The 144,179-nt window shown below is 33.1% G+C and overlaps 9 protein-coding genes and 3 pseudogenes across 15 annotated transcripts; 5 read left to right on the top strand and 7 right to left on the bottom strand.

Annotated features, from left to right (window-relative positions):
• Positions 1-9,676: 9,676 nt before the first annotated feature.
• On the bottom strand, positions 9,677-15,734 carry LOC105762809 (E3 ubiquitin-protein ligase MBR2). 5 transcript variants are annotated; one of them, XM_012580719.2, is made up of 8 exons: positions 15,522-15,734; positions 14,772-14,908; positions 13,967-14,070; positions 11,740-13,507; positions 11,386-11,436; positions 10,310-10,408; positions 10,089-10,232; positions 9,677-10,006 (listed from the first exon to the last, which is right to left on the bottom strand). In XM_012580719.2, the coding sequence occupies exons 4-8, from the start codon at positions 13,498-13,500 to the stop codon at positions 9,875-9,877; spliced, it is 2,187 nt and encodes a 728-aa protein (XP_012436173.1). In that variant the 5' UTR covers positions 13,501-13,507; positions 13,967-14,070; positions 14,772-14,908; positions 15,522-15,734; the 3' UTR covers positions 9,677-9,874. The 5 variants fall into 5 exon arrangements, with proteins under 5 accessions (XP_012436173.1, XP_012436178.1, XP_012436179.1 ...); XM_012580724.2 differs by having other exon boundaries at positions 13,991-14,070; XM_012580725.2 differs by lacking the exon at positions 14,772-14,908.
• Positions 15,735-29,565: 13,831 nt separating this feature from the next.
• Positions 29,566-31,305, top strand: LOC105762808 (caffeoyl-CoA O-methyltransferase). The gene is made up of 5 exons (XM_012580713.2): positions 29,566-29,886; positions 30,011-30,090; positions 30,192-30,336; positions 30,426-30,557; positions 30,657-31,305. Exons 1-5 carry the CDS (start codon positions 29,581-29,583, stop codon positions 30,948-30,950), a joined length of 957 nt encoding a protein of 318 aa, XP_012436167.1. The 5' UTR covers positions 29,566-29,580; the 3' UTR covers positions 30,951-31,305.
• Positions 31,306-40,010: 8,705 nt separating this feature from the next.
• On the bottom strand, positions 40,011-57,558 carry LOC105761903 (CENP-B homolog protein 2-like; annotated as a pseudogene).
• Positions 57,559-61,161: 3,603 nt separating this feature from the next.
• LOC105762803 (scopoletin glucosyltransferase) lies at positions 61,162-62,908 on the top strand. The gene has a single exon (XM_012580710.2). It carries the CDS (start codon positions 61,288-61,290, stop codon positions 62,749-62,751), a length of 1,464 nt encoding a protein of 487 aa, XP_012436164.1. The 5' UTR covers positions 61,162-61,287; the 3' UTR covers positions 62,752-62,908.
• Positions 62,909-73,396: 10,488 nt separating this feature from the next.
• Positions 73,397-80,341, top strand: LOC105762806 (scopoletin glucosyltransferase). The gene is given in 10 exon segments (XM_012580712.2): positions 73,397-73,629; positions 73,631-74,052; positions 74,890-74,895; positions 79,330-79,470; positions 79,473-79,520; positions 79,523-79,751; positions 79,753-79,847; positions 79,850-79,931; positions 79,933-79,953; positions 79,955-80,341. Coding segments are annotated over 10 exon segments (1,437 nt in total). The 5' UTR covers positions 73,397-73,444; the 3' UTR covers positions 80,163-80,341.
• A 449-nt stretch (positions 80,342-80,790) lies between these two features.
• Positions 80,791-98,590, top strand: LOC105761902 (cysteine proteinase mucunain-like; annotated as a pseudogene).
• Positions 98,591-99,422: 832 nt separating this feature from the next.
• On the top strand, positions 99,423-105,600 carry LOC105762800 (phosphatidylinositol 3,4,5-trisphosphate 3-phosphatase and protein-tyrosine-phosphatase PTEN2A). 2 transcript variants are annotated; one of them, XM_012580706.2, is made up of 13 exons: positions 99,423-99,583; positions 100,386-100,813; positions 100,969-101,070; positions 101,146-101,202; positions 101,982-102,047; positions 102,599-102,775; positions 102,897-102,983; positions 103,093-103,157; positions 103,230-103,306; positions 103,836-103,882; positions 104,445-104,575; positions 104,670-104,739; positions 104,854-105,600. In XM_012580706.2, exons 2-13 carry the CDS (start codon positions 100,403-100,405, stop codon positions 105,391-105,393), a joined length of 1,830 nt encoding a protein of 609 aa, XP_012436160.1. In that variant the 5' UTR covers positions 99,423-99,583; positions 100,386-100,402; the 3' UTR covers positions 105,394-105,600. The 2 variants fall into 2 exon arrangements, with proteins under 2 accessions (XP_012436160.1, XP_012436161.1); XM_012580707.2 differs by having other exon boundaries at positions 99,468-99,583; positions 100,317-100,813.
• Positions 105,601-106,211: 611 nt separating this feature from the next.
• LOC105762801 (DNA-directed RNA polymerases II, IV and V subunit 3) lies at positions 106,212-108,313 on the bottom strand. The gene is made up of 3 exons (XM_012580708.2): positions 107,792-108,313; positions 107,453-107,690; positions 106,212-106,698 (listed from the first exon to the last, which is right to left on the bottom strand). The coding sequence occupies exons 1-3, from the start codon at positions 108,235-108,237 to the stop codon at positions 106,426-106,428; spliced, it is 957 nt and encodes a 318-aa protein (XP_012436162.1). The 5' UTR covers positions 108,238-108,313; the 3' UTR covers positions 106,212-106,425.
• A 776-nt stretch (positions 108,314-109,089) lies between these two features.
• LOC105762802 (uncharacterized) lies at positions 109,090-112,154 on the bottom strand (annotated as a pseudogene).
• A 1,557-nt stretch (positions 112,155-113,711) lies between these two features.
• Positions 113,712-116,062, bottom strand: LOC105762799 (cyclase-like protein 2). Of its 2 annotated transcripts, none has more exons than XM_052625768.1 (7): positions 115,665-116,062; positions 115,477-115,521; positions 115,045-115,117; positions 114,740-114,837; positions 114,347-114,417; positions 114,119-114,257; positions 113,712-113,963 (listed from the first exon to the last, which is right to left on the bottom strand). In XM_052625768.1, the coding sequence occupies exons 1-6, from the start codon at positions 115,984-115,986 to the stop codon at positions 114,132-114,134; spliced, it is 735 nt and encodes a 244-aa protein (XP_052481728.1). In that variant the 5' UTR covers positions 115,987-116,062; the 3' UTR covers positions 113,712-113,963; positions 114,119-114,131. The 2 variants fall into 2 exon arrangements, with proteins under 2 accessions (XP_052481728.1, XP_012436158.1); XM_012580704.2 differs by having other exon boundaries at positions 113,712-113,971; positions 115,665-116,060.
• Positions 116,063-116,525: 463 nt separating this feature from the next.
• On the bottom strand, positions 116,526-120,112 carry LOC105762798 (D-3-phosphoglycerate dehydrogenase 1, chloroplastic). Its single transcript, XM_012580703.2, has 4 exons — positions 119,230-120,112; positions 117,678-118,165; positions 117,494-117,589; positions 116,526-117,372 (listed from the first exon to the last, which is right to left on the bottom strand). Exons 1-4 carry the CDS (start codon positions 119,780-119,782, stop codon positions 116,701-116,703), a joined length of 1,809 nt encoding a protein of 602 aa, XP_012436157.1. The 5' UTR covers positions 119,783-120,112; the 3' UTR covers positions 116,526-116,700.
• A 16,449-nt stretch (positions 120,113-136,561) lies between these two features.
• Positions 136,562-140,683, bottom strand: LOC105762797 (receptor protein kinase-like protein At4g34220). The gene is made up of 3 exons (XM_012580702.2): positions 140,185-140,683; positions 138,246-139,961; positions 136,562-137,421 (listed from the first exon to the last, which is right to left on the bottom strand). Exons 2-3 carry the CDS (start codon positions 139,918-139,920, stop codon positions 136,748-136,750), a joined length of 2,349 nt encoding a protein of 782 aa, XP_012436156.1. The 5' UTR covers positions 139,921-139,961; positions 140,185-140,683; the 3' UTR covers positions 136,562-136,747.
• Between the last annotated feature and the right edge of the window lie 3,496 nt (positions 140,684-144,179).

The raw sequence follows: 144,179 nt of genomic DNA, 5'->3' as shown, positions 1-144,179 counted from the left end.
TTCTTTGTTTTCAATTATGAATGCTTAATTTATCTTAGGTTAATATTTCTATAGTGTTAAGTCATGCTTGATGTGCTTAAGTTTGAGGTTAAATAGACCCTTCTTGAGATTAGATTGTGCATAATTGAAAGGAGTTGCATGCAATCCTAGAAATAGGACAACATAAATCTATCAGATTAGAGTCAAATCTAATAAGGGAATCCATAGAGCAAATTAATGCAATAATAGGAGTTTTAATTAGAAAGAAATTTCAATTAATCAACCTAGAGTTAATTGCTCTTATGCTCGAAAGAGATATTAGCATAAATTAGATATTTTTACGGATCAAAGAGCTAAGAAAAGAAATTGCATAAATTAGATTTGAGAACTATAGATGAAATTTAGGTGGATTCTTACATGGGTATTGTTTTGTCACTTGGTTGATATTTGTTTGTTTTGTGTTTCATTCTTTGGTGTACTCATTAGTTAATTTAGATAGTTTAATTTAATTTTAATTAAGTCATTGAATTATTAGGTTAAATAATGAAAAGGTGATATAGTAATTGTAGCCCTCGAAGGAACAATATATGTGCTCATCATAGTTATACTATTAATTGATAGGTGCACTTGTCTTAGTTTATTAGTTAGTTTAGTGGACGTCAAGTAAATAATTTGAAATCTCTAAAAGCTAGAAAAATAAATTTTAAATAAAATTTATAATTTTCTAATAGTTAATTAATTTAAGGGCTATGGGTAGTTCTAGATGTTATATAAAAAAACAAACATAATAAGAACCTATAATAAGATTAGTTCTAAAAAACCTCATTTTATAATTTTGCTTTAGGGCTCTAGATATGTGGAGATGCCCTTGTACATTTATCTACCTTTAATTACTAGTGTAATGACACAAGTAAAAAACTTATTTAACACATATTTTTAAAGTAGTTAGACATAAAATAAGTAATAATTAGAAATATAAGTAAAACTCTTATAAAAATAAAATATATTCAAAATAAGCAAAAAAAAAATCTTTTCTTTGCCACAAATAAGTAACATGAATGGCTAAAAATTACCAATTGTAATTAGTTTATAGCTGACTAATGACTAACTTGTGGGAAAAATAATACTTCAAGAAAAGGTAGCATTAAAATACAAGTTACAATAGCATCAGCTTGAAGCATCAACTACCATTTTCTTGATCTACACTAAAGATTATCCTGAGTTAGTTTTGTTTAGTCTTATTTTCCATTAATTTAGAGAACTTTTGGCACAAGGATTACCAATGTCTAGTGTTGAAGGATTTGATGGTTTGTTTTGAGTTTTTGTAGTAATAACTAGTTAGTTTAACACTTTTACTCTCCACCATTACCCTATTCTTGGTGCACATGCCAGTTTTTACTTCTGCATTGGATATGGTAGCTGGTTCTTGCATTGGATATTTCATGAAATTGAAGTTTTTAGCTGCCTTTTTCATGTTTTTGTGATTTGTGTCATTTAGAATTATGATTGGCTTGGAAACAGATAACAATTTGAACTTTAGTGTGCTTTGCTAGGTATTTCTTCAAAAGTATTATAAAGCCCATATTTTGCCCGGGCCCATACCAGCATAACAAGCCAAAAAATAAAAATTATAGTCCATTACAAATGGCCCAAAAAAATAAAGCCCAATAAGCCCAAAAATTAAACACAATCAGAGAAAACCTAGGGTTTCTCTAACCCTTTCATGCCAGTAGCCCTCATCGCCCATGTAAGTTACTCCTCAAGGCGTACCATCCGCGCCTCGTCCCGAGGCTCACCTGACACCCTAGCCACCGCCTAGCACCAAAACAGCAAAAAGCCGAATCAAACAAGAACAGCAGAAGAAAAGAAAAGAACAGTATAGAACAATAGCATGCACTGTAATCCAAAACGGCTACAAAAGCCGAATCAAACAAATGTAAAAGATGAGGGGGGAGATTTTTCAAAAAGAAAAAGAAAACAAGAATGTAAAAAAAAAGCATTGAGAAATAAAAGCAAAAAATTTCTAAGGTGATTACTGCTTTCAATCTGTTTTTTTATTTTCTTTATTTCTACATAAAAAAAATAAAAGAAAAGAGAAAGAGGTCTTACCTTGTTGGTGGCCGGAAGGGAGGAAACCGAAGAGTTTTTCGGTCTTCCTTTGATCTTTGACGGTTTTTAGCCAGTTTTTAGGGTAGATCAGAGTTACCCGGGGTTAAAGCGATTAAAAAGGGGTCGCTTTAGGGTTAACAGCAACGGCACACAGTGGTCGACGATGGCGACGGCGCCGGAACCCCACCAGTACCCGTGGCCAGAGCTACGCCAGCGTCAGAAGATGAGTGTGAGGGAGAGAGAGAGAGAGAGGTTCAGCCTTTTTTTTTAAAATGAAGAGAATAATTACTTTTTTTTATTTTTTTTACCCTTTATAGGCCGGGCGATACAACGCCGTTTAGAGCTGATCCAATAGCCCTAAAACGGCACCGTTTTGGTCCTTGTCCCCTCCTACCCGCGCGTCGACCCGACCCGCAGTCAAAGTTTGCGTGTTTTTGCTCCTTATGGGCTATTTGCGCTGCGGGTACTTACACATTGTCACCCTATTTCAGTTTAATCCTTTGGCTTTTCATTTTATGTTTTAATTTGGCCCTCATCTGAACACTGTCGTTTTGGAGGAAAGGAAAAATTATCCTTGCAGTCCCTCCATGCTACGCGCGTGTTCAGATTGGTCCTTTTCTTTCTCTTTGTTTGGATTTTGCCCCAAATCTTTGGCTCAGTTTCAAGATTAGTCCTTTTTATGTTATTTTGTTATTTTATTAATTAATTCGGTTATATTTTATTTGTTTATTCCTTACTATTACATTATTATATTATGCTATTATTTTTGTATTATTATCGTTATTATTGTTATTTTATTCATTTATCTAAGTTTAAATATCTTTTAACCTTGTATTATTATTATTTACTCATTTATGCCATTTAATTTTAAATTTAATTACATATATACATACATACATTTTTGTAATTTATATATACATACATACATTTTATAATCTATATAGACATAGATACGCATTTATTTTTATAGCTAATGTATGCACCCTTATATATATATTTTAGTTTATGATTTGTTTACATATCTATATATCTATATACGTATTTTCATTTTCACACACACATTAATACATACTCATATATATATATATATATATATATATATATATATATATATATATACTTTATAATTTCAATATACATACCTATATATCTTTTTAGGCTTTTACAATTTTATCCATTTTCTTTATTCAATTATTCATTTACATTTTATTATTATTCTAAAGGAATGTTTCAACTTTATTTGCTTATATTTGCTATTTTGCATGTTATTAATATGTCCCTTTTATTCATTCATTCATATTATTGTTGCTTGTATTATTTTTATACTATCGCATCCAATATTATTTTATACGCATATTAACCTCGTGTTTCATCTCTACTATTTTGAGTTAGATTAATTTATCTCGATGTATAAATTTTGACTTTCAAATAAGCAAAATCTCGTGTTTAGATTTGAGAAAGTCGTACCATAACTTACTAGGTTTCGATTTTCGCAATAAATCTAAATACACGAATCATTTCAAACAAAGTTTTTAAATGCACTTGGGAATTAAGGAAAGATCGTATTCTAACTCGTGGGACATGATCTTTTTCCTAAAACCCGAAATAATTAAATGTCTTCCAAAATGAATAAATTTTGGCATTCATTCGCGCATCAGGAATTCAAGACATTGTGTCCTAACTTACGGGATGCGATTCTCTTTCTCGATCAACGTGAAGTATGCCATCTTTTCTTTTCAAATATTTTTTGTATTTCAACACAAGGATCGTATCTTTAAAACTCTTCAAAATTTTTATTTTCGACATTAAGACACTAACTAATCAACTAGGTACCAATTTTTGGGCGTTACGAGGGTGCTAATCCTTCCTCGTACGTAACCGACTCCCGAACCTATTTTTCTGAATTTCACGGACCAAACTCGTTGTTTTAATAAAATTAAATTGTTTATTAAAAACAACCACCTTTACGAGGTGACCCGATCACACCTCATCAAAAAAAGGATTGGTGGCGACTCATGTTTTTTTCGTTTTCGTCAAAACCCAAGTTGACCCCGTTTTCATCCAAAAAATGGTGTCAACAGCTTGGCGACTCCACTGGGGACCCAAAATAAGAGAGTCAAGCCACGAGTTGATTATTTCTTGTCTTTTTGTCGAAAACCGAAAGTTGGTTTAAATACACGATCCTTTTGTTGCATTTCATCCATCTTTATTATGATCTTTATCATTGTGGTTTATAATTGCTGTGAGAGTTTAAGTTTTGGTATATTTTTGCACATTGCATTGCATGACCTTTGGTCACACCCTTTTAAGTAGGAGTGAGAAACTACGCCTTCGTGAGCTTTCACCTCCGCATGGGGTAGTGAATCGCTTCCGGGATACATCCGTACCTATGTCTTCATGAGATTTTCATCTTCGCATGGCCATAGGGAAATGTATTCCCCTGAACTGAACTCAGTCTATATGAGCCTATAATGGGTGAGGATTGATGAATCTGCTGGTTCAGGTTCCCTTACTTTGGAACCAAACCACATATAGAGGACCTTAGGAGCCCACCCTAGGTAGAATCACTTCAAACCCCTAGTGGTTACCCGAATAGGTACTCTATTTTTCTTGCTTGCTTTTGCTTTGTGCTAACATGTTTCGTTTCGATTTGTTTTGATTGCATTGCATTTGCATCTTAGAAAAATGTGTTGATTCAAGTTCGATTACTAAATTAGAAAGCTTGTCATAGGAAACAGATTTCTTGATAAAGTGGGAGACAATATGGCTGCCCGAATACATTCCAAGAAACACGACAAAAAAATGTGATAGAAGAGGACATGATCCTACTTCGCGCCCCGAGGATTCAAGTCGAATGTCCAAGTCAAAGATGGTACATCTTAAGCAGTAGTGGAGCAGGTCAAAGATGGTAGATCTTATCTCCCTAAGCAGTAGTGGAGCAGATCGAAGACGGCGAATCTTATCTTCCTAAGCAGGAGTGAAGCAGATTTAAGCCACCAGTCCTATCTCCCTAAGCAGTAGTGGAGCAGGTCGAAGATGGTAGATCCTATCTCCCTAAGCAGTAGTGGAGCAGGTCAAAGATGGTAGATTTTATCTCCCTAAGTAGTAGTGGAGCAGATCAAAGATGGCGAATCTTATCTTCTTAAGCAGTAGTGAAGCAGATTTAAGCCACCAGTCCTATCTCCTTAAGCAGTAGTGGAGCAGGTCGAAGATGGTAGATCCTATCTCCTAAGCGATGAGTGGAGCGAGTTAAAGATGGTAGATCTTATCTCCCTAAGCAGTAGTGGAGCAGATCGAAGACGGTGAATCTTATCTTCCTAAGTAGTAGTGAAGCAGATTTAAGCCACAAGTCCTATCTTCCTAAGCAGTAGTGAAGCAGATTTAAGCCACAAGTCCTATCTCCCTAAGCAGTAGTGGAGCAGGTCGAGGATGGTAGATCCTATCTCCCTAAGCAGTAGTGGAGCAGGTCAAAGATGGTAGATTTTATCTCCCTAAGCAGTAGTGGAGCAGATCGAAGACGGCGAATCTTATCTTCCTAAGCAGTAGTGAAGCATAATTAAGCCACCAGTCCTATCTCCCTAAGCAGTAGTGGAGCGGGTCGAAGATGGTAGATTCCATCTCCCTAAGCAGTAGTGGAGCAGGTCAAAGATGGTAGATCTTATCTCCCTAAGCAGTAGTGGAGCAGATCAAAGACGACGAATTTTATCTTCCTAAGCAGTAGTGAAGCAGATTTAAGCCACCAGTCCTATCTCCCTAAGCAGTAGTGGAGCAGGTCGAAGATGGTAGATCCTATCTCCCTAAGCAGTAGTGGAGCAGGTCAAAGATGGTAGATCTTATCTCCCTAAGCAGTAGTGGAGCAGATTGAAGACGGCAAATCTTATCTTCCTAGGCAGTAGTGAAGCAGATTTAAGCCACCAGTCCTATCTCCCTAAGCAGTAGTGGAGCAGGTCGAAGATGGTAGATCCTATCTCCCTAAACAGTAGTGGAGCAGGTCAAAGATGGTAGATTTTATCTCCCTAAGCAGTAGTGGAGCAGATCGAAGACGGCGAATCTTATCTTCCTAAGCAGTAGTGAAGCAGATTTAAGCCACCAGTCCTATCTCCCTAAGCAGTAGTGGAGCAGGTCGAAGATGGTAGATCCTATCTCCCTAAGCAGTAGTGGAGCAGGTTAAAGATGGTAGATCTTATCTCTCTAAGTAGTAGTGGAGTAGATCGAAGACGGTAAATCTTATCTTCCTAAGCAGTAGTGAAGCAGATTTAAGCCACCAGTCCTATCTCCCTAAGCAGTGGTAGAGCAGATCGCATCAAGTCTTATCTCCCTAAGCAGTAGTGGAGCAGACAGAAGAAACCAATCTTATCTCCCTAAAGTTACAGTGGAGCGGATTAAAACCACAGATCTTATCTCCCTAAGCAGTAGTGGAGCAGATCGCATCAAGTCTTATCTCCCTAAGTAGTAGCGGAGCAGACAGAAAAAACAAAAACATCGTCCCCCTGAAGTTGCTACAAAGAAGATTGAAGCTACAAGTTAGAACTCTCTGAAGTGCAATGGAGTGGATAGAAGCAACAAGACCCAGTGGACTGGAAGAAGGCTACCTAAAGAAGAAAGTCACCAAGAAGTCAAGACTAGGCAAGACCGGGCAAAATTGGTCTTTCTCAGTCTTTGCTCTGTTCTCGTTATATGACAATGAGCAAAGAGGGGCAACTGTAAAGCTCATATTTTGCCCGGGCCCATACCAGCATAACAAGCCAAAAAATAAAAATGGCCCAACTGGCCCAAAAAAATAAAGCCCAATAAGCCCAAAAATTAAACATAATCAGAGAAAACCTAGGGTTTCCCTAACCCTTTCGCGCCGTAGCCCCTACTGCCCATGTGCGCTACTCCCTCGGGCGTACCATCCGCGCCTCGTCCTGAGGCTTACCTGACACCCTAGCCACCGCCTAGCACCAAAACAGCAAAAAGCCGCGAACTCCGCCTTCGTCGATACCTGCAAATGACACAAAATAGAAACAAGAACAGCAGAAGAAAAGAAAAGAACAGTATAGAACAGTAGCATGCACTGTAATCCAAAACGGCTATAAAAGCTGAATCAAACAAATGTAAAAGAGGAGGGGGGAGACTTTTCAAAAAGAAAAAGAAAAAACGAATGTAAAAAAAAAAACATTGAGAAATAAAAGCAAAAAATTTCTAAGGTGATTACTGCTTTCAATTTGTATTTTTATTTTCTTTATTTCTACATACAAAAAAAATATAAAAGAAAAGAGAAAGAGGTCTTACCTTGCTGGTGGCCGGAAGGGAGGAAACCGAAGAGTTTTTTGGTCTTCCTTTGATCTTTGACGGTTTTTAGCCAGTTTTTAGGGTAGATCGGTGTTACCCGGGGTTAAAGCGTTAAAAAGGGGTCGCTTTAGGGTTTCCGGCCACCGCGCACGGTGGCCGACGATGGCGACGGCGCCAGAACCCCACCGGTACCCGTGGTTGGAGCTAGGCCGGCGTCAGAAGATGAGTGTGAAAGAGAGAGAGAGAGGTTCAGCCTTTTTTTAAAAAATGAAGAGAATAATTACTTTTTTTTTATTTTTTCACCCTTTATAGGTCGGGCGATACAACGCCGTTTAGGGCTGATCCAATAGCCCTAAAACGGCACCGTTTTGGTCCTTGTCCCCTCCTACCCGCGCGTCGACCCGACTCGCAGTCAAGGTTTGCGTGTTTTTGCGCCTTATGGGCTATTTGCGCTGCGGGTACTTACACATTGTCACCCTATTTCAATTTGATCCTTTGGCTTTTCATTTTATGTTTTAATTTGGCCCTCATCTGAACACTGTCGTTTTGGAGGAAAGGAAAAATTATCCTTGCAGTCCCTCCATGCTACGCGCTTGTTCAGATTGGTCCTTTTCTTTCTCTTTGTTTGGATTTTGCCCCAAATCTTTGGCTCAATTTCAAGATTAGTCCTTTTTATGTTATTTTGTTATTTTATTAATTAATTCAGTTATATTTTATTTTTTTATTCCTTACTATTACATTATTATATTATGCTATTATTTTTGTATTATTATCGTTATTATTGTTATTTTATTCATTTATCTAAGTTTAAATATCTTTTAACCTTGTATTATTATTATTTACTCATTTATGCCATTTAATTTTAAATTTAATTACATATATACATACATACATACATTTTGTAATTTATATATACATACATACATTTTATAATCTATATAGACATAGATACGTGCGTATTTTTATAGCTCATGTATGCACCCTTATATATATTTTTTAGTTTATGATTTGTTTACATATCTATATATCTATATACGTATTTTTATTTTCACACACACATTAATACATACTCATATATATATATATATATATATATATATATATATATATACTTTTATACTTTATAATTTTAATATACATACCTATATATCCTTTTAGGCTTTTACAATTTTATCCATTTTCTTTATTCAATTATTCATTTACATTTTATTATTATTCAAAAGGAATGTTTCAACTTTATTTGCTTATATTTGCTATTTTGTATGTTATTAATATGTCCCTTTTTATTCATTCATTCATATTATTGTTGCTTGTATTATTTTTATACTATCGCATCCAATATTATTTTATACGCATATTAACCTCGTGTTTCATCTCTACTATTTTGAGTTAGATTAATTTATCTCGATGTATAAATTTTGACTTTCAAATAAGCAAAATCTCGTGTTTAGATTTGAGAAAGTCGTGCCCTAACTTACTAGGTTTCGATTTTCGCAATAAATCTAAATACACGAATCATTTCAAACAAAGTTTTTAAATGCACTCGGGAATTAACGAAAGATCGTATTCTAACTCACGGAACATGATCTTTTTCCTAAAACCCGAAATAATTAAATGTCTTCTAAAATGAATAAATTTTGGCATTCATTCGCGCATCAGGAATTCAAGACATTGTGTCCTAATTTACGGGATGCTATTCTCTTTCTCAATCAACGTGAAGTACGCCATCTTTTCTTTTCAAATATTTTTTGTATTTCAACACAAGGATCCTATCTTTAGAACTCTTCAAAATTTTTATTTTCGACATTAAGACACTAACTAATCAACTAGGTACCAATTTTTGGGCGTTACAAGGGTGCTAATCCTTCCTCGTACGTAACCGACTCCCGAACCTATTTTTCTGAATTTCGCGGACCAAACTCGTTGTTTTAATAAAATTAAATTGTTTATTAAAAACAACCACCTTTACGAGGTGACCCGATCACACCTCATCAAAAAAAGGATTGGTGACGACTCCTATTTTTTTCGTTTTCGTCAAAACCCAAGTTGACCCCGTTTTCATCCAAAAAATGGTGTCAACAAGTATGATATTGAACACTGTCTTGCCAACAAATGTTAAAGGCAATGATATGGCGTAATACCTCCTTAAGAAAGGCTACCTTTCCAGACTTACCTAAGAAAGGAATCTCCTTGCTTTTGTAATAAGGTTCAAAATGACGTCTGCTACACTTATTTTAGTAAAAAAATTCATATAAATGGTCAAAAGTTCAAAACGATAATATACTTTTCTTGAAGCATGATAATGTAATAAATGTTGTTTCAAATATGTTATCATTGTCATTGATGCTTTTATGCCAAGTTATTCGACAAACAACTCATCCTGCAGTACATAAAATTAGCAGCAGCATCTTCAAATTTTGTATGGTTCACGCGCGCCTAAACCCTTATTATAGGATCTTAATGACAATCAAAAGATAACGAAATTTCCTGGCTCTAACATCAGCTTTTGCTATCATTTAAGCAAGCCTGTTGTCTTACAAATAGGGCACAAGTTCTTTAGCATTAACCATTGTTTAATGCAGTTAGAGTGGAAGTCATGTCCACAATCTAGTATCCCAGTGTCATCTCCATTTGCATATTCTTCCTGCCATGGTTAAATTTCAAAGTAAAATTAATAAATAGAGAAGCCAAGTGAAGCTATTTAAAGCAGCTTATCTACTCTGTACCTGACAGATACAACACGGTTCCAGATCTTGTTGGGATTCTGTTGAAGTAGATGAATGCTTCCGTTGTTCCATCAACTTCAGAATCATTTCCTCGCTCAGTCCAGTGCTCACATCTCCTATGCGTTCTTCTAATGCCAACAATTCCTAGTTTTCCAATTGTAATTTGAGAAGAAAGATCTCCAGTGTTAAGTGACAGAACATAGAACAGCAACCCTTTTTACCTCATAAGACATGTTATCAACATCAAGACGCATGTCTCTATGTCTGTCATGCATAGCAGCCATACCATGATAGATGAATGGATCAAACGGCATATAATCCTGAAAGGGCATTGTACACATATCCAATGTCATTAAACATCATATAATGTAGGAAGGACTGAGAATTATTGTTAGACAAAATGCACTTCCTAGGCTTCTACCCAGGAGCTCCACCAAAAGAATTCTTTATCTCTCATTTGGTGGGAATTGGTTTCAGAAGTATCTAGATATGAACTCAGTATTCTCAAGGTTGAAATCACATTTCTTTTCTTTTGTTGGACCGAAGAGTATGTCATCCAAAAATGTTAAGAGTCAAAGATTATAAGAAAATTTTTGCTTAATGATATGAAGCCAATCATGCGACCTGATGGCCATAAATAACAAGACTTGATTATATGCAATATGAACATAAAACACAACTTAATACGAGGGAACATCAACATATTCCCGCATCACTAGCATGTTCAACTGTTGAAGCAATCTACTCAATGATCTATGGACATTAAAAAAGCCTCTCAAGCACCCAACTATCCCATAATATGCTACGACTCAAAATCAACTCTGACCATTACAAAGAATCTGTTCTCCAAAATGAAAACATATTCTAGAATGCTGCAATTATCCCAATTAATGAAAAGAAGTTGACAATGAGAATAATGTGGTGCTACTTATCAGCACCAAGTTGTCTCCAACTTTTATCATATCCTTGAAGCAATGAGAAATATTTCCTGAAGCCACTAGTCACTTCAATCTGATAGTTATTCAATTCAGTTCCAAGAAATGCACCCATTTTCCAAGGAATCAAAACTCATGGAAGGTGCTCTATAGCAGTTTAGTCGCATTTAGAGAAAATATGGTCTGAGAAAAATTCAATAAGGGGGAAAGAATATGAATTGCGCAGAAACCATATCAACTATTGATAAAATAGAGTAAAATAAATGCAAAAGGAAAAGGAAATGAATTTTGCAACATAGCCATCAAAATAATCAGTCAATGTAGCCATAAAAAATATTCTGTACTGCAAATTGAAACCAAACCTCAATTTGCAAGTTCTCCCCCCTGCGGACGGCATTTAAGACTTGGCGAATCTAACACATGGAAAAGAAAATGAGCAGTAAGTCATCAATCAACATATCTAATATACATAATCTTAAATTTAAAAAAATTAACAAGCAACTGAACAATATGGCGATGGTTTCCGCAGTTGGAAAAAGTTAAAAGGAAGAGGTAAAATAGAAATCAGACTACAGTAATTCTAGAATGCAATAAATCATCATTATCTAGAAAGGGAAATGTGTTATTATTTAGTATTAAAATTAATTAAAAGCAACCCTATTCTAATAGTGGTAGACATATAAATTTACATAAGCAATGACTATTAGAGCACAAACCTCAGATATTAGTCGGTGTCTCCCTTCAATATCAGCAGCCAATGCTCGTAATGAATGGGCCATCCCAAGAACATCATCACCATGTCTCTCCAATATGAATGCTAACCTTGGGGATGGTTGATTATTCCCTTGGCTGTTAGATTCTGATGGCCCCACTGTCTCCTGTGAGGAAGCTGAAGGGCTTGAAGATGGTAGTGGAAAACAGCCACTATGACCACCAAATTCAGAAGCAATAGGAGGAAATAAAGACCAAGAAGCGAATTCTGATAGTCTCTGTTGATTATGTATTGGAGGGTTGTGAGGAGGGATCCAGGCAGGATCAGGCAAAGGATGGATGTTTGAACTAGACGCAGGTCGATTAGAAGATGGAATACCTCCAGAAGTACTAGGATTTCCAGAAGCCAAACTCCAACCTGTTGGATCTTGTGCCACATTTCTCATCTCAGTAGCCGGTACAAACATGGGATGCTCCACATTGTTTCTTGAGATATTTCTGATGTTTGGTTCTCCTCGTAATGCATCAGCTCTCTCTCCAGAACTACTAGAACTTGATGGGTTGCAAACACTTGAACTGGAAGTACCGTTCCTAGAGATAGGATGCACATTTCTTGGAACAATAGAAGCAGTTCTCATATGAGGTTGAGTTGAGGTTGAGCCAGAATTTCCAGCTATTGTTGTTGTTGGTCTCAAGTCTAGAGATTCATCAACTGGTGCAACTTGAGGGTGACTAGGAGAGACGAAACTAGAATGGCCAGCAGCCCTGGTTGACAATAAACTAAATGGTAAAGATTCTTGTTCATTTCCCGGATTTGCTCTTCTTTCACCTAAAGAAAGAAATGCATCACTAACTACTCCTCTCATACCAAGCCCAACTCTTGGATTTGACTGATCAGGAGGAGTCACATTAAGGAAATTCGAAGAGGGCGTAGATAAACTCAAGCTGCTGGAAGCTTCATTACGAGTAGGACCAGCATGCCAAGCAATATTTTCTACTTGGTGAAAACAGCCTGAAGCACCAGCAGAAAAAGACTGTCCAGAAGTACCTTCAAAGGCCTTCCTCTTGCAGGATAAACCATAACTGCCCAAAGAAGAGCCTGAGCCATCATTGTTTTCCTCTCCTACATGATTAGAGCTTCCAGATGAACTGCCAACATTATAAGAAGAAACACTTGCATTAGATATCTTTTCTCTTTCTAATCCACCTGAGTCGTGGAGATTAGGCCTTCCACCAGTTCCAACACCTGACTCTCTGGTACCATTTCCACTAATAAATCCTTCATTTAAATTCACATTCTCTGGGATATGATTAGAGCTGGAACTCTGCAAACATATGGGCCCACTTCTAACCAGATTGCCACTCCATCCATTATTCAGTCTCCCAGTAAAAAAGACATTTAGTGGTTCAATCCGCCGTTCTTCAGACCTCGGAGTGGCCCGTATACGTGCATCCTCACCATCATCATTAAGACGGTGATTTGGAGCACCCTGCGTCACCTGGTTCTGCACTCCCTGTCTAGAGCTTGGTTGACCAGAATTCCAGCCGCTAATGCTCTGAACATCAAGGGTAATAGCATTTCTGTGCATTGTCCCACCAGAAGGTGCTGTAAAATTGGATAGCCGAGTTTCCACGGGATTCAGCATGTCATGCAATGAATTCGGTTGACCAATACTAGTGTTATTGGGACTTGTTCCCTCATCAATATTAACAATTTCAGGGAAGGAATCAATGGTGCTCCCCTGACTTTGCATCAGGGACGACATCTTCTACCTGTAAAGATCCCAAATATGTTAAATATTATTACAAAATTCCAAAAGAAATGCATCACGCTATGCAGTTCTCAGGTTAATAAAAAAAAAGGGCTACACAAGCTCAGATTGGCAGTTGAGATCTGAAAAAGCTAGGCAAAAATTTGACTCTTATTTCAGTTATGAAAAATGCAAAGGAAGAGGGAGAAAGGTAAAATATTTTGGCATATAGGGCCAGGCAATCAACCTAGTCTCATCAGGTGCTTGATTGATAGTTGAACTTGCTGAGGTACCAAGCATGCATTGTGAAGCTCCTCAGGCCCGCACACAAGACATTTAGCGCTACTAGATTAAAGGAAAAAGTCCCTGCTAACTAACAGCTATAGCTTTTGGTCTAACTAGGGGATTGATCTTGACAAGCAAAGGAAGAATATTATGTAAAACTTTTGAAAAAAACAACAATATTGCAAACTCTACTTACAAAATAAATTCTGAAATTTTTTACCCTTCCAGGTCAGAAAGGATTGAACAGTTGCATTTGGAGCCTGATGTATGTCAGAAAGCAAAAGCCCCGGCCAGTAACATCTAGAACCCAAAGAAAACAACTACCTTAGTGACAACAGATATTTATTTTTGACAGGAGGTGCAGGCAAGAACTTTATGTTACATAAAGGTAAGCAATAACCATAGCATTAGACGTATAAAACCTAAGTTAAATACTGAATATTGGTTCATCAAAACAAAATTAGAGTACAAATTGCTCTAACTTATAACATGCCAACGCACTTAGAGTTATGAACATATATCACTTGACAAGTTCATGTTTATAAGGAACACAATTGATTGACTATTTCTTTATCCTCCAAGGGACTTTCTGCATATCATGCACTTGACAGTAGTTCTCTGGTTCATGACTTTCCAAGCATAAATAGAGATGATCCACAAAACAAAAGCTTTAGAAGTTGGAAGTACACAGTAGCAACTAAACCGAGGATTAACAAAACCTAATTAATTGAAAAGAATGTTTAAAGAGATGTCCTCTCAATCCCAAGTTCCCAAGTATCAACTAATGACACACTGGTAAATGATAACATGGTGTTCCAATAAACAATGCAATCTAAGATATTTATTCCCAACATGAATGTTATGTTTTCCACCATAAATTTATCAATATTTTCATGCATATTCATCCATAAACAACTACAATATAAAACTAGAATAAAGAAACAATTGTTGAACAGTGAAAAAGTAATATCAGATATAAGCACAAAACTATAAACTATTACCACATATAATTTGCTTGTTATAAACACTTAGCTTCGAATCACAGAAAACGAAGAAGTCAACATCTTTTGGTGAAGAACATTAAGTCTTTTGCAAAAAATACTTTGAGGCAGTAGTGGCAGATCAAAGTAATAACATGCTGAGATTGCAGGAAGCGAATATCAAAACGTCAATTCTTCAAACCTCAAATTATAAAATCTAAAAAATGCAAATTGAAGAGGCAGGATCTTGACTATAGTACGTAAAATTAAGCATCTGTATCAAGAAAAAGCACAAACTTGATCACATTGACAAACTCTTAAACTAGATGGAAACAAACCCAACAAAGTTCTTCCAAAAATCATCTAAGGTGCCTCTTGTAAAGCTTTGGATTTTGGACAAAACTACCAGAAAGCAAGAAAAATCCAATCCAATTTCTTCCTCTATTAGATGGCAAAAAAAAAAAAAAACACCAACTGCATCAAATGATTAAATTGGAGAATGCACATATTTTACCAAAATTTTAATTCATTTGAAAAAAAAAGGTGAAATGAACCCAACAAGGTTCAACCACAATCTTCTCATATGCTTTCAAAAAATCGAATAAAAGATAAAATAAACAACTATAAAATCAGAAAAGAAAAAACAAAGGAGTCCAAATAAAGGATAAGGCTAAACGATCTTTAAAAAGAAAAGAAAAATCAACAACATATATTTTAGAACATTAAAGCTAATATATTTTATAAAAAAATCGCATGGATTAAGAGAAATACCTGAAGAAAAAAAGATGAGATGATGAAAAGAAAAGTGATCAAAAAAATTGATATTTGAGCTTAAAATGGTACTAAAAGAAACGAGAGAGATCAAGGGCGTTTCTTCGGTTCTTTCCTCTATTTTATTTTATTTTTATTCCTTTGGGAGTTTTTGGACTTCTCTCCTTTCTCTCCTTCTCCTTGTTTTTTTGCTTTTTTTGCACTTATAACCCAAAGAAAAAGAAAGTTATCAGAAATAGGCAGTGCACCAAAGAGCATCAGATTCTGTTCTTTGTTTATTTTATAATAAAAAATGGGTTAAATCACATTTTTGGGACTTGAACTTGGCAAGTTTTCCAACATTGGCGCCTGAATTTTCTTTTCAAATTAGGCTTTGAACTTGGTAATTATTTCCACATTGGGACAACATTTTTTTGTCTAAGTTAAGTCTTGAACTTGACAAATGCTCCCACATTGGGGCTTCAACTTTTTTCTTATTTAAAGTTAATCCAATGTAGGAACAATTATCAAGTTCAAGCCTTAATATATAAACAATTGCCAATACAGGCCTAACTTGGAAAAAAAAAGTTTAGGCCTCAATATAAGAAAAGTTACCAATCCAGGTCCCAATGTGAGAACAATTACCAAATTTATGACCTAATTTGGATAAAAAAAAGTTTAGACCCCAATATAAAAAAGTTACCAAATTCAGGTCTCAAATAATAATTTAACCCTTAAATAATTAGGTACAATCTTTGAAAACTGAAGAAATAAAAGGTTTATTTCCTCTTCTTTTTTTTGTCTAATTTTTAATTTATTCAGCTTTCATGCAATACCATGGGGTTATGGGTTCCTTTCCCCTTTTCTTTTGTTTCACTGTTATTTTTCTGTCCAATAAAAAATACATTTTATTCTTTTAAAGTACTAGTAACCCCGAGGGATCTGCCATTGATGATTGGGGAGGCAGGCAAGAAAGGTGAGGCAAATGACCAAAAAAGCTTTTTTTTTCAAAAATTATCGAAATGGGCCAATTATTTAATTATTTACCGGAATGATCCATTTTCCACGAAATCGCGTCCACGTCAGCGCGATGTCAGGGTATGCGCCAGGAAATTACGTCCACGTCAGCGCGATTTGCTTACGTGGACACAAATCGCGCCCTCTAGGACGCGATTTGCTGACGTGGATGAACAGTTTCTCATTTTTAGCTTGGAAAACTTTGAAAGGCCATAACTTTTCGCTCGGTTGTCCGATTGAGACGATTTTTTTATTTCGAATAACTTTTCGAGATCTACGCGCTGACAAACTGCCGAAGGCGGTTTGCCGCACTTTTCGTCGAAAAAGATCCCTTTTTGTCCCTAAATTTTGATTTTTTCGATTTAAAATAAAATTTTGAAACATTCAAATCATTATTTGTAGTGTGTGTGTGTATATGTTAATAGTTACGTACAGAAAAGTCAACTGAATATAATTTTATATTAAATTGATTTAAATTCTTCTCAAACGACCAATGATTCTAACTGTCTTAATTATATGAGTTACCGATGCCTTTGCCTAAGCATCGATGAGCTAACATTTTATATAAGTTATTTCTAATTGTAATTAGCACTTTTCTATCATTATGCAGGTTGCTTTTCCTAACTTGGAGAAAATCACAATCTGCCATTTGAGGAACGCAAAGAGGATATGGCACAGCAAATTTCATAAGAATTCCTTTTCTATGCTAAAAGAGTTGACTGTTGAGGAATGTGATGTGCCATTTGAATCTTTTTTGTACTTGTTGCTATTGATTCAAAAAAGATTCAAAATTGCTACCAACAAGATTCGAACTAAGGTATTAAGGGAAAAAAGCAAGCATCTTAACCAACTAAGCTAAACTAATTAATTGATATATTATAAAAATACTGTTATTATCTTAATTATATTACTTACGTTCTAACGATTTATCGGACCTATTCCATACACGTGTCAAATCAGAAGAAATAATACAACAATTCTGTAAAAAAAATCTGGTGTTTACTTCAAATAAATAAGGAAAATAATGATTTGAATGTTTCAAAATTTAATTTTAAACCGAAAAAATCAAAATTTAGGGGCAAAAAGGGATCTTTTTCGATGAAAAGTGCAGCAAACCGCCTTCAGTAGTTTGTTAGTGCGTAGATCTTGAAAAGTTATTCGAAATCAAAAAAAATTCGTCTCAATCGGACAACCGAGCGAAAAGTTATGGCCTTTCAAAGTTTTCCAAGCTAAAACTGAGAAACTGTTCATCCACGTCAGCAAATCGCGTCCTAGAGGGCGCGATTTGTGTCCACGTAAGCAAATCGTGCTGACATGGACGCGATTTCCTGGTGCGTACCCTGACATCGCGCTGACGTGGACGTGATTTCGCGGAAAATGGATCATTCCGGTAAATAATTAAATAATTAGCCCATTTCGATAATTTTTGAAAAAAAATGGCTTTTTTTTGTCATTTGCCGAGAAAGGTGGAGGATAAAGTTTAACAATGCACAAAAGGCAATTAATTTATTTTCAAATTTCAATTTGGTGATGATGGGTTCAACCAAACTTTGCTTTGGGTAGGAAACAACCAACCATTGTTGTTGGGCTTGGAAAACATAATAATCCCAAATAAGCCTAGCCTAGCTTTTGGAGACAGGCCATAAGTTGAAATGGCCAATCATGCATCACCTGGCAGGAGCGGGTGTGGTTGAAACATGATAATCTATTCTCCGGTCGAGAACATAATTTATACTCTTTTCAAATGCATGTCATATAGGAGTAATCTTTTGTTGGTATTATATTGTCAGTTGTTGGCAGTCAATATCATATTTTAATTACATTTTTCGTAATTAAATTCGTTTTTTTTTCTTTGTTGTAGATGCAACCACACTTTATAATTTATGTGGTAAGTAAAAGAGAGTGGCCGAGGGTTGAGAGAGCTCAGCTCTGGTCCCTTGGAGCAAAAGCTACAACTTACTTATCAACTTCACCATCATCATCATTCATGAACCCACAAATAGAGACTAAGTCATAAACCAGCCGCTCTATTGGTTGCCTATCAAATATCAATATTACAAACAAAAATTCAAATGTTATTCTTTTAGTTATATAAATAACTTTTGCATTATTTATAAACTTAGTATCATATTTTGCTTCTTCTTTTTTCGTTTAATATTCAACAGTGAAATAAAGTAATTCTAAGAAGAAGAAAAAATTGAGAAAGAAACAAAGGGTAGAGAGTTGTAACCACCAAAGCTTTGACTCCAAGAATCTTTCACCAAACACGGTAATTAAAATGTTTTTCCAACAACTTTGATATTTGATAAACCTCCACAACTTCTCATTATTAAATAATAAATATTATAAATTACATATTAAAATTTGGTACAGAAAAAATAAATATTATCATAGTATCACACTTTTTTAAAAAAAATTATCGGGTTAGACATTTTATTTATACTAAACAAAACAGACAAAACGGCTCAAGAACAAAAGCATTAAAAATACAGCCAGCCTGATTTGAAAACTGGCAAATCATCTCCTTCTACTCCTTGTCTCTCTCATTCTAGGTTACCCACATCGCACAACAGATCTTCCTGCAGCTATCAACTGAGCCATTATGAAAAACCCAGGTTAGCCATTCCCTTGTATTTAGCAGAGGTTGAGATAGTATCCAAACGAGGTTAAGCATATTCCACATTTCCACTATGACAGGACAATCCCACATGGCCTACAGTTTCCGGACCCCCTCCACAACTATGACATATTGTGTTAACTCCAATTCTTCTATTATAGAGATTAACTAGTGTAGGCAGAAAGTTTCAGGAAATTTTCCAAGTTGTAATTTTCTGTTTTGTAGTTAATTTTAATTTCCACAAATTTCTGTAAAAGCCTTTCATGGTATTATGAAAATCTGTATGTTGATTGTCTCGACCACCCTCAAGGAGTAGCTTATAAGCACTTCTCACCGAGAAAACACCTGAAGGTTCGCCTCTCCACACTAACATATCCTCATGCTCCAACCTAGCTAAAGGGAGTCTTAGAATTTTTTCTGCAACACTTTCCTCAAAGGTACCCTTTATCAACCCCGTATTCCATTTCCTATGAGAATGGTCAATTAAATCATATACTCTGTAATTTTTAGCCCCTGCCAACCAAGCATCCTCTTGAATAGAGATTCGGTCTTCTTTACCAACCCTTCTATAACACCCCTAACTCATCTCCATTGTTAGAGTAGGGCTATGAAGCATTATTATGCAAATTGGAACATTTAACTTTAATAAAAACAAATAAGCAAATTAAATAAAAAATTCAATAATTCATTTTAATTTATGTAAAAATACACTTACAGGAATTAAATCGAGCCTACGATGCCCAAAAAATAGTTTGGAAATGTTTGGGGATCAATTTGAAACAAAATAGAAAATTTTAGAACAATTGAAAAATTTTGAAAACAAGAGTCATACGGCCATGTGGCATAGCCCAAGTCGTGTGAATATTTGATGTATAAGACACACGGGCATGTTCTAACTCGTGTATCTGCCTGTGTGGGAATTCGAAATAGGGTCATACGACTATGTTGTAGGCTATGTGCCAGACCATGTGTGCATTCGAAGTTTGGTCACACAGTCGTGTAACTCATTGTGCCCGTGTGGTTCATCCTATACCTAAAATTTAAATAACACACAGCCGTGTGATAGCTCGTATCCCATGCCATGTGCTTTATAATTGCCCCTAAAAAAAGCCATGACATGCCCAATTGCTTAAACAAAAAGCTATCTCATTTCTACATGCATGTATATGACCAAAACACATTCAAACATCCTCCAAATCATACCAAACCAACCATCTTATAAGACCTAACCAATATGCCAACAAAAGGCACCACAATCACAAATCAAACTTAATTCCATTCAACATTACAAGTTCATTCATTAAGCACACATCAGACATGCCAAAACCATTTCATAAGCATATCATCCAATAATGATTTACCTATAGTCTTATGGGCATGCATAAGGGTTCAATAACACACCTATTTACTTATTTTTGCAAACCATCAATTAAACATTAAGGCACACATAAGTTTGACGCAATTCAAAACATACCAAATTATCAAGTTAACAATCAACCCTAATACATGTCATTTATAACCTTATACTAAAATAACCAAAAACTACCAAAATGATGATTGGATAGTGTGATCGTGCTCTGACGCAATTCCAACCAATTGAGCTTTTCGATGATCTATAAAATAGAGAAAATAACTATATAAGCAATTAATACTTAGTAAACTCGTATAAAGAAAACTTAAACTTACCGCACACATTATATCTAACAACCAAGCATAAATTCATTATGTCACAAGCATAGTTTGCTTTCCTATACACACCACTTCACAATGTTAGTAGGTGTAATAATGCACTTGTAAATCCAACCAAACCATGGCATATATTATAACAAACATATCAAGTACTCATATCAATATAGTTTATATCATCATTCAATATCATAAATCATTTCATATGTTCATATACTCTTTAAAAGCTTTAATTACCCATTGAACCAAATGAAATGACGTCAGGTACTCGGGAAACATGCTCACACAAAGTGTGCCTGTACATATAATTGTAACTGTATTTGTAATGCTCTCACAAGCTGTGAAATGGGTCTGCTCACACGAGCTGTGGGTCGAGATGTTAAGCTACATGATGCTACTTACACGAGCTGTGAAGAATCCGCGACAAATGCATGACCTCAACCATCGGTAGGACATCCAAGACCAGCACCTGAAATCGTATAACTTTAATAACATGTCATTTGTATTCCAAATATTCGAAACCTCGTACAATTAACATCGCAATTTGATCCAATATCCAAAACATCGTACAATTATCAAGTTAAATTATACATAGCACGATATTTATTAACATACAATCAAAACATTAATTAATAAGTTTAATACTTATACAAACTTACCTCGACTAACACGGTTGCAAAAGTAGAGTTGACTAATTCGAAACCTTAGTTTTACCACGATTCAAGTTTAGTTTGTTCGTTTCTTGATCTAAATAATAATTTCATTCAATTGAATAATTCAAATAGCTTAAAATAATTAATTCAAGCTTTTAGCCCTTTTAATGTGAATTTATAAAATTACCCCTGGCATTTTAACCTTTGCACAATTTAGTCCCTAAACCCAAAACTTGCAAATTCACCATTTTTTAAGAAAAACCTTATTAACCAAATTTCATGAGGTTTCATTATAGCCCATATCATTCATCCTTTCATCCTAATTCCACTTAATTTTACTATTTTCTCAAATAGGTCCCTAAACATTAAAATCATCAAAATCACTTAATAAAATAGTTATATTTAACTACCAACCTTAATAATTTATCAACTAAATTCACAAATACCTCCAATTCATTCATGACAAGTCCCTAAAATTTTAAAAATTTTATGAATTGACCCCCGGGTAAGCTAGATTAAGCTAATACGAACTTAAAGACAAAAATAATTAAAAACGAACAATTTTTACATACCATGCATATGAAACAAAGGTTGGCCAATTGTTCTCTACTCTCCCATGATGATTTCAGTAAAAACAATAGGTAAGGAAGAAGATGACACTAATTTTTACTTATTTGTTTATGTATTTATTAGATTAATTACTAATTTACCCTTTAAACATTCAACTTAATTTTATCCATATAAAGTCCATAACTGTCCATTCTCATATCCTATGGTAGATTTACTAAATAAATCCCTTAATTCACTTTCTCATAACAATTTTATACCTTTCACTAATAGAATTTAACTTTTGCATCATTTATAGTTTAGTCCTTTTACTTAATTAACTATTTAAACCTTAAAATTTCTTAACCAAATTTTATTATGACCTTAATAAATACTCGTAAATATTAAATAATTAATATTTATTGACACATTTATCGAAATTATGGTCCCGAAACCTCTATTTTCGACACCATTGACAACGGGCTATTACACCTCCAACCAATACCATCTTGCAGCAAACCTTTGTTGACCAAATGCTTAGACGAGTGAAAGAAGGTAGATTCCCTAACCTTGCTTGCAGAATTTCACATTGTGGATAATACTTAACTTTTAGCACTCGACTTAATAACGAATTCAAACTATTAATAAGACGCCAACCCTATTTGGCTAACAAAGTAACATTAAACAAAGTCAGACATTGAAATCTCAAGCCACCATTCTCTTTAAGTTCAGACAATCTAGACCATTGACACTAATGAATGCCCTTTCTGCCATGACTTCTCTGCTACCAAAACCTTGTTATTATGCTTTCAGTTTTTGACACAATGACTTAGGCAACAAAAAGCATGACATTGAATAAGCTGGAATAGCTTGTAATACAAATTTGATGAATACCTCTTTACCTCATTGCAACAAAAGTCGTGTACTTCAGTTGTTAATTTTTTGTGTAACTTGGTCCTTTAAGGTTTGAAACGCTATTATTTTTCATCGTCTCACCATATTCGGAAGCCCCAAATATCTTTCGATCTCATTTGACTGTCGAAGCCCCAACAGGATAGAAACTCGAATCCAATCCCCATCAGGAGTATTCAGACTATAACACAATGGATTTATCATAATTAATGCACTGTCCTGAACACTATTCATACTCATTCAAAATTCGTTTCAATGCATTAGTCCCTTTATTAATAGCCTCTCCAAAAAGTATACATCATCCACAAATAAAATGTGTGTTATCTGCAGACCCCTCCTACTAGCCTCGGCATCATTAATTACTCCTTCATCTAAAGCCAATCTCATAAGCATAAATAACCCTTCACTACAAATCAGAAAGTGAAAAGAAATTAAAGGGTTACCCTATTGAAGTCTTTTACTCGGCTCAAACCTCTCCCCCACTTTCTCATTTAAAACTACCGAGTATGAGACTGATGAAATACATCTCATAATCATTTCCACCCATCTACTAGTAAAACCCATCCGTTTCATCATAATTTTTAAAAAATCTCATTCCACTCGATCATAAGCCTTGCTCAGGTTTAAGTTTAGGTTCCATAAAACCCTTATTCCCCACCATTTTTTGACAAAAGGAATGTAAAATGTCATAGGCCAATAAAACATTGTTTGATATCAATCGACCCGACACAAAAGCACTCTAGGCCCTATCAATGCAATCCTCCAAAACTCTTTAGAATTGTTTTGCTACTATATTAGCAACCACTTTGTAAAGAACCGTGCATAAACTAATTGGCCTAAAATTCATTAAATTCATCGGGCATGGGATTTTAGGAATGAGCACAACATTTGTAACATTTAATGGAACTAGAGGTTTACCTTTATTCAGGACCTTTAAGCAAGAAGAAGTAATGTCCTTCCCAACAATGTGCCAACACCTTTAGTAGAAAAGAGCCAGAAAGTCATCATCCCCTGATGCCTTTGTTGTTCCCATATTCTTTCGCCGTGTACTGTTCTGTTAACAAAGCATTTGCCTCATTAGAGATACATCTTCTTACCCCAGACAGAATATGGTACGTATCTTTGTTCCCCATTGACTCAAAAAAGGATTAGAAATAATTTTGAACAATACTATCCATTTCAGCAAAGTTATGGAAAAAAGTCGTGTTTTTATTCCTCAACCTCAACCAATTCGCCCTTGCTATCTGCTCTCAAAATTGTTCATCCTTATCAATCTCCAAATTTAACTGAATTTTGGTGTAATCAACTCCAAAAGATTGTTGTCATCTCTTTCCCTGACCAGAAAATCCCCAAGCTTTTTTGTCAACTCTTTATTGATCCCTACCTTTTTTCTTCTTACATCCGCTGCCTATCTCCCTAAGCCAACCCAAACGCGCTCTAACTTAGAGAGAATATCATCATGTCCCTCTCTCAAAGACATTTTACCTCTTCCTCAAAAGATTCCTCCAACACCCACCATGCCTTGAACTAAAACGTTTAGATCAAAGGTCATAGTCATTAAGCTCTGACTGTATAAGAAGAGGATAATGATTAGAAAAAGAGTGCATGTTAGGAAACATAGTCATCCATCTTCCATTCGCTACCCCCTATCTAACCTCCATTTGATATTTATTTTTGAAATGTTACCCATCTCCCAAGTAAACCATGACCCCGAGTAACCCACATCCACTAGTTGACAATCACAAAGAAACTTTCTGAAAGCCTCCATTCTCCTTTCCTTACTTTCATTGAAATCTTGCCCCATAATCCAAGGAATATTATGTGGTTGTCCTAAAATCCTTAGCAATTTTCATGTATCCTCTCTACTCCGCGAATCTAGGGCCCCATAAAATCTCGTAAATCTCCAAATATTACCCTTCGCGCCCTCTCTAAATTCGACATCAATATGGTGTTCTAAAAAACTCCTCAAAGTAATCATGGGATCACCTCACCAAGCTAGGCTCAAACCCCCTCTAGATTCTTCAGCTACAACATCAAACCCATTCAAAAAACCACATCTTCTGCAAACAGTCTCCATTCTTCTTGAACTTAATTTAGTCTCCATAAAGAATACAATTTTGGGATTATACATCTTCAGCATATGTTAAAGTCTCCTTACAACCCGTGGCCTCCCCAAACCACGGACATTTCAACAAAATATTTTAGTATCGTACTTTTAAATGATAAAAGTTTTATAAAAAAACACAATATTATTATAGAATAAATAAAAAATATACTAGAAAAAGATTAAAAAATTTCTCGTATTTCATTTTTCACTTACAATGACTCTATTTACATTCGATGAAGTATAAATAAATGAATCTTTCTTGATTGCTTCATTGAAATATCCATTTTACTCTCATTTTCATAAATGGATGAGAGGAGTTTATCTCATAAATTAATTGGAGGGTTTAAAGGGATTATAGGCATCCACTTTTAATATAGTTATAACATTTCATCTTGGACACTCATTAAAACAAAAGTGTGACTCATTAAAATATTTATTAGCAAAATCTTTGTGGGATAAAAACCTAATGAAGGAACAAAAAGTATACAATCTCTTATTGTAAGTTGCTTTGTTAAGAACCTTTACCAGGAAAATTCGATAAGACAAAACCTTGATTAAAGAAAAAGAATACATGTATTTGGACACCCCTAATGACAACGTCACTTAACATCTTTGAGATGATGCATTCTAATTTTGTATACTAGCCTTTCAAATGATGCAGTTGGTAATGCCTTGGTAAATAGATCTACTAAATTATCACTAGAATGAATCTGTTAAACTTCAATATCACTTTTCTTCTTAATAGCATGAGTGAAAAACAATTTCGATATAATATGTTTCATTCTATCTCCTTTAATTTATTCTCCTTTTAATTAAGATAATACAAGCTACATTATCTTCGTATAAGATAGCTGATGTCTTTTCTTGTAGAGGTAAATTATATATATTCTGGATATGTTGGATCATTTGCTTTAGCGAAATACACTTTTGGCTAGCCTCATGCATTACATTATTTCTGCATGATTTGAAGAGACAGTAAGTAATGTTTGTTTTCTCAAATGTTATTATATGATTATACCACCACACATAAATAAATATCACATTCGAGATCATCATTTATGCGGATTCGATAAAAATTTGACATCATTATAGCCAACTAGTTGAGATTGTGAATCATTTGAGTAAAATAACCCAATATCAATTGTCTCTCTCAAATAACTAAATATATAATTAATTTCATTTTAATGCCTACGTGTTGGAGAAAATTTAAATCTTGCTAACAAACTAACATGAAATGTTATATTATGTTGTATGTTGTTGCAAGATACATTAATGCCCCTATTGCACTAAGATATAGTACTTCAAGATCAATGAGCTCTTCATTATTTTCATAATGACGAAAGGGGTTTTTATTCACATCTAATGATCTTACAATCATTGGAGCACTTAATGGATGTGTTATATTCATGTAAAATTTCTTTAAGATATTTTCAGATAAAATGACTAATGACATGAATTCCATATTTTAAATGTTTGATCTTCAAGGCGAGACAAAACTTTATTTTTCTAAGTTCTTTCATCTCAAACTCATTCTTTAAACAATTTAATGCACATTTTGAAGCTCTACAAGAGTTCCAATAATATTTAAATTGTTAACATAAAAACTATTATAAAAATTTTGATCCAATTCTTTTATAAAATCACATAAATAATTTGGATCATTTTATAATCTTCATTTAACAAATATTCACTAAGAAAATTGTATCATATACTTACAAATTATTTTAATTAGTATAATGATTTCTTTAATTTGATTAAACAATTTTCTTAGGAAACTTTCCATCCTTTCGGGATCTTAAATCCTTAAAAAATTTTCATATAAACTTCACTATCAAGTAAGTCATATAAATAGGTTGTAATAACATCAACTAAATAGATATCAAGTTTTTCATGCACTACTGGACTAATAAGATATTTAAACGTGATTGTACCAACCACAATAGAGTATGTGACTTCATAATCAATATTGGGTCTTTGTGAAAACACTTGTGCTACAAGTCTTGCTTTGTATCTTACGAATTCATTTTTCTCGTTTTGTTTTCACACATGCTCGTTTATATCCTATAGGTTTGACACCTATAGGTGTTTACTTTTAACAAGTGAATTCAATTATGCTTCAATTACGTCTTTCCAATTTGGTCAATCCTTTTTATTTCTACATTCTTCAATAGGTATAAGTTCAATATCCTCATTTTCTATTGTTATTTCAGTAGCAATATTATAAGTAAAAATGTTGTTGACAGCTATATTTTTTTATTCTATCTTTTTATTGTAATAACATAACTTATTAAGATCTCTTTATTATCATTAGTTTCATGTATTTGAACATTTTTGGGGGTTTTCTTATTAGTTATGTCTTTAGTCTCTTCTTAGGCACTTCCCTCTACAATATGACTATCTGGAGCATTTACTCATTTCCTTTTACAAAGAGTTTTTTTTCTCTTTGGAACTTATTAGTCTACCATTCTTCAAGCGAGGCTTACTTTCATTTGCACTAGTAGATTGCCTTATGGGGGGCATCGATATAGATTGGAGCATTTTCAGTCGGTACATAAGATTTAATAACTCTTTTAAGGTTAATAAAAGTATCTGGTTGTTGACTTGCAATATTTTGTAAATGAATTATCTTTTGAACTTTTAGTTTACATGAATTTGTTAAACGATCTAGATGAGATAATATCTCAATGATGCATGTCATATAATTTCTTTTACTGGCTGTTCATTTTCTCCACTTAATACAGGATGACACACCTTTAAGGGAATTTATTGGCAAATTCGGTTTCACAACTATGAAGACAAAGGGTGTGACAAACTATTAGACAATTTAGGTGTTCATCATGGGGGTAGGTCACGAGCAGTTAAGGTGCACGCTGATAAATGAATCACCAAAAGGCTTACCAACATTATATGAAAAAGTACACAAATACACTGAGATAGAACAACTTCGAGGAGAGCTATGCTCAAATATAAAAGTCACATGCTGGAATTATAGTAGTCCAAGCAAAGCCTGCACACCATCGAATGATCACCAAAGAAGAAAAGGCAATACAGGCATAGAGCTTGGGGGGGCAACATTTTTCTAGCCTTGCCAATTCACCAAAAAGTTACTTTGGGAGAGAAGATATCCAATGTCGATTTACTATCCACAAAGCCCTTTATTCCCTCTTGTTGTTTCATTGACTTATATTCTCAAATCATATATGTTTTCAGCCTATTTTTGATTCAATATTTTTTAAACCTAATTTTGTTTGAGCAGCCCCGAATTAATCATCCCACTGACAACATTTATGCTAAAAAGTTGTTTCGATAATTCATATATGTTCTGATTTTGTTTATTTATAAGATTTTTTTATATTTATATAACTTTTAATAAATTAATACTTTATCTTATGAAATATTCATATACATGGGTCATATTTCTGGGCACCAACCCTCTTTAGATTTTTTTATTCTTTTCTTCATAATGCTTCCCCATTTCACCAACCTCTTTACCAACTCTCCTTTTCACACGCATCTTCGCTATGCAGTGGTTAAGTCAACACATTTAAATCAATTGAAATTCATCTTAAATCGGTTCATATTTCATCTTAAATCATTTTTCTAATTAAATTTATCAGTTTATTATATTTCTCTGTTATGTAAAATTACAATAAAATCTAATTATTAGATGATTTTTAAATGTGTCTTTAAATTTTAATTTATTAAATAATAACTAAATTTGATGGAATAATTAATAAGGTGTTTTCTTTAATGAAGGAAGGGATAAGGGTTGTTTAAACTTAATTTAATAATAATGTTATATATTTTATTTTTATTAATTTGTTGTATATATTTTTTTAATTTTTTTAATTTTTAAGATAATAATTTAATATCAAAGATTAATAATATTTGTTGATTCATATGATCGACGGATGTGAAATAGAGGGGATGGAATTCTGATCAAGAACGTCAAGAAGTAAAGAAGAAGAAGGAATTTTATTATATAGGGCTGAACCTCGAATTAAATTCCGGATTGAGTTATTTTTATTATAAGTATATAACAATATTAATTCTCAAACTTTCATTTTATCAAATTCGTAAAATAGAAAACTACACGCAGAAGCCAAGCATAAAAGTTTGTTGGATCCCACCAGTACCACTACGATTTATGCTTTAATTATTTTGCCGATTAAAAACTAATCAACTAATTATTGACATCTGATTCTGTAAGAACGTGAGACCAATTTCTATTATTAATGATAAAGCAGGTTTCTTTGATTGCCATTGCTTTAACCACCTTAATAGAACTGACAATCACGTCCATGATATTGGGTTATCCTTAACGATTGATTTTAATACAACCCCACCTGGGTCACAATCCCTTACAATGGATTATAGCACAACGCAATAAGAAAATTACTTGCAAGTTTGGTAAGATGGTAAAACATAAGTAAAGAATAATTCATGGATTTACCTGACTGAGCCATCATCGAGTCATGACTCGTTGGCCTACTTTCGACCAATGCTAATTGCCGTGCCACAGTTGGGGGTTGTCTGGTGAGAATGGGTCCCAGTCCAACTTTCGATCAATTTGGGACTTCACCAACCCCCGACCGGGGTGGCAAGCGGTCCAACCCGGATTTTCGACTTCATATAACCCCTTTGCATTTCTTCTTTCCACTCAGGTTTCCAATTCAAAGGAAATTGAAACTCGCTCAGGTCCATAAACAAAGGAAAGCAAAGAGAAAGAAGCTTTTCATTTCAAGGGTTTTAGCAATGGCAACCAATACACAAGACCAGCAATCTCAGGCTGGTAGGCACCAGGAAGTTGGCCACAAGAGCCTTTTGCAAAGTGATGCTCTTTACCAGGTATCATCTTCAATGTTTCAATTAGATTCTTTCTTTGCCTATTTCGAATCTTCAATTTCATGTTTGATCTATGATTTGATATTAGTTTTTTTTTTAATTAATTGATGGGTTTTTGGTTTTGCAGTATATCCTCGAGACCAGTGTGTATCCGAGGGAGCCTGAACCCATGAAGGAGCTCAGGAAGTTGACTGCCAAGCACCCATGGTTGGTTTACTAATTGACCCAGATCCAGTTTCTGTTTCAGAGTTGGATTATGTAATTAAGATTTTACCCATTTTTGACTTGATTGGAATGAGTGGAAACAGGAACCTTATGACAACATCAGCCGATGAAGGCCAGTTCTTGAACATGCTTCTTAAGTTGATCAATGCCAAGAACACCATGGAGATTGGTGTCTACACTGGCTATTCTCTCTTAGCCACTGCCCTTGCTATCCCTGATGATGGAAAGGTAGTTAATTGATTGAAAATTACCCAAAACAAGTCATATTTAAAAAACAGGGGAAACTCATTACCGTCTATTTTTTTTTTTTCATATAGATCTTAGCCATGGATGTTAACAGAGAAAACTACGAGCTGGGTCTGCCAGTAATCCAAAAGGCTGGTGTTGCACACAAAATTGATTTCAAAGAGGGCCCTGCTTTGCCTGTTCTTGATCAATTAGTGGAAGATGTAAATTTCAACAATCCAATCCATTTTTTTTTTCTTCAGAATTTGTTAATAATCGAGTTAAATTTTATGCTGAAAAACAAAATTTAAAAAAAATGACAGGAAAAGAACCACGGATCCTTTGACTTCATCTTTGTGGATGCTGATAAAGACAATTACCTAAACTACCACAAGAGGCTAATTGAGCTGGTGAAAGTAGGCGGTTTGATCGGCTACGACAATACCCTATGGAATGGATCGGTGGTAGCACCACCCGATGCGCCTCTCAGGAAGTACGTTAGGTATTACAGAGACTTCGTCATGGAACTCAACAAGGCTCTTGCTGTTGATCCCAGGATTGAGATCTGCATGCTCCCGGTTGGTGATGGCATCACCCTTTGCCGTCGCGTCAAATGAACAACCCTCACCACCACCAAAGCTTGACCCACCTCTTACATTCGGCACAAAAAAGTTGACACCCACCTTCTTTTTCTTTCCTCATCTTTATATTGTGTATGTTTATTTTTATCATAATGCACGGTGGGTGGATGATTGAAGAATGCCATATTTTTTAAACATGATCTGACGTATCGAATCATAATGATTCTCAGTATTATACACCATGGTGGGCGACCGTTCTAACTTGGTTGTATAATTGCGTGGTTTCCTTCCACCCACCACTAAAGGAAAAAACTTTATGTTTCATTCAGACAGAAACGGGTACTTCTCAGTTTTTACTTCCAGTAATCAACTTTTTAATTTTCTCTTAAAATCTCTCTTTTAATGGCAAAACCACTTTTGCTTATTATGAATTCGACGCATCCGGATGGGTGTATTATACCACTAAGAAGAAGACGATAATGAGCGTAATTTCTCCTAGGAAATATTATTTATCTATATATATGAACACAAAAATTTATCTGATAAAGGTCATTCATTCAAAATATATATGCTAAAATTCATGATGCAATATTTAATATAAACATTGTATAAAAATTTAAAGGTAAAATTCATCTAATTATGCTTCTTTTTTCTGTCTCTTAACTAACCCAAGGTATTTTTAGTCCAATTCTGTTAAATTTGTAACGATCAGATAAAATGACCATTTTCTAAGTATAATAATAAATTTAGTCTTCAATATTTATAAAAGAATTCTAAAGAATTTTAAACTTAAAAATATTTATAAATCTAAAATCTTTTTGGTATGTAACTTCAGCTAAATCATTGATTTCATTAGCTACAATATAAATTAAAACAAAACACAACTTAAATAAAAACAAAACCTAAATTAAAATAAAATAAATTAACACCATTTCATCCTAAAACACCAATGTCAAGTTACCAGTGTAATAATATTACGTGTGCATTACAATAGTGAGACATAAAATAAAAATTAAGTAGTATAAATTTATATTTTTAAACATGACAACTTGCATGACAATTTAAGTATACTCCATGCTAACTTTTGAATTTTTATGAACTTCTTATATTTTTAAAATTTTAATTTTTATATTTTTGTAATTTTGAATTATTTGTTATAAGACGAATGGTGTTATGTTAGTATGATGCGTACATAAAATACCATGCGAGTTGTTACGCCAACAATATTAAAAATTAATGTTTTAATCCGTATTTTCATTAAAAAACAATTTGGGCTAAAAGTCAAATCTAACTAAAAAAGAAAAAGAACTAATTTGATAAATGCCAAGTATTCTCGAAGAGTTGGTCATCGATCGGATCATTGGAAGACAACGATGATGAAGAGGAAAAGGAAAAAGAAGATGACATTGTCTTATTTGGGTTAGTGGAGGATGAGAAAAGAAGATTTTTGGGTTTTGTTGCTTCAAACTTAGAAATTAAGAAGAGGATAAAAAGGAGAAGAACATACATTACAATGGTGACCTTTAGAGCGGCTAAAAGTTTCAAGTTTGTTTTTTAAATCTAGGATTGTTGAACGTTATTAACAAAAACTAATTGGAAAATATGAAGAAAGATGTGCGAACAAAGATTTTGGAGAATTTTGACAATGTTCTGGGTTGACGATCGGTGGCGTGCGGTGGACGGCGGCAACAGTTTGGTTGAAATTTGGGTTTGACGGTAGTTTTTTTGAGAAAACTGGTTAAAGAAAAGGTGGGCAAGAGAAAGAAATTAATGAGGAACTTTTGGGTTTAAATAAAAATTTAAAAGAATTCTATGGCCCCTCTCAATTTCAATATTAAACAAATTGGTCACTCTAAAAAATGGTGTAATTTAATCCCTATCAAATTCAAAAGCAAACAACTAAGGACGATTAATCACGACGGTAATGTTCTCCATCAATTTTGCTTAACTTTTATTGGTATAATAACAAATTTAGTCCTCAATATTTATTTGTAACGACCAATTTTCAACGGTGTCAACAAATTCGGTTTCAGACCGAATTAATTGAGTTGAATTAGTAGATAATTAAAATAGAATAATTATGAGTCAAGTACAGATGGGAAAGTAGTATTATTAAGTGTTATTGAACTAAATCGGTTAATAAAAATAGTATAGAGACTAAATTGATTAGTGAATAAAATGAAAGGAAATTGATTTCTAAATTGGAAAGTGCCTTAAATGGCAATTAAACTAAGGACTAAAGAATAATTAGACCAACTTTAATGTTGAGATAGTGGAGTGTTATGATTAAAGTCATCCATTGTCATTAATATGGTTTATATTAAGTGATAGTTTTATGTTAATTAACTAAATGGGATTAGTTAAGCTTAATTAAATTATTAATCTAAGTATATCTATATATATGTGCAAGTTAGTGGGAGAGAAAAAACTCCATCTTTTCCTTAAGCTTGTTGTCCCTACATTTGAAGAAAGAAGAAAGTTTGTTTTTCTTCTTCATTAAGAATTTGGTCCAAATTGATAAGGTAATTAAGCTTTTCCTTGATTTTGTAGAATTCTAGTCATCTAAGCTTAATAGTACATGCCTTTAATTATTGAGTTTTAATCAAATTGTTGTTAAAAGATGATGAAATTAGGCTTGATAGAAATGGGTTCTTGACTATTAAGTTAAGATTATAATAGAATATGTTAAAATTGTTAAATTAAGCTTGAATCAAGCTTAAATTATATAGTTAATTTCGTGTAAATGGGGATTAATTTGTAAAGAATAAAAACTTTAAGGATTGTTAATGAATAAAGGTTGTAGGGGGTCCATGTATTATATTTATTAAGTCAGATTTAAATTTGACTGAGTAAATTGTGGGAATCAAGTATTTCGGATATTAGAGTGTATAGAGACTAAATCGAATAAGATGCATTCATGTATATAATGTGTGATTAATGAATTTTCCGTATTCAAATTTAATTTCATAGTTGAAGATGATGCAGGACCATCCCGGGACAAAGGAAAATCCAAAGCCGTCGACGAATAGATATTTTGGTTTGTGCTCTTATAACTCAAGTTCATTAAATAATTAAATATATATGTTTGAATTGATATATGTTCGGGAATGATTGACTATCAATAAGAATGTTTCGACAGGTACGTATATACTTGATTGGGTGATTTATAATCAGTTGGTTGAATGAATATACCTATATATATACTTGATGATATTTACCCTATTAACGTTGTCAGATAGAGTCACAGGTATAGTTGGCATGCCATAGGGTCCATACTGATAGGTGGGAGATTCAACACTATGCTGTTATAGTTCTCTAATACCTTGGGGGTCGAGAACGTATCACCAACTCAAATACCCTAGGGTACGAGTGTATTCTGGTGTGGTTGCTGGGATCAGTGCAATTATGCCCGATTAGCACTTCAGTGTGTATTTGGTGTGATGGTAGATTGATCTGAGCATCTGTTCTTATCTAATTTGGTTAATAGGATTATAATGTAAAATTGGCATGTTGAACATTTATTGAATCAAAATGGGATCTTGATACTAACATCAAACATGATTTTGATATGTTAAACTAGATGCAAATACTTTGTGGTGCATCGAAAATTATATCAAGAAATTGAATAAAGCATTAATGAGAATAAAATGAAATGATAAATGATCTAAAAGTATATATGTATCTCTGATGTTAATGTGAAAAGATTAGTTGGTTAACTTGACTTATAATGTTAGTTATGTTTATTAGATGTTGTTATGTTTATAATTGAATTCGAATTATGTTAACACCATTGACTAACCATTACTCAGTATACGACCTTGTTTGTTTTTGTGTGCAGGTTCCGAATAAAAGTTATAAAAGTTTTGTGGTCAAGCATCCAACTCTCACGCTCAACTCAAAAACCATTATGATCCTATTTTGTATGTATATATATGTTTTGAAGTCATATGGCATGTATCTAGGTTGGTAGGCTTGTTGCTTAAGTTAGTTTTGGCACTTTTGGTAAGTGACCTATAATGTTATATTGGTTGAATTTTATCTTTTGATTACTAGTTAATTATGCTTGATTATGTGAGTTTGAATGTGCAATTTGGTTAGTTTAGTAATGATGTATTGAAGGTTATGGTTTGGTAATGTTTGAACATGTTTAGATAGGTTAACTGGATTAATATGTTTTGTGGTAAGTTTTAGGTATGTTTAGGTTCATTTAGTTAAGGCTTTGGATACTTAAAAGTATAGAATTTTGACCATTTGGTCACTGAGTCTCAGGCTCAGCCCTGGGGGTCGTCTGGAGGTGTGGCCGCCTAGGGCCCAAAGCTAAAAGGGGTCAAAAATATTATTTTCAAGTTTTTAAGGGGCCCCCAAAAAAATTTAGCTTTTAAGGGCCCAAATTTTTTTTACCAACTTTTAAGGGACCTAAAATGTTTTTTCCAACTTTTAAGGAACCTAAAACTCCATTTTATTGTTTTTCCTAGGACCCTCAAAATATGAAGAACTGGCCTGTTGAGTCTTAAGACAGAAAGAACATGTCTCGAAACCACTAGAAAAAATTTACTTAATTTTTGCATTCAAGAGCCTAATTTCTCAAGACATATTTATATAAGTCTCGAGAAAATTGTTCGTAGGTCTTGAGTTGTCTCGAGACAAGTGGCTTTTGTCTCAAGATAGAAGTACATCGAAGCTAAATAGATTTTGCCATGCTCTAGGTCTCAAGACAAGAAACCCTTATCTCGAGACATTCAAACATCGAAGCAAAAATAGGAAAACATGGGAGGGTGGTGTAACACCCCTATACCCGGTTCGACCCAAAGAACTTGATATAGGAATATTACATTTGATGCCAAAATGATTATGGCTAATTACTAATATATTTGAACATTAAAAAAATAAATTTTTATAACTTATATTTTAGTCCCTATTACTTGGAACACACTTAATCTTCCTAAGTACATGCCATTCTATTCAAAATTTTGAAACATACCCTCTCGGCACTTGGAGATGTGATGAGATGGATGCTCACAACCTCAATTACAACTCTTCAAAATCACTGTACTTAATTTGCACACGGAAAACAAAACCGTACGCTGAGTAAAAACTCAGTGGTATTTCTATAATCTGAATATTTAAAGATAAATCAATATAATATGCACATAACAATTATAGGCACAATTGAATATTTAAAACCACATTTATTCATACAATGACATTAGCCATGCATTACTTAATTCATGAATACATCATTATATACCATACTCAATTTTCATCACTTGCTATATATAATAGCTTTCCATAATATGTTCACATATCATTTAAACAATGGCAATATCCATTCCACATTCAATTCATGAGTATATAACTCGTGTATTCCATGTATTTACAACATATTTCACATTCTATTTTCAGTTCACTATCTCAATTCCATTTCTCATACCATGCCATTTCAATATCAATTATAAAACTTTAATTATATGTTTACCCCTATTAACACGACTCGGACTTGAACTGATACACAGATCCAACCAACACACCAGTTTGGCACCTAGTGCCTCATCGGATAATTCAAAGTAATAATTTGACACCCAATGTCTCATCGGCTAAACCGAAGTAAATTGGCACACAATGCCTCATCGAATTAATCCAAAGTAGTAAATTGACACCCAGTGTCTCATCGACTCGAAGTCGAAGAAATCCCTAAACTCTTCCAATCTTATGCCATGCCATCTATATCTGACTCAGCCTAATACAGTTAATAGGGTTTAATTTCACTTTTCGATTACAATCAATATTCATTTCAATTCAAATAATCAATATATTCAATATATATACCAATTCAATCAATATAAATTCAATAAATTCATCACATACTAAATCAATTCATTTCAATTGCAAAACACAATAATTCTCACCTCAACACTTACCATATACATTAAATTGAATTATAACAATTAACAATTAACAACTCCTTATTTTCACATAAATTCATAAATTTCAAAATTTTCACAATTTAGTCCCTATTACACAAAATTTACTATTTATTCTACAATTTAATCCTTTTCATTTCTAACTTAAAATCTATCAATTTAATCCCTAATACCAAAATTATTCAACATAAAGAACACTTAAAAACTCAATAATTTCTAAAATTTCGACATGTGTTGGGTAGTATTTAACACCGGAATTCCAAAAATATAAAAATTACAAAAAAAAGAGACTAAATTGACTAACCAATTGAACTTGAAACTTTAAAACCCCTAAGGCCCTTCGTCTTTCTCCTTTCTCCCTTTTCTTTTTCTTTCTTTCTTTCTTTTCTAATTCGTTTGGCTTTCTCTGTTTCTTTCTTTTCTTTTATTATTATTATAATATAATATATATATACTTAAACATTAAAATTTAATATTATATAATATTATAATATAGATATTTTACTTTAAATTTTATAATAATATACACTTATGGGGCCTCATTAAAGAAAAATGGCATAATTTTTTCTTAGTCCTTTTAGTTTTTCTTTAATCTATAATTCGACTTTCACCCTTTATGCAATTTAGTCCTTATACCTAATTACTCTTAATTCATGCAAATTCACCTAACCAAAACCTAATTAACCACACAAATAACTTCAAAAATATTTCTAATAAATATTTACGGTCTAATTTATGAAAACGGAGTCTCGAAAATACATTTTCCGACACCCATGACTATCGGATCGTTACAGTTGGTCTTAAGACATAAAAAACCTTGCCTCGAGACACATGTAGTATCTCAAGACATAAATTTGAAATTTGACATTTGATTTTGTATTCGAGTCCTAACTCTGATATTAATTCGTTATAACCCCATAATTAGTTGAAATATATTCTTATGTATTACGAATGAATGCGTTTGATCATAATGAATTGGTCTTTTATTTTGAAGGAAGATTATGAAATTAAATTTTGCGAATTTATGTCAAGTTAGTTTGAGTCATTTCAGCGACGTAATGTGATGCAACAATCGATCAGGTGTCACATTATTTATTTTGTCAATTAAGTTCTGATTTTAAAAAATTAAACTATTTTAGCCATTAACATGTATATAATTGTCAAATTTGATTCTAATCATTAAAACAATGTATCTGCAAATTAAAAATATATAATTTTAAAAAATCTCTTAAAATTCAAAAAAATATAAATCAATTAAACTTCAATATATATAAATATATATGTATTTTTATTTTAATTTCTTTTTTATTTTTTCTCTCATCTCTTCTTCATTTCTCTCTCAACCAAAGAAAGTAAACTGTTTCTCCTTCAACAACAAAAAATTAAACCTAGAAATCATGTATTCCTCAAGTTCAAAGCAAAAACCAAAAGGATATTTTAAAATATCAAAACCTTCTTTATTTTCAAAATCCCAACTCGAAACAGTTAATTTCTTATTTTTATTTTTTTGAGCGGATGTGGTTCATTGCTTATTTGTGAATCAATATGGTTATATTTGTATTGTGATGTTTGCATATTTATAAATTGTGTGTTTGTATGTTCATGTAACCATGAATCCTAGTGGATTTTCTAGATTATTGGCCCGAACAGTAGGGTTCAAAGAATTATTTTTTGGGGATTTCTATTTTGTTTTGGGAGTTTTTATATTTGCAAGAAATTTTATTTTACCTTTGTGTTTCATCCATTGCAGTAATAAATTATAGATTTTATGATATTTGAGATAGGATTTCATTTTTATGGTAAAAAATTCTTGTGCTATTGTTGAGGTACGTTGTGTGATTCTATGTTGAGTGGCACTCGGCAATGCCTATTACAAACTACCACAAAGATAGGGAATATACTTGTCATATTTGTGTTGGCAATTTTATGCAGCAAAATCTTTGGATTAGTTATTGTGCAGATATTTTGAAGATACTAGAGTCCATCTATAGAAACCGATCCGTTGCTGGTAAAGATTGGATTAGATTCGATGAATCAAAACAACCCTTATTTTGTGAAGATTTGAGTAGGATTGCAATGCTGAGTTTGGAAAGGTCATATATTCATCAAATTAATGATTTTATTGTTTGATTGCAATAGCTATTTTAAAGGAGTTACTTTGTATTCATTCAGATTCTGTGTTAGCAGCTCGAAATTGATATATGCTAAAAGGCTTGTCTAGGCAATGTATGAGAGTATATTGATAGCACTTGTATTTTTTCTTTAGGGAATTATTTTTGTGATAGTGTAAATTGATTTGTAAACATTGTTTATTTACTGCATAAGTTCTTAAGGGAAGATTTAGAGGTGAGTGTTCTAGTGTTTATGTACAAATGTGAGATCTTTATACTTGGAGAGTGATAGCATGTGATTCACTCGTTGTATTGTGAATTAAAGATAGTAAAATTACTCACTGAGTTAGGCTTTGTAGACGTAAGGAAACCGAATTGCGTAAACAAACTTTGGTGCTTTTATTTGCATAGGTTTTGTAGTACCAAGTCATAGTGGTCACTACAGTCAAACATTTCCATTAACTGTTGTGTTATTCACTAAACATCAACTATAGGTAGCGACAATTATAAATTACATTTGACAAATGAACATATCTAAAAACTAAAGAACAAAAAAAAAATTTGTGGATCTTTAGGATTGTCACGATTTGGCTATGAAGCTTTAAATTTGGAGTGATGGGTTCAGCTTTGTGAAGCATGGTGTGATGCTAATGGTGATAGATGGTGTCGTGAGTGAGGACCGTACAGTAAAACCTCGATAAATGAATATTTGATAAATTAATAATCTCGGTTAAATAATTTTTTTTGTCCCGACTTGGGCCAATAGGATAAAATAATAACCTCTCTAAATGCATAAGATAATAATTTTTTGAAAAATCCTTAAGGTCCCAATAAAAATATAAAATAATAATTCATTAAATATACTGAAAAATTTATATGAAATACATAAAACTAAAGTGTTTTCTAGACAACTCTTTTTTTTTTCAATGTTATTCTTTGCTAAGATATGCATCTATTGTTAAACTCCTTCTTTGCATGTGAATCAAATACAATTTCATCTTTAACTTTTAGAAGGGCATAAACCAAATCTGATATATTATTCTTGTGTTGTATTAAATAATTCTTCAAGGTATCCACAACTCGTCATCAGCTGACACATCCATTACTCCTTGAATAATTTCTTCATCCGTAGGTGGCTCTATTAAAGATTTATTTGCACTTGGATAATTCAAAATCTGCATAACATCCATGGCATTTCTATAGTGTAAATCAGAAATTACTTCTTTTAATTTATGAATGCCTTCAACATCACCAATTTCTTGTTCGAGAGGCATATCCTCCTCGGATCGAATTTTGCAATGTAGAAAACAATTTGCAATAGTTGTAGGATTCGCATCAATATTCCAAGCAGCATTAATAAAATGGATTGCATCCAATACATTAATCTTTTCAGGATTTTTTTCTCCTTTCCCGTAACCTTCTAAGATGCTAGAATAAAAGCGACGCCGATAATAAATCTTAACTGCTCTAATAATTCCAGTATCACATGGTTGAATTTTTTATGTTGATTTTGAAGGAAAAAAAGAATAATTTAACATTTCTCAAGCCTTCAATAACCTTGGGATGGGTTGGGCAATTGTATAATATAAGCAACACCTTTCTACCAGTTATTCTAGCATTAAACCAGCGAACAAGATCTTGAAAAAGTAATCCAATTATCCATTTGTTTCTTGTCTCGATAATGACAGTTAATATTGTCAGTATTCACATGTTTAAAGGCATTTAGGATTAGCAAACTTACCAATAACCCAAAGAGCACTTTATCTGAACCATCCTCATTGCAACAAACCACAACAGTAAGTCTTTCCTTGTACCCTTTTTTTCCCTTCTAATTACTTTGCAGCCAGTGAATAATCTGCTTGCAAACGATAAAATAAGCCTGTTTCATCCATATTATAGATATCCTTCCAATCAAAATTTTCCAATTTAGCTCTTATTTGAGGTAAAGCATCTTCAATATTATCCATAAAAACTGAACCACTTTCACCAAATCTTCTATAAGATTTAATCCCATGTCTTGCCTTGAATCGTTCTAGCCAACCAATTGAACAGTTAAATTCAGAATTTGCATCACCATACATTTTCTGTAGAAACTCTTTTGCTTTAGTTTGAATCATTTCTCTAGTCATGTTTACTTTCTCTTGATATTGGAGAAACCACTCATACAATATATTCTCTAATTTGGGATATTTGGTTGGTTTGTGTCTTTTAACATTGCTATTCTTTATCTCTTTTTACAAATATTCAGATGATCTTTTAAGAGTATTTGATATTGTTGATTGGCTAACAAAGAGATCAAATGTTTGTTGAACCCACTGTTGCAAAACTTTTTTACTTAAAGAGGGATGCTCATTTTTGTACTCACATAATGTTTTTCTCATCTTATCTGTCAATGTAGATTTTTTTACACCTTTCAAATGGGAAGCTATGGAGGAAAAGATTAAATGAATTACAATATTTTGATATGTACATGTGTTTATTTATAATAAAAATTTTAATCTATCCAATGAGTATATACGTATTGGATTTTGAAACCATTAACTATTTTTCTTTTTTGTTACATGAATCAATTAATTAACTCTCTCTTTTTTGTTACATGAACGAATTAACTTTGATTCATTGCACCTACATGCATATTGGATTTTGATAATAAAAAACCATGCATAGAGTATGGAATATTCTCTAAATTAATAAATATTAATTTATCGATTAATTAATAAAATATTTATTTATCGATAAACTAATAACCTTGATAAAATAATAAAATTTTCAGGTTCCAAGGATATTATTTTGTAGAGGTTTTACCGTAGAACCGATCGATGGTGTTTATGAGTTTTGGGTTGAAAATAAAGATTTTTTGGAATAAAGAAGAAAGAAAACAAATTAGTTTTGATTTATGTATTTTTTATTTTTATACATTTTATTATTTTTAATAATTTTAAAAAATTAGGATAAAATCGATAAATGTGTAAATGTTAAAGGATAAATTTGTTGAGTTGTTTAGAATTAGGATCAAATTAACGTAATAGATAAATAATGAGGTTAAATTTATTATTATACCGATCAAAGTTATGCAAAATGGTGGAAAATATCAAGTCATTTTAAATTATCCTTAGTTGCTTACTTTAAAATTAATACGGATTAAACTGCTCTCTTTTTAAAGGGATCAATTTAGTTACTATCAAATTTGAAAGGGATTAAAGAGATCTTTTACCAAAAACTTTTAAACTTTTATACAAATAATTTATATTACATATTATTTTACAAAAATAAATTTTAATAATACATGTTTTGGAAACGACATAAATATTTTCAAAAGTTTCGAAATTTTACATCATATTTTAATTTTGAGCAAAGGAGAATTATATATATATATATATATATATATATATATATATATATATATATTTGTATGTATTTTGTTGATATATTATATTTTTATATTAACACATTTTTAGAATTTTAGAAATATTTTTTATAATTTTTGAATTGTTTTAGTTTTTAAAATTGAGGTAATGTGTAAATGTTAAGAGTTATTTTAAAAAATTATGATCAAATTAATATAATATGCAAAATTGAAATTGAAATTATTATTATTTCAATTTTAAAACTATCATGTCATCAATCCGTTATAAAATTAACATTAATTAACGAAATTGAATAAAAAAATTTAAACTCGATTAGTTAGTGATTATTTTGTAACTTTTTATAATTACATAATCAAATAAAAAAATTACTAAGCATTAAGTATGCTTACCTTTGTTCTATTTTTTTTTTTGTAGATTGTCAGAAATTGTGCAACTGGCTGTGTAACAGCCCGTTCTTCAGCGGTGTTAAAAATAGTGGTTTTGGGGCCATTAATCCAACGAGTGAGTTCTTAAATATTATTATTTAATTGTCAAAACCGTGTTTTGAAAACAAAAATTTTAGTTGTCGACTTAAAAAGAACAGAAACTGGAGTTGCCACCGATCCTTGATTGAGGTGTGATCGGCTCACCTTAAAAACAATTTCGGTCTACGAATTTTGAGAAAAATAGGTTCGGGAGTTCAGTTACGCACGATGAAGGATTAGCACCCTCGTAACGCCCAAAATTGGTACCAAATTGATTTTTTTAATGCCTTGGTGTCAAAAATTTGAAAAAGATTTTAAAAGGAAACTCTTCGTTTCATGAAAAAAATAGTGAGACATTCATATTTCAAAGAAATAAAACACCACACCCAGTGAGTTAGGGCACAATGTTTTTAAATCCCCAAAATACCCGAATATTGCCTTTTGCTTTTGAAAATTCTTATCTCGAGAAGAAAATGTCATGACCAGTAAGTTAGGACCCAACAATTTGAATTCCCGAGAATAAGCTTTTATTTAAAATTTGCGAATTTATTGCAAAACAAATACTTGGCTTTCTAAATTCATCGAAAAATAATCGCAATCCAGTAAGTTAGGACACAATCCTTCCCGAGAATCATGAATGCCAAATATTTTGGAAATTTGTAAAAATATGATGACTTTAATGCTTCGATAAAACCAAAATATATTTCCCGAAAGGTATGTTAAAAGTTAATGTACAATATGATACAGATACTTTAATTTACAACATATACGAATAAATATTTGCAAATATATATATACAAATACAATATAACGGTAAAGCTGCAAACATATGTACACATATATCTATTATAAAATAAATGTGTATCTTGGATTATAAAGTATGGGAAACATGTGGATTTTAAAATGTGTATGCATATATATATGAATGTAAAATTATGAGAATAAAATATTAAAACGTGTGGATATTTATATGGTTGAAAAAATGCATAAATATATATATATATATATATAAAATATAATGTATATAAAAATATATAGGATAAAAAGATAAAATAAAGGAAATAAAATGTATGTAAAACGTACAAAAACATATGCATGCATTTTAAAGCTTAAGAATATATATATATACATATATATATATATATGCTAGTAATGAAAATATGAAAAGAAAATACTAAAAGTTATGCGTTTGCAAAAAAATCGAAATATAAAACAATATGTATATACACGTACATGAAAATCATAAATGGTATTAGTATAATAATAAGTGATAATAGTAATAACAAATGAGTAACAGTATATTAAAAAAATAAAAAAAACTGAATAAAGTAAGAAAAAACCAAATTTGAACACGCGTACGATAATGGGGGACTAAAAAGGAAATAATTCCTTCCCTTCCAAAACGCTGCGCAACGGGGTATCAAATTGAAATAAAAATGGAATACGCGGCCCAAATTTTAAAACCAGTGGAAAAGGTTTAATTGACATGCGTTGCAAAAGGGAGGGGTTAAATGCACAAATTCCCCATCGGCGTCAGACGCGGATCCTCCCCTTCGGGTAGGGTCACCGCTGGTCGAGGCCTTAAAAACGACGTCGTTTTTGTAGCGTTACTTGAAACAAAATTTTCTTTCAAAATCATTTACAACCGAATGAAAAAAGAAAAAAACAAACACCCTCTTTTGCTCGCTAGGGTTTCACCCTAAGCGTCCTCGCCGCCGCTTTCCCATGCCAAAACCTCCTCAAACGCCGATTGCAACGGAGCGATGAGGGATCGAAGGCGCCAATATAAGGTAAACTTACCTTTTATTTCTTTTCCTTGAATAAACAGTAGATATTAACAAAAATCAATTGTAGAAATAAAAACAAGAGAAAACGCTACGATGGTAAATCACCTTACGCTTTGGTTTCTATTCTCCTTGTATTTTCTCTCTTCTTAGTGTCTATCCCCTTTTACAGATCTTGATAGGCCTTTTATAGGCGAAAGAAAGAAAATAAATTAAATACAAATTGTTTTCTTTGTTGTTTTTCTTCGAGACTCTTTGAATCTGTTTTTTAAAGGCGTCGTGCTTGCTGAATGACGTCGCGATGGGAGGACGATCTCCGAATGTGTGGCGTCTGGACTCTTCTTTGGAGGCGTCGAGGTGATGGGGCTTCTTGGCTACTGAGGCAAGGAGGTCATAGGGTTTCAACAAATTAATTTTTTTTGGGCTAGGGTTTGCAAATCGGTTATTGGGCCTGTATTGGGCCACTTATTTGTTGGGTCTGACATATTTTTGTTTAGTTTGGACCCAGGCCGATTGGGCCTTATTACATTAATATTTACGAGTTAAAAATAGTATTATAATAAATTTTGATTTGATCATTTTTGTTGTTTGAACTAAAGTTTAAGTGCAAGTGGTTTGTTCCAAAAGTCAAGTGATTTTAGAAAACGAGGTATCGGGATCTCGTTTTTATGAACCGAGCCCATAAATATTTACGGAGTGCTATTATGGTTATATTAAAATTTGTTTAAAAAATTTTAATATTTAGATAATTAATTAAAGAAAAAAGATTAAATCGTATAAAATGCAAAATTTAATCGTTATAAGTTATATGTGTTTAATAACTATAAAGTAATGATTAAAGGGCATTGAATAGCAATTTTACCCTGTACTTTTAGTGGACATATGTGTACATGCAACTTATATATGAAATAAGTTGAAAGTAAGGTTAAAATTGTAATTTAATAATAATTAAAACATAAACAAATAAAAGAATATGTTATCATCTTCTTTCTTAGTGGAGAAACAAACCGAAATATCCATGGGAGTTTAAGCAAGTATACGGTCAAGGTTGTTTACAATTGCATGGTATGTGTTTTCAATTTGTTTTCAATAAATTTTACATTTTTGAGATCGATTTAGTTTAATCTAGTTAATCTGGGGTTAATTTGTAAAATTGTTAAAAGTTTAGGGACTTGTCATGAATGGTTTAAGTGTGTTTTTAGATTTAATTGAAAGATTATTAAGCTTGGATAATAAATAGAAGTATTTTGTTAAGTGATTTTTAGTAATTTTAATGTTAAAGGATTAATTTGTTAAAAGAGTAAAATTCATCGGATTTGATGTGAAATTTTGATGGAAATAGACTCTTTAGAAATCCTGAGAAATTCGGCTAACATGGTTCCCTTTTAAAAATGGTAAATTTCCAAGTTATGGGTCTAAGGACTAAATTGAATAAAAGGAACAGTGTTGGGAAATTTTATAAATTCACATTAAAATAAGTTACAGGCTTGAATTAATTTGCAATGACCCAAAATTTATGGGCATCAAAAAAGTACATTATCGGGTCTCCGTCTTAGTGAAATGGGTTGGTAAATAATTATTAGAAATATTTATGAGACTAATGGTGTGCCTAATTAAGTTCTAATTAGGTGAATTTATCTTAATTAAGAGTAATTAGAAAAAGGACTAAAATAAATAAAGAGTAAAAGTTGAATTGTAGATTAAAAGAAAATAAGAAGGACCAAAATGGGAAATAAGTCATTTAGCATAAGTTGAGGCGGCAAACAAAACAAAAATCTAATTATATTATAATTAACATAAATTAACATAAATAAATTAGTTGTGTTAAATTATAATAATTATATTATAATTAGATTGTATTATATTATGAAATAAATAAAATAAGGACAAGTGGACGGTGATGATAATATCCAATCGTAAAATATATGTGTGCACAATTGTAATACATATAATGATTTGTGATTAAATAGTTGACAAATGTAGGGTGGTGATAAAACACATGTGTAATAAATATATGTAAACATTTGTAGTATAATTATTTATTTACTTATATTTTAAGCTAAAGATATTTATTATAATAATAATTATTAAATTAAAGCCAAGTGTATGGTGATAAAATATACAAATATAATAATGGCATTTATACTTTTGTAATATATTTATTTAATTACTTTTTAAGTAAATAGATATTTGTTAAGTTATTATATTATTATTAAACAAATAAAGCATATAAATAAAAAGGGAAACAAAAGAGAAAGAAGAAACAGAGAACAGGCGAAAAAGAAAGAAAGGAAAGGGGAAAGAAAATAAAAGAAAAAGGGAGAATTGGAATTTGGAAGCTTCAAGTTTAATTGCTAGCAAAGAACTCGAAGCATTGGCATCGAAAGGAAAGGGAAAAGTTGTCGAGGAGTAATCGAGTAAATCCGGGTCTGTATTACTATAATTCAAATCTGTTTATTATTAATTGTTATATTTTAATTAAAATGCATGGTAGGTAAAATTAGGTAAGCAATTGAAATGATAATATTGATTTGAATGAAATTGATTCAAAAATGTTTATGGCTATTGAAATTGAATGTGAACAAATTGGAAATTAAAAATGATTTGAATTAAATTGAATTGAATGAAGAAAATATGTGAATATTTGAAATGTATATTGACTGAAAAGTAATTAGTGATTTGAATTTGATTGGAAAATGAATTAAAAATATGAATTAAATAAAAGTGACTTAAATTATGAATATGTGTGAATACGTGAATTGTGTATTGATTGAAAAGTGGTTTGAATTGAATCGAAGTATGAGTATATGTGAATATCTGAAATATGTATTGGTACTGAATTGCATATTGATTAAAAAGTGCAAAGTGAATTTGAATTGAATTGTGATTGAATTGAAAGTGAATTTGAAATAAAAAAATGATTTAAATATCCTATTAACTAGTCGGGCTGAATCGGATATAGTTGGCATGCCATAGGATTAGGAAGAGTACGAGATTTATCGGCTTTGTCGATCAGGCACTTTATGTGTCATATTTTAGGCACCTCGTGTGTCGTATCAGGCACCTCGCGTGTCATTTCAGGCACTTATGTGTCGTATACTAATCAAATACTATGTACCATTTTAGGCACAATGTGCCATACTGGTGTGCTTGGGTTGGAATCCGTGTATCTGTCAAAGTCCGAGTCATGTTAATAGGGGGAAAATAAAAGAATTGAGGTAAGAAATGATTTTGAATCATGAATTATGTGACTATTTGAAGATATATTGATTGGAAATTAAAAGTGATTTGAATTGAACTAAATTGAATTGAAATGAGAAGTGAAAATAAAATGATTTGAAATAGTGAAATAATATTTGAATTTAATTGAATACAAGTTCTTGAAATTTATTTATGGATTTAATGTATGAATCGAATATTAAAAGACTATAACGTAAATTGATTATAAAAGAACGAATTGACAATGGAATTGATAATGGATGAGTTATTATAATGAAAATTTGGAAATTGAAATGAATTTGAGATAGTTAATACTATTAATGAAACAAATTGTTTTGTGCATGAAATGGTTATTAAAGATTATAAGTATAAAGATTATGAGTTGTTAATAGAGGTATGAACAATTTGATAATCGAATTGATATTGTATGAATTGTTGAATTGAATGATTTATATATGAAATGGAATGAATTATTGGAATGAGATATATGAACAAAAGGATTCTTTGTAAAATGAATAATGATACAGAGTTTGAAGTGCAAATTGAAATGATTAAAGCTAATTAAGCTAGTTGGTAGTATGAAATTAAAAGATGAACAAATAAATGATCCATTGAGAGAGAATGGCTTATGATTGAAAATACAAGTTTAATATTTTACTTTAAGTATTTGAATTATAGTAATACCACTGTATAAATATACTCCGCGTACGGTTTGTTTCCGTGCGCAGATTAGGTACAGTGATTTTTTGAAGAGTTGAATTTGAGATTGCAAGCTTTCATCTCATCACATCTTCAAGTAACAACAAGGTACGTTTTAAAATTTTGAATAGAATGGCATGTACTTAGGAAAAATATTAAGTATGTTCCAAGTGTACGTTTTTATGTTCAAATATATTAGTAATTAGCCAAGAATTAATTTGGCACCAAATGTAATATTTCTATATCAGGTTCCTTGATTCAAACATGGTATAGGGGTGTTACATAATTAAATGGATTTAAATCAAGGAAAAAGCTAAGGTTCCGTGCTAGTTGTTGACTCTGTTTTAGCAATCGTTCTAATTGAGATAAGTTAGTTTAAGGACTAAATTATCATGTAATGTTTTGAATGTAATGTTAATAAATATTTATGTTATAAATAGATTAGATTAGTAGTTGTATAAGATTTTGATAAATAGAACAAAATGGGATGTAAATAAATTTGAATGATATAATGTTTTGATTTGGATAAGGTACTCAAATGTTAATATGATAAAGTAAATGTATATGTGAAAAATGATATATTGAATGCCAATTAAGGCTTGGATATATAAAACGGTCCCGTTTGAGCCATGTGAATTCTTAGGATACAAATGACATGTCATTAGGGATTATACGGTTTTGGGTGCTGGTTTTGAATGTGCTACCGATAACTGAGGTCTTGCATTTGTTGCGGATTCTCTACAGCTCGTGTGAGCAGCATCATGTAGCAAACATTCTGACCCACAACTCGTGTGAGCAAGCCCATTTCGCAGCTCGTGTGAGCAAGCCCATTTCGCAGCTCGTGTGAGCACTATTGAAAAGGAAAGGTTATGATTACATGAAAAGGCACACTATGTGTGAGCATTCCCGAGTATCCGATGAAATCATAGATGGTTCAACGAGTAAGTAAAGGTTAATGGAAAGGCATGTATAAAAACTTAATGTTCATATGAAATGGAAAGATGGATATGCATATATGAAATGAAAATAATGAGAATTTATCATGTGACAGATGAAATATGCATGAAATTTATTTCGTAATATATGTAATGTTTCATAGATGTTATGTTTCCTTATTATCTATTAGCTATTTGGACTCAAATGAGAAGAATGTATAATGGATATATATGTGTCAGTTGATATATAAGATCTAAATGCTTATTAGGTATATGTCATGATTTACTATGCTATAGTATGTATGATATATGAAGTTTGAGATGTGAAAGGTGATAAAAATGAAAGTGCATAGTATATGATGAAAATGATTGATGAATTTGAAAAGCTTGATATGTTATACGCCTTATTTGGTTAAATTTACATGTGCATTACTTCACCTACTAATCTTGTGAGGTGTTGTGTTTAGGAAAAAGGAAATTTGGCCTAAAACAAAAAGGAATTATTCATGGTTGTTTAATTAATGCGTTTTGTAAGTTTAAGTTCCTTTATACGAACTTACTAAGCATTAGTTGCTTACATAGTTGGTTCTTTCTGTATCTATAAGTCATCGAAAAGCTTGGCCGGTTGGAATTGTGTCGGAGCACTATCACACTATCTGTTGATCCATTTTGGTAAAGTTTGGTTATTTTGGCAAATGGTTATAAATGACATGTAATAGGGCTAAAAAGGTTATTTAAGTGATTTGGCTTGTTTAAGTTGTGCTAAGTTGTTGTGGTTAGTGATATTAAATGATGGCATGTGAATAATAGGTACAAGTATGAGTGGATGAATTTTATGCATGCTTTATAGATATTAGGTATTATAAGGTATAATGACATGTTTGGGAATGGATATTTGGTATGGTTGACATAAGTTCAAACTAGAACTTTGAGATGTGGCATAGGTCTAAATTTGGTGTGTGAAATGTGGTGCCCTTGATTGGCATTTTGGTAAGTCTTGACTTGATTTGTGTAATTTGTAATTGAAATGGATGAGTGATAGTTATATGCATGGTGTAGATTTTAAGCTTAGTCCATGTCAATTAGATGAATTTATTTGGATGTATATTTTGTAGTACCAGTGTGGGTACATTGTTTGACTGATGGAAATGTATCGAATATATGTTGATTTTAGCATGATTTGTTCTCGTTTAAGTGTGTTTTGATTAGGATAAAAGGTTAGCAAATGGTATGCTTATGACTCAAGAAAATATTTTTGGTAAACTTGTTTTTCAATGTACATTTTGGTACACATGACCTGAGACGCGAGCTGTCACGCGACCATGTGTCACACATTGGTTGTTCGCATGGCCGTGTGTCATTATTGTTTTAAATGTAGGTTTCACACGGTCTACAACACGGCCGTGTCTCCCAAAACAGGTAGTTGCATGGTTTGGCACACAGCCTACGACACAACTGTGTACCTTATTTCAAATGTCCACATGGTCTGGGCTATGTCACACGGCCTGGACATATGACCGTGTGACCCTTGTTTCATAGAATTTTTCATGTTTTGCCTAAAATTTTTTATTTGCTTCGAATAAATCCCTGATTGTTTTCGAATTATTTTTAGGGCTAATCAAGCTCGATTTAGAACCCATAAAAGTATTTTTATCATATTTAAATTAAGTTATTGAAAATAAATATGTGAATTGCATGTTGATCCATGTTTCGATGATTAAGGTTTTGTTTTGCACTGTAATGCTCTGTAACCCTTATCCAATGACGGAGACATGTTAGGTAGGGGTGTTACAGGTTGGATCGTGTTGGAGCTCACACTATCCATCTAGTGACTTAGTAGACTTTTGACCATTCTAGCTCAGTTATAAGTGGTATGTAAATAGGTGTAGTTGGATAGATGTTTATGTGAGATTTGGGGGTTTTGTTTTGATTTCTTTGATAGGAATTTAGGGCTAGTTGAATTTTGTAAATATATGTGTTTTGTGGTGTTTTGAGTAGGCTTTAATGATAAGTTATGACTCTTTAAGATGAAAATGGTATAATAAATTAATATGCTTTAATGTGATAGCATGAATGAGGTTTAAAATAAATAGAATGAAATGGAAGTTTGAATTGTGGATGATTAGTATTGGTTAGTATTTGAGAAGTTTGAATGTTACATTTTTGGGATGTTGAATTGTTGTATTCATAATGCTAGGTTGTGGTACCAAAATTATGTGCAATAGGTTTTAAAGTTTTTGTGAATGAGTGACATTGAGGTATATTGGTTAACTGTTTAAAGTAATGGTTTAGGTGTGTTTTGGCATCTTTTGAATAAGTGCAATATTGGATATTAGTATAGGTATAGGTTTTGGTATGGTTGAATTGATAACTTGTTTTAAATGGTTGCCACTTGGGACAATAAAATTACATTAAAATCTACTTTAAAATTACATTAAAATCTACTTTAATATAAAGTTTTCATATTTTCTTTACATAAAATATCTTCAATGACTATTAATTTTAATTAAAAATTATTGTATTTGGACATTACAATGTAATTGGATTACAGTGTAATTACTAGAGTAGTAATTACATTTTTTGTAATTGCAATGACTTATAATTCCCTAGATGTATTTGGCAAGCAAAGTGTAATTACATCGCAATTTCAGTATGTCATGTTTAGTAGTACAAATTGTAATTACATTATTACATAATTTATATTTTTAAAATAATTACTATAAAATTTATATGATAAAAATAATTTCTAAACAAGTAACAAAAATAAAATAAAATCATTATATGTATTATAATAACAAAATTATTAGTGATGTTAATATGAGAAATATTTTTAAGAACAATAAATGTCTTATTAACCACATTTTAAAGACTTGAATGATTCAAATTAAAGAGATCGTAAGCTACCTATGGTACTTGTTGCCTGACATCATTATCTAAAATGGTATTATACCCCATGACATAGTGTAAGAAAACATATTATATTTGCATAATTAGCATCCTTCTTATAATATTTGAGTTCACAACCCAAATAGTTTGTAGCTTTAATTTCAGAATTTAGAAATAAACTTATGGGTTTTTTAACCAAATAATATAAAATATAATATAATATAATACATAATGAAATAGGTAAGGTCCTAATATTTACCAATCTAGACAAACTCAACAGTGAAAATCGGTGTCGCCTGATCAATCGGCAGCACCCCTCTCTCCTGCCACTTGAATCACTAAATTTAAAAAAAAAATTGGGTGCAACCTGATCAATCGATGGCACTCGTATTTTACACCCAAAAATACAACTTTTTTGTACATGTATAACAAAAAAATTTTATTGGTGTCGTTGATATGTCAGGCGGCACCCAATTATTTTATTATATTTTTTTTTAAGTTAGAAAAAAATTGGTAAATTAAATTTCGAGTATTGGAACCTGGACCTGTGGTCGACGGGTTTAGATTCCGATACCCAAAATTTAATATACCACTTTTTTTCCGCTTAAAAAATATGTTTTATTATTATATTATTTTCTTTTATTATAGAAGAGGGGTTGGTTTGGTCCCCAACCCCCGTACATCAGTCATTCATTTGAAGTGAAAAAAAATTCTTTACTACTGAACTGATGTAGAGGTGTTCATGGGTTGGGCCGAGTTCGGGTTGGGCTCAACTAAAAATTCAAGCCCATTGGCTAGGCCTGGTCCCAGCCCGACCCGAAAAATGGGCCTAAACTTTTGTCCAAGCCCGACCCGGATAAAAATGTTAAAACTCGGGCTCGACTCGGACCGCCCGTATTAATTTTTTATATAATTTTTAAATATATATAATACATCAAAAATACTAAAAACATCAAAATAAATATTTCCCAACAAATTGAAAATATAAAAAAATGTATACTTAAATAATACTAAGATAGATGCAACTTAACAAGCAAATACGTCTAAAATAATAACAAAATTAACAAACGCCTTTAAAATAATAACAAAATTAACAATAAAATAAGTTTTATACAATATCCTAACAATAACAATAAGATAGTAGCAACATAATAGTAAAATAGTAGCAAAATAGAGATAAAACAACAAGAAAATAACATTAAAAAATAAAATAAAATAAAAAAAGCAAAACCTTTTTGTCCTTTAGTGAATTCAAGCCGGGCCCGAGCCAAAAATGTCTTACTCGATGCCTGACCTGGTTTTTAAACTGGCCTTATTTTTTTGTCCAATTTCATTTTTCGAACCTATATTTTAATCCAAATCCTCTCACATTTCGAGCGGACCTTCAAGCCAGACCAAGTGACCCAACCCATGAATAGGGCTATAGTGAAGGTTCCTTCGAAAACCAATGGTAAAATTCATCATTGCTTTGTTTGTATTTTTTAGGTTATATTTTAGTAATAGTTTATTAAGGTTAGTATTAAGACATGTTATTTATGTTAAAAGGTTAATATTAATGGCCGATGTGACCTATCAGTGCGGTGTCCAAATTTCAATACCCAAAATTTAATATATCAATTTCTTTTCATTTTAAAAAAAATTATTTTATTATTATATTATTTTCTTTTATTATTAAATGGGGGTTGGTTTGGTACCCTAACCCCCACACATCAGTCAGTGAAAAACAAAATTCTTCAATGTTGGAGGTAGGGGTGAGCAAAACTCGATTCGACTCGGAAAAATCGAAAAAAAATTTGAATTTCGAGTTAAACGAATCGAGTTATTCGAGTTAATCGAGTTATTCGAATCAACTCGAATTTTTTTTTTGAATTTCGAGTTCGAATCGAGTTAAGTTTTCGAATTCGAATAACTCGAATAATTCGAATAATTCGAACATCAAACTATAATATTTGACAGTTTTACCCTAAACTCCCAAACCTTTTTACTTTTCCCTCAAAACTTTTACTCCTTCCCACTTTCCCCCTAGAACTTTTACTCCCCTCCCCTCCCAACCCCCCAATCTACCCAAAATACATTTCCCACCAAAATTTTACTCTCCCATTTACTTTTTCTCAAAATTTTACTCCCAAAACCCTCAAAACCTTTTATTTTCTCTCAAAATTTTACTCCTTCCCACTTTCCCTAAAACTTTTATTCCTTTCCATCCCACCTCCCACCTCCCATCTACCCCAAACCCTCCCCCCTCCAATTTTTTTAATATTTTCCCTCCAAAATTTTACTCCCCCTATTTACTTTCCTCAAACTTTTATTCCCCAAAACTTTTTATTTTCCCCCGAAACTTTTACTTCTCACTCTTTACTCTCAAATAAAAATCAAAATTATCCAAAAAATCACTAAACATAAATAGTAATAATTTTATTTATATTTACTATTTATATTATTAAATTGAATTTCACATTTTATATTATTTATATTATTGAATTGTTTAGTCATATTGAATATTTATATTAAAATTGAATTATTAATTATGCCATAAAATATTCGTGTTAAAATTTTATATTGGTATCAATTTCACATTTTATTTTTGAAATAAATTTTATTAAAAAATCATATTTTACATTTAATATATTTTTAATTCCAAAATACATAGTGACAAGAATCAAGATAATTGAAACAACTAAGCAAGCAAATAAACTAATCAAGATATAAAAATTAATAAATAAATTATGAGGTGATGAAAGTTAATAAAAAATTTGATTAAGGTAGACAAATTTTATTACGATGGGTGACAACGGTTATAAGGACCCAAAATTATTTTTTAAAAATTTAACTCGAACAAATATATTCGATTCGATTCGATTCGAATTCCATCTCACTCGACTCGATTCGAGAAAACTTCAAATAAAGTTAGGATGATAAAATGAGATTCGAAAACTCGATTAACTCGAAAATTTTTGATACGATTCGATCGAATGCTCACCCCTAGTTGGAGGTCCCCCTCCGAAAATCAAAGGTAAAATTCTTCACTGTTGTATCTGTATTTTTTTAGGTTATATTTTAGTAAAAGTTTATTAAGGTTAATATTAATGCATTTTATTTGTGTTAAAAGATTAATACTAATTATTTTGTTTACTATAGATTAAAGAATAGTCGGATCTTCTTTTTTCTAATAAATTACAGTTCTTCGAACTGTTAGTAGAGTGTAAATCAGACTCGAGGAATAGTCGGGAATTTAAGCAAAAGTTTCTTTTAATAATTTTAAATATTAAACTATTACCTTGAAAATAGTTGCAATTGAAATTAATTGCTAATTTAATTTCCCAATTTATTTTCGCTTACTGCATTTAATATAATCGAGAAATTATTTGAGTAATTTGATTTTGTTGATTACGAAGATGGGTTTTGAAAGAAAATAATTGTAGTTATTTTTATATTGTTTATTTGTTAAGTTGATGATTAAAATTTTAATTGTTTGTGCAGATATTGAAATGAGTTCTTTAGTTATTGTAGAGGGGCACATAGTAAGGACAATCCATTTGCCAGTAAAAAAATGTTCTAATGTTGCACGTAATTTTCATAATAGTTGCACGTAATTTTTTATTTAATTTTGAGATATTAACCAATTTTACAATTTAATATAATTAGGGTGCGTACCGCGCGTTGAGGCCGCAGGGTCATGGTCCGAGCTATCGGCCGGATGAACGGATTATGCCCTGCCTAGATGCCGCAGGATTTGGATCAACGACATTAATTTGTATGTTCGAGTTGAGGATCAACTTAATATCGACATTGGTTAAGCGGTGGCGCTCAGAGACGCACACCTTTCATTTCCCATGTGGCGAATGCACCATCACACTAGAATTAAGGCTCCCTATGGACAATGTTGCGGTAACCAATTCAAGCTACATAGCAGATCCTAAGCCAGAGTTTGAGCCTAAACGGACACCTTCATTGTCATACACGTAATTGACTGGTAGTTCCTATCATTCGGAGTTGGGGGGTTGTAGTACTTTTTCCCCAGAGTACTCAGGTTATGCAATACACCCGAAAATGGGCGGTTACAGTTTTTTTTATCAGCAACCGAGCTCACCAATGATGTTTGACATATTTAGCCCATTGCCACCCCAAATATAGCTGGTTGGTTGTCCTTACCCCTACAAAGTTCTTTTCCCTAGATGGAGTTTGTTGTTTCGATCGTAATAAGAGAGCGTATACAACTCAACGACAGTCCCTAAAACGTACTCTCACATTACGGCTATCCACCCTTGGAGTTTGTTGTACGACGTATCCCAATCTACGTACAACTGATCTATAGCCATTTGTTTAGCCAACCATGCCTTCCAATATGAAACTCGGTACTGGAACTATTCTTGCATTTTAGCAATCAACACCGGTACGGGAATGATGGGCATGTCTTTAACCATTTCCAATATGTAGTTGCAGATGGTTTTTGAATCAAGCTTGCGGTGGTCCTGCGTCATACGTGCAGAAATACATGTATAGGGCCCAACATATTTTCGTATCTTCTACTATTGGGACCTCTGGATAAATGCAATTCGTACATGCCACATGCATGTAGTCAACCATCCTGTAGTCGACAGAAACCTTCATACTATAACGCTTGATGGCACCGACACACTCGTCTTTGCTCGTGAATGTTTGACCCACGAACAAATCTTCTGATCTAGGATCTAGTAACATCAAGTGAGCAAGTATTATGTTCGAATACTCAAGGAACTCGGAAGCATGCACCATATCGGGATCAATAACCGACATATGGGCTCTGAGACCTTTGCGTATGAAGATATGACGACTCGTATTTTTGACCAAAAAGGCTGACCATTTCCATCATCCGGTCTTTTATCGTTGATATCATCTGGGACATCATCTAAATCAGGGTTACTAAAATCTTTACCTTCGTGATCAGAACAACCATTACTATCGGATCCATCTTCACCAAGCGCATCGGTTTTAATAACAACTAATGTATTTGTAATCCACCACCGTACTGATCTAAACATTCAACGTTGAGACCGATGTCAAAATCGCGCACAAACGACCTCCTATCGACAGACACTTTGGGAACATCTGTACGCGAGTCTTCAACTCCATATTGTTGACTTAACTGAGTTACATTTTCAACGAGCTCTGCATTTGCTAACTTAAAAAAAAACTGAATCGGTTCAGTGTTCACCCTCCTTGATGGGAAATATAATACAACCATTGTCTCAACGTCGTCATCATCTAAAAGTTCCATCTAGGTAAATTAGATAGGATTTGACGAAACTGGAAATTTGTAGAATAGTTTCGTCATCCTCCTTCCACAACGTTGGGAATTTTTTTTCACTGACCTTCTTTTTCATATCAAATCCTATTTTCTAGCGAGTTTTAAAAATACAACCAACGTTTGTTTCTAAAATAATACCATTGAAATGAATGGCTGCAAAAAATCGATTCTCTATTTTTTTCTTAAACTGCAAAAATAAAACCAAACATCTTAATAAACAAACAATACAAAGTAAACATACACAATTATAATAATTTTCATAATTAACATACCCTAATATTAAATAAAAGAAATTTTTAACACAAATAAGCTACTACTAAAAACTAATTATACTACTAAAAAAAACCTTAATAATACTAATTAACTAATTATACGACCTTCAACTGGATCTGTTTTTTTTTTCTTTCGTGTGGTGATTGATCTGGAGGGAATAATTAGTACTAACCTTTTTTTAACAAAATAACATACCTTAATACTAAACTACTACTAATATAACTAATTATACTAAAAAAAAATTAAAACATATACCTTCCTTTTGATTTTCGGGGTGGGAGTGACCTTCAGCAGCTCTTATTTTTTTTTTCCTTTTGATTGATATCTGTGAGGGGTTGGGGATCAAACTAAACCCCTTTTATAATAAAACAAAACAAAACGATATAATATAATAACAAATAGAATTTTTAAAGTTGGAAAAAAATTGGTATATTAAATTTCGGGTATTGGAACCCGAACCATGATCAATGGGTTACATCAGTGGCAAGTCGTTAGTCATGGGTCCAGGTTTCAATACCCAAAATTTAATATACCAATTTTTTTCAGCTTTAAAAAATTTATAATAAAATAATCAGGTGCCGCCTGACACATCGGCGACCCCAATAAAAAATATATTTTTTCGCTATACATGGACAAAAAAAAGGGTGTATTTTTTGTGTGAAATACGGGTGCCACCGATTGATCAGGTTGCACCTATTTTTTTTTTAATTTAGTGATTCAAGTGGTAGGGGAGAGGGGTGCCGACTGAAAAGTGTTATTGTGGTGCTCAAATTATAGTCAATTTAGTTGGGCCCACCAATTACAATGGTTACCCAAACATACCATTTTTTTGTAATTACAAGTAATACTCAAATCCAATTATTAGAGGCTTTCCAAACACTATCTTAATATCTGAAATACAATGAAGCTCTGTCCAGTTTCTTTTTTAAAACTAATCCATTATAATTGCTATATTAAGATTTCCACTTTAAGTATAATACACTGTAATTTTCAAAATAATATGCAAATAATAACTAAGTTATGGTTTAAAATTTATTTAAATAAAATTATGAAAAAACAATCCTAAAATATCTATGAAATTATTATATACCTTTTGAGTAAGAATAAGATTTGATAAATGTAATAATCAAAATTTAAATAATATTACCTTAATTTTAGACCAATAATAATTCATTCTATAATTCAAAATGGATGTCAAATTATAATTAAGAATCCAATTTTAATAAGTAAAATAGATATTCAACTTCATATATATATATATATATATGTATGTATCATATTTTACATATATAATAAAGCAAGAATTTATTGCATTTTCGAAATATTAAATTCTGGAGCAAGGTAATATAGTATTTTACAATATTAAAATATAATATTTAAATAGTACATATTTTATAATATTTTATATAGTATTTAGAATATATTATTTAATATTATTTGTGAAGAGTACTGATTTATTTTTAAAATTAAAAATAAATTTAATATATAATAATTAATACATACAACCAACACATATAGAAATAAAGAAACTAGCTTATGAGTAAAATAAAACAAAATATGTCTTAAAATAAAGATATAAATTGTTTCCAGATTTGCAAAATTCCATAAAAGAGACTTTCAAAAGAATTTAATATTTAATTACAAAATACTAAATGCCTATTAAATCATTCAACTTAACCTAAATTAAAATTTAATAAATACAAATTAAAACATTGAAACCTAACTCAATTATCGTTAATTTAATCTTGGTCCTAGACAGGGCGGATTTAGGAAGTAGACAGGGTCTAACCTCTACTAAAATAAAATAAAAATTTCATTTAAACCCTTTATAAATTATAAAATTTTAAATTAATAATAATAAAATTACATTTTCACCCTAAAAACGCTAAACTTAAACATCTCTTCTTCTTGAACTGTCAAAAATAAAATATTAACAAGACACTAAGGACAAAGGTATTAGTGGATGGCAGAGATATGTCGACGGCGGACGGAGATTTTGTCTCGGAAACGACAAATAGTAAGAAATGCACCTTTTCTTTAGTGGTTTGTTGATTTGGTAAATGTTTAAATGATTTCCTTTTTAACATTGTAGAGATTCCTTGTAAATGTTAAATAAGGAACTAATCTTTACATTAGTGATTAAATAATGGCTGGGCATATACTTTAGTCTTATTTGTAGAAAAAATTATGTAAATATTGATGTGATTTGAAATCTTAAATTAGATATTTGTTTGAAAAGAAAATAAAGTAATCGAAACTTGATATACGATATTTGAGAAACCCTTATTTGAGCTCTTTTAAAAAGGTTTATCCCTTATTTAAACACTTTCAAAAAAGTTAGGCCCTTATTTGATCATTTTTAAAAGTTTAGCCTTCATTTATACCCTTTTTATAGATGTTAGACTATTACATGCCTATTTTAAAAGATTTGAGCATTATCTAAACAATGGCTAAAAGCTTGGGCTCCAATTTAAGCATTTAACTTCTTCTTTTCTTTTTTTTCATAAGTGGATCATTATTTTAGGGTAAATTATGCAGTTAGTCACTTAGTTTTCAGGACGCTTTCATTTTAGTCACCTAAACGTTAAAACTCTAATGGTATTTGATTGTACACATCACGTCATGTTCACACTTTTATTTTGGTCACCTAATTTCCAGAACTTTCATTTTGGTCACAAAAAAAAAATCTTTTTAAAGTATTGGTCAGGGTAAAAAAACATAAAATAAAATCGAGTTAATTAAGTTGATTTCATTAAGGATAATATGAAAACATAATATTAAATATTAAATTTTATAAGGAGATTAAATTAATTAATTTTAATATTATAGTAACAAATCGGCTGAATTATCAAGTGATAATTTTTTCAATAATTTATTCAATTGGTTTTGATGTTTTGAAATTTAAAATTTAAGTATTGAAAAGAAAGAAATTTACAACTTTCAACAATGGGATAATTAACAAGTACAATTTGAAAATTTTAATGCATTATTTTAAGTTTTACCTTTAATCTTTAATTTTTTTACCTCGGTCAATACTTAAAAAGATATTTTAGCGACCAAAGTACTGAAAAAAAAAAGAAATTTACAACTTTCAACAATGGGATAATAAACAAGTACAATTTGAAAATTTTTAATGCATTATTTTAGGTTTACCATTTTTTCATTTTAATCTTTAATTTTTTTTACCTCGGTCAATACTTAAAAAAGATATTTTTAGCGACCAAAATGAAAACGCTTTAAAAGTTAGGCCACTAAATTACAAGGAGCTAAAGTTGGGGGACAAAGTGGGTAGTTTACCCTTTATTTTGGTGAAAAAGATGATGAGCCTAAAGTTCCATAAGTGCCATCCAGGTCGGATCTTTTCATCAGTTTCTTACAATCTGATTTTTCTGTGTTCTGAATCATTTTATTGAAAAGGAAAAAAATATGGATGTTGACGCGACTGAGAATCCTAAGCTTCATGTTTTGTTCTTTCCTTTCATGGGGCACGGCCATATGATACCCATGGTTGATATGGCCAAGCTGTTCGCTATGAGAGGTGTAAAGACAACCATCGTCACCACTCCACTTAATGTTCCTTTCATCTCCACCACCATCGAAAGAAGCAAGAATTCAGGCTTCGATATCCACATCAAAGTCCTCAACTTTCCTTGTGTTGAAGCTGGATTGCCCGAGGGCTGTGAAAACCTTGATTCCATCCCAAGTTCCCAAGGAGTCAACTTGGATATGATTGCCAAATTCTTCAAGGCCGCAGATATGTTTGAACAACCCTTTGAGCAGCTCATACAAGAATGTAAACCAGATTGCTTGCTCGTCGATATGTTTTTCACTTGGGCCAGTGATATTGCAAACAAGTACGACATCCCCAGGTTGATGTTTAATGGTTGCAGTTTCTTGTCGTTGTGTATATCAGATTCTGTTAATCTATATGAGCCACAGAAGAAAGTCAAATCAGGTTCTGAACCTTTTGTGTTTCCTAACGTTCCTGGTGATATTAAACTCACAAGAGATCAGATGGCTGTTATTTTTACACAAAATGAAGAAAATGAACTTACCAGGTCGGTTAAAAAATGGAGAGAAGCAGAGCTGAAAAGCTATGGGTTCATCGTCAACAGTTTCTATGAGCTAGAAGCCGCTTATGTCGATCACTACAGGAACGTTATAGGAAGAAAGGCATGGCATGTTGGCCCTGTTTCACTGTGCAATAGGGCCATTGAAGATAAATTAGATAGAGGGAAGAAACCATCGGTCGATGAACAAAAATGTTTAAGCTGGCTTGATTCTAAACAACCCAAATCGGTGGTTTTCATATGTTTTGGAACTGCAGTCGATTTCAATGCTGCTCAGTTAACGGAGATAGCTTTCGCCATTGAAGCCACAGGGCAGCACTTCATTTGGGTTGTGAAGAAAGAAAAGAGCAACAATGAAGAGGATTGGTTGCCTGAAGGGTTTGAGGAGAGAACGGAAGGCAAGGGGCTTATGATAAGAGGATGGGCACCACAAGTGTTGATTCTTGACCATGAAGCAGTTGGCGCTTTTATGACTCATTGCGGATGGAATTCAACCCTGGAATGCGTCTCAGCTGGTTTGCCGATGGTGACGTGGCCAGTGTTCGCGGAGCAGTTCTACAATGAAAAACTGGTGACAGATGTTCTGAAGATTGGGGTGGGAGTTGGAACGAAAAAATGGAAAGAAGTGGTGGGGGATTTTGTGAAAAGAGATGCTATAGAGAAGGCGGTGAAGGAGATAATGGTGGGTGAAAAAGCAGAGGAAATGAGAAGCAGAGCCAAGGCACTAGGAGAAATGGCTAAAAGAGCTGTTGAAGAAGGAGGTTCATCCTTCCGTGATTTGAATGATCTGATTCAACAACTCAGCTCCCGACGCCGTTAAATGAATCATGAGTCACGCATATCATATTTGTAGTTCCAGGTTTAGTTGTCATTTCCTTCACGTTGGGAGGAATGGAATATGACTTTAATCAAATAGAGTTGTAATAAATAATTAAATTATTTAGTTGAATGGAATGAAACTCTAATTTTATTTTTGAGTTTGGTTGAATTGAATAGATTTGTAATAGCATAAAGAAAAAATTGAAATGACCAAAGTACCTTTAACAACCCTGCTGCTATTATTTTGTTGCTATTATTTTGTTGAATGGAATGAAATAGAGCTGTAATCTTATTCAAAGCATTTATTAAATTGTGCTTTGAACTCAGCATTGGCAAAACGGTTAGCAAGATGTTGTTTTTCATTATTTGAAATGTGCCACATGCATAATCTATGAGAAGATTCTGGGAGGACAATCTCTACTGCTTTCATCGTCGCTTGATCTTGATCAGTGAAAATACTCTTCGGTTGTCGATGGCCCATGGCTTCTAAAAATGTTTCAAATAGCCAAGTAAATGACTCAATGGTTTCATTCGATAAAAAAGCACAACCAAACAAAATATTATTCTAGTGATTGTTGATTCAGACAAATGGAGCACAAACCAAATTATACTTATTAGTTCTATACGTGGTATCAAACACAAGAACATCTCCAAAACAATCGTAATCCAATTTTGATATTCCATCTCTCCAAAAAAAAATTAGCTAGTCGATTATTCTGGTCCACTTGCATTGAATAGAAAAACATAGGGTATTTAGCTTGCTTATATTTGAAAAAATTGATAATGCTCTCTGCATCCCCTGCTTCAATTAGTTTCTCTCTTTCAATTTGCAAGAAATTATGACAATCTCGTTTGGTAAATGTAATATTTTCAAACTCAGTTTCCTTCCTGAGAAACGGATATGAACTTGTTTGTTTAATTCCTATAGCAACCATTGAACGAATAACATCTCCATGTCCTTCCAAATTTTTTCTTCCTAATCTTAAATTAATTCTTTCTTCTGAAGTTGCTAAGTGGTAATTATGATAATCATTAAAGTTAAGAAACAACCCAAACACATTTTTCTATTGTAAAACGAATTTTAGCTTGACAACCTATCCTTGTCTCTAGACGATCAAATTTTTTTCACTTTGCCAACATCTTCGTGTTCATGATACCCAGATTTCGAGCATAAAAATTCACGTTGTCTTATAGGCTCAGTCATGCTTCGTCTCTTATTTCCTCTTCGAATACTAAACCCCTTACTCAAAGCAAACTGATTATAAAGATTATAAGCCCCTTCTTCAGAATGCACTTTCAGTCCCACTTTTATTTCTTCGACGGAATTATCTTTTTTCTCGACAAACTATTTCATCTTGATTTGTCTCCATAAATGAAAATTATAAATTAACAAAACCTGAGAATAAATTTTAAAATATAATAAAAAAACATGATAATACAAGAAATTATTAAAAATTTTAAAAGAACAATTAAAATCTAATAAAAACACCGCTGGAAAATTATAAAAAAATTCAGTATGCTAAGTCATTATTATTAAAATCACAATTATTTAAAAGATTCTAAATAGAACTATATTTCAAACAAATGAAAATCAAGTGGAAATACTTAACATCTCAAACTAAATTACCCAACCAACCTTGAATAACCTAACATGTTGATCCAGTTGTGCATAATGCTAGAATTCACTAATTTTATCTAAAACTATTTAATTATATTGTATTACATCAAAAGCTACCTAAAGATTAGATCCTTGTTTTCTACTCAAGAATAGTTTAACCTATTCATTTAATTGTTAGGAACTAGCATTGACTTTCTTGCTCTCCTATCTATTTTAAGCATAATACCCTCACCTGTAAAATCAATTGCAGCAGCCACGCCAAAAAAACAAAGCAAATAAGTAGGGGTTGCAAAGAGACGTGAGCAGCAGGGGTTGCAGAGATACGTGAAGAGGCAACAAAGCAGTTGCCAGAAAAAATAATAGTAGCAGGGGTTGCAAAGAGATGTGAAGAGGCAGAAAAGAAGTTGCAATGACTATGAATTAACTCAATTAGAGTTTCTCTTCAATTTGCAGCAAGTTTCCCTCGTGGGGATGTGTTGAATGATTTTTGTTATTACCATTTTTTCTTTTCCCTTTTGGCTTTTGGTTAGGTTAAAATGGAAATAATAGAAAAATATATATTCTGAGTTGCTTGAAATAGACTTTCAAAGGATGAAGTAAAGAGTGGTTATTCAGGGGCATTCGGCCAAGCAAACTAACAGAGAACAATTGCCCTCAGAATAGAAACGGAACCGGTTCGCTATTACAACCAACTAAACGTGCTATTAATTTTATAATATTATCTCATTTATAATTAAATATAAAAAATTTAAAATATTAAATAACTTTATATCTACTTTTTACATAATATTAGCGACGGCCCCTTTTAACCTCTCGAGCAAATCAACTAATTAATATATTATTTCACAGCTTTTAATAATTATAATCATTGCATTAATTAATTTCAATATTATCTCTAAATTGGGCAATTCATCTTAATTCCATATTCTCATCCTTTTCTCTACATATAAATAAAATACATTCAAATGGTATATATATATATATATATTATAAGGTTGTGGCTAAATAAAAAAATAAACATTCATGTTCACATTACAATTTTTGACATATGATATACTCTATTTCAAGTATTTATTTTTAAATTGAATGAATTATTCTTTTACTTATTGCCTTCTAATTTTTCAAGTTATTTCATGCTTTAAATTTATTTTTAGCATTTTTATATATTAAATATAATTTTTTTAAAATATATTATCTCTTGCCGATTGGGTTTTTTTTAATATATAATTTTTTTTTGGTTCTGATTAGGTATTAGCTCAATTGGTATAGACATTGTTATCAATGTAGGAGGATGTGAGTTTGAGTGTGCTAAAACGCATTATCCTCTTATTTAGAGGTTGGGGAAAGACTATGGGTAGTTCTAAGTATTGTGTTAAAAAGAGCAGATATGATCAGAATAGAGGTGCTCATGGGCCTGGCCGGGCCGGGCCCATAAAAAAATTTCAGCCCGGGTCCTAGGCTCGGGCCCAGCCCGGCCCGAAATATGGGCCTAAAATTTTGCCCAGGCCCAGCCTAGGAAAAAAATCATAAGCCCGGGCCCGGCCCTTTTTTAAATAAAATACCAAAAATTTATTTTAAAAATTAAAAAAAGTATTTTAAAATATTTTAAAATTAAAAAAAGTATTTTAAAAATATTTTAAAATTAAAAAAATTAAAAAAATAAATATATTTATTATATCGGGCCGGGCCGGGCCGGGCCCGGGCCAAAAAAGTTGTGCCCGAGGCCCGACCCATTTGCCCAAGCCCATATTTCGGGCCAATATTTTTACCCAAACCCTCCCATATTTCGGGCGGGCCGTCGGGCTAGGCCGGACCGCCCGACCCATGAGCACCTCTAGATCAGAACCTATAGTGATATTGTTAAAAAAATTATTAATTTTAAAATATAGTTTTAAAAGGACATATATTAATAGCATTTTCCAAAGATAATTATAAAATATCAAAATTTAATATTAAAACAAATTCCCCTATCTCCTATCTTTAATATTGTATAAAAACATTAAAATAAAATAATTTCCCGGTATATATAAAATAAATAACCTATAAAAATATTAGTAATATTATTTAAATTATACTGAATTATATTGTTATTCAAATTATAATGAATTTTGTATTATTTTAATATTAAAGATTTTAAAGATTAAATAACATTAATATACATATTCTAAATTAGTTATATATATTTAAAATATTCTGTAATTAAATTACTTTCTCAATTTATTAATTTTTTAGTACATTCATTAATGATGTTAAACAAAATTTAATGTTAAATAATTATAAAATTAATATACGCAATTAAATCGTGCACCGCACAAAAATAAAAATTAATTAAATTTATTTCAACAATAATATGGTTAATCGAGTTTTGGTTTTCATCTAAATGGGATAATGGCGTCCACACCAAACCTATACCTAAATGAAAGCAGTAAATGAAACCTTATCCAAGTATAATAATACGAAAAAAGATCTTTCAAAATATAGGTGGTCATGGGTGGGTGGTAGATTTGTCCATGGGTGGGTGATAGACCTATTTATGTCCATGAGAGGGTCTAGATAAAAATATAGGCTCGAAAAATAGGTTTGGATTTCATAATGAGGCCCGTTTTAAAAATGGGCCAGGCTTCGGGCAATAAATTTTTATTCTTGGCCTGACCGATTTTAGTAACCTAAAATTTTTACTATTATTCCCACTTCCCAGTAGACCCAGTCTCGATGTTCCTCTTTCCCTTTTCAATTCTTATTTCCCCTTAATCCCTAATCCTAAATTTTTGTGTTGCTTCTTGCTTCTTTTTCGCTCGTTTCTTGCTTCTCCTCATTCTACTGCATTTCACTTGTTTCTTCGCTACTGTCGTCATTGTTGTTTCTCTTCTTTTTGTTGTTTTCACTTCTTGCTTCTTCGCTAGTGTTGCTATTGGTTTTCACTTCTCTGCCTTCTACAACTTTGTCGTTGCTCATTTGTCTCCAATTATCATAAAAACATCATTTTTAAAATTTAAATACAGTGAAAATGATTTTTGTATCATTATCAATATTGTTAAGAATATCACGATTCCACTCACATTTAAACACTTTCGATCATTGTTTATCTTTATTTATTTATTTATTTATTTCCACAAACTTTTTATTAATTCACAAATTTATATAAATTTTCCTTTTATTTCACAAGCTAATTTCCAGCTTTATTTACAAATTGAAAAAATTTATTTGGTTGATGCTTGTATTGAACTCCGTCAATCATGGTATTATGCTTAGATGCTTGTATTAAACATTTGAATTGCAACAATTATGGTTTTTTTTTTTACTTAAATCCTTTGTGGTAACTCATTTGCATTGATTATGGGTATTATGCTTAGATGCTTGTATTGAACATTTGAACTGCATCAATTATGTTTTCTTTACTTAGATGCCTTTGTGGTAACTCATTTGCATCGATTATCGTATTATGCTTAAATGCTTGTATTGAACATTTGAACTGCATCAATTATGTTTTTTTTTTACTTAGATGCCTTTGTGGTAATTCATTTGCCTCTTTTTAATAAGTTTTCATCCAATTTTTAATATTTGTTAATACAATTTAATAATTTTTGGGAATTATCTGTTTTAATTTTCTAGTTTATTTGATATATTTTTTTAAAATTTATTTTATGTAATAAATTTTTTTTTAAAAAGGGTCGGACCGGACCCGGGTTAAGCATATATTATATAAGTCAGGCTTGGACAAAAATATCAACTTGTTTTTCAGGGCGGGCCTACCAATCGAGCCTAAAATTTTAGTTGGGCCCAGCCCAAACCTGTCCTAAACCCGGCCAGGCTCGGTCTATGGACACCTCTAGTGGGTGGGTCACGTTGTGCTACTACCAAACCGTGATAGATACAAAACTCAATACTCCATTTTCAACACAATTTCCTTCTATTTCTTTCCATTCTTTTCTCATATATAAATTATAAATAACCCTCATCTACCTTAACCCTAACCCTAACCCCAACCCCAACCTTCTTGTAGTTTCTTTTTCATTTTCTTTCTAATAACCCTATCATCTGGGTTGGACATGTCAATAATTGAGTATATTCTCAGACATGGTGGACAACAATGGCAAAGAACCGAGGCTTAGATAAGGGAAATGTATGAAACCTGGTTGGTAAAGCATAGCAAGGTTTACAATGCCTAGGGAGAAAAGGAAAAATGTTTCGAGATCTTTAAAGATAAACTCGGTTTAAGCAACGAACAAGTAAAATAACAAAAAAATTGAAAATATCGAACACAAATAGTTTACGTGGAAAAACTCATCCGAAAAAGATAAAAAACCACGGGTAAAGGTAATTTCACTAAAATGACATAAATAAATAGTACAAAAGATGGAGATAAAAACTAAACCTAGAAACCCAAAATAAGAACCCTCAAAACTTAAACACAAAATTCTCTGAAAGCTTGTAAAAGTTAATACCTAAATGTGTAATGGGTTATTTTTTCTAGGGTGGAAAAAGAGCCTATATATAAGCTAAATTTGTAGGTCAAATAATATTAAAATAACCTACATTAATTAGAGTTTATGTGGGAAACTAATATTAAAATAACCTACATTAATTAGAGTTTATGTGGGAAACTAATATTAAAATAACCTACATTAATCAGAGTTTAAGTGAGAAACTAAAAATAGAGTTTAATTGGGAGAAGAAAAGCTGAAAAATACGAGGTATAACTCCACAAATCTCCACCTTGACTCTTATTTCCACAACATCTTTTTTCCAAAGTCTGCCATAGGCTTATCTAGAACTATAGAGGATATTAACTGAGTCGAATTTGTTCTTAGAAGTTGAAAGACTAGTGCATTGCCAAATCAAAACTAACCATTGTCTGATTTCCACAAACGCAATGCCCTATATTTTCAAAACCTACACCCAAAAGAGAACCTCTCTTATATGAAATGGTCATACTTTTTCCCTCATATCATCAAGTTGTCTCTACTTCAAACGAGTCAACTTCGATTCCTTAACAAACAAGGGATGTCCTATTTCACCAGTCACCGCTGATCCTTCCAGAACATAAAGACTGTCAATCTTATTACCTTTCATCAAAATAAGAGCCCCACATGATACCTTAATGTCATTTGACTCGATGTTAACTCTACAACCCTTTAAGTCTAAAATTCCCAAAGAGATTAGATTTTTTTTTATATCAGGCACATGCCTGACATCTGACAGTGTTCTAATTATCTCGTCGTGCATCCTAATCTGAACAATACCAATACCAGTTACCTTACTGGGTAAACCATTCCCCATGCGCACAACTCTACTTTCAACTAAATTGTATGTAGAGAACCAGTCATGTTGAGATACATATGAAAAGAACACCCCGAATTCAGGATCCACTTGGATGCAAGCTTGGAGCTTTTACTTGTTAACACCAACAAGAAATCATCACCCTTGTCATTGGCCAACTTAGCTCTAGCTAAATCTTCCTTGTTGCTCTCAGTAGCCCTTTCATTTCACAGTTTGTAACAATCTACCTTGACGTGACCTAACTTCTTATAATAGCGAAATCTCTAGTCTAGCTTCCTTGATGCTACCAAAATCGAGGTTTGTCTATCTGACCCAAACTCGTTGTCGAGTTTGTATTTACTCAACAAATGACCCTTCACATCCCCGAATGAGAGATTATCTCTGCCATAAATCAGAGTCTTTTTGAAGGACATGTATGAAGAGGGTAAAAAGCACAATAATAACATAGTCTGATCTTCATTGTCAATCTGAACACTAACATTCTTTAAACCATTCAAAATAGTAATAAATTGATTGATTAATTGGACCTCTAAAGTGTTCATTTTCGTCCATGTGAAATGTGTATAGATGTTGTTTCAACACCAATCGGTTAGCTAGAGACTTTGTCGCATAGAAGGTTTCTAACATTTTCCATAAGATGAATTTTGTTTTCTATATCAAAACCTCCTGCAACAAATTATTTGTTAGACATAATTGAATCATTAACAGAGATTTTTTTATCTAACCTATCATATTTTGATTATCCATGTCTTCAAGCTTCTTCTCTATAAAGACATTCTCAAAATCGCTCAGAATCAGAATTGTCGTCATCAGAACTTGCCACAGATTAAAATTTGTGATGCCATCGAACTTAACAATATCAAACATTATTATTGTCATTTCTGAACAGGTTGATTACAAAAATTGAACTAGTTCTGATACCATCTTGTTGGGGATAAACATGGTTTAAATAACGAACAGGTAACATAACAAAAAAATTAAAAAGATTAAACACAAATATTTTACGTGAAAAAAAACCCTCCGAAGAGGATAAAAAGTCACGGGCAAAGATGATTTCACTAAAATGGCATAAACGAAGAATACAAAATATAGAGATAAAACTAAACTCCAAAACCCGAAATAAGAACCTTCAAAACATAAATACAAAATTCTCTAAAAGCTTATAAAAGCTAATACCTAAATGTTCAATGGGTTATTTTTCTAGGATGGAAAAATGTTCTATTTATAAGCTAAATTTATAGGTCAAAATATATTAAAATAACCTACACTAATAAGAGTTTAAGTGGAAAACTAAAAACAGAGTTTAACTAGGAGAAGAAAAGCTAAAAAATACAATGCGTAACTGCCAAAACATATGTAACACCTCTAACCCTCTTCGTCATCAGATTAGGATCACGAGGATTTCTTTAGTGGTTTGTTTATTTGGTAAATGTTTAAATTATTTCCTTTAACATTTTAGAGATTCCTTGTAAATGTTAAATAAGGAACTAATCTTTACATAAGTGATTAAAGAATGGTTGGGCATATACTTTAGTCTTATTTGTAGAAAAAATTAGGTAAATATTGATGTGTTTACAAACCTTAAATTAGATATTTGATTGAAAAGAAAAAAAAAGTAATCAGAATATAATTTGAAACTTAATATATAATATTTGAAAAATCTTTATTTTGAGTTCTTTTAAAAAAGTTTATCCCTCACTTTCAGGCACTTTTTAAACGATTTGATCATTATCTAAACTAGGGGTGAGCAAAACTCGATTCGACTCGAAAAAATTGAAAAAAATTCGAATTTCGAGTTAAACGAATCGAGTTATTCGAGTTAATTGAGTTATTCGAATCAACTCGAATTTTTTTTTCGAATTTCAAGTTCGAATCGAGTTGAGTTTTCGAATTCGAATAACTCGAATAATTCGAATAATTCGAATATCAAACTATAATATTTTACATTTTTACCCCAAACTCCCAAACCTTTTTACTTTTCCCTCAAAACTTTTACTCCTTCCCACTTTCCCCCCAAAACTTTTACTCCCCAATCTACCCAAAATCCATTTCCCACCAAAATTTTACTCTCTCATTTATTTTTTCTCAAAATTTTACTCCCCAAAACCCTCAAAACCCTCAAAACCTTTTATTTTCCCCCAAAATTTTTATTTCCTCCCACTTTTCCCCTAAAACTTTTATTCTCTTCCCATCCCACCTCCCATCTACCCCAAACCCTCCCCCCTCTAATTTTTTTTTAATATTTTCCCTCTAAAATTTTACTCCCCCTATTTACTTTCCCTCAAACTTTTATTCTCTAAAACTTTTTATTTTTCCCCTAAACTTTTACTTCTCACCCTTTACTCTCAAATAAAAATTGAAATTATCCAAAAAATCACTAAACATAAATAGTAATAATTTTATTTATATCTACTATTTATATTATTAAATTAAATTTCACATTTTATATTTTTTATATTATTGAATTGTTTAGTCATATTGAATATTTATATTAAAATTGATTTATTAATTATGCCATAAAATATTCGTGTTAAATTTTATATTGGTATCAATTTCACATTTTATTTTTAAAATAACTTTTATTGAAAAATCATATTTTTACATTTAATATTTTTTAATTCTAAAATACATAGTGACAAGAATCAAGATAATTGAAACAACTAAGCAAGCAAAGAAGCTAACCAATATATAAAAATTAATAAATAAATTATGAAGTGATGAAAGTTAATAAAAATTTGATTAAGGTGGACAAATTTTATTACGATGGGTGACAATGGTTACAAGGACCCAAAATTATTTTTTAAAATTTAACTCGAACAAATATATTCGATTCGATTCGATTCGAATTCCATCTCACTCGACTCGATTCGAGAAAACTTCAAATAAAGTTAGGATGATAAAATGAGATTCGAAAACTCGATTAACTCGAAAATTTTCGATTTGATTCGATTCGATCGAATGCTCACCCCTAATCTAAACGATGGCTAAAAGCTTGGGCGCATTTAACTCTTTTTTTTTGGTCATAAATGGATCATTATTTTAGGGTAAATTATTCAGTTGGTCATCTAATTTTCAGGACGCTTTCATTTTAGTTTCCTAAACGTTAAATCTCTAATGGCATTTGATTGTACATATCACATCAGGTTTACACTTTTATTTTGGTCACCTAACTTCCGGATCACTTTCATTTTGGTCACAAAAAAAATCTTTTAAAGTATTGGTCGGAGTAAAAAAAATAAAATAAAATCAAGTTAATTAAGTTGATTCCATTAAGGATAATATGAAAACATAATATTAAATATTAAATTTTATAAGGAGATTAAATTAATTAATTTTAATATTATAGTAACAAATTGGTGAATTATCAAGTGATAATTTTTTCAATAATTTATTTAATTGATTTCGATGTTTCAAATTTAAAATTAAAGTACTGAAAAAAAAGAAATTTACAACTTTCAACAATGGGATAATAAACAAGTACAATTTGAAAATTTTTAATGCATTATTTTAGGTTTTACCATTTTTTCATTTTAATCCTTAATTTTTTTTACCTCGATTAATACTTAAAAAAGGATATTTTTAGTGACCAAAATGAAATCGCTTTAAAAGTTGGGCGACTAAATTACAAGGAGCTAAAGTTGGGGGACAATGTGGGTAGTTTACCCTTTATTTTAGTGAAAAAGATGATGAACCTAAAGTTCCATAAGTGCCATCCACATGTCTGATCTCTTCATCAGTTTCTTACAATCTGACCTTTCTCTGTGTTCTGAATCATTTTATTGAAAAGGAAAAAAATATGGGTGTTGACGCGACTGAGAATCCTAAGCTTCATGTTTTGTTCTTTCCTTTCATGGGGCACGGCCATATGATACCCATGGTTGATATGACCAAGCTGTTCGCTATGAGAGGTGTAAAGACAACCATCGTCACCACTCCACTCAATGTTCCTTTCATCTCCAGCACCATCGAAAGAAGCAAGAATTGAGCTTGATATCCACCTCAAAGTCCTTAACTTTCCTTGTGTTGAAGTTTGGATTACCCGAGGGTGTGAAAACTTTGATTCCATCCCAAGTTCCCAAGGAGTCAACTTGGATATGATTGCCAAATTCTTCAAGGCCGCAGATATGTTTGAACAACCCTTTGAGCAGCTCATACAAGAATGTAAACCAGATTGCTTGCTCGTCGATATGTTTTTCACTTGGGCCAGTGATATTGCAGACAAGTATGACATCCCCAGGTTGATGTTTAATGGTGGCAATTTCTTGTCGTTGTGTATATCAGATTCTGTTAGTCTATATGAGCCACAAAAGAAAGTCAAATCAGGTTCTGAACCTTTTGTGTTTCCTAACGTTCCTGGTGATATTAAACTCACAAGAGATCAGATGGCTGTTATTTTTACACAATGTTAGTGATAATATCAGTTAGAGAGACAGTTAGATCAGCTGAGTTGTTAGCAAAGTTGTTAAGCAAGGAAGTTATTTTCTTCCTATAAATATAGTCATTTGACTTGGTATTAATCAAGTAAACAGAAAAGAAATAAAACTGAAATCAGTTTTGTTTACAATTCTTTGTATTACCTAGTTTCTTTCATGGTATCAATTGCTAGGCGTTCTTAGTCATGGCCACCACGAATTCCGCTGCTTCAGACTCTGTTGAGTTGAATGGCTCCGTGTTTGCTGCTGATCAAGTCGTGAATTCATTCCCTCGGCATGAGGTTGTAAAGCTTGAAGAAGGGACGTTTCTTCAGTAGAAGCAACAGGTTCGGTTCATTGTCAATGGATATGATTTATTTGGTTTTCTTGATGGATCTGTGTCTGCGCCACCGAGATTTGTGCAAGCATCCGATGGTGCTCTTGTACCCAATCCGCCGACATCTGTGTTTCAACAACAGGACAACCTCCTCACTTCGTGGCTTCTTTCCACCATAAGCTCGCCTATTCTGTCATCCTTTATGGATATACAATCGGCATCTGAAGTATGGACTACTGCATTGGCGATGTTTGTCTTGCCGACATGATCTTGACAATGAGGTCGCGCCATGAACTTCACTCTCTCAAGAAAGGGAGTATGTCGATCCGCGACTACGTTGCCAAGTTAAAGAGTATTTGTGCTCACCTTGAAGCGTCTGGATCTTCCATTTCAGTGGCGGAACGGACGGCGGTCATGCTTGCGGGTCTTCCGTCCGAGTTCGAAAGTGTGGTCTCCTCTGTTTCATTAGCCACGACTCTTCTTCCATTTCAGCGGCTGGTGGATGCGTTGATTGAGTGCGAAAATTGTCATGTTCCGTCGGATCAAGATGCTGTGTATAGTGCGAATCTGGTGGAAGATTCATCGGTCTCGGCCACGGATGGAGCGACGCGCGGGGGCCGTTCGGGTGTGCGCGGACGTGGAAGGAACTTCCGGCCACGTCTCCAATGTCAGATCTGCTTTAGGTTCGGTCACGTCGCTCAACGCTGCTACTATCGGTACCACCGTGATGAGGCACCTCCGATGCAGTTGCCGATGCCGCCCTCTCGTGAATCTGGAGATCGTGGTTGGCCTTCAACACCAAATACACGGCCTAGGTTTTCGAACCTTGGTCAATCTGAATTTGGCCCTAGTCAATTCAATGCTCAGGATGGTCAAAATAATTATGGCTATGGTCAAAATTGCTTTACACTTGGTCAAAATTATTGTGCTGATGGTTTTAATAGCTTTTGTGGTCAGTATGCAGGGCCGATTGGTGGTGGGCCCAGGTCAGGTGTTGAGCAACATGCGTATAGGCCACAACCAAGTGGGCCAAATGGTGGAGGGGTCAGGCCGACTTTTGACAATAATGTGTATAGGCCACAATCAAGTGGGCCGAATGGTGGAGGGCCTAATGGTGGATTTACTCGCAATTTTGGGCCAATTGATGGCTTTGGGCCAAATGATGGTATTGGGCTGTCCGTTACTAACCCCGTGTCGAATAATGTGCAGCTTAATTCGACTACGCCATATGTTGGTTATGAAGTTCCGTGGCGAACTAAGCCACGAGCTCGTGTTTTCTCCGCGTCAAATCCGTGCTTTGGACTTCCTAGGCTAGGAGATTTACATGCTTCTGACTATTCGGATCCGTCTGCCTCAGGTTCGCATATCAACTCTGGGCAGAATGGGGTTAGTGGGGATGGATCTGACTCCCCGGCTCCTAGGCCAGCTGGTTCGACATCCTGGTATCCTGATTCGGGTGCCAATAATCATGTGTGTCAAGATGATTCGGCACTTCGTGATGCTGTTCCATATTCAGGTACGTCGTATCTTTTAATGGATGATGGTACACCTGCTATGATATCGTCTGTTGGTCAAGGTAGTTTGTCTACACAATCTAGAGTACTTCGGTTATCTAATGTTTTGTGTGTTCCGGCTATTCGGAAGAATTTATTATCTGTTTCACAATTTGCAACTGATAATGATGTTTTCTTCGAGTTTCACCCCACTTATTGTGTGATAAAGGACAGAGTAACACAGAAGGTTTTGCTGACGGGCCATATACATAATGGGCTATATCAGTTTTCCGTGTCAGATACGTCTATTCTTGTTACATTTCATTCGTCTACTGCTCAGGTTGAAAGTCCAACTCAGACTGCTGACAGTGAGTTGTGTTCGTTATGGCATAAACGTCTTGGTCATCCATCGTTGAATGTTGTTAAGAATGTTCTTGATCAATGTCAATTCAAATTCAATAAAATTGCTATGAATAAAGTTGATGTGAGTGATGTTTGTACCGCTTGTAAAAAGGGAAAGTTTCATAAATTGCCATTTTCGGATTCTACTACTGAATATGTTGATCCATTTTCGTTGGTTGTTTCGGATGTATGGGGACCTGCCTCGGTTGCTTCTGGCTCAAATTGGTATTATGTCTCGTTTGTTGACATGTGTTCTAGGTTCACTTGGGTATATTTAATACGACAGAAGTCTCAAGCGGTGACTTGCTTCATTCAGTTTCAGAAACTAGTTCAGAATCAATTTGGGAAGACCATCAAACAATTTCAGAGCGACTGGGGTGGGGAATATCGAGCATTTGCTTCGTTTTGGCGTCACATGGGATCATTCATCGAGTCACATGTCCTCATACGTCTGAACAAAATGGAGTTGCGGAGCGTAAGCATCGACACATTGTGGAAATGGGGCTTACTCTTTTAGCTCAGGCGGGACTTTCAGTGGAATTCTGGTCATATGCATTTGCTTGTGCAGTTCATTTAATAAATCGTCTTCCCACACCGGTATTAGATGGTAAGACTCCGTATAGAGCCTTGTATGGGCGTGACCCTACTTATAATCATTTACGTGTTTTTGGATGTTGTTGTTACCCGTATTTGCGTCTGTTTCAGCGTCACAAGTTGGATTTTCGATCTCAACCATGCACGTTTTTGGGGTATAGTTCTTGCCACAAGGGTTACCAATGCCTTTTACCTGATGGTCGAATAATTGTATCTCGTCATGTTGAGTTTGATGAATCACGATTTATTTCTCCGACGACTTTATCACAGTCTACTAAGCAGGTGAGTACTATTTTTACCTGTGTTCCCGTGCTCAAAAATAATGTGTCGTGTCGTCGAAACTCCGGTACTGGTTTTGTTTGCCCGTGCCCAAGTACTTTGCATGAGACGTTGATTCCTCAGAGTGGTGTAGACGTGGTTCTAACAAATGCTAATTCTCCTAATGATACGTCTTTGAATGAGGTTTTGGTTCCTCAAAATGGCATAGAAGTGGTTCCAACAAATGCTATTTCTGCTAGTAATTCTTCTCATAGTAGTTCGTCACATTCTGGTGATCAGTCTCCCACACCGGTTGTTCCAATTCCATCTGTTCCTACAGGACCAGAGATTTCTATACCTGAGGTAAATGTTCATCCCATGACTACTAGGTCAAAAGCTGGTATTTTTAAACCTAGAGTGCTTGCGGTTGAAATTGTAGAGCCGTCAACGATTGAGGAGGCTTTTGCGAGTCCTGAGTGGCAGTCTACTGCTCAAGCTGAGTATGATGCTCTGATTCGCAATGGTACCTGGGAACTGGTCTCTTTACCATTGGGTCATAAAGTTATTGGTTGCAAATGGTTGTTTAAAGTTAAGAAAAATCCAGATGGTACGGTAGAACGGTATAAAGCACGTCTGGTCGCGAAAGGCTATTCTCAAGTCCCAGGTTGCGATTTTCAAGAAACTTTTAGTCCAGTAGTAAAACCTGCCACTATAAGGGTTATATTGTCAGTTGCAATTACTAAAGGGTGGTTACTTCGACAAGTTGATGTCAACAATGCCTTCTTGAATGGGGATGTTGATAGTAAAGTGTTCATGCAACAACCTCCTGGTTATCTTAAGTTTGGGGTTGATGGGAGACCCTTGGTTTGTCGGTTAAAGAAAGCTTTGTATGCTCTGCGTCAGGCTCCAAGAGCTTGGTTTGAGAAGTTGAAAGCATTTCTCTTAACGGTTGGTTTTGCTGGTTCCAAATCAGATGCGTCTTTGTTTGTGCGAGTTCAATCTGACTGCACTATCTATGTTCTTGTGTATGTTGATGACATAATCATAACTGGGAATGTGTCGTCATCTATTGACAGGTTTGTGAAGCTATTGAATGCTGAATTCTCGTTGAAAGATATGGGTGATTTGCATTATTTTTTGGGAATTGAGGTTACTCGGTCCTCTTCCAAGTGTCTTCATTTGTGTCAGAGGAAGTACATTCGGGATTTGCTGAATCGTAGTGGTTTGTCTAATGCTAAAAGTGTTCATACGCCCATGATTAGTTCGTTACATATTTCTAAGAGTGACGGTGATCCTCTCTCCGATCCAACGGAGTACAGGAGTTTGGCTGGTGCGTTACAGTATGTTGTCATGACTAGGCCTGATATTGCATATGCAGTGAACAGGATTTGTCAATTCATTCATAATCCGACCACGGTACATATGGCTGCCCTTAAAAGAATATTGCGATACATGTCGGGTACTCTTGATTTTGGAATTGTTTTTCGACAATCTGATTCTTTGTCCTTAGTTGGTTTTTCGGATGCAAACTGGGGGTTGGATTTTGATGACCGGCGGTCTACTTCGGGATATTGTGTTTTTTTTGGGTCTAATCCTGTGTCGTGGTCTTCTAAGAAACAGCAAGTAGTGTCTCGGTCTACGGCCGAAGCTGAATATCGAAGTCTGGCTGCTGTCACTAGTGATATTTTGTGGATACTTTCGTTACTTCAAGAGTTACATATTGGGTTGTCTACTCAGCCCAATATTTGGTGTGATAGCTCCAGTGCAGTAGCTGTTGCTGCCAATCCTGTGCTACACTCTAAGTTTAAACATGTGGAGTTAGATTTATTCTTTGTTCGTGAGAAGGTTGCCGATGGCTCTGTTTTGATCGGCGAAGTTCCTGCGTCTGATCAAGTTGCTGATGTTTTAACTAAACCATTGTCTGTTTCGTGTTTTTCTCGGTTTAGATATTTTCTTCGGGTTGTTCCCGTAGGGAAGATGGATGCATGTTAGTGATAATATCAGTTAGAGAGACAGTTAGATCAGCTGAGTTGTTAGCAAAGTTGTTAAGCAAGGAAGTTATTTTCTTCCTATAAATATAGTCATTTGACTTGGTATTAATCAAGTAAACAGAAAAGAAATAAAATTGAAATCAGTTTTGTTTACAATTCTTTGTATTACCTAGTTTCTTTCACACAAAATGAAGAAAATGAACTTACCAGGTCGGTTAAAAAATGGAGAGAAGCAGAGCTAAAAAGCTATGGGTTCATCGTCAACAGTTTCTATGAGCTAGAAGCCGCTTATGTCGATCACTACAGGAACGTTATAGGAAGAAAGGCATGGCATGTTGGCCTGTTTCACCGTGCAATAGGGCCATTGAAGATAAATTAGATAGAGGAAGAAACCATCGGTCGATGAACAAAAATGTTTAAGTCGGCTTGATTCTAAACAACCCAAATCGGTGGTTTACATATGTTTTGGAACTGCAATGATTTTAATGTTTGCCGATTAATCGGAGATAGCTTTCGCCATTGAAGGCACAGGCAAAGACTTCATTTGGGTTGTGAAGAAAGAAAAGAGCAACAATGAAGAGGATTGGTTGCTCAAGGGTTTAAGGAGAGAACGGAAGGCAAGGGCTTATGATAAGAGGATGGGCACCACAAGTGTTGATTCTTGACCATGAAGCGCTTGGAGCTTTTGTGACTCATTGCGGATGGAATTCAACCCGGAATGCGTCTCAATTGGTTTACCGATGGTGACGTGGCAAGAAATCATGAGCGCTTTTACAATGAAAACGGTGACAAATGTTCAAGATTGGGGTGGGAGTTGGAACGAAAAATGGAAAGAAGTGGTGGGGATTTTGTGAAAAGAGATGCTATAGAGAAGGCGGTGAAGGAGATAATGGTGGGTGAAAAGCAGAGAAATGAGAAGCGAGCCAAGGCACTAGGAGAAATGGCTAAAAGAGCTGTTGAAGAAGGAGGTTCATCCTTCCGTGATTTGAATGATCTAATTCAACAACTCAGCTCCCGACGCCGTTAAATGAATCATGAGTCACGCATATCATATTTGTAGTTCCAGGTTTAGTTGTCATTTCCTTCACCATTATAAATAAAGCTCTAACAAGTTTGGGAGGAATGGAATACGACTTTAATCAAATAGAGTTGTAATCAATAATCAAATTATTTAGTTGAATGGAATGGAGCTGTAATTTTATTCTTGAGTTTGGTTGAATTGAATAGATTTGTAATAGCATAAACAAAAAATTGAAATGACCAAAGTACCTTTAATAACCCTACTATTATTTTGTTGAATGAAATGAAATACAGCTGTAATCTTATTCAAAGCATTTATTAAATTGTTCTTTGAACTCAGCATTGGCAAAACGGTTAGCAAGATGTTGTTTTTCATTATTTGAAATGTGTCACATGTATAATCTATGAGAAGATTCTGGGAGGACAATCTCTACTGCTTTCATCATCGCTTGATCTTTATCAGTGAAAATACTCTTCGGTTGTCGATGGCTCATGGCTTCTAAAAATATTTCAAATAGCCAAGTAAATGACTCAATGGTTTCATCCGATAAAAAAGCACAACCAAACAAAATATTATTCTAGTGATTGTTGATTCCGACAAATGGAGCACAAATCAAATTATACTTATTAGTTCTATGCGTGGTATCAAACACAAGAACATCTCCAAAACAATCGTAATCCAATTTTGATCTTCCATCTCTCCAAAAAAAAATTAGCTAGTCGATTATTCTGGTCCACTTGCATTGAATAGAAAAACATAGGGTATTTAGCTTGCTTATATTTGAAAAAAAATGATAATGCTCTCTGCATCCCCTGCTTCAATTAGTTTCTCTCTTTCAATTTGCAAGAAATTATGACAATCTCATTTGGTAAATGTAATATTTTCAAACCCAATAACTTGTTTGTTTAATTCCTATAGCAACCATTGAACGAATAACATCTCCATGTCCTTCCAAAATTTTTCTTCTTGATCTTAAATTAATTCTTTCTTCTGAAGTTGTTAAGTGGTGATTATGATAATCATTAAAGTTAAGAAACAACCCAAACACCTTTTTCTATTGTAAAACGAATTTTAGCTTGACAACCCGTCCTTGTTTCTAGACGATTAAATTTTTTCACTTTGCCAACATCTTCGTGTTCATGATACCCAGATTTCAAGCATAAAAATTCACATTGTCTTATAGGCTCAGTCATGCTTCGTCTCTTATTTCATCTTCGAATACTAAACCCCTTACTCAAAGCAAACTGATTATAAAGATTATAAGCCTCTTCTTCGGAATGCACTTTCAGTCCCACTTTTATTTCTTCAACGGAGTTATCTTTTTTCTCGACAAGATGAACTATTTCATCTTGATTTGTCTCCATAAATGAAAATTATAAATTAACAAAATCTGAGAATAAATTTTAATATATAATAAAAAATCATGATAATACATGAAATTATTAAAAATTTAAAAGAACAATTAAAATCTAATAAAAACACCGCTCGAAAATCATAAAAAAAATTCAGTACGCTAAGTCATTATTATTAAAAATCACAATTATTTAAAAGATTCTAAATAGAACTATATTTCAAACAAATGAAAATCAAGTGGAAATACTTAACATCTCAAACTAAATTACCCAACCAACCTTGAATAACCTAACATGTTGATTCAGTTGTGCATAATGCTACCTTGAATTCACTAATTTTATCTAAATCTATTTAATTATATTGTCTTGCATGAAAAGCTACCTAAAGATTAGATCTTTGTTTTCTACTCAAGAATAGTTTAACCTGTTCATTTAATTGTTAGGAACTTGCATTGACTTTTTTGCTCTCCTATCTATTTTAGCATAATAGGGGAAAAAAAAAACCTCACCTGTAAAATCGATTGCAGCAGCCACGCCGAAAAAACATAGCAAATCAGTAGAGGTTGCAAAGAGACGTGAAGAGGCAGCAAAGCAGTTGCCAAAAAACATAGCAGCAAGGGTTGTAGAGATACGTGAAGAGGCAGCAAAGCAGTTGCAGAAAAAAATAATAGTAGCAGGGGTTGCAAAGAGACGTGAAGAGGCAGCAAAGCAGTTGCCAAAAAACATAGCAGCAAGGGTTGCAGAGATACGTGAAGAGGCAGCAAAGCAGTTGCAGAAAAAAATAATAGTAGCAGGGGTTGCAAAGAGACGTGAAGAGGCAGCAAAGCAGTTGCCAAAAAACATAGCAGCAAGGGTTGCAGAGATACGTGAAGAGGCAGCAAAGCAGTTGCAGAAAAAAATAATAGTAGCAGGGGTGGCAAAGAGATCGTGAAGAGGCAGCAAAAAAGTTGCCAGAAAAAAAGAGATGTCATGTAAAAATTAGCTGACATGTCATTAAATGATTAAAAAATCTAATTAAATGAGTTGTAAATGACATGTAGAAATTAGCTGACATGTCATTAATTGATTGGGAAGGGATACATAAGACGTGGCATGACTGTTTCATACAATCCTTTCCCCTCCTCAAATTCTCTCTCCATCTCACTTTGAAAGATGAACTGTTAATCTTTTTTCCAAAAAATCATCTTATTTCTTTTTTTTTTTTAAATTCAAACTCTCCCTTTCGTTTTGAAAGATGAACCGTTCATCTTTGTTTTCAGAAAATCATCTTCTCTAGTTTCCTTTTTTAATTCAAACAGAATGTTCATTGTTTGGCAGAAAACATTTTATGAAAGTCCAGATTCTGGCAACGATCGCCGTCGCCTCTGTCACCACCCTGGTTGTGATCAACCCAGAAGAATCATCAAATTCTCCTCTTTTTCTTTCCCATCTTAGTTTTTTTCCCTAAAATTCATCACAAAAGTTCAGATCTACAGAACTTACTTGTGGCTTTCACCACTCTTTATTTCCGTCATCTGCTACTTTCATGTCAAAAATTTCTTCTTGCATGTTGTCATATGTTGCCATCAATTGCCAATGTTCACTCTTCTCTCTCGTGTCTCATTCCCTCAAAAATCCAGAAATTAGAAATTCTTTTTTCAGCTTCTGGTCGTCAACCACCATGCTCATCATTTCCATCCACTATTCACCACCAATTGAATACCCAAAAATTTAAAGAACTTCCATCTGCAATGAATGACTGTGAATTAACTCAATTAGAATTTCTCTTTAATTTGCTCCAATTTTCCCTCGTGAGGATGTGTTGAATGATTTTTGTTATTACCATTTTTTTTTCCTTTTGGTTTTTGGTTGGGTTAAAATGAAAATAATAGAAATATATATATCCTGAGTTGCTTGAAATAGCCATTTAGAGGATGAAGTAAAGAATGGCTATTCAGGGGCATTTGGCCAACCAAACTAACAGAGAACAATTGCCCTCAGAATAGACACGGAACCAGTTCGCTATTACAACCAACCAAAGGTGCTATTAATTTTATAATATTATCTCATTTATAATTAAATATAAAAAATTTAAAATATTAAATAACTTTATATCTACTTTTTACATAATATTAGCGACGGCCCCTTTTAACCTCTCGAGCAAATCAACTAATTAATATATTATTTCACAGCTTTTAATAATTATAATCATTGCATTAATTAATTTCAATATTATCTCTAAATTGGGTAATTCATCTTAATTCCATATTCTCATCCTTTTCTCTACATATAAATAAAATACATTCAAATGGTATATATATATATATATTATAAGGTTGTGGCTAAATAAAAAAATAAACATTCATGTTCACATTACAATTTTTGACATATGATATACTCTATTTCAAGTATTTATTTTAAATTGAATAAATTATTCTTTTACTTATTGCCTTCTAATTTTTAAGTTATTTCATGCTTTAAATATATTTTTTAGCATTTTTATATATTAAATATAATTTTTTTAAATATATTATCTCTTGCCGATTGAGTTTTTTTTAATATATAAAGTTTTTTTTGTGCTGATTAGGTATTAGCTCAATTAGTATGGGCATTGTTACCAATGCAGAAGGACGTGAGTTTGAGTGCGTTGAAGCGCATTATCCTCTTATTTAGAGGTTGAGGAAGGACGATGAGTAGTTCTAAGCATTGTGTTAAAAAGAGCAGATATGATCAGAACCTATAGTGATATTGTTAAAAAAAATTATTAATTTTAAAATATAGTTTTAAAAGGACATATATTAATAGCATTTACCAAAGATAATTATAAAATATCAAATTTTAACATTAAAACAAATTCCCTATCTCCTATATTCAATATTGTATAAAACATTAAAATAAAATAATTTCCCGATATATATAAAATAAATAACCTATAAAAATATTAGTAATATTATTTAAATTATACTGAATTATATTATTATTCAAATTATAAATGAATTTTTGTATTATTTTAATATTAAAGATTTTAAAGATTAAATAACATTAATATACATATTCTAAATTATTTATATATTTAAAATATTCTGTAATTAAATTACTTTCTCAATTTATTAATTTTTTAGTACATTCATTAATGATGTTAAACAAAATTTAATGTTAAATAATTATAAAATTAATATACGCAATTAAATCGTGCACCGCACAAAAATAAAAATTAATTAAATTTATTTCAACAATAATATGGTTAATCGAGTTTTGGTTTTCATCTAAATGGGATAATGGCTTCCACACCAAACCTATACCTAAATGAAAGCAATAAATGAAACCTTATCCAAGTAAAAAAGAGCTTTCAAAATATAGTTGGTCATGGGTGGGTGGTAGATTTGTCCATGGGTGGGTGGTAGACCTATTTATGTCCATTAGAGGGTCTGGATAAAAATATAAGCCCGAAAAATAAACTTGGATATAAAAATGAGGCCCGTTTTAAAAATGGGTCAGGCTTTGGACAATAATTTTTTATCCTGGGCCCGGCCGATTTTAGTAACCTAAAATTTTTACCCTTATTCCCACTTCCCAGCAAACCCAGTCTCGATATTCCCCTTTCCCTTTTCAATCCTTATTTCCCCTTAATCCTTAATCCTTAAATTTTTTTTTGTTGCTTCTTGCTTCTTTTTTGCTTGTTTCTTGCTTCTCCTCCTTCTACTGCTTTTCACTTGTTTTTTCGCTACTGTCGTCATTGCTGTTTCTCTTCCTTTTGTTGTTTTCGCTTCTTGCTTCTTCTCTAGTCGTTGCTGTTGGTTTTCACTTCTCTGCCTTCTACAACTTTGTCGCTGCTTATTTGTCTCCAATTATCATAAAAACATCAATTTTAAAAATTAAATACAATGAAAATACTTTTTGTATCATTATCAATATTGTTAAGAATATCACGATTCCACTCACATTTAAACACTTTCGATCATTGTTTATCTTTATTTATTTATTTATTTCCACAGTCTTTTTATTAATTAACAAAATTATATAAATTTTCCTTTTTTTTCACAAGCTAATTTCCAGCTTTATTTCCAGATTGAAAAAAATATTTGGTTGATGCTTGTATTGAACTACATCAATCATGGTATTATGCTTAGATGCTTGTATTAAACATTTGAATTGCATCAATTATGTTTTTTTTTTTACTTAAATCCTTTGTGGTAACTCATTTGCATTGATTATGGTATTATGCTTAGATGCTTGTATTGAACATTTGAACTGCATCAATTATGTTTTCTTTACTTAGATGCCTTTGTGGTAACTCATTTGCATTGATTATCGTATTATGCTTAGATGCTTGTATTGAACATTTGAATTGCATCAATTATGATTTTTTACTTAGATGCCTTTGTGGTAATTCATTTGCCTCTTTTTAATAAGTTTTCATCCAATTTTTAATATTTGTTAATATAGTTTAATAATTTTTGGGAATTGTTTGTTTTAATTTTCACGGTTATTTGGTATATTTTAAAAAAAAATTATTTTATGTAATAAAATATTTTTTTTAAAAAGGGTCGGACCGGACCCGGGTTAAGCATATATAATATAAGCCAGGCTTGGACAAAAATATCAACTTGTTTTTCAGGTCGGGCCTACCAATCGAGCCTAAAATTTTAGTTAGGCCCAGTCTAAACCCGACTTAAACCCGGCCAGGCTCGGTCCATGGACACCTCTAGTGGGTGGGTCACGTTGCGCTACTGCCAAACCGTGATAGATACAAAACTCAATACTCCATTTTCAACACAAATTCCTTCTATTTCTTTCCACTCTTTTCTCATATGTAAATTATAAATAGCCCTCATCTACCTCAACCCTAACCCTATCCCCAACCTTCTTGCAGTTTTTTTTTTCATTTTCTTTCTGATAACCCTATCATCTGGGTTGGACATGTCAATAATTGACTATATTCTCAGACATGGTGGACAACAATGGCAAAGAATCGAGGCTTAGATAAGGGAAATGTATGAAACCTGGTTGGTGAAGCATAGCAAGGTTTACAATGCCTTGGGAGAGAACGAAAAATGTTTCAAGATCTTTAAAGATAAACCCGGTTTAAGCAACGAACAAGTAAAATAACGAAAAAATTACAAATATCAAACACAAATATTTTACGTGGAAAAACCCATCCGAAGAAGATAAAAAACCACGGGTAAAGTAATTTCACTAAAATGACATAAACGAAGAGTACAAAAGATGGATATAAAACTAAACCTGGAAACCCAAAATAAGAACCCTCAAAACGTAAACACAAAATTCTCTGAAAGCTTGTAAAATTTAATACCTAAATGTGTAATGGGTTATATTTTTTTGAATGGAAAAAAGGGCTATTTATAAGCTAAATTTGTAGGTCAAATAATATTAAAATAACCTACATTAATTAGAGTTTAAGTGGGAAACTAATATTAAAATAACCTACACTAATCAGAGTTTAAGTGGGAAACTAAAAACAAAGTTTAATTGGGAGAAAAAAAGCTGAAAAATACGAGGTATAACTCTACAAATCTCCACATTGACTCGTATTTCCACAACTTTTTTTTCCAAAGTTTGCCATGGGCTTATCTTGAACTATACATGATATTAACTGAGTTGAATTTGTTCTTAGAAGCTGAAAGACTTCTAGTCTTCGACTTGTGCATTGCCAAATCAAAACTGACCGTTGTCTGGTTTTCACAAATGCAATGCCCTATATTTTCAAAACCTACACCCAAAAGAGAACCTCTCCTATATGAAATGGTCATACTTTTTTCCTTCATATGACCAAGTTGTCTCTACTTCAAACGAGTCAACTTCTATTTCTTAACAAACAAGGGATGTCCTATTTCACCAGTCACCGTTGATCCTTCCAAAACATAAAGACTGTCAATCTTATTACCTTTCATCAAAATAAGAGCCCCACATGATACCTTAATGTCGTTTGACTCGATGTTAACTCTACAGCCCTTCAAGTCTAAAATTCCCAAAGAGATGAGATTTTTCTTTAAATCAGGCACATGCCTGACATCTGACAGTGTCCTAATTATCCCGTCGTGCATCCTAATCTGAACAGTACCAATACCAGTTACCTTACTGGGTAAACCATTCCTCATGCGCACAACTCTACATTTAACTGAACTATATGTAGAGAACCAGTCTCTGTTGAGATACATATGGAAAGAACACCCCGAATTCAAGATCCACTTGGATGCAAGCTTGGAGCTTTTACTTGTTAACACCAACAAGAAATCATCACCCTTGTCATTGGCCAAATTAGCACTAGTTAAATCTTCCTTGTTGCTCTTAGTAGCCCTTTCATTTCACAGTTTGTAACAATCTACCTTGACATGACCTAACTTCTTATAATAGCGAAATCTCTAGTCTAGCTTCCTTGATGCTACCAAAATCGAGGTTTGTCTATCTGAACCAAACTCATTGTCAAGTTTGTCTTTACTCAACAAATGACCATTCACATCCCCGAATGAGAGATTATCTCTGCCATAAATTAGAGTCTTTTTGAAAGACTTGTATGAAAAGGGTAAAAAACACAATAATAGAGTAGCCTGATCTTTATTGTCAATCTGAACACTAACATTCTTTAAATCATTCAAAATAGTAATAAATTAATTGATGTGACCTCTAAGGTGTTCATTTTAGTCCATGCAAAATATGTATAGACATTGTTTCAACACCAATCGGTTAGCTAGAGACTTTGTTGCGTAGAGGGTTTCTAACATTTTCCATAAGGTGAATTTCGTTTTCTCCATCAAAACCTCCTGCAACAAATTATTTGGTAGACATAATTGAATCATTAATAGAGATTTTTTTATCTAACCTATCCTATTTTGATTTATCCATGCCTGCAAGCTTCTTCTCTATAAAGACCTTCTCAAGATCGCTCTGAATCAAAATTGTCGTCATCAGAACTTGCCATAGATTGAAATTTGTGATGACATCAAACTTATCAATAACAAACATTATTGTTGTCATTTCTGAACAAGTTTACAAAAATCGAACTAGCTTTGATACCATTTTGTTGGGGATAAACATGGTTTAAGCAACTAACAAGTAAAATAACAAAAAAATTAAAAAGATTGAACACAAATATTTTACGTGAAAAAACCATCCGAAGAGGATAAAAAATTATGGACAAATATGATTTCCCTAAAATGGCATAAACGAATAATACAAAATATAGAGATAAAACTAAACTCCGAAACCCGAAATAAGAACCTTCAAAACGTAAATACAAAATTCTCTAAAAGCTTGTAAAAGCTAATACCTAAATGTTTAATGGGTTATTTTTCTAGGGTGGAAAAATGACCTATTTATAAGCTAAATTTGTAGGTCAAAAAATATTAAAATAACCTACACTAATAAGAGTTTAAGTGGGAAACTAAAAATAGAGTTTAACTGGGAGAAGAAAAGCTGAAAAATACGAGGCATAACTGCACAAAACATATGTAACACCTCTAACCCTCTTCGTCATCAGATTAGGGTCACGAAGATTACTAACAAATCAAAACAAATAATCAATCATAATTAAACATGTAAGCTAGCCATTAACATTATAATATACAATGATAGGTCACGATAATCTAATACTTTCATACTGGAATCTTATACCATCGAATAAATAGTCATGCTATGCAATGCTAAATTTGGTCTTCCACTATCTACACTCTTATCACTATTTATCCTTTCTTGAATGCTAGAAGTTCGTCACATAATAAGACTATTCCAATTATTAGCATTAGAGTATTGGTCCATATTCCGACTATTTTTTTTATCTTCGATGATATTAGTAGAATGCACTTAATTTAGGTTTGTTAATCCATCCTAATTCAGAGTAAAAAAATACTCTTACATCCCCTATTTCGAGTTTACGGGACCCTAAACATAGTTTAAAAACAGCCAAGGACTAATTTGAAATAATTTTAAAAGTTTAGGGTTATTTTCAAAAATTCTTAAAAATAGGGGACACACGGTCGTGTGGTCAAGCCGTGTGGAATGCCCCAGGCCGTGTGACTCTCGAAGTTAGGACACACAGCCGTGCCCCAACTCGTGTAACTCACTGACTTGGGTCACAAGCCCATGTGTGACACACGGCCTTATGGCAGATCATGTGCACTAAAATGTACCTTAAAACTCAAGTTTACCATTTCCTACTTACTTGGGCACTAAGCAACTCAACTACCAATCATTTAACCTTCTCAAAACATGATTAAATATGCTCAAGATATACCAAAACCATCACCTAATATGCCTAACCAATGTACCCTCATTGGTACCACATTTCATATATTTAAACATTTCAACAATGCATCAATCATTCAAGACTTTCATCCATACCAAATTTGCCAATATTGAACTAACATCTAGCTACTTAGGATATCAAGCTTTAAAACTAATACACATACCACAACATTAACTAAACTACATACCAAAACTTAGCTTAAACCAAAATAACATCACATTAACAAGCCAACTGTCAATCAAGACTTCTTAGGTATATGTCATTACAAAATAAGATATCACCACACTTGAGCTCGGGATTTCTTGTTTTGATGCTGAGTCGGCGATAAGTTGAAGAGTACCTAGCTTGCGCACGGAAAATAAAACTGCATGTTGAGTATAACTTAGTGGTATTTCTATAATCCGAACAATTTAATTTAATATGAGTAATCAAAATGTGAGAATGCAACAAGAAATATTATGCACTTATGTTTCGAATCAATAATATGAATTTTCTCATTCTTTATTACATCCTCTAAATTCCACATATTCATATATATATCAAAGGCATTTCATATAACATTTGAATATTTCAACTCATACAATGGCATGATTCATCTTTTTTTTTATCAATACTTGAATTCATTTCAAGTTTCACATCTCATTTCATCATTTCATATTACATTTCTCATCTCATATTCATTTTTCAATTTTGCCATTTCAATATTTTCTTATCTTGTATTCATTTCTCATCTTCACCATTTCAAAATCAATAACATATTTTATTATTTAATTTTCTCCTATTAACACGACTCGGACTTGGACGGATACACGGATCCAACCAACACACCAGTTTGATACCAAGTGCCTCATCGGATAAATTTGAAATAATAACTGCGTCCAACGTTATATAAATTGACACCCAGTGTCTCATTGGTTAAAGAAAAGCAAATTGCCACCCAGTGCCTCATCGACTCGAGGTCGAAGAAATTTATGAACTCTTCATATCCTATGGCATGCCATCTATATCTGACTTAGCCCGAAACAGTTAATAGGGTTTTACTTTACTTTCAATACAACCAATGTCTCAATTTCATGAATGTATATCATCACATATAAGCATATATTCAATTTGATAATAATCACATTTTCTCAATACACATATATTCAATTCAACAGTCATAAAACACCATATTTTACGATATTCATAATCGAGTCATTTTAATCATCATTTGATTTATTTCAATCCAATGTTCAAAAGTTCTCACCTCCTCTTGTACCATGCACAATAGTTCAAAATGCAACAATTTACTAGAGTTCAGATTATAGAAACACAAGCCGTGAATTCTGAGTTATTCGACGTCGATTTTATCCTTCCCCTTTTTACTCGAGGATTCCAGTACGACCTTAGCTACGGAATAAAATAATTAAAATACATTAATATTGCACAACTCAATTTCACATTAAATTTCAATTTTCACACTATATTTTGCTTATTCTTCAATTTAGTCTCTAAATCGAGACTAGTTTTTAGCCTTCACATTTAACTTTATATTTTTCTACTAATTTAACTCTAAACTAAATTTAGCTCCCTATTTTTCAATTCAAACCCTTAATTTCATTTTTTCTTAATTTAGTCCCTATTGCTCAAAATCAACAATTTATTTCACAATTTAGTCATTTTCCATTTCTACTTAAAAATCTATTTATTTTATCCCTAATACTTAAACTATTCAAAAATGTTAATATCTAAAATCTTGAACAATACTAAAAATTACAATATGGGTCGGGTAGCCCTAGGTACCAAGATTCCAAAAACATAAAATTTACAAGAAAATTGACTAAATTGCACTAACCAATTTGAGCTTCAACCCCTTTCGTTAACTTTTTCTTTTCTTTCTTTTCTAATTTGCATGCAATCATCTTTCTTTTCACTTTCCTACTATTTCTTTTATTATGTTTCCATATATAATATAATTTACATACATTTTATACCATTTATTTATTATAACATACACATGTATATTAAGTAATATATACAACATAAATTATTAATGCCACCCACCACATTAAATAAATGCTTATTTGTTATCTTTGTCCTTTTAGTTTATTTCAATTTATAATTCAACTTTTAACTCATACTCGATTTAGTCCTTGTACTTTAACAACTCCTAGTTTCACGAAATTTACTTAACCAAAACTTAATTCACTTCTAACTAACCTCGTAAATATTTAGTAGAAATATTTACGGGTTCATTTAATGGTAACAGAGTTTCGAATCTCACTTTCTATCACCCCGACTATTGGATCGTTACAGCATAACTCAATTAACCAAACATATAAGGTTGGCCTTAATAGGTTTGCAGATTTGACCAACAAAGAATGCAAGGTTACGTATTTAGGTATCAAGAGTAGTCGAAAAACCCAACCACTTATGCTTACAGGGAAGAACAAGAGTCGTAGGTACACATTTAAGGTTGGTGATGATTACTTGATTTTGTAGATTGGAAGGAGAAATATGTCGTCATCCCTGTCAAAGATCAGAACCAATGTGGTAAGTTATCTTTTTTGACATTATTGTTGCTGACTTGTTACATTGCTATGTTCTCCATGTTTGAATGATTATTTTTTTTATTTTGAATGAAATGAGTTGTTAAGCGTCTTAACTGTTGCTGCAGTGGAAAGGATAAGCAAGATTGTAACTGATGATCTCATCTCATTGTCGGAACAGGAACTAGTAGACTACGATACATTGTATAACGAAGGATGCAATAGAGGTCTCATGGATAGTGCCTTTCAATTCTTTATTAAAAATGGTGGCATCGACACAGAAGAGGATTACCCTTACCGTGCTTTTGAGAATTTACATATTTTTCAACCTCAAATAAGACACTTTTATGCTGGTGTCTCATGGTGTTCTTCGTTCAGATTCGTTAACCTCTTTTAGTTTCTGTTCATCCTTTCAGAAAAATGCACGTATTGTTTCCACAGATGGATATGAAGATGTCCTTAAAAACGATGAGAATTCATTGAAAAAGGCTATGGCAAATCGATCAGTTAGCAGAGGCAGATTTAGAGGGTTGGCAAGGGCCCCGACCTCCCCTAAAATGTAAAATTACTATTTAGGCCCTTAATTTTTTTTTAAAATTTTAAATTAGTAAATGTAAAATTACACTTCGGCCTCTGCTAAAATTATAAAAATTTGATTTAATCCTTTAAAAATTATAAAGATATAGACTATAAAAAATTAAAATTTCATTTGGCCCCCCTAAAAATTTGTTCTGGCTTCGCTCCTATTAGTCAGTGTTGGCATTGAAGCTGGTGACAGGGCCTTTCAGCTCTACCAATCAGTAAATAGTTGAAACAATGATTGTTAACTAGTGCTTGTCTCGTTACTGTTGAATTTTCAAGCTTATATAAAAAAATCACTACACTTTTTTTGTGTGTTTTCAGGGTGTATTCTCTGATGACTGCAAAATAGACTTAGACCATGGTGTTGTTATCGTGGGATATGACACAGAAAATAGTATGGATTACTGGATAGTAAGGAATTCGTGGGGTTCAAACTGGGCAGAGAATGGATACATCAGGATTGAAATTAATGTGGTTGGCCATTCCAATAGAAAGTGTAGCATTGCAATATGGCGTCATACCCCATCAAGAAAGGACAGAACCTCCCTAAACCAGCGCTCTTTGCCCCTTCACCTGTCAAGCCCTCGACAGTTTGTGATGAATACTACACATGCTATGCTAGAAGCACTTGCTATTGCATGTATGCCTTAGTAAATACTGTTTTGTGTGGGGCTACTGCCCAATTGAATTCTGTGATGGTCACTATAGTTGCTACCCTCTGAGTTACCCCATCTATGGCCTTACAGCTAGAACATGCCTAATGGTAATTACAATTGCATTTATATTATAATACTCAGACTCAAATGTAAATGTCGGCCATGGATAGTTTTCTAATTCTTTCCAAATACATATATTGATATCAATATTAGAACGTGTTGGAATTAAGTGAATCGAATCCTTATTTAAATAAAATATAGTGATAAAATAAAATAAAAGTAAAATCCATATAGAACTAAATTTCTTTTATTTTATTTTAAAATAATATTTTCAAACCTTATTAAACTCCATCTATTTGATATTGATTAGAATAAGGTGTTTCAACTTACTACACTCCTATTAGAATATGGTTTTACAAGCATATAAATAGACATAGTCTACTCCTCTTATAATCATTCGAATTCGACATAGTAAATTTTTTTCTCCTCTGCCCGTAATTTTTTCCACGAAAAGGTTTTTACGTAAAAATCTATGTTTTCTTTATTTTTCTTTCTCTTTTATTTGCGATATATTGTAATTACCAATATTATATTTTTTACAAATTTGTATCAGAGCTTCCGGGTTATTCATCTCAATCACGGTAATGACGTCTTTGAAGTATAAAATTTTATTGTTAGATCGCAACACTAGATTCGTGTTATGGCAGATAAAGATACAAGTAGTTCTTACACAGATGGACTTAGAGGAAGCCTTGCTAGGGGTAGATAAGATGTTTTCGACATTGACGGAGGAAGAGAAGAAGTGTAAGAATTGAAAGGCGTTAACACAGTTACATCTGCATTTGTCTAACGAAATTTTACAGGATGTGATGAAGTAGAAAACTGCCGCTAGATTATAGAAGAGGCTAGAACATATGTATGTTGGAAACTCTAAGCAGCAAGTTGCATATGAAGTAGCGTCTTAATGCTCATCGTTTGGAAGAAGGTGCGTCTGTGTACGAACACTTAATAGTGTTTAAAGAAATTATCTCAAACTTGGAGGTCATAGAGGTTTAGTATGATAAGGAAGATCTAGGGTTGATTCTACTTTGTTCGTTGCCCTCGTCTTATTCAACCTTTAAAGACACAATTTTATATAGTCATGAGTCTCTCACAGTTGATGAATTTTATGATTCTTTGACCTCGTATGATAAGATGAAGCATCTTGTGGTTAAAACCAACTCTCAAGGAGAGTGTCTCATTGTTCATGAGAGACAAGATCGGAATGCTAATGATGATCGTGGAAGGACATAAGAACGAAATCCTCACGGTAAATCTAAGGGTAGATCGAAGTCTTCAAACAGAGGTAAAACTTGTAACTTTTGCAAGAAGAAATGACACATTAAATCTGAGTGCTATCAGCTACAAAACAAGATCAAAAGGGAGGCTGCGAATTAAAAAAGAAAACAACCAGAAAATTCAAGTGAAGCTGATGTTGTAGAAGACTACAACGATGGTGAACTTCTAGTCATTTCTGTCAACAATTCTAAAGTGAATGAGGAGTGGATCCTTGATTCAGGCTGCACCTTCCACATGAATCCCAATCGAGATTGATTTACAACTTATAAAAAAGTGTCTAAATATGTTGTTTTGATGGGAAATAATGCTTCCTATAAAATCGCAGGTGTTGGAACAATTAAAGTTATGATGTTTGATGGAGTTGTCAGAACACTTAGTGACGTACGACATGTTCCAAAATTGAAAAGAAATTTAATTTTGTTGAGTACTCTTGATTCAAAAGGGTACAGATACACAACTGAAAGTGGGGTTTTGAAGATTTTTAAAAGTTCCCTCGTTGTGATGAAAGGGCAGAAAAACACTACCAAGTTATATGTTTTGTAGGGTTCTACTATTACTGGTGATGTCGTTGTCGCATCCTCTTCCTTGTCAGCAGATGATATTACTAAAATTTGGCATATGCGCCTAAGGCATATGAGTGAGAATGGTATGGTAGAATTGAGAAAAAGAGGACTTCTTGATGGGCATGGAATTTGCAAACTGAAGCTCTGTGAGCACTACATTTTTGGGAAGCAAAAAAAAGTTCAATTCACCAAAGGAATTCATAACACGAAAGGAACATTGAAATATATTCATTCTGATCTATGGGGGCTATCTAGAGTGCCTTCGAGAGGTGGAGCTAATTATATGCTAACTTTTATTGATGATTTTTTCAGAAAAGTTTGGGCGTTCTTTCTAAAGTAAAAAAGCAACGTGTTTTCCGCATTTAAGTCTTGGAAAACTATGATTGAAAAACAGATAGGAAAACAAATAAAATACTTCCGCACAGACAATGGCTTAGAGTTCTTTTCTGATGAATTTAAAAAATTGTGCAAGTTAGAATGGATCATGAGACACTTGACAGTTCGTCATACTCCACAGCAAAACGGCGTTACAGAATGAATGAATAGAACAATCATAGAGAAGGTTCGATGTATGTTGTCAAATACCAACTTATCAAAGTCATTTTGGGCTGAAGCAGCATCTACTTCATGTTTTTTAATCAACCGATCTTCATCCGTTGCCATTGACAAAAAGACTCCACAAAAGGTATAGTTTGGTAATCCTACTGGCTATTTTGATTTAAAGATCTTTGGTTGTCCTGCATATGCTCATGTTGATAATTGAAATTTGGAACCGAAATCCATTAAATGTGTTTTTCTTAGTTATAAAGCTGGTGTAAAAGGGTACAAGTTATGGTGTCTTAAAAATAGAAAAGTTGTTATTAGTAGAGATATTTTTTGTTGAAACTGCTATGCTACCTAATTTATCTCTTAAAGACTCTTCTAATAAAGAAACTTAAAAGTAGGTGAAGCATCAGATTAATCCAGAATTTACAATAGAGTCGATTTCTCAAGCCAGTACAAAAATTCAGAATAGAGTTGCTTATTCACCACAATACTCTATCGCCAAAAACAGAACTAGAAGAGAAATTAAACCTGCAAAGCAGTATGCTGAGTTGATCTAGTTGCTTATGCTGTAAATGTGGCTGAAGATATAGATACAAACCAAGAGCCATCTAATTATTCTAAGGCGGTTAGCTATGAATACTCAGAAAAGTGGATGTTTGCTATACAAGAGGAAATGAAATCACTCCACAAAAATAGAACATGGGATCTTGTGAAACTTCCTAAAGGTAAAAAAGGTTGTTCGTTGTAAATGGGTGTTTAAAAAGAAAGAAGGTACTCTAGAAGTTGAAGAACCCAGATATAAAACAATGCTTGTTGCAAAGGGTTACAATCAAATTTCAAGAGTTGACTTCACAGATGTGTTCTCCCCTATTGTGAAGCATAGTTTGATTCGAACTTTTCTTGGTACTGTGGTCATGCATGATTTAGAGCTTGAGCAGTTAGATGTAAAAAGTGCATTTTGCATGGAGAACTTGAGGAGGATATTTACATGCAACAACTAGAGGGTTTTACAGTCTTAGAAAAAGAGGACTATGTTTGCTTGCTGAAAAAGTCCCTTTACGGTTTGAAATAATCACCAAGACAGTGGTACAAGAGGTTTGATTCCTTTATGACTTTTCATGATTTCAAAAGAAGTAGCTTTGGCTGTTGTGTTTACTTTAAGAAAAACAATGATGGTTCTTTTGTGTATCTACTCCTTTATGTTGATGACATATTAATAGCAGCAAAAGATAAATGAGAGATAAGAAATGTCAAAGCCCAACTAAGTGAAGAATTTGAGATTAAAGATTTGAGACCAGCAAAGAAGATACTTGGTATGAAGATTCTTAGAGATAGAAAAACAAATAAATTGTACCTAAGTTAGAAGGGGTACACCTAAGTTAGAAGGGGTACATCGAGAAAGTTCTTTGCAGGTTCAATATGCAAAGTGCTAAGCCTATTAGTACTCTTTTAGCAACCCATTTCAGACTTTCATCGGCTTTGTCTCTACAATCAGATGATGAGATTGAGTATATGTCACATGTTCCATACTCTAGTGCAGTGGGATCTCTCATGTATGCTATGGTTTGTTCACGTCCAGATTTATCATATGTAGTCAGAGCTCATGTATGCTATGGTTTGTTCACGTCCAGATTTATCATATGTAGTCAGAGCAGTTAGCAAACTACAGTCATTTTGTCTACCACTGAAGTTGAGTATATGGTGATTATTGAGGCTTGTAAAGAAGCTATTTGGTTGAAGGGACTCTTTAGTGAACTCAATGAAAACCTTCAAATCAGTACAGTATTTTGTGATAGTCAGAGTGTCATCTTCCTTACAAAAGATCAAATGTTTCATGAGAGAACAAAACACATTGATATTCGGTATCATTTTAATTTTGATATTATTGCTCGTGGTGATATTGTTGTGAGAAAAATTAGTATTCATGAAAATCCTGTAGATATGATGACTAAGTCACTTCCTATAACCAAGTTTGAGCATTGCTTAGACTTGGTTGGTGTTCATTGTTGAAGTTAAACCCTTAAGGGGTTTTATGGAAGAGGTGGAGAACTTGTTCGTTGAGAGTTCGCGATGAAGAACTCTGTTCATTGAGAATTCGTGTCAAGGTGGAGATTGTTAGAATTAAGTGACCTGAATCCTTATTTAAATAAAATACAATGGTAAAATAAAATAAAAGTAAAATCCATATAGAACTACACTTCTTTTATTTTATTTTAGAATAAGGTTTTTTAAACCTTATTAAACTCCATCTATTTGATATTGATTAGAATAAGGTGTTTCAATATTACTACACTCCTATTAGAATATGGTTTTACAAGCCTATAAATAGACTTAGTCTACTCCTCTTGTAATCATTCGAATTCGACCTAGTGAATTTTCTTCTCCTCTACCCGTGGGTTTTTCCACGAAAGGGTTTCCACGTAAAAATCTGTGTGTTCTTTATTTTTCTTTCTCTTTTCTTTGCAATATATTACCATTACCGACATTCTATTTTTTACAGAACGTGTTAAAGCCTATAATTGTTTTCCTCACATTATTTAGTAATTTTGCTAATGAAACAGAGCAAGGACAATCCACTGGGAGTAAAACTATTGAAGCAAGGTCCAGCTACAAGTACCAAACGATGAACCACGACAAAGACAAAGTTTGTTATTGCTTGAGAAGCAAATGAAGAAGAAAAGCCAACAAAAACAACAATGGACAAATAACGGAGAGAAGCTGTTTGGATTGTGGTTTGTAAATTTATGATGTTCAAAGTTGAAATAACTTAGTGACCATTTTGAAACTTTTTAAAGTTGAGTGATTAAAATATAAACTTACTAATAATTTAGTGATTTTTTATGCAATTTTCGTAATAAATATATATTAAGTCGATTAAGTTATGAATTTTAGTGATTGATAATCTATTAACCTAACTACCATAATTGAGATGATAATAGACTAAACTAACAAAATTGACTTAACTGACACCAACTTAATCAAATAAAATCCATTATATCAAAACTCTGCATAATAATACATTATATGAATATAAAATAAAACAATGCAAAAAATCGCATTTATAAGCAATATACTTTTTCTCTAAACAATAAATAAATTATAAACAATTAGGGTGGTTTTATAACATGAAATGAAAAGATGAGAAAAACAGATGGAAGATAGATACTTTTATATTATCAAATCTAGATTTTCTTTGTTGGGGAAGAAGAATTTTTAAGATAAGATAAGAGGTAATAATTGAGTTTATCCTAATAAAATTATAAGATTAAATATATGAATATTCATCAGTATGGCATGGGGCCATATATTGACCAAGAAGATAAAGTATGGAACATATCTCATTGTAAGAGCTAATACAGTTTATTCAGTAATTGTGAAACAAATCACGCACCGTCCAATTACAAGCTTTAATACAGTTTCAACCAAATCAACGGTCCACATTCGTTGGCCACGGAGAGCGCGTGAACTGACGCAATAAAGAACCTTGAAACTACCAAATGCCACTCCTCCCTCCTCGGGCCCTTCTCTCTCTCCATCGCCTTGTTCAATTTTGAAACCCTAAGTCCTTTTTTTTTTTTTTGCAATCCCCTACTAAAGTGATTCCGTAGTCTCAATTCGAGGTAAGATAATTGCCGTTGATCTTAATCTCTTTAACCAAATCTTTTGGAAGAGTCGATGATTTCATGTTATTTCACCTTTAGTTTTTGCTTTTCAACTGTTTAGGGTTTCTGAAGTTTTATTTTGATTAGATGCTGAAGACTTTAGTGTACTTGAAGAGCAAATGAATATGTTCTTTTGACCTTTGGAGTGAACAATCAGTAACTATTGTTTGTTAATTAGCAAGTAATCAGAGTGATAAGCTGATAATTTGTTAATCTCGCATTTGAAACAGTTGTAATAGTTGTTCTTGTACATTATTTTTCTGTATGAACGGTTGCTTGCCTAGCGTGCTGCAACTCACAACCTTTTCTTGTTAGTAATGGACAGCTGAAATTTCTTCTGGAAATAAATGCATAGATTAAAAGTACCTCCTAGAGTGATCGGTGCTATACCTTGCATTATTGCAATTATGTTATTTTGGCACTACTTTTTCTTTGTAAGATCATGAAAAGATTGATGTGCCATGCATTACTGGGAAGAATGTAAAGTACAGAAAACTAGAAGATTCACCTGGCTATCTGCTTATGTCAGCATTTTCATCCCATTTTATACTTGCTTTGCGGCAATAAGTCAAATCAATTTCAGTATGTAGCAAATTGTGATTTTCGTTTACTTAAATGTAGGAAGACAAGAAGTCTATGTTTCTTATAGCATTTAGTATTTATTAGCTGAAATTCTACATTATGCTTGCAGTTGTAATTACTATAAACTGGTGTCGTATATGCTGGGTCTTTTAACTCTTGACGTTCAATTATTATTTAGACCTCTGGAACGGCAGAATGGATGATGTACCTGCTGACAAGCCAAGTTCGCCTTCTGCTAAAGCTTCTGAGGTACAAACTCCTGCTGTCACAAATTCAGGATCTACTAATCCTACTCTTGATGCACCATCCAAGCTGTCATCATGGGCCAAAAATTTAAAAATTCCTCAGCCATTTGCTACCTCGCAAGAGAACTCACCAACAGGAAATGCTGGAAAATCAACTTTTTCACGATTTACTAGTGGGTTTGGACTGCGTTCGTCTCCAAAATCTCCTGCTAGTGATAGTTCTGACGGTGCTTCAGCAACCACGCAGCCTGGTTTTCTTGGAACAATTACGAAAGGTATAGTGGACTCATCTAAAAATGCAGTAAAAGCTGTACAGGTTAAGGCTCGTCATGTTGTTTCACAGAACAAACGGAGATACCAGGTGGGCAGTATGCTCTTCTTTCCCATATCATTTTTTCTCCAATATTTTAAATAATAAATAAAAGAATTTCATGTGTGATATGTCTAGTAACTGTTGTTTTTTACTCTGATTTGAATCTCAATATTTGTGACTTTACCTGTGCACCTTCACTTCAGGAAGGAGGATTTGACTTAGATATGACATACATCACTGAGAACATAATTGCTATGGGGTTCCCTGCTGGTGACTTGAGCTCTGGGTTTTTTGGATATGTTGAGGTAGCTACATAAATCGGTAGTTGAATTTGACTGTCCTCTCATGTCTGCACTGAAAAATGTATAATTGTGATACAGGGTTTCTATCGTAATCACATGGAAGAAGTGATTAAGTTTTTTGAAACATATCACAAGGTAATCAAATCTCTATCAGTATATAATTAACCACTCCATGCATCATTATTCTTTTCTTTTCTGGCATTTCCCCTGATTAATGTTTTTTTTACAATTTTTCCATCAAATTTTTTCTTATGATTGCTTCTTGTAGTAATTTACTAAGACATATTGATTTTTGTGATGTTTCTTTGTTGGGGCTTTACCATTTATTTCCTAAATAGATGGCAAGTTCGTTGTTCTGACATCATAAGTTGAACAAAAACAATTTTTTCCCCTTGTTTGTGTTAGTTTTTTTTTTCAGTATTTGAGATATATTAAACATCTTACAGGACTGTGTGCAATGATGATAAGTTGTCTTTGCTGCAGTGCAGCTCATTCAAATACTGATTTATTAAATTTTGATTGGTGGTTGGGAGAGATTATTCTTGCCTCTTCTTTTAATATATTTTCTGCTCTTTGAACATGAGAACTTTCCTCAGCCTTCACTCTGTTCTGTCTATGCCTTCTTTGGCAATCGTCTATCTTCAAATAAAAACTTCACAAGTCTATGTTCAACTTTCTGGCCTGTACCTTTTTCAAAATTTACGTCCACCTCTCTTCAGCATGAACCTTTCGGTTGAGGTTTCTGAAGCAGTTAAAATCATTGTTCCTGAATATTTGGCTGTACCAATCAAACGAAAGTTTTGGATTGAAGTGGCCATTTTGTCACTAATTCATATGCATGTTACTATGTTTTCATCCTTGGCCAGCCCCACTGCAGCTTTTGGTGCTAAACTCTATTGACTTTCTATATGCAGGACAAGTACAAAGTGTATAACCTTTGCTCTGAAAGACTATATGATGCTTCATTACTTGAAGGAAAGGTATGCTGTTATTTGTTATGGGAACTCTTATGGGAATATGTTTACTTCTAATACTTCTCCCAGGCTTAATTCTTAAATTATTTTGGTTATTTGGTGGCATTGTGCTCCACACCTATTTGTTCAGCTTTGATAGAAGAACCTTCTTATCTCTTAACCGGATAACTATATCACGCTATTTTGGCATTTGAAAATTATTTTACTTCCCATTTGGTAGGACCCATAGGACAAATCAGATACAAAAATAAGTTCATCTCACAACGATGAAACCGGCCACCGGTTTTCTTGTTAAACAAATTTTCAATGGAATCCATTAGGACAGGATTAAGAAGAGTGTTTTACTCAATGATGACAATCAGTCATTGGTGAGGATAATTCCCAGGACTAGTCAATTCCTCCTCAACTTTGACGAAAACCATTACCTTTTGTTTCCCACTCAATGCATGTACAACAGCAAATACAGCCTGTTAAAACTTACTGTAAGATGAGCAGAGTGTGAAATGAAATTGAGTCATCTTATTATTTATGTCATTTGTACCAAACTTTTTCTTCAGGTGGCCAGTTTCCCGTTTGATGATCATAATTGCCCCCCAATTCAATTGATAATATCTTTCTGTCGAAGTGCTTACTCATGGCTGAAGGAGGACATTGAGAATGTTGTAGTTGTGCATTGTAAAGCTGGAATGGCAAGGACAGGGTTGATGATCTCTAGCCTTCTTCTATACTTGAAGGTTTGACTCAATGAACGCGTTGAAGAAGTGCTAGTAAATTTGGTGTAGCTTCACATTTCTTGGTCACAATAGATGATTATGTTCTTATATAACTTATTTGCTAATTGCTATCCTTCTGCAGTTCTTCCCCACTGCTGAAGAGTCCATTGACTACTACAACCAGAAAAGATGTGTTGATGGAAAGGGGCTTGTTCTGCCAAGTCAAATTGTGAGCAATTGATTTTCAGTGATATAAAATTTATACTTTCAAGATTTGTTTCTGGCAAGCTATTTATCTGATCTTATCTTTGGCATTTTCTTTTTTGCATGCATTGTAGAGATATGTCAAATACTTCGAACGCACGTTAACATACTTCAATGGTGAAAACCCGCCTGGGCGGAGGTATTATCTGGCTATAGAATGTCTATGTTGCATATTTGGTCTTCATTTAGTGCTGATCCACTTTTTATTCAGGTGCATGCTTAGGGGGTTCCGGCTCCATCGCTGCCCTTATTGGATCAGGCCCTCCATCACTATCTCTGATCATAATGGTATATCTTATCTGTCTCTGCAAACAATTCCCTTTATTTGATTGCTGGCTTGTTCTTATTGTTTTATGCTGAACTTCTCATTGCATCTGGGTGTTTTAGATGTTCTCAACACAGACAAATGCCTTATAGGTTTGAATACAAGATAATTGGTTCAACCTTCATAGTGCAGGCAGGCACTAGTATCTCAAACTCCTGTTTATTATGTACTGGTGGTGTTTTATGGTATAATGCTGGCATAAATGTGTTTAAATACATAGCCATAGTCTGAAACTCCTATGTTGTATTTGAATCTTCCCAATAGCAACTAAGTAATCTCATAATTTCATTGTTGAATTAATTTGCTTCCTCATGTTTAAGGTTCAAACCTAACTCTTGATGCTATTTATCTTTTGTTATGAATACTGTACAATGGTTCTTTTTTTTTGGGAAATTAACGATGAAAGTGACATGCAGCCATTTTATTGTCATTTAATGCTATCTTAGCTATCGCCCTAGATTAAATCATGAACTTCAATACTCCTGTGTACAGGTGTTATCTTCTCAACAAAGAAGCATCCGCGCACCAAGGATCTCTCGGTATGTCTAATATTTTTTATTGTTTTGTATAATTATTATAATCATGGTAAATGCCAAACTGGAGGTCACACCGGTTGGGTATTTTATTTTTGGTTCAATTGGGTGGTTCAACCATCTCAGGAAATATTAAAATATATATAAATTCGTAATAATTAAGGAAACCCATTAAAATATATAAATTCATAAAATATTCGAAAAGGGAAAAATAATAAAAAATCATAAAAATTAGGAAGAAATATATTTACAAAAAAAAAAACCATGAAAATGGGCCAAAATGTGATGAAAAAACCGAAATTTTTTGTTAAAAAATCTATTTCTTTTTTTGTTACCAGTTTTTTTTTCCGGTTATTACTGGTTTGGCCAGTTATATATATTTTGTTCAACTTATATGGTTAAACGATTGGAGCAACTATTTCCCAGTTCAATGGTTGAACAAGTCGGTCTGGTCCGATTTTTACAACATGATTATAACCACCACCAATATGTTTTAAAAAATGCTATTTGAAAGTCTGAGCCTCAGAATACCAATTTGAAATAATGTTCACGTACATGTTCTTCACAGCCTGAAGATTTTTGGTTTAGCGCACCAAAGAAAGGAGTTATGGTCTTTGCTTTGCCTGGGGAGCCTGGTCTAACTCAGTTGGCTGGGGACTTCAAAGTTCATTTTCATGATCGCCAAGGAGATTTCTACTGGTATGTTGGTAGCCCTCATCCCTGTAAAAGTAGTTTCAGGTTTTACTATTTTGTAACTAATCATCTTGTGATTCTGCCCCTTTTGATTTGTCAGTTGGTTAAACACAACAATGATAGAAAACAGAAAAGTTCTGAATACCAGTGAGCTTGATTGGTTTGACAAGGTAAACCATGAAATGTATTGTGATTTTCCATGTTGTCTTGGATCTTCATTTCTTTCTTTCTGGCCCAAATAATTTCTTCTCTGATGTTATGAGCTTCCTTTTGTTAATATGCAGAGGAAATTGCCGTCCCCTGGTTTCCAGGTTGAGGTTGTGCTAGTAGATTATAATGGTACTGTTCCCACCACGCCCCAGACTGAAACTACTACCAATAAGCCAGATGAAAGCTCCGGGACTGGTGCTGCATCAACTGACGGAGGTGCAGCCCCAGCAAATGAAAATAAAGACCCAGGACATAATGACAAAGATGATGTGTTCTCAGACGGTGAGGCAGAAGAATCTGGTTCATCAAAGAGCAGGCAGAATAAGGCAACATCTGCAGAGGGAATAGCTCTTAATTCAGCAACCTCCGAACCTGAAACAAATGACAAATCAGTTCAAGTTGCAAATTTGGTGCATTCTACCGAGCAAGTTTCTTTAGGAAGTGCAATCTCCCAACCGATGCATGGTACTAGTGAGCCAAGAAAAGATGCTGCTGCTGCAGCTCCTCCTGCTGCAGGTGTTCAAGTTTCGAGCTCAGAAAGTGAATTCAGGGCAATGGCGGCTGATGCATCTGTTTTCAGCTTTGGAGATGATGAGGACTATGAAAGTGACTAAACTTGGGGCAGAACACAACAGATGCCACTTCTTCTGTACATAAAACTGGTTTGCAAGTTATACGCGTTGGCCATATTATATCAAATCATATTCGCTTCATTTGTATCTTGTATCATCATCAGAATCTGGTTCTGCCTTCTTTATGTTGTAAATTGAAAAAAACTATTACATTTGACTATCAGAATAAACATTCCATTTAAATGTGAATCACAGTTAATGGGATTAGCAAGTAACAAAAACGGTAGTAATTGGAATCAGAAAACACTCAATCTGAGTTCCAAACATTCGTGCCAAGGAAGACGATGATTAAACGTGTCATTGTATTATTTTGGCTTGTTTCATGTTTAAGTTGATAAGAGAATTCTTGGACCCCAAGATTTATATAAATTAAGTAAAATTTAGTTTCAACTGTATCTGTTCAAATTAGATCAATTGATTCACAAATAAGTGTAAATTAGTTGAACCAAGAAAAAATTAATTTAACTCATGATTAAAGATGGACGAACTCATTGAACCGAATATTGATGGTTTGATTAGTTTGACCACCAATTTAGTTCTGAAAACTTCGATAAAGGCTCAAGTAGAGAGGCGGATAAGAATGGAGTAATAAAGTTGCAACCACGTAAGTTTCTACCGTAGCTGTAGCCACCATTTTTAAACCTAGATGACAACTTGACGAAGCCAAAGGGAAACTTAATCTCGACATACAATAGAGGCGAAAAGCGAAATGCTACTATACATTTCAACCAGCTAAAAGCTCACTGATGAATCACTAGTGGGAAGAAACAACAAAGCAGAAACATAAATACAAAGGCTGATAGTTTGGACAAAGTAATAAGCTACGTCCATGCTTTGCTGGCTTTTAAGTTTAAAACAGATGGCATATAGCTGACAATTTTCATCAAGGAAAACAAGTAGTCTGTTCTACCCAAAATATCTCAAGAGTTTTAAACAAAAGGAAGTTAGTTAGATGTAAACACGCCTTTTCTGAAACCTACAAATGTCAATGGCTAGTTCTTAATTACAAGCAGATCATCCTCCTCGCATATGGGCACCTAGTTCACCAAACTGATCATCAGCTTCCACAGTATCCTCAGACAGGCGAACTGCATCCAGCTTCTGTTTCAGGATTTCTATAGCATTAAGAACCAACTGAGAAGCTTTGATCGCACCAGTGGATTCAACTGTAAAGATGAAACTGTCTTCTTTGGCATATATCTCCACAAGACCGGGCTTGCCCATAGCTTCAGCTTTCTTTAGCACCTCATCGTCATAGGTATACGCCTCTGGATCAACCACCACAACCTGTTTTCAAGATAAAAATAGAATTCATAGTTAGCAGCGCCAACAGCAGCAGCAGTGAAATAGCATAACCTCCAATTTTTGGCTCACAATATAGGGACTGAAACAATGCACTCAACATACATGAAACATATGATGCTCAAGCAAGAGGCGAAAAAAAAGCACTAATCAAATGAACTAATTCCGAAATGCTTCAACACTCACTGGCATAATAGTCAGTAACAACATTACAGTATCATTGGAGACTTCCTATAGAAACAAGGTTTTCAACACAGTAATGGCAGCAGTAGCAAGCAGGCCACATTTAAATGAAAGCAGAAAGAAATGTAGTTTGACACCTCGTATCTTTAGCTTTGAGATAAACACAGGGTGGTATTAACAGCCCTAATACAAGGAGAAACACTCAATCCAGAAACCTAAACTGAAGCTCAAGTTCCATCAATATCCTCATGATTCACAAAAGTAAAAGGCACATAAGAGGAACTTTTGTAAGAAACATATAAAGACAAAATGCTACTAAAACACATCCACATTTTAAGCTCAAGCAAACTAGAAACTCTAAAAGGAAAGACCTTGATGACGTGCAAAGCAATTCAATCCTCCTATTGGACAGATCACAGATGTAATTAATCAAAACCAGCAATTTCTTTAACAATCCAGAAGCTCTAGTGATAGCCAACACAACCCAAAGCTTAATCCCAAACAATTTCTTTGTTAGAATAGATGTAATGATGTAGAAAGTAAAGGCATAGCATACCTGTTGGGTATTTGGGTCAATGTCAAAGACTTTAGTTGGACTGCTCTCAACAAAGCTTAGCTTCTCTTCAAGCGTCAAGCTTTCCATCAAATCTTCATTGATATGAATCTCAGGTTCATACATAAAAGTCACCGTCGCAGCAGGTGACCATTTGGCGTGATCTTTCCCTATCCCTTTCCTAGCAATTGCCCTCAGCCTCAGTTCTTGCCCTCGCCGTAACTTCACAATAATAATCCCTCTGAAAAGAAACAATTTCAGTTGTACGAACGTCGAATCCTAAAGCCGTAATGCAATTTTAAAAACAAATCAGGAGTAATTTATAAATTTAACCCTAAGTACCTAGGCTCAGTGGAATCGTAGCCAGCGTTATCGGTGAAATCGACGGGAACAACAGTATGGTCCGAACTATAGAGATCCTTGCTGGTAACGTCGAGGGTTTGATCGGAAATGCATTTGGCGCGAAGATGGAACTCAACGGAGCAGAACTCGCACTGACCGTCACCGTCGCAAGCGTCACAGTCACGGGAGAAGCGCATAGACATGGCGCGTTCGCTGGTGAGAGGGATGAGACCGAGGCGATGGGCAATGAACTCGTCGTTAAGGACGGAGGAGTTGACTTCGATTTCGACGAGGTCAATAGCGATGGTGGGGACCTCGGAGATCATGACGCGGCGGAGGGCATTGGCCATGGAGGCATCGGTATCGCGAAGCTCAAATTTAGCGTAGTCATCCTTCAGCTCTCTGATTTTAACCTTAGGGAATCGCTGGTACGATATTCCCTCCATTTTTATTTTTTTTGAATGGATTTGAGGTCTTCGGCTCTGCAATGGAAGGAAAATGCTAAAGGGCAGGGCTTGAGTCTGCGTTCCTTAAAACCCAACTGGGGGGTTTTGGTTGCTTATCGTGTCGGCTTCTTATTGGTTATTCATTGCATACTGCAACGATGTCGTTTTGTTTTTCCTAATAAATGTACCGGAAAAAAAAGACATCGAGGACGAGAACATTAACGGATTGCGTGAAAGTAGAAATTTTAAAATATAATTTGAGGAGCCAAAGCATCTGCCTATGCCCTTACCCTATGTTTAATTTGGTTTACTGTAATGGTATGATTTACTGTAATAGAATAGAGCTGTAACTGAATAGAGCTGTAATGAAATAAAACTGTAATCAGTATTTTAATTATTTAGTTAAATTGAATGGAATAGAATTGCAATAGCATTCTTGTGTTTGGTTGAATAGAATGACGTGTAATAGTATAAAAAAAATTAAAATAACTAGAATACCCTTAGTAAAAAATTTTAAGTAAATTATTGTTATTATTATTAAATTTTAATAAGATTATTATTAAAATAATTTAATAAAAATAATAAATAATTTAACCATATTTTAACATAATTATTATTAAATATAAGTTAATAAAATTTTATATAATTATTATATGAATTAAAAATCATAATATATAATACTATAAAATAATATATAATCTACTTGATTATTTTTAAACGCAATACATATTTAATGTGCTAAAATATCATTAGTGAAACAAATAATTTAATTATTCTACAATAAAAACAAAATATTAGAAGTAATAAATAACTTGAGAATTATATTTCACATCCAAACATAATATTCATATATTAACAAAAAGTTACATGATTTTATTAGTTTATATGTCATAATCCATATGTTATAAAATTTTACAACACCAAAAAATTACAACATTGTAATGATATTCTATCATGTCATTTGGATAATTGAAGCTGATTTTCTTTACTGAAAATCAATAAAATACATACAGGAGCAGCCCCAAAAGTATCATAAGATGCCACAATAGCAATCATTGGAAGTTGATTTGTATCTCCATCAACTTTCAAGCCAGACAACCACCCCTGTTACCACAGCAGAATTACCAGAGTGAAAACTTCTTCCAGAAAACAACCATTAATGCATATTCAAGAAAAATTAAACATACCAATATCTGACGCCAAAATATCTTACAAGACAAACATATGATATGAAGATGGAGTAAGCAACAATTGAAATGAAGTTATGTAACTTCAAAGAAGCAATGACATATATTTTGTTGTTCCCAGGTCAGAAGGCAATAAGGTTCTTTCTTTTAAAACATAACTAGTATTCTTTCATATGATAAAAGCAAAACCAGGTGGCTGTCTTCCATATGCTACATGTGTCTCATTATTACTGTATGCAAGAAGCAGCCATGTGATTTTTCTCTACTATGCAATCAGTTGCAACTCTTTTTGTTCATTTAGAAAAGTTACAAAAAAAATAAAATAAAATTTGACACACACCTGAATATTAGTGATGGTGGGAGATGCAACTTTCTTCGGTTCAGGTGTTGGGATAACAAGCTTGTATCTGAATTTTTCACAAGATGAGTTGGATTAAACATGAATTCTTACCAATTTCAACAACAAAATGAACTAGAGAATACACAAGAACCAACTAAAAACACATCACAATAGAGATGGAGTCATATTTACATATAAATTTACAACCAAGGTAAATGAATAACGAAGACATAAATAAGCAAAAATGGTGTAAGATTAAAGTAGAAAAGTAAATGAATAAAATAAGTGAACCGCTTATTTGGGCCTCAAGCTGGAAAATGATCATTCAACAATATTTTCAGAAATAAAACAAGAAAAACAGGTAATATATTTTATCCCTCGTTGAAAACAGGGAAGAGTTCAGGCTAGATCTGTTCCCTGACATCAAACGAGCATCCTTATACAACTATTGGATATATAGTATCAATTTTAAGCCAAAAAACTATGAACTGACCCTCCAGTAGTTGCAGTAGCAGGTTGACCAATCGCATCATTCTTCTTGATATCCGCCAAGACAGCATCAATCTCATCATTCTCAAAAGTGAAATAAACAGGATACTGCAGCACAAGATCCCCACAATGAAGTTACAACTATAGCATAAAAAGGACATTAAAAAACAAATCAAGAGTTGAGAAGTAGCAAAGTTTTCTCTTTTCTTGTAATTTTCCTACCTTAAATGAGAAGTAACAAAGGTTTCATTTGGTGTCACAAGAACAACATTAACTTGGATTTAATTCTAAAAACCATTTTCACACGGAGCACAAAAAGCGAACATAGAGAACTAAAGGACAGATGTCAGCCCTAGCTGATAACACTACTGGAACATAAGATGATAATGTCCTTCAGGAAACCAACGAGTATGAGACTTAAGCATATATCACAGTATGATTAATTTTTATAAAAAGCTTACCAATGATGCTAGAATAGCAATAGAAAAAAGTTCGCTCATATGAATAAGCATTGATGTTGGAGTTACATATATCAGGCATGTTTTAGGAAGAAATTTCAAAGTTTATGTCATTTTCCAATTAAACAATTAGTTGATATGAAAACTAGTCAACAACAGGTATCTGCTTAAGATGGAAGCATGGAGCAAGAAACAGGAATCCAAGTCTTTTGGACTGGCAGGATTTTGGAATGATGTTAAAGTAATTGGATAGTGTTAAAAACAACAAGCAAACAAGGTCAAAATCAACTTCAATTATGACGCAAATGCTGGTATAGGTTAACAACAATGCATTAGAATTGTTAAGCTAAGGAAAAACATTACATTTGATTCAGTCTCAATCAACGGAGACAAAATAACACTCCAACCGACAAAATCTAATCCTTGTAAACAGTCAAGTTAAAGAACTCAGATCTTAAACAAAATTAGCTTAGCAAATGAGGAAGCTTCAGTCTCAAGGCATAGTATTTACCAAAAAAATTAATAACATGGAAACTTATGCAGGCATATAGTGGCAAGTAATAATTTTGCATAAAGACAAAATTTAACCCTAAGATATATAATCTCTGTTACACTCACGGGCATATTTGCATGTATAAGTAACTGTTCCAGCTCTGCCAGTAGATTTTTCAGTTGCTCCTTTTCATGAAATTGTTTATTCCCTCCATTTTCTGATTGATATATTCTGCCAAACACCAAAAATAAAAGGTTTAATTAATCTCAAGAAGACTAAAAACAGAAGAGTAGAAATTAAATTGTTGAAATGAAAGTGAACCTCGAACAAAAGTGATGTTCAGTTCACGGAGAGGGATGATGAGGACGGCTCTGGAAAGATCGGCGCTAGGAGGGAAATGCAAGGAGGCGGCGTGGTGGTTGAGAGCTGTGAAGCGAGATCCGTAAGCAGAACCGGACATGTCGTATTGGATTAGACGGTAAACGTCGATGGCGGCGGCCGCATCGCATAGTTCGACGCAAGCTACTAAAAATGAAGACTAGAGCGATCACTGAGTACATCGATTCTTGCATCCCCAGTGACCACCGGAGTTCTTGGAGAGCACCATAGGAGGAGAGATTGGATCTAGGGTATGGAGAGAGTGGAAAAGAGAAAGAAAAAGAAAGCAGAAAAAGAGGGCAGAAAAATTGGGAGAGAGAAATATGGAAGGAAGAGGGAGAAAGTGGGAAAGTGGAAACACCGAATCAGTAATCTCTGGTGTGGAAACAGAATAGAAATCAAACAATTTTATAGAAATCAGATAATTTTAGGCCCGTAATGAAATAGGATATTCCATTGAACCAAACAGTTGTTTAAGGTAGACCCACGGAATAGGATTACAATGGCTATACCATTATATTGAACCAAATATGGTCTTAACGATTTGTTGATGCCTTTAATCAGAGTTTATGGAAGGAAAGGTGTGGATATATTTCTCAAGACTATTTCATGAATTACAAGTCTTCGTTAGTAGGCTTCATGATAAAATATATATATTATAGTTCTTGAACTAAAAATATCCGTAAGTTGCAACTAGACGAACAATTGAAAAATATATATATAAATAGAGATGGACACAAGAGTTGGTTACACAATTCAGAAGATCTTCCTATGTTCACGAGTTTTACTCAAATAGTAACTCACTATGAATAAACTGTATAAGATGCGATTTAGTTTCAACTCATTCACTTAATTACAACTTCATTCTTATACATCAACTAGATCATTTTTTCCATAAGAATTTCTCCTTAAAAACTTAGTCACAAATTAAACATGAATAATAATTTGCTTACGAAGTAATTGCACTAAAACCGAGTTCATGACATTGAGCAAATAAGTCATAACACAAGTCTTTGAGAAGGCATTGTAGTACTTTGTAAATGAGCAAGTTTGATTAAGAATGAATCTTTGAAATTTCTCCCAAATTAAATCACTCATTCTTTAGTAAAAATATATCTTTAAATAATCTAATTATATCAATCTAGGACTCTTGAAAATTGTCGTTGCTTGATTAAATTATCTTCTGAAATTGTAATAACAATATCTATTACTCAAAATCCTCAAAAAGAGTTAATAATTAAAATACATACGTCAAAACATGCCAACAAATAAAGTAAATTACAAATGCAGTTATAACCTTGTATATGGGATGTGCAATTAATGCTACCGTTCTCCTTTAAAATTATTTTTGATCTTATTTATGTGAACTTAAAAAGAACAATATCAATTGTGTTCTACCTTTCTCATCCAGGTGTACGTATTTAGAAACACTGTGTTAACTTTGGGAGGCGACATCCATTTTCGATTATTTTAAGACAGTAGTTCTCCATGACACAATGTTTATTTATTTTTCCTTATTATTTATACTTACCGTCTTTGTTTTGCAATAGTAATTATCCAACAGAAAATAGAGTTACCTAGAGTTTCCAATGCAACAAAATCTATCCATCAACCAAATAAAAATAATAGTAATAGCAACAAGGACTAGCAACACCAGCATTATCAAGTTGCTGCTCCTCTCTCAAACTCATCACATCCTAGAAAATTTCTTTGATTTGTTCCAAAATTTTGAAGTTATTATTGGACTCAAAATTTGTATCTACACTTTTGCATTAAGGAGTGGTGAAGATAATTGTTCATGATGAAATGGTATTTTGTTCTTTTTGTTCAATGATATTTTGTTATGTACTTGAATGAATTGTGGTGGAACTTAATTTAGGTCTAGACTAGGGGACAGATTTCCTTAAACAATGGAATTTTGGTATTGACTGCCACTCTTTTGTATCAGTATATATATTACAGAAGAAATGAAAAATGTGTTCCCTTTTACATTTTCTTTAATCATCTTCTTCCCTGTATATCTTCATACCAAAATCTCCAACACAAACATGTAATTTATAATTTTGGTTCAGTTGCTCTAAATATAAACATGGAATCAGTTAACAGTGAATGAAAAAAGAAAAACTTAATGATCTAAAAATAGACAAAAATATAGATTGATGATGTTGCTGGAGATGAAGATTTTCCTGAGGCACTTTTACAACTATGCAATTTTGTAGCTTAGTCTGTTCTCTGATAATATAAACATAGTTAAGCAAAATTATCTGTCATGACTCATGAGACTTCAATGTCAGCATTTTATTACATTTCAATTCAAGGTTGGTTACACAAGGTCCATAAAGAGAACTTCTATTGATACTTCAAACCATTCCTCTCAATATCTGCTCCCCTGCACCGAATTTAAGGCTTAATGAGCATATGCTTGAAGTAGTCAAACCACTATAAAAGAAAAGTTTCAATCATGTAAAACCCATCCCTACTAGTTGTTTTTAGAGTCAATATAACATTATCGGTTTTAATGGTGAAAGAACCTTACTAGGAGAAACGTTTTATGCAATGAGAATGCATCTTGTTGGGCAACCATCTGCACCTACCATCCTCAAAGGTAAGCAATGGACAGTATACTTCCCTGGCTTTATGTCATCAAGGTTTAGACCTTCAACAAGAACAATTTCCTGCAAAAAAAGAAAAAAAAGAGCAGTTCAGTAATGCACAACAACACTTTTTCTCTCAGATTCACAAGGGAAACTTCTGAATTCTTTACCCTCTTCCTTAGAAATATATGATGAGTTGGGGCAGCATCAACATAAGCAGAAACTGATAGGTAATCAAGTCCTGCAGTTAATACAGATAGATGGGTTGGTAAAACTATAAGCTCTGCCAACAATGAAGGCATAGAAATGGTTATATTTTCTATATAAGAAGATTATATTGAACTTCATTGATTGCCTGCAATTAAATCAGATCAGTCATCTGTGTCACTTTCAGAAGTTAGAGGCCTTGTTCCATTAGTTACTAAGACATTTTCTTGAAGTGACTCCTAAACTGAAGTAATGATGGGACTGGCATTTGTGTAATCATCAAGCCAGAATTGAAGCACTGAATCTATGGCACAACAAGGTTCCTCTAGTTAACGAGGAAAAATGTAAAATCTTACCTACAAGTTTGATGTCTGTGTTATCAACCAACCATTGTGCCCCATCTTTCTTAAATCCTGTGAAGTCTGAAGCAAACTCCGTTTTATGCATCAGCCTCCTGAAAATGAAAACATATCAACAATTTTAAGCCATTTCTGTAGAACAAAACAAAAGTCAATCCTATCAAGTAGCATCACCATTATTAATGACATCTGATCTTGTCATGCTTCAAAAATACTCTTGATGGGAGCCCACTCAACTATATTCGCTTTATGCATATGTAAATGCAGACAAATGAATAGGTGGTAAGTTCATATTGAGTTACCTGTCAGTGTTAAGTGTTTTGAAAAGCACACGATGTACTCCTCTGGGAATTTTCAAGGACTTCATAACTTCAGCTGTAGGAAGCATATTTTAGTTACCTACTTACTAGAGAACAACACAAAAAGAAAGATCAAACACGATAAACGAGTGTTTTTAACTTGTATTGTTTTTCATATATTTGGAATTTCATACCCCACATTCATGTACTATGTGTTGAACATGCATACTTTAGAGGAAAATGATAAGTCCGGGTAACATAGTTTATCATCACAAGAAGGGAAAATTTATAAGAGAGAACGTTTTTTGCAATAGTCAACCAACATTGGCATCTTGATGCAGAGACTAGAAAATAAAGCATCAGACCAGGTCTTTCGTTGAAACCAGTTATCACTACTTTTTACTGATATGATATTATTATAAATAACAGGCATACCAGTAATGTTCTTATTTCTTGGAACATCAACTACTAGAGCAGGACCTACACAAACAATAAAACAAACGTGTGAGGTCATCAATGATATCCCAAGCAAAAACTGCTTGGAAACACCTACCAAGTCTAAGGAGAAAAGAACTGGAAAAAGGAAACAATTAGTGGCAGGCTTATGATATAAACCAATTTACCATTAAGAGTTTGAAGGCTAAGGGTTGAAACATCAAACCCTTGTTCATAATACTTCTGGAAGAAGTGACTAGGAGCATCAACGTGAGTGCCAGTGTGGGTTCCCAATTTGAACTCCGACACATTCACTGTGGACCCATTTTTAATGCTGGAAAGAAGCCAAATGAATTGACCAAGACCCTTCTGTGATCCAAAAGTTGGCAACTGAGAACTGATTTTGTGAGTTATGTCAAAGATTTTGTCGCTGCCATAAGCAGCATTGGAGAGGATGCTTAAAGTAAATATCCCTGCACAAAGTTGCAGCTGGAGCTTGCTTTTGTTCATGGTGGAGTTGAAAGTTTCATAGAAAGAAAAATCTGCTTATGTGTTTGAGTATATCTTGCCAATATATATCACATATGGAAATCAATAGGACAACAAAGAGATTGATTATATATGATAGTTGTTAGCCTTGAATCATGGTTATGACTTGCATTGATTTATCATGAAAATTATTGTAAAATTTTCATATGGCATTGCGACAAACACTGAAAGCTGAAAACTAGCTTCCACCATATCCAGTCTCCATGAAATCTGCCTGCAAACTCGCAAGACTAGTCAAGCTGCAAAATTATGGTAATAAAAAAGAAACTTGTGCTTGATTGCATTTAGTTAGATTGATTATAATACTACTAAACGTGGAATTTGGTGATTTCTTTTTTTTGTATAAAAAGCAAAACTTTTGGAGCACATGAGTTTTAGTCAAAATTTGAAACTTCGGCCGGCCTCGTACGTTTTGAGTATTAACAAACCGCCTAACCCCAAAATTAATCACAATTTGAGTCACTTAAAAGTTCATCAAAAATACATATTTGATCACAATCTGAATCACTTAAGTTCATCCGAAAATATATATTAATCACAATCTGAATCACTCAAGTTCAACGAAATTATTCTTTCTTATCCGAGACAGAACACACTCAATGACAGATTTTCAAAAAATTTTAGTACTACAGGGTTGAAACCCAAGAAAAGGATATGGTAAATGGTACAGTCACCCTACAACTTGAGGAAAACAAACTCTTCAATGGCAGGAACCTCGCCGATCCTCTGTAAAGATCCTTTGCTGGGCTGATCATCGACCCCTATGGCCATCACTGCTTGCTTCCTCGGCGCAATCCTCCCAACGCTCATGAAACTCACATTCACATTCTCCTGCCCCAAAATACTTCCCACCTTACCAATCAAGCCAGGCTGATCAACCTGTCTGCAAAGGATAATGCTACCCTCCAAGCTTACATCCACTTCGAATGACCCTACCTTTGTCAGATGGGGAATTCCATCCTTCACCTGTCCTTCGACCTTAATCTCACCCGACTCTGATATCGCACTGGCAAATTTTGATTCCACGTTGGCAATCTGAACTTGGATGGACTCTAGTGGACACTCAGATGAACCATCTATAACAATGCGTTCCTCCGTAATCCGCAGACCTCTTTGTTTAGCAGTGTAATCAGCATTAACTAAGTTCACATAAACACTGGAAATAGGCTCAATAAGGCCCTTGGTGATCATCGCACGGAGCAGCCTTGTGTCAAGGTCATCAGGAGCTCTACAGGAAGCATACGACACTTTCACATTTTTTACACCAGTTACACCTGCTACCAATTGGACAGCCAGCCTCCCGAGTTTTTCAGCAAGCTCGACATATGGTTTCAACTCTGTTAGAACCTGCAGTGAAAGTGAAGCATATAAGTAGAACATCAATCCTAAATAACTAGAACATGAAGAAAAGTAAGGCCACATCAACAAGAAAGTACTCAAGGCAAAACTAAATGAAGTCCTTGTGTACCTCAGCAGGAACCATTGGTGCATTGACTGCAGTCGCAGCAAGTTCCCCTTTCAAGGCTCCAACAACAGCTTCAGCTATTTCAATAGCCACTCCTTCCTGCAAAACATAACAATGCTTCATTCAATAACATCATTCAGAGACAAATAAATATGGACATAATTCATTGATTAAAGAATCAACTCACTTGAGCTTCTATTGTACTGGCACCAAGATGTGGAGTCACCGTAACTCTCTCGTGCTGCACCAATTTGCTGTCCTGTTTCGGTGGCTCCTCAGTGAAGACATCAAGAGCAGCCTGAGCTACAATTCCAGCATCCAATGCCCTCACAAGAGCCTCTTCATCAATCACTCCCCCACGAGCAACATTGACAATGCGAACACCTTTCTTCATCTTAGCAAATGTCTCATCATTGAGCATTTTATTAGTAGCAGCGGTGAGAGGCATGTGCAGAGAAATAAAATCTGCAGTGGATATGGCTTCCTCAAAGCTCACCAGCTCCACACCTATAGCACGAGCTCGATCAGCTGAGGCATAAGGATCGTGGGCAATAACATGCATGCCAAGCCCCTTGGCTCGCCGAGCTACTTCTGATCCAACCTTTCCGAAACCCAAGACAGCAAGTGTCTTTCCAACAAGGGATACACCTACATATTTGTTTCGCTGCCACTTCCCTGCATCACAAAAGATACGTATAAGTTGAAACTTGTTTCCAGAAACATCTAACATGAAATCACTTAAGCAGCCAATCCTAAACCCTTAAAATTATATTACCAAAATCAGGACAAAATATCTACATCAAATCACTTCAACACCTTGCTTGTTTATTAAATTATGAAAATGATTACATTGAAAACTTGTAAATGTGGTGATGTTCACTTGCGTCACGTAAATATGAACAAACATTCTCGTGATTGGTGAAAACTAATGTCAATTCCTGTAAATCTTAACTTAATCACTCATTTATTTTAACAACTCTTTAATTTAATTACATCTATAAAATTAGTCAAAACTACATACTTCTATAATAAATTTTGTTTTTAATTTTTAATTTTTTTTCAACTGATTAATTTATCACACGCTTTTATAAGTTAAATAGATAATGGTTATATGGTAAAAATATGCTTCAAGTCCCTGTACTCTTTACAATTTCAAATTTTGTCCCTCTATTTTTATTTTTATTTTAAGAATTTAGTCCATATATTTTTAAAATTTAAAATTCCTATTTATTTGTTAACTCCATTAAAATTATTTTGTTAAATTAGTTGGTGTGACACTTTGAAATTAAAAAAAAACTCAATTGATAATCATGTAACTAAAAATCGACTTAATAATAAACATAAATTTAATAGAAGACTTTAACCATGTTAATGACTTGCATGTTTAAATCTGAAAAAAATAGATATATTAAATTTTTAAAAGTAAAAGTAAAAGACTAAATTCTAAATGTACGAAGAATTCAAGGACTTGAACATAATTTAACCTAATTATATTTATATTCCATTAATTCAATCAAAGCATTGAAAATTGAACCCAAAAAATCAAAGCACGGAAGGAAACATTATTATATGCTTTGATTAAAATAAATCCACAATTACCCTCCAATCTAAAGATATCTCCGATATTTGAGGATGGCACTGAATTCGTAGCATAGAAAATCTAAACATAAACGACAGATCTAAGCAACCCACAAAGATTATAAGCACTGCAGAAAAAAAAACCACGAAATCATTCTCACCAGCCTTCATGGAAGCATCGGCTTGAGCTACGTTCCTAGCCATGGCAGCCAACAGCGCGATCCCGTGCTCAGCCGCCGCCACAGTGTTAGCAGTAGGCGCATTGACGACCAAACAGCCATGCTCGGTGGCGGCGGCCAGATCCACATTATCGATCCCAACACCAGCTCTCCCAACGACTTTCAATCTCCCGCCAGCTGATTCAAAGACCTCGCGGCTGACTTTGGTTCCGCTGCGCACAATCAAGGCATCGCAAAGCGAGATCTTGGTGCAGAGCTCTTCGGGAGAGAGGCTGTAAGAACAGTCCACGTTGGCGAACTCCTTGAGCAGCGTCAAACCCGCTTCGCCGAGTTTCTCGGCGACGAGTACGGTAGGTTTGCTAGAGATAGATGCAGCGGAAGCTGTTATGATTAAGAAACGGCGTTGCGGTCGGGAGGAGGAGCGCGAAAACCGCAGGTTGTCACGGAAGGAGACGGAAAATGCAGAAGGAAGTCGGGGTTTAGAGGAAAGGGAAAGGGATGGGTTTTTGAGAGCTGGGGTTTTGAAAGAAGCCATGATCGATGCGTGAAGAGAAGGGATTTCCAAAAGAGATGGAGGTTCGGCAGAGGGCGGAAGTGGATGCGGCGAGGGAAGGCGAAGGAAAGTGGGGAATATATATTTTGGTGGGATACGGTGAAGAGAGTGAGTAGGGTAGGAGCGTGTAAACACGCGAATGAGATGAGAGGGGGGAGAAATGATGGTCTTTTTCCAGTGAAAATGCCAAAATGGTTGAGAAGAATTTTGGTAAAATTTGGAATTTCATTTCCGGTATTTCTCTTGCATTCCAAGTGTTGAGGAAAGGGAACACATGAAAACTTTTTCAGTAATTTTGTTACTCAAAACACAGTGTTGGCTTCTCACGCTTCACAAGGAAAAGTTTAGTTTCCGAAGATGAAAAAGTTTAAAAGTAAACGATGATTAAAGCAGCCCAATTCCTCACCATTTTGGCAGTTTCGTTGATGCCAAATTAGGCTATGGTTATACCATTCGGTTTTTTATTGCTAAAATATGTTATTAGTCCCTATACTTTGATAGAATTTGAGATTTAGTCTTTATATAATTCAAAAGTTAAAATTCTACCCTCCTACTTTTTAAATTTAAAAATCCTAGTCTGTTTATTTTTTGTCAACTCATATGAAGATAGTTTAATCAATGTGCCAAGTTGATAAATTTTGATGGAAGATACTAAAGGTGTTAATTATTGGACTGGAATTTTTAAATTAGAAAACTATGAGGAATTAATTTTTGACTTTTTAAGTATAGAGATTAAATCTCAAATTTTGTCAAAGTATAAGGACTAACAACATATTTTAACATTTATTCTCTTAGGTTTTCTAAATCAGTTTCGATACCTTGGATCTTTCTTTGTGTGGAATTTTGATCGGGCCGTTACTTTATGTTTTGATCAAATCTTGTTGTTGTCTTTTTCTTAACAATTCTTTCAGTGGCATATCCAGAAATATGATTTAGGGGGGCCGGGGTGAAGTCAAGAAATTTTTTGGAGGTCGGAATTAAATTATATATTTTTATGATAGTAAAAATGCAATTTCGCCATTCTAATAGCCTACATCTTTATAATTTTTAGATGATTAAATCAAATTTTATCATTTTTAAGGAACCAAACACCCTTAAATCCGCTAAAAAAAATCATTTTCTATATTTTTTTAAGTTTAGCCATTTTTAATTTTCCTCTTAAAATTTTGTAAAATTTTCGGATTTTTAAAAAATTAAGCTTTTTATTTCATCATTCAACTATTAAAATTTTTAATTTAATTATTAAAGTTTTGAAAGAAAATTTAGTCACCTTGGTGTTAAATCTTTAACACCGTGATGATGTGGCATTTTATTTTCTGACGTGACATTTATTTATTTATTTTTCATTTTTCCACACACAAAAAAAAAAAAAAGCTTTTTGGTTTCTTCTCACATATCATGTCGTCGTTCCCCTGAATCTTCTTTGGTTACTTTAAATATTGACAAACTTGCCTCATCATCCTCTACCACTCTATTGGTTTAAATTTTTGGAAGCCCTCTTTAAAACTTAAAACTTCAACCCAAAGCAAAACAACTTTGATCAACAAGCTCCACCGTCCAATCAACATGGACCGAGTTGTATTGCTTTTCTCCTTATCTACCTCCCCACTAATGGGATTTGGAGGAAGATGTGCTAGTGTTGAAGAATCAAGGGAGTCCGGAAATGGGTAGCCTCTTTTTTCTTTTTTGTTTTGGAGGTTTATCAGATTTTAGGGGTCCGAAGTGTCTCTCGAACAATCCCAAAAGTAAGAAGCATTCTTTCAAGATGAATAATGACATATATCAAAACCATAAAAGAGAAGCAATTATGGAGGATCGGGGTGAATTGAGTTTTCCAGAGAAGATAATTTGAGGCGGTGAGTTTAATGGTGAGTTGGTTGTGGATGGAAGGGAAAGACATAAGCGAGGACATGACAGAGGAGATGTCAGCATCGGTGGTTCCCATGGCAGAAGGAAAAGGATCGGGAAAAAAAAAGAGAGTGGCGTTGAATCCTAAAAGATGGCTAACTCTGATACCATAAAAGAAAAGCAATTTTGGTTTGAATGGCAAGAGTTAATTTTCATTGCTTTGCATTACAAATAAATACAAGTGCTTAACTAGGTGTTTGAGATAGAATACAACAGTGGTTTGAATCTTTCAAACTATTCAAAAAATAAACAAATCCAATCCTAACTTATTTGAATTAAAAACAAAAAACAAGCCATGTCAGCTAGGTGAGGAAGTTGACGTGGATTGAGTCAGTTGCTTAACAAACCAACCTCATTAGACGACCACCAGCAAAGATCGAACCAAGATAAGTACAAAGCTTTGGCTTGATTTTTATTGTTTTTGAGTAGGTTTCAGAAGAAACCAAACCAAGAAGAAGAAAGAGGGAGAAAGGGAAATGTTTTGGTGCTAGTTATGTCATGAACAACGATCAGCAATTAAAAACAATCGAACAGCAATAGAGGAAAGCTTCAAGGTTTTTGGGGAGGAAATGCCACGTCATCACGGTGTTAAAGATTTAACATCAGAGTGACTAAAAAAATAAATTTGAAAACTTTAATGATCAAATTGAAAATTATGATAATTAGGTGACCAAGATAAAAGCATACTAAAAATTGAGTAACTAATAGGTGGTAGCTTCACCAATGAGATTTGAGAATTTCCTTTATCATAAAAAATTACGGATTTTTTTAGATTTTTTTTTAAACGCCACAATTTCAAAAAGAAAAATCATTTTAGATTTTTTTGAAGGTTACGATTTTAAATTTTCTTTTAGAATTTTGTTAAGTTTTCAAAATTTCTTGCATGATTATAATTTTAAAAATATTTTTATAATTTCAAAAACAAATTATTAACGTTTAAATTTTTAATAAGTTTATGATATTTTTTCTTGAATTTAACCATTAAAAATTCTAAAAGAACTAAATTGATATTTAGTTTAAAGACCGAATTAACTATTAAGCCTATGAGTTAACATGCCACATCATCAGTTAGCCATTGAATCAACAAACGAGTGACCAAAATGTTAGAAATAGATAATATTAAGATCATTTTGTAACTTTTTATAGTTTGGTGATCAAAATAAAGAGTTAATAATAATTAGGTGGCCGACAATGTAGTTTACCCTTTATTTAAAATTTAAATATAAAGTTTGTCTAATATGAAAACCTTTTGAATAGGTTTGCCTTGTCCGTTATTTGTAATGTCCCTCACTCGTCTCGATGTATGACATGAGTGGGAGGTGCCATTGGATTACTTTCTTAACTTGTACAAAAGAAAATCATAAAATAAATCGTTTCGCAACATTTTAATATTCTTTAAATCGATTTAACAAAGTTTAGAAAGATACAAATATGATTGGAAACTAATTTGAGTCATTAAATACCCTTATGTCCAAATCATAAATCAAGTGTTTGAAGCTGTTTAACTTAAATTGAGGTCTTTCGGGTTGAGATAGATAGAGGTTTTACAATAACTTAAAACAATTTAAATAAAATTATAGACATAAGATGAAATCATTTTTGAAGGCTTTAAAATCATGCTAGAACCATTTAGAATCAATTTATAGGTGTTTGGGATCAAATACGGGTCTCCGAAGGCTCAAAAACTCTAAAATAGTGCAGTGGCACTATTTAGAGACCTACGTATCGATACCTAGGGCCTTAGGTATCAGAACTTAGTCTTTGTACTATTGAATTTTACATTCTACCAAGTTGGATATCGATACCCATGGAAAGATACCGAACTCTAAGCCCGTAAAACTGAAAAATGATCACAAAACACCTTAAAGCATCTTCAAGCAACCCATATGTACAACTAAATCCCAAATCATTTAGAACACAATAAAATAACTCATAAAACTTATATTCATTTATAAAATATACTCAACAATTTCAAGAATTAGAGGAAAACTTACACATCATCAAAATTAAATTTATGGCCACATATCAACATGAATCAAATAATCACAACTCTTTATATGAGACTAAGTACTTATGTACATGTCATTTTGCTACCTATTCTAATACAATACTATAAGTTCAACCTTTTTCTATTTTGGAGTGGTGATGTGATGCCGCCAAATCACTAATTCAACCTTCTTAGAAACGATTTTCACCTACGCGTTTAGAACCATTAATGTGTTAAGTTCAAAAATTTAGTAAACACTCATGAATGTCCTACTTTACCATTATTTACACTTGGTGTTGAGTGTTTTACCAAGAGGTTTTCACTTTGAATGTGCCACTTGTTAATAAGGGTTTAGTTTTTTTAAGGGTGAGCGTTGAGTCGAATTGAATTAAGTCAAAAAAAATTTTGAGTTAATCAAGTTGACGAATCATATTTTAACAACCAAACTCAATTTGAAATTTTTACGAATTGAGTCAAAAAATTTTCAGTCAAGTCGAGTAGAGTTAACGAATCTTATTATTTATACTCAATGTTGTATTTACATGAAGTGATTATTTAACTGGTAGGCGAAGTACAATATTATTTAACTACATAGGTAAGGTTGATAGGTAAACATTTATCAAAACGATGTAGTTTTGCCTTTTAACTTAATGGTTTTGACTTTTAACTTTAGAAAAGGTAAACATTTATCAAGATGACATAGTTTTACCTTTTCTTATTCAATTTTCAAATAACTTAAATTGTGTAATTCATATTTGAGTTAAATCGAAAATTTTGATTTTTTATTTGAATTGATTCAATAACTCGATTAACTCAAATAATTGAACTATTTAATTCAAAATTTATTTTTTATCAAAATTTTTGAATCAAATTAGATTTTACTCACCTCTAATTCTATTAAGTTAATAACTTCACTTTTGCCAACACACAACACATTCAAAGTGTTTCATTCAGTTTAATCACTTCATACCATTAAGATGATTGCCATTAACCAACACTTTTACCCTTTTATAGAGCACAAACTTAGGCCAAAGTTCATTTTTAACATTTATCGATTTATGCATCCTATCAACTAATGCTTACAAATTTTCCTTAATACGGAGTTTATAAATGTGTCGTTTAAATTACAGAATTTACATGTTACTTCAAAGTTAAGTTTTTGTTTTGCAAAATTTCACTATATTTTAAATTTTAGAGACTTTCCTTCGGTTTTTAGCCTATAAATAATGATTGATTTCCTGAAAACAACATTAAAAAAATTTCGTTGTGTTAATCAGTTTTCTGCGTTAAAGCCTATACTCTAAGCAAGCTAAAGTTCAAACATAGTAGAGAAGATCATGTTAGTCAAAAGTTAAAAAACGATCTAGGATGTCTATTCCAAAACACATGTACGAATTTAGTAAAAGGACTGATTGGTATAAATAACATAACTGCTCAATTTTGAGGAAAATTTTAATTTTTCACGTGAAACATAATTGTTTTCTGAATAGAAATTTTCCAACAATAAATGTCATATTAGTATATTTTAACGATGTTAGTTTAAGTAAAACATGTTTTAAGTTGACTTACGGCTTTAAAGTTTAGATAGCAATAAGTCCACACAAAAAAGTATAGTTACTAATTATGTAAAATTTAGAAAAATAAACTTGATGGAATTCGAACCTAAAATATCAAAATTTTAATATCGTGATTTTACCATTTTAACCAAAAATTATTTATTAATATTATTAAATTTTTACAAACACATTTGTTATATATATTGCACTCAACATGAGTTTGCCCTAATCTAATTCAAATATGAAACACATGCAGTAAGTTAATGTAATACTTCATAAGATAAGATATGACATTTCAGTCATTTGATTCAAACAGAAAGGTTGGTGAAGAAAAATAGCGAGAAAGCGAAAGAAAAAGAATGAGGTTGAGGACGCTCTTGAAAGTCGCGTGTGGAAAAACTTGCCAGAATATTCGCTGATGATGCTATTGGCCATTGCTCTGGTAGATCTCTTTTTAGTAAAAGAGAACAAACGTGGCAGAATCTAGGGCCGGTTTGATGAGTCCCCCACTCCAGTCCGTTTGCCGGTTGAGTTGCTGAGTGACATGGTGAATCGGTCCGTTCCGTCCTCGATCAAGAATTTTTATTTTTATTAGGTTTAATATATTATCTGCATTATTCGATTTAATACTTATTTTTGTTCTATTTTAGTACATAAGTTTAGTTTTATTGTTCAATTTGGTACCTAAACTAAACAACATCATATGGTCTAATAAATATTTAACATGTATGCTCTAGAGATGTTCATAGGCTTGGTCGAGTCGAGCCCAACCAAAATCTTAGGCCCATTTGTTAAGCCCAAGGCCTAACTTAAAAAATGAGCTTAAAATTTTGTCCAAGCATAGCCTGATAAAAATGCTAAAACTCAGGCCGGGCACGACCGTATTAGTTTTTATATAATTTTTAATATTATTATTTTTATATAATTTTTTAAAAAATATAATACATAAAGAATATTAAAAATATTAAAATAAATGTTTCCCAACAAATTGAAAATAAAATTTTTAAATATGTATACTTAAATAACACTAAGATATGTGCAACTTAACAAGCAAATGTCTCTAAAATAGTAACAAAATTAACAATAAAACAAGAGTTATACAATATTCAAAAAATAACAACAACATAGTAGCAACATAATAGTAAAATTGTAGTAAATAGTGAAAAAAACAACAAGAAAATAGCAACAAAACAGTAAAAAAAATAAAATTTTTTGCATATTCGAGCCTGGCTAGGGCAAAAAAAAACCTTACTCGAAGCCCAACCCGTTTTCTAAATGGGCCTTATTTTTTGCTCAAGCCTATTTTTCGGGCCTATATTTTTACCCAACCCCCCACTTTTTGGGCGGGCTTTCAAGTCTAGCCACCCAGCCCAACCCATGAACAAGTTTAGTATGCTCTAATAAAAAAGCATAGGTACTTAATTGGGACAAAAGAAAAACTTAGGTGCCAAATTGAACACTAAAACTAAATTCAAATACCAAATTGAACATTTAAACCAAATATAAGCCATCGGATCACACGTGCAAAAAGAAAAAGAAGGATAAGGGGAAATTGTGCCTTTAGTCCCTAAAGTCAGTATTCAACTGCACAGTTTGTGCTATGTCAAACTTCTGTTATATTTATAATGTCAGGTAGACCTCATCATGGGCTGAGCTACCTGCTCAAGCCTGAAGGTCTACCTGAAAAGTAGGAGACTCAAAAAATGGCATTGGACAAAAAATAAAGTTTATTTTTTAAAATGGGTTGGGCCTCGAATAAGATTTTTTGACCCGGCTTGGTCCAACCCAAATCTGGCTAAAATAATTTTTTTAGTGTTGTTTTGCTGTCACTTTGTTATTATATTGCTACTATTTTATTGTTATTGTTTGGATATTGTATAACTCTTTTTTATTGTTAATTTTGCTACTATTTTAGAGACATTTTTTTGTTAACTTGCACATATCTTAATGTTATTTAAGTATAAAGACTTTTTTTAATGTATTTTTAATTTGTTGTGAAACAATTATTTTAATGCTTTTAGTGCATTTAATGTATTATATTTTTAAATTTATTTTTATATAAAAAATTTAATACTGACAGACCGAGCCAAGTTTGGGTTTAACATTTTTTTTTATAGGTCAGGCTTGAGCAAATTTTAAGCCCATTTTTCGAGTTAGGCATGGGCCTATAAAGAGGACCTAAAATTTTGCATCAACCTAGCTCAAACCCAACCTAACCCATAATCATGATTACAAATTGATAAAGTTAGTGACCAAACGACCAAAACATAATTTAAATCATACATAAATATCTATTTTTGTAGTTTACATTGATATTAGGGTCTGTTTGATTGCCAGTAAAATATTTTCCGTAAAATGATTTCTGGAAAATGTTTTACTTTTCTGTAAAATGATTTATTGGAAAATATTTTCTGGTGTTTGATTGAATCTGTGTAAAATATTTTTTGCTATTTGGCAGATTTTCTGAAAATATTTTCCAGAAAAGTTGTTTTTGCATATATTAATATGTATTAATAAATTTTTATATTTTAAACTGTTTTTACATATATTGCAATGATTTATTTATAATAATACTCAATTATTAAGCTACAATATTAATCGTTATAAATTGAAAAAAAACTAATATCAAATAAATTATTTGTAATTGTGTTAAAAAAACAAGTATTGAATAATTAAAAAAAACAAGTTACTGAAAAATCGATAAACAGAAGCAATTTTCTACCGGAAATGAAGGAAGGAATGAAGGAGGCGATAGAGAGGAGAGCACGGAAAATGTCTTACGAAAATTGAAAGGGTAAGACATTTTCCCTAAAATGTAACCCATTTTCCCTTGTTTTGGAGTTCATTTTCCAAATGGAAAATGTTTTCCGCCAATCAAACGCTGGAAAAGTTGGAAATGATTTTCCGAAAAATCAATTACGTCAATCAAACAGACCCTTAATTATAATTTAAAAAAGTGACACGATGTAAAAGATAATATAAAAAATATGAAAAAATAAAAATATTATCTTATAATTTAATAGAAAGGGTACACCATATTGGGTAATTTACCAATAAAAGCCCTTTTTTTTAAATTTACTGAAATGGGCCAATTATTTAATTATTTACCGGAATGGTCCATTTTTCGCGAAATCGCGTCCACGTCGTGCGATGTCGTGTCGCGCCAGAAATCAGCGTTCATGTCGTAGCGACTTCTTGGCGTGGAAGAAATCGCGCCTCGAGGACGCTATTCTTGACGTGGCATGAACGATTTATGTTTTTAGCTTGAAAACTTTGAAAGGCCATAACTTTTGGCTCGGTTGTCCGATTGAGATGATTTTTTATTTGAATAACTTTTCGATATCTCTGCATTGCCGTGATTTTTTATCGAAAAAGATCCTTTTGCCCTAAATTTTGATTTTTGGTTTAAAATTGAATTTTGAAACATTCAAATCATTATTTTCCTTATTTATTTGAAGTAAACACGGATCTTTTTCTGAAATTGTTGCATTTATTTGAATCTTTTTGTACTTGTTGCATTTATTTTTTAATCAATTAACTGGGTAAAATACCAAAAAACCCTATTTTTTAAAATTTACCGAAATGGGCCCAGTTAATTGATTAAAAAAATAAATGCAACAAGTACAAAAAAGATTCAAAATTATTACCAACAAGATTTGAACCAAAGTACTAAGGGAAAAGAGCAAGCATCTTAACCAACTAAGCTAAACTAATTAATTGACATATTATAAAAATATTGTTATTATCTTTAATTATATTAGTTACGTTCTAACGATTTATCGAACCTATTCCATACATGTGTCAAATCAGAAAAAATAATACAACAATTACAGAAAAAAGATCCGGTGTTTACTTCAAATAAATAAGAAAAATAATGATTTGAATGTTTCAAAATTCAATTTTAAACCAAAAAATCGAAATTTAGGGCAAAATGATCTTTTTGATTTAAAACTTCAAGGTTTGTTAACGCAGTAGATCTCAAAAGTTATTCAAATCGCTAAAAAATCGCCTCAATCGGACAACCGAGCCAAAAGTTATGGCCTTTCAAAGTTTTCAAGCTAAAAACATAAATCGTTTATGCGACGCCAAGAAATCGCATCCTCGAGGCGCGATTTCTTCCACTTCAAAAAGTCGCTACCGACGTGACGCGATTTCAAGCGAAGTACTCGACATCGCTACCGACGTGAACGTGATTTCGTGGAAAATGGACTATTCCAGTAAATAATTAAATAGTTGGCCCATTTCGATAAATTTTGAAAAAAAAGAACTTTTATTAGTAAATTACCCCACCATATCAATAAAATATTTAAATATAAATAAAAAAAATTAGATTGAAATCTCAGCACTAAAAAAGAATCTAAAAATTCAACCAAGCCGACACAATTAAAACTTCATTGACAAGCGAGTACTTTATTGCGAAAAAAGAAGGTACAGTATGAGATGCACGTGAAAATGATTGTTATCGCCGCATAAGCAAATCAAGGAAAGATCCCTGCTGTATAAAACAAACTACTGAAAAGAGTTTGTGGTCTTTGTTTTTTTTGTTGAAATACAAAAAAAGAAAGAGTATTAACTAATAATAAATCAACACACTAACAATGGTATTTGCTCAACCTATCTTTTTTAATTTTCTAATTATTTTTCCTTCCAAACAAGTATCCAATCTATTTACGTCTTCTTTTCTTCTTATCCAACGTCATGTTGTAATAATCGGATCGATGATTTAATAAATTTAATCAGTCAAATATTAAGTTTTAATTAAAAATTTTATCATATTGAGGAGGTCGATTTTTTTGAGAAAAATCTCCAAAGTATTGTTTGCATTGATCTCTAAACAATTAAAGGTGTTATCTTTTAGTGGGGGTTTTGTTTCTTATACTCTACCGAGAGCCAGTATACGTTGAGAGGCCACCCCGTAGGCTTGTTCACAGAATCAGAGTGCCTTAATTGGACCTGCAAAGCTCAAGAGAAAGGAGCCGGTATAGGGCGTGAGAAGAATTATGTCTTAGCTACCGTAATTGCTAACGTCCTGGGGGTTGTGTTCATTAGGAAAAACACATTGGGTTAATGGAGTCAAGGTGCCAGGAGCAACTAGTAATAAAATGAAAATGTCTTACTCATGCATTGCCTACCATAAGCGTCTTTGTTTGGTGACGTTGGCTCACATTGCCCATTGGTTCAGTTCATGTTAGATTCTTGAAGTTACAGCTTTCACTGTTTTTCTTTGCCTAGAAAGAGATAATTGAGATGATTTAATAACGAGTTTAGCTCGAAGGGCAATAGTATAGAATGAGTGGATGGTAACTTCAAATTATTAGCACTATATTCTAAATGCTTTATTGCCTCTATCTTATCTATTACGGGTGTGTTTGGTTGCGCGAAAAAGTGAAAAGATGAGAGGAAGAAGTGAAAAAAATGAAAAGAAAATAAATTTTGAGTTTATTTGGTTGGGAAAAAAGGTGAGGAAGAAAATAGGAGGGGTGACTATTTTCTATCATAATACATAAAAATCAACCATTCCAAATTAAAATGATGAAATGAGAGAGATGTGTATGTTAGTTCAAAATTATACAATTTTCAAATGTTTTCTATTAAGCAATAAAGAGAATATAAATTTCTTCCATTTTTTCCGTCTCTCCTACCAAGCACACTTAAGAAAAAAATATATTTTTCATCATTCTAGTTTTTCACCCTTTAATTTTTCATAAAATAAATTTATGATTAAATTTTAGTGTATATTTTCATAAACATATTTATAAAAAAATACTTAATGACTATTTTTAAAAAATTTCAACATATATCAAAATCATAAATAAACATAATCATAAAAGAATATTTATATGTAGCCCCACATGTGGTATCTGCAGATGATGCTAGGAAAAAAATTAATTTTAATTTACTTTTTAAAAATATAATATATTTTTGTTTATAAAGAACAATCATATAAATTTAAAATCAGAAAATGAAAATAAAAGGCATCAACAATGGTTTTATGATTATAATTGTGAAAATTTGAGCTTTTAGGTTCAAATTATATGATTTTAATTGAATTGGCGGTTATCAGTTCAACCAGTTAAATTTAAAAAAATATTAAAATTTTAAAAAAATAAAAAATTGATTCAACCGTTAGTTCAACCAGTTCGTAATTCTCCGGACAAATACCTTAGTTGATTCCTGATTCAATTGGTCCGGTTCAAGAATAATTAATTTTCACATTTATTTTGATTTAACCTAGTGTATTTGGTTATTGTAAGATAGTTCATCTTGATTATAGTTATTCGAATTGTATTTATTATAATTTTATTTATAAATTCTTTAAAAAAAATTAGTGGTTATGGTTATAAAAATTAATTTTTTAATATAAAAAAATAGTTATACACAAGCCATGTAAATATTAGAAAACCTATACTTTGTAGCTATAATAATAATTAAAGTTTGTTAAAACATGAAATATGGGGGTGGTTTGTTATCGCGATTCACATCGTAGGGGTTCCACGAGTTACACGTATAAAGGTGATTCACACTATGAAAGGTGTGGAGAGTCGCTAAACTTGGAGGTTTCAAGGAGTCTCATGAGCTTAGATAGTTACTTGGGAGAGATTTGGCAAAGCTTAAGTAGGCCTCCTGGAGCTCTTTTCGTTCTTGTAATAGAAAGGGTTTTTATAGAACAGCGGAAGCTTTGACGTGGGTCTTGCAAATGATGCTCTACTATATATATTGTAATATTCCGAAAATTACTACTGTAATACCTCGAAAATTACTACATTAAGAAAGTAGGTAACCTTGATATAGTAAAATAAGGAAATAAAGTGAAAAAAAGGGAAATTTTGAGTTATGGCAACATTGGGAAGTATATTCTGATATATTAATTCAAGAAAGGATTAAATCGCAAAAGTGAGAAAAGTTTTGTTGATTAAGAGTAAATACTCAAAATTTGAAGGGGTAAAGTGCAAATATGAAAAGTTGAAGGACCAATGGTGCAAATATTTTAAGGGTGAAATAATCTAGAAACTAAAGAAAATGGATGAATTAGGACCAAATTGAAAAGGTGAATAATTTTGAGGGACTAAATCGTAATTTTACCAAATTAAGTGATGACTCAAGGATGAAATTTTTAAAGATTATAAAAGGCAAAATGGTCAATTAGAAGAGAGAGAAATTTAGAAGGCAATGATGATGTTGGAGATATTTTAGATTAATTAAATAAATATTAGTTTACTAATATTTTAATTTGATTTTTAAATAATATTTTATTATTTTATTATTATTTTATTTAGTATATATAGAAGAAAAGGAAGATGAAGAATCACCATCCCACCATTTTTTCCCATGCACCAACGTGAGAAGAAGAGAGAAAGAAAGAAAGTTTTGCTTTCTTTACAATTTGGTCTTTCCATCAAAAATTCACCATTTTCACCTAGAAATCAAAAGAATTTTCATATCCATCAAGAGAGAAAGATAACAAGGAGACTATGGGGAGCTAGAATATCAAGTTAGATTCAATAAAGAGAAGCTGGAGGAGAGAAAAAATCAAGTTAATGGTTGAAACTAATAGGACAAGTAAGAACATCAAGATTTCAATATATTTTTAAGTTTGATATTATTGAAAAGCATAGAAATGATGTTATAGTAGAGATTTCTTATATAAGGTTTTATGTTCTTGATATATTAGTGAAGGGAAATAAGTGAAAGTGATGAGAAATATTATAGAGAAAGGGAATAAAGGAGTTATAAACTTAATAATCAACATCTTGCACTAAAACAGTTTTGGACAGCAGCAGTAGGTTAAATTTGAAAAATCACCATAAATTTTGGAGATCGAATTAGAGGATGAACAAAATATGAAATTAAAGCTTATTGAGTCTAGTTTCTCATAGAATAAATGGTGTAAGTAATGGAATTTTAAATCATGATATATAATAAATTTTGTGAGATAATGTTAGAATGAATTCGGGTTCCCCTGTTCTAACTTTGGAAAATCATCAAAATTTGAGAAAAATAATTAGGGGCTCAAATTTATATGTTTAAATCCTTAATGAGTCTATTTTCAATAGAAACAAATGGTAATATCATCCGAATCCCGTACGAGGAGATAATTAATTTTTAGTGAAGAATGGTCGAAATTTTCAGACAGTAGAACAGGGATGACTTTAAAGAATAAACTGCACTTATTGGATAAACCATAAATTCTGAAAATGTTATGGTAAGAATATATGTGAGTCTAGTTTCATAGAAATTTATTGGATCTTAATTCGGAGTTTCGTAGCTCAAGATATAAATAATTTAGTGACTATGACTCAAGTTGACAGCTTTGAATGAACATATAAATAAATAGTGAAATTATAGATAATGTTATATATAAGCATGTTATATACATTAAAGATGTGGAATGGAGAGGTGGAGGATGAAAATATATAATTATTCAACTAGCATGAGTTTTCATTAAAATGGCTAATTTGCATGTTTTAGGATCAATGACTAAATTGAATAAAAGTAAAATTTTAAGGTAAATTTGTAAAATGTCAAAAAGTGACCAAATTGCATGAAATAAATTGTTTTATTATTTAAATTAATAAATTTAATGAAATATTAATTTAAATCAAGATTGGGTGGAAATTGAGGAAAATAGAAAATTACGAAAATATCCACGAATTTTGGTATTTCAGCAATTTAGCCTGGTAAGTTCGTATGAACTATATTCTGTATAATTTTAATTAAAGTGAATGTTATTTGGTGATGAATATTATATAAATATGTGTTTTATTATTGGAATTGAATTCTTATTGGTAATGTATATAATTATTACATGCATTGAAATGATTATCGGAAGCTCGATTAGATTGATAGCTTGTTAGAGATATATCACACTATCAATTGGTTCTATCAGTAGTTTTGGATGATTTGATTCTGGTTATAATGGCATGAATAAGTTAAATTGGCCAACGTTAGCTCATTAATGTTTTGATTTTGATTGGTTATAAATATGAATGGTTGATGAAATGAAATGTTTGTAAATTAATTTGTAGACTCCGATAATGCTCTATAACCCTATTCTGGCGATGGATATGGGTTAGGGGTGTTACATATACGGTGGCTATAGGAGCATGGTCATTTCATTAGGATGTGAAGGTAGTGTGTGGAATGAGTAAAACAATTATGCCTCACTCGAGAGTGAGATTATAAAGTGATTTTCTTTGGGCGATGCTTTTTAGTAAGGTGTTTAGGTTATCTTGTTGTTGTGGCAGATATTCATAGGCTTTAAGGGCGAGTTTGGTGAATCACACCCGTGGTTTTGATGGTAATATGCAATAGTATTCTGCTTAAGAAATACCTGAGAAGAAAATTTGGCGAATTAGAAGGGTGCATTTAAGTAGATAAGGTGGAAATATAATGATATTCTCCTTTAGAAAGAAATACTTGAATAAATGAGATAGATATATAATGAACTCTTCAATGAAGGGGTTTACCTGAGTGAGTTAACTCCGTAATAATAGATGCATAATGAACTCTCCAATGAAGGGGTTCGTATCAGTGAGTGAACTCCATAAGGGTAGATATACAATGAACTCTCCAATGTTGTCTTTATTTATTTTGCTTTTACTTATTTACAATTGCTCCTACCTACATAGATAAACTTATTGTAATCCTATGATTTGTTTAAGATACTCCTATCTTACCTAGTGTGTTGTAGTGTTAGTCGTTGAAGCCTTAAAAGGCTATCCCCAATAGTACTAGTAGTCACTTTTTAAAAAAGTTGACTTTAAGAGGCCACACCCAATGGGGCATTGGAGCTTTAAAAGGCTTCACTGAAAATGGAATTGGAGCCCTCAAAAGGCCTACGCTGGAAATGGCACTAGGGCCTTAAGAGGCCTCGCTTGACGAGGCACTAGAGCTTTAAAAGGCTTCACCAAAAATCACACTAAGGCCTTGGCAAGTTATTGTTGTTAGATAGTTGCTTCGTTGGTAGTCACTTTTTAGCTAGTTGGGGCCTTAAGAGGCTTTGTTGAAAACAATATTCAGGCACTCGAAAGGCCTACGCCAGAAGTCAGTTTAGGGCCTTGAGAGGCCTTACCTGGCAGAACACTAGAGCCTTAAAAGGCTTTACCAAAAACAACATTAGGGTCTTTTGGAAGACCATTGTTGTTGGGTAATTCCTTCATTGGTAGTGCTTTTTAGCGAGTTCGGGCATTAAGAGGCCTTAGCAAATAGGACAACTGATCCTTAAAAAGCTTTGTCGAAAATGTCATTATGGCGAAAAGCCAACGTCGAAAGCAGTATTGGATCTTAAGAGGCTTCACTCGATGGGACACTAAAGCCTTAAAAGTCTGCACCCTCATACATTCATGGTCAATGAGTAGTTGATTTGATGAAAGGTTATCCACTAAATCCAAGTATTCGAATTTACTTTAAATTTTAAATATGTTTATTGCCTTTATATCCAAGAATTTATATCCACTAAATATACTCTATAAAAAAATTTGCATAGAAATTTGAAAAAAAAAACAAATTCGATATTCAAATTCAAATTAGTTATATATAAAAATAAAATAAATTTAAATATTTATAACCCAAATTTGCATCTATTATCCACAAAACTAAAATAATAAATATTAAAGAATTAATATCAACATAAAATAATAATTAAATAATTAAATATTATCTAAAAAATCAAATATCCATAAATATTGAAATTTGCATATCGTTAACCTCAACATGAATTCTATGGATAATCATCATCATTCAATCGAGCATTAAAATTGTATTTGTCACTTGCCAAATTATAATTCGATTATATAATTACTTTGTTGTTTTCCCAATAAATCAGTTAGTTTATTAAAATAGATAGTTATAAAATTTTAATTAAATCTATACCATTTTCACCGAATACAAATGTTATTACATCCTTCAATTTGTGTTTTTCTGTTACTCTCACATGAGCAGAGATTATATGAAACTATGATTTCACGTTATCCTTATCATTTTTCAATGGTAGAATGACAAATCATATCTTTCCTCTTGATTTTCAGCATTTTTAAGTTGGATTTGAATTTTTCCAGGAAAAAAAACTAAAAATTAGAAGAAAAAAATATGATTTGTCTTTCTCTCATTGGAGAGGGATAAGAATAACGTGTAATAACAGTTTTGTACAATCCTTTCTTATTCTCACACACAATTTTTCCCAACTTGAAATTGTTTTATATAAACTTCAAAAAATTAATTATGTTATATATGTTTGCTGAAATCAAGCAATCCATATTTGAATGCTCTACCCCAAACAAAACCAAACATCATAAGAAATAACAAAACATCTATGGTAGTAGTATGTGGTGGTTATGCATTAGATTAATGGGTTAAACAAGTACATTTGTTCTTGCATTGACTACTATCAACATTCAACAAAATATCTATCTAGTCTCCTTATGCCCAAAGCATTTTAAGTCAACAAAAGGGTTTAATAAAGAGTCGAAAGCAGCCTGAAGCTGTTGCACCATTTTATCAGCACCAAGTGATTTTCTCTAGGATTTGAACTGCTTCCTTCATGGACGGTCTCTTTTGTGGCACAACCGATACGCAACTAAACCCTAATCTAAAACATGTTAGAATGGCTTCTTCCTTGCCTTCCATGTCACCTTTTATCGCCATGTCACCCAACCGAACCGCCTGGTTCTTTTCTTCCCCAATTGAAGCAGCTGCCACCGCCCATTGCTCCAGCTCTCCCGTCGACAACACCCTCCCACTGAGGAGCTCAAGCAAAATCATGCCAAATGAGTAGACATCCCATTTGGGGTTTGGTTTGAGGTTCTTCAATGATTCTAGTGCTTGATAGGGCGTGGAACAAGTGGCAGCCGCATGGGGGCTAGGATTGGTTGGGGTTGTGGGGTGGTCAGATGGAGCATCACGAGAAGCTGTGGACCGTTGGCTGCTTAGAAACCTGATTGATGAAGAATTGTTTGGTTTGTAGGTAGCGCCGTTGCGAGAGAGAAGGCGGTCTAGACCCAGATCACTTATTATGGGCTCCATATTGGAATCCAAAAGGATGTTGGTTGGTTTGATATTGCCATGAACTTGTTTCTTTTCATGAATGTAGGCCAGTCCCCGAGCCACTCCTCTTGCTATTTTAAGACGGGCTTCAAGAGGTAAATGCCAAACTGATGATGAGCCTGATCTTCCTGTTTTTGTGTTCAAAACATCATATCATTTGCAAGTAAATATAATTGATAACAGGTCCATATATTTTCATGGTTAGAATTCAGTATATGTATAAAACAATATTGAAATAGGATATTTTAGAAAGCTTAAGAATTAAACGAACAGGGGAAGAGTGGAGAATGGGGTCAATTGAAGGTGGTGGTGGCTGGGCGGGGGGACCAAATTCTGTCTTAAGTTATGTTTGATTGTTCTCTTCTCTCAAAATACCCAAAAAGGTGTTTTCATCTTTAACCATAAACAATTAGTAAGTTCCACAAAAAGAAAGGAAAAAGACAGAATAAAGCAAACTTAAACCACACAAATCCCACATTCCCAGTGAAGTTTGATTATTTTTTCTTATAAAAATTTTGAAAAAAATTATACATTTTAGAAAAATAAGTGTTATATATGTTTTCGTTATTAAAAACGAATTTTTATTTATATTGAGAAACATTTTGTAAGCTTGGGTCACTCTTCTACTGCTATCATCGAATCAAAAGCTACAAAGTTGTCAAACTCATTGAAAGAAGAGCGAATGAGACATCTTATGCATCATTGTTGCGGGTCCTACACCGTTGGATAAGCCGCACGTATGCCGCACAACTGAAATCTAACGGCTTAAAGTGCACAAGCGCATTTTAGCAGAAAGAGTATAAAACTTGCCTATCGTGCACGTGAACACATGCTTAGAAAGATGAAGACGGAGAGAGAATGTATGAACAGGCAGGAGCAATGCAGCGCATTTTAGTGAATAGAAATGGGTTTCTGCTAACGTGCATATGATGAGAAAGGGAATGGAACTTACTGTAAGCGGTAGTGGTGCAGGCGAGGCTGCCGTTGGAGACGTAGTCATAGATAACAAGCTTCTCAGCATCTCCCCAGTAAAACCCTCGAATCTTTACCAAGTTTGGGTGCCTCAACTTGGCTATCATCCTAACATGGCTTTCAAAATCCTTTAACCTCTCCACTGAACTCTCCCCTATCCTTCTTACTGCAAATGCAGTCCCATTCTCCAGCACTGCCTTGTAAACAATGCTCCAACCACTCGTCCCCAATATATAAGCCGATGCCTTCAACAATGTCTCTAACTCCAACTCTGTTTCCCCATCCACTGTCACCAGCTTCCCTGGTCTTTGGTTCACGTTTATGACTTGGTTTTTCTCTTCCAGGTCACTATCAGAACTGTTAGTCTCCGATGTTTCTATCAGTTTTAACTTCATGCATGAACATGAACATGGTGGTGATGATGACGATGATGGTGGTGGTGGTGGCATTTTTGTTCTTAATTCCACATTTGTTTTCGAGACAATGACTTTCGGTTGTTTTAAGACGTTGCAGCTTGTTGCTGCGGTGCTTGGATCGTCGAGATGATCTTTTCGCTTCTTGAGTTGATAAACGTAAAGAATGATCATGCCGAGAATGGATATACCAGCTAAGTCTGCAACAGCTATGGCTGCTATGGTGCCTGGTTTTAGACTGCCTCGTGCTTGGTTTTGAATGTTGTTCGGTGATGAGCTTGTTACCGGGGTTGAGACTACTGTATTTGGTATCACTGCAATTGCTGGTGATATGGATTGGGACATATTTGGAGGAGTAGAAAGTGTTGAAGGAACTGCGCAAAGGGTTTTCAATGGCTTCCCACATAGATCAAAATTACCTGAAAAGAACTCCATTTTCTGATTAAGCAAAGCTACAGACTCTGGAATTGCCCCACTTAAATTATTGAATGAAAGATCAATAGTGGCATTCTGAGGAAGTTTCTTTGCAAACTCTGGTGATATTGACCCTGAAATCTTGTTGTAAGACAAGTTCAAATAATTTAAATGAACACCACCAAGATCCAAAGGGAGAGACCCGTTAAACAGATTCGATGACAGATCCAGAGCCTCAACTGAATCGAAACCGCTAGGTATATTACCTGACAAATAGTTGCCCTTTAAAGACACAACACTTAAGTTCTGCAAAGCTGTCAAATTTTCAGGTACCTTCCCAGCCAAGGCATTATGAGAGAGATTCAAGAGCTGAAGACTACCCAGGGCACCAATAGACTCGGGCAACGAACCGGAGATGAGATTACCGGACAAAGAGAGTACCTGAAGCTCAGTTGAGTTAAAGATGGAGCTTGGCAAAGTTCCATTAAAACTGTTGCTTGATAGATCCAAGTGGCTAAGGTGTTGAATATGGCCAAGGTCTTCCGATATTGAACCATGAAGATGGCTGTTAGGGAGAACCAAGCTGGTCACCCTTAACCTATCTGGTGTTCCTGGAAGCCCAATTTCAGTGCAGGTTACTCCTGTCCATGCGCATGGCGTTTTATCATCACGGTTCCAGCTTTGCAAGACTGACAATGGGTCACTGAGGATGGCATGTTTGAAAGAAAGCAAGAGGACCCCATCAGTGTTGAGAGCTAGTGAAGGAACCATAAGGAAAACAAGAAGGAGAAAGCTGAAGCAGTGGGAATTGCTCCTCTTGAAGCCCATGGATTCTTCTTGTAAATCTTGAGCTGGTTTTGAGTCTCAGGCTACACATTCATTGAAGCAAAAGTATTTAGAACCGAAGGTGGATCTGCTAATAAAAGATAATAAATGGGTAGAGAGCAAAAGTATGGCACTGATTTGAAGGAAACCAAACACAACACAAAGCAGAGTTGATAATAATTCAGCACTAAATTAAAGGAAAAGCTGTTATTTATTTCAGAGAGCAATGCAGAGGTTTACAGAGAAAAGAAAGAGGCTGTTTCTTACCAGAAGTGAAGTTGATATAATGCTGAAGGGAGCTTAGCTTATCAAGGTATAAGATGAGAAAAAAAGACTGACGTGGTACTATCTCAACTTTAAGTAAACAGAGCTGTTTGCAGTGTATAATTAGGGGAGGAAAACAAGATAGAAGCAGAGTCAGAGACAGAGGAATCGCCTATCTGGCCTATTGAGTTTAAGGTCCATAAGTTTGCAGTGTATTGATTTTATTCACATTGGTCCCTCTCTCTCTCTCTTTGTCAGAATAGCATGCTGAGGCTGCCCCACTCACCATTTTCGTTTTTCTTAGGCTCTTAAAGAGTCCGTTTCTGTGTTTCCTGTGTTTCCCCGGTGAAGAAGATTTGGAGATTGTATTCAGTTCAACAACACATTCCCAATTTTACTTAAGTTAAACACCTAGCTTAGGATGCTTGCAAAAGTATACTATTCAACAGTTGTAAAATCTAAAAAGGAGAAAAGGAGGGAAACAAAATACAGGGGATAAGGGTAAAGGAGGTCAGGGAAGGTAAAATACTTGGGAACTAAAGTGCAAAAAGAGGGAATGGGAAAGATCAAAATTCGACCCTTACTAGTGTCTTGTCTCCACATGGAAGCGGCCATTTGTCAAAAAGCAAAAAACAAAGGCTATCCCACATCTGTCACGGGCGAGACAGGACATGGAATCAAAGAAAAAAGCTTTAAGAAATCAAAGGGTAGCAAGTATGGGTCTGGTGTGACGAACAACTCTTTACCGTAATGCTCTATTTTCAATCAGCCTACAACTAATCTTTGTTCACACTAGAAATTTTGTAACATCCTTAACCCAATCAACTCACTCTGCCATCTTCCTTCCGTAAGGTTCTTTTACAAATAAAACATTATTTTTAAACTTAACTCATCTTCTAGATTATTTAGAAAATTAGGTCTAGTAAATCTGTCACATGGGATGGGTTCAATCAAAGTGCGACATGTGATAATCATTTTAATTTTAAAATATAAAATTCTAACCTTGTGATTTTAAATAACCACTTTTAACTTGCTTTCTTACAACTCATGACGGAGGAAAATTATTTTATTACATCATTTATGGTTCCGTTCAATTAAAAAGGATGTATTATTTTTTCATATCATATATATATTTGGATTAAACTTATAAATTAAAGATGATATATATTTTTTAATTAAACGGAATTATAAATGATATGATAAAAGAAATTTATAAAATAATTTCTCATCGTCGCTACAAAAGCAAAATCTCAACCGTTGGATACGAATTTTCCCAATCACATCACGTTACATACAAATATCAACGGTAAAGATTTCTTATTACTACTTGATTCACAGTGAATCATTGAAGGGTTTTTTTCTTCTTCTTATTTTCCTTTCATTATTATTTATTCTATAAATGAAAATCTTTGAAAAGATTACATCATAAAATTGTATATTGAAAAGAAGTCAGATCTCCAAGCTTTTTCTTTTCTCTTTTCAAGAAAAATTATCACTTATTTTTTTATATCTCAAAATTACATATGAATTTTAATATGATACAGATTTTACGCATGAAATTTTATTTGTGATTTAAATATATATATAAAATTTTAATTTTAATTCAATTATACACATTTAAAGTAATATCACATATTAAATCAATTCAACCCATCATATCTTATAATCATATTAAACTATTATCTAATGTGATGGGTTGGTATTTTTAAATTACCTAAAAATAATTTAGATTTTTAAATTAAATAAATATATTTTAGGAAAACCACATTTCAACTAATCTTACTTTTCGTAACGAAAAAAAAACACAATATCCCCCCATTTATTTGATTAGAAATTAGAATCTCTCTATGTACTTTTGATCACAGGGGAGCTGGTGTTTTGGTTTGTCTTGTTAGCTAAGCAATCAACTTGTAGCATTGGTAGGGTCTAAGCAAAGTAGCAAAGGTAGATGGAGGTCTAAAATTTCATGTGATATGAGCAAAGAAACTCATCAAATCCGTGAGATGCTCATGTCATTGGGGGTGGCAGTACATCATCCCACAATAGTGGCTATTTTACTAAACTGACCTAAAAAATTTTGATATTTATAAAAATGACCAAGGTTTAAAAACAATCACCAAAATAAAATGAACAGTAAAAAGGGGTTTTGGCCTGTCAATTGTCAGCACCACCTGGTATTTTGGACCCATGATTGCCTGATGATTGTGTCAGACTTTGAATTTTTTGGTTCTGGTCTGTCAATAGCCGGTACCAGTGTATTTTTTTTTTAAATCATATCATACTGGTATACAAAATTTAAAAAAAAATAAAAAAAATTAGGTGCTAGCCTGTCAATGGCCAGCACCAGTATACAAAAAAAAATTTGGGTGCTGTCTTGTCAATGGCCGGCAGCAGTATACGAAAAAAAAAATTTAGGTGCTGGCCTGTCAATAGCTGGCACCACCAATACGAAAAAAAAATTTGGGTGCTAGCCTGTCAATGGCCGGCACCAGTAGTACGAAAAACAAAAAATTTTTGGGTGTAGGCCTGTCAATGGCCGGCACCAGCAGTACGAAAAAAAATAGGTGCTGACGTTCTAATAGCCGGTATCAAACTTTATATATAGTAGGTGGTTTGGGTTTTGATAATGTAAATGGAATGAGAAAAACAAATTTTCAGAGAGCCATCAAAATGAGAGTATTTTTTAGTACATCATCAAATGAGTTTTTTTGGAGTGGATTGTATATGGAGTTTTTCGTAGTGCACAATCGAATTTCGGGGTTGAATTATATACTATCATATTTTAATGGAGTTAAATCATATACTGCCATGTCCACCTTAAAGGTTATGCCATTAAGGGTTGGATGATTATTTGCACAATAGATGGCTAATCGAGTTGTCCAACGCAGATGGACATTATCTATGGTGCAATAGTTTTTATTCCGCAACTAGGTTGTGGTTGGAACCGGTTGGTAGAGTCTCCATGCAAAGGTATCTCATGGGACAATGGAAGAAGAAAAGGTCTACAGCAGAAGACGATTAATTGTGAAGAAACTAGTACTGATGCAACGTAGACCTGATTCAAGCAGAAGACGATTAATTGTGAAGAAACTAGAATTAAAAATAATTGTATTATTTCTTAAGAATGTTTGTATTTTTTTTTATATTTGTAAATTTAATATAGTTGTTTAGGATTTAAGGTTTCATTTTTATATTTTCTTGTAATAATTTCTTAGAATATTTGTATTTTTATATGTAAATTTAATTTAATATGTAATATATAAAGTTTTAAAATTAAATTTTCGTGTATTAATTTTACCCATCTGCTTGTAGTTCATTGGGTGTTTAAATTTAATATAGTGCATATTATTTTTGTTTAAAATTTATATTTTTTGTATTAATATTGTAGAATGATTGTCTTTTATTTTGTATGTAAATTTAATTTGTCGTGTAGTATTACTTATTTGAATTATTATTTTTTAAATATTACGAAGTCATTTATTCAAACAAATAATTATTTTAGAGAAATTAATTTAATATTAAAAATAGAAAATTTTAAAAATAACAGAAATATTTACAGAATAATTTTAAAATAAAGTAAAAATTAATAGAAAAAAAATTAAAATTGTCGCGATCCCGGGGACGTCCCCGGCGCTGGCGTGTAACGGTCCGGATGTCTCCTTTGGTGATGCCGTGACCTTGCTGAGGCGTTTGATAATTGCTTGGTTCGGCGTCCGGTGTCCCGTCCGGTGTACTTAGAAAGGTAGAATAATCATATATGCTATAATCAGGAGTTAATTGGTATTGCGTGACCAAAGGTGCTGATGGAAAAATATCCTCAGTGGTGGGTGTACGTGCTTCGGGATAGAACTCCGGGTGGTATAAGGATGATCTGGATCGTGTCGAATGTTGAGGCTCGAGGTCGTCACCAAAAATATCTTCGAACGATGGAGGAATTTCATGCAGCGGATCCAGATCCATGTTGTGTGATGATGAGCAGGATGCTTCATATTAAGCCT

This window comes from Gossypium raimondii, chromosome 12 (assembly GCF_025698545.1).
Source record: "Gossypium raimondii isolate GPD5lz chromosome 12, ASM2569854v1, whole genome shotgun sequence".
NCBI classification, from domain to species: Eukaryota; Viridiplantae; Streptophyta; class Magnoliopsida; order Malvales; family Malvaceae; genus Gossypium; species Gossypium raimondii.
The sequence above is the reverse complement of the archived record's forward strand: the minus strand, read 5'-3'. Positions and strand labels throughout refer to the sequence as shown.

What these genes read in the sequence shown, in the direction of transcription:
- LOC105762809 (XM_012580719.2), bottom strand. Translation starts at nt 13,500, where the DNA reads ATGTCGTCCCTGATGCAAAGTCAGGGGAGCACCATTGATTCCTTCCCT. An exon ending in GGGAGAACTTGCAAATTGAG is followed by an intron (nt 10,409 to 11,385) that starts GTTTGGTTTCAA and finishes ATGCCCTTTCAG; the next exon opens with GATTATATGCCGTTTGATCC. An exon ending in AACCGTGTTGTATCTGTCAG is followed by an intron (nt 10,007 to 10,088) that starts GTACAGAGTAGA and finishes TAACCATGGCAG; the next exon opens with GAAGAATATGCAAATGGAGA.
- LOC105762808 (XM_012580713.2), top strand. Translation starts at nt 29,581, where the DNA reads ATGGGTCCCAGTCCAACTTTCGATCAATTTGGGACTTCACCAACCCCC. An exon ending in AAAGTGATGCTCTTTACCAG is followed by an intron (nt 29,887 to 30,010) that starts GTATCATCTTCA and finishes TTGGTTTTGCAG; the next exon opens with TATATCCTCGAGACCAGTGT. An exon ending in TTGACTGCCAAGCACCCATG is followed by an intron (nt 30,091 to 30,191) that starts GTTGGTTTACTA and finishes GAGTGGAAACAG; the next exon opens with GAACCTTATGACAACATCAG.
- LOC105762803 (XM_012580710.2), top strand. Translation starts at nt 61,288, where the DNA reads ATGGATGTTGACGCGACTGAGAATCCTAAGCTTCATGTTTTGTTCTTT.
- LOC105762800 (XM_012580706.2), top strand. Translation starts at nt 100,403, where the DNA reads ATGGATGATGTACCTGCTGACAAGCCAAGTTCGCCTTCTGCTAAAGCT. An exon ending in TTGTTCTGCCAAGTCAAATT is followed by an intron (nt 102,984 to 103,092) that starts GTGAGCAATTGA and finishes CATGCATTGTAG; the next exon opens with AGATATGTCAAATACTTCGA. An exon ending in GAAAACCCGCCTGGGCGGAG is followed by an intron (nt 103,158 to 103,229) that starts GTATTATCTGGC and finishes CTTTTTATTCAG; the next exon opens with GTGCATGCTTAGGGGGTTCC.
- LOC105762801 (XM_012580708.2), bottom strand. Translation starts at nt 108,237, where the DNA reads ATGGAGGGAATATCGTACCAGCGATTCCCTAAGGTTAAAATCAGAGAG. An exon ending in TACGATTCCACTGAGCCTAG is followed by an intron (nt 107,691 to 107,791) that starts GTACTTAGGGTT and finishes GTTTCTTTTCAG; the next exon opens with AGGGATTATTATTGTGAAGT. An exon ending in TTGACCCAAATACCCAACAG is followed by an intron (nt 106,699 to 107,452) that starts GTATGCTATGCC and finishes TCTTGAAAACAG; the next exon opens with GTTGTGGTGGTTGATCCAGA.
- LOC105762799 (XM_052625768.1), bottom strand. Translation starts at nt 115,986, where the DNA reads ATGAACAAAAGCAAGCTCCAGCTGCAACTTTGTGCAGGGATATTTACT. An exon ending in TAGCCTTCAAACTCTTAATG is followed by an intron (nt 115,522 to 115,664) that starts GTAAATTGGTTT and finishes TTGTTTGTGTAG; the next exon opens with GTCCTGCTCTAGTAGTTGAT. An exon ending in ATATATTTCTAAGGAAGAGG is followed by an intron (nt 114,258 to 114,346) that starts GTAAAGAATTCA and finishes CTTTTTTTGCAG; the next exon opens with GAAATTGTTCTTGTTGAAGG.
- LOC105762798 (XM_012580703.2), bottom strand. Translation starts at nt 119,782, where the DNA reads ATGGCTTCTTTCAAAACCCCAGCTCTCAAAAACCCATCCCTTTCCCTT. An exon ending in CCAGTACAATAGAAGCTCAA is followed by an intron (nt 117,590 to 117,677) that starts GTGAGTTGATTC and finishes TATGTTTTGCAG; the next exon opens with GAAGGAGTGGCTATTGAAAT. An exon ending in CACCAATGGTTCCTGCTGAG is followed by an intron (nt 117,373 to 117,493) that starts GTACACAAGGAC and finishes CTTTCACTGCAG; the next exon opens with GTTCTAACAGAGTTGAAACC.
- LOC105762797 (XM_012580702.2), bottom strand. Translation starts at nt 139,920, where the DNA reads ATGGGCTTCAAGAGGAGCAATTCCCACTGCTTCAGCTTTCTCCTTCTT. An exon ending in CTGCACCACTACCGCTTACA is followed by an intron (nt 137,422 to 138,245) that starts GTAAGTTCCATT and finishes ACACAAAAACAG; the next exon opens with GAAGATCAGGCTCATCATCA.